At 38.5% G+C, this 144,179-nt stretch overlaps 1 protein-coding gene across 2 annotated transcripts; it reads left to right on the forward strand.

Moving 5' to 3' along the window:
* Window positions 1–654: 654 nt before the first annotated feature.
* BARD1 (BRCA1 associated RING domain 1) lies at window positions 655–81,963 on the forward strand. 2 transcript variants are annotated; one of them, XM_087424853.1, is made up of 12 exons: window positions 742–855; window positions 6,966–7,029; window positions 11,956–12,012; window positions 19,110–19,258; window positions 31,881–32,842; window positions 41,299–41,379; window positions 43,283–43,455; window positions 56,461–56,569; window positions 62,561–62,693; window positions 63,256–63,348; window positions 79,048–79,145; window positions 80,200–81,963. In XM_087424853.1, exons 2-12 carry the CDS (start codon window positions 6,998–7,000, stop codon window positions 80,530–80,532), a joined length of 2,220 nt encoding a protein of 739 aa, XP_087280979.1. In that variant the 5' UTR covers window positions 742–855; window positions 6,966–6,997; the 3' UTR covers window positions 80,533–81,963. The 2 variants fall into 2 exon arrangements, with proteins under 2 accessions (XP_004427573.3, XP_087280979.1); XM_004427516.3 differs by lacking the exon at window positions 6,966–7,029 and having other exon boundaries at window positions 655–855.
* The last annotated feature ends 62,216 nt before the right edge of the window (window positions 81,964–144,179 follow it).

Consider the following 144,179-nt stretch of genomic DNA (forward strand, 5'->3'; position numbering starts at 1 on the left):
TCCCCTCCAACATTTTAAAAATAAACCAGAACTTTTTAAACATGCCTTTGAGCAGACGTGTAACTAGTTAAAATTAAGAGAAACCTTCCTTATTTTTACTCAACTCCAACTCTCCACAGCTGGGGAGAAGAGAGGACAAAAGAAGGTAACTTTCTTAGGAATAAAGAGCTTGGTATCTGAGTGTCATGACTCAAGCTTTGCCAAGCATAACACTCAACTAGAAGCTTCTGGGTTTGTGATTTTCCATCGTTTAAAGTCAGCTGAGGGCCCCTAGAATTTTTGCACCGGGAAAGCAAGGACTTGTCTTATTTTTCTTGCATTTATCCTTCCCAGCGGCCCCACAGGGCTTCCCGCCAGGAGGAAGGGGGCGTCCCCCGGACCCGCCCCCTTTCCCGCCAACATTGGGCGCGCTACCGCGGCCCCTAGCCCCGCCCACAGCCCATCACGCGTGCCACCTTGGCCCCGCCCCGCCCACAGGCCCCGCCCACAGGCCCTCGGGAGTGCCATCGCGGCCCCGCCCCTCCCGGTCCCGCGCGCCAGGACCAGGCGCGCTTCAGCGGCCGTGCCCCGCCCACCCGCGCGCGCCCCGCCCACTTGCCCCGCCCCCAGGCGCCGCGGGCCCAGACGCGGGAACTGCTGGGCCGGGCCGGTCGTTGCCGGAGTCCGCCCTGCCTGCCGCCCTCCCGGGAGCCTTTCCCGCGGCGGCGAGGCGATGCCGGGCAACCGGCAGCCGAGGGTCCGCTCGGGGAACGAGCCGCGTGCCGCGCCCGCCCCGGAGCCGGCGGGGCCCGGGGCCTGGGCCCACAGCCGCGCCGCGCTCGCCCGGCTGGAGAAGCTGCTGCGCTGCTCGCGCTGGTAAGGAGCGACCCTCGAGGGGCGGGGGCGCCGGCTCTCGCGGCGGGCATCTGTCCAAACCCCCGCTGCCCTCCTCCCGCGCCCGCCCGCAGTCGGGCCGGCCAGCCCGGCTAGGACGATCCGTCCCCCTGCCCGGGGACCCGGGGTCAGTTATCCCCTCCCGGCCCCCTTCACATCCTTCCGGGGCGCCCTCTAGCCTTTGGCGGCCCCAGACCCCTCCAAGATGGTCGTTCTCGCAGCTGAGCGGGCCCGGGCGTCGTCGGGAGGTGCGGTTGAAAATGTCCACCTCTGGGCCCGCCTCCACTTTGAATCTGCAGGGCTGGGGTGGGGCTAAGGCGTCTGCGCTTGTTACTGGCTCCCGGGTCCTTGTGATGAAGCTAATTCCAGAACCTCGCGCCAAGGACTGCCGAGTTTGAAGAGGCCTGCAAAGTTGGAAGCAGCTGTCACTCTTGGCTGAGCCGGCCGCTTTGACTTTTCCCCGTAGTAGCTTTTTTTTTGGGGAGAGGGGAGAGCTTTGGGGACGCCTGTTGGGGGCAGATTCAAGAGATGGCAGTGTGATGGACACCGCCATTCTATTTCTCATTCAGTTTCTCATTTCCTTGTTTTGGTTAAAAGACTGGAATGGCCTGGGGTCCCAGCTCTTAGAGATGCTGTTTATTATCATTTTTTCCTTCTTGTTTTCCTTCATGCTGTTACACACCATAGGAGTCCTCTCGGTTCAGGATTTTCCTTACGTCTGAAGACATCATTTTCATGACTCGTACTCCTTGGCTTCTCTTTTTCCTGTAGCTCTTCCTAGTACAGAAACCAGGAAGGTTTATAAAACCCAAGAAGGGCTTGTCTCATTTTTCATTTCTAGCAAAAGCTTTTATTCAGCACCTGCTGTGTGCACAGATCCCTGTTTCTGGATCAGTATCACTCTGGCAGGTTTTCTTTCTGCTTATCGCTGTCTCGCCGCTATTTCTTTTTTGGACTTTCTTTTGATTTTTTTTTTCCCCATCTGATTTTAAACTTGCAGAACTTAGTTGTACATAAAGTGTAAGTGACATGACAACTTTTTCTTTAAAAATGAAAAGGACTTAACTGTCACAGAGTTTTGCGCTTATACTTTGTTTTCCAAAAAGCTTAAAACCTGTGACAAAATAACATCATCTCACTCCTTAGAAAAGTGGCACTTTTGCTAGAATGAGTTCATGAAGATATTCTGATTTGTGTGTGCTTTCCCATGGCACGTGGGTCATCCCTTTGAGAATAAGGAATTTGAAACTGGCTCTGTTAGTTGCTATAATAGAAGCGATTGTACTCACACCTTAATAGTCAGTTCAGCAAAAGTTAGACGTTCAGATGGGACATTTCTGTATGGAAGGCACTAGGGCAGCAGCATGGCGCTTCACTTAGGCTGTAGGGTCAGACTGCCTGAGTTCAGCTTCCAGCTTTGACACTATCAAGTGGCCCAAGTCATTAAACCTCGCTGTGCCTCAGTTTCCCCACCTGAGTGATGATAGTGCTGAGCTCATCCTGTGAGGATTCGTTAATAATAACCAGAAATTACTGAGCACCTACAAAGTGCCACACGTGTTCTAGGCATTGGGTATTGATTAGTGAACAAAGCAGACAACCCCAATCCTAAGGAAGCTAACATTCTGTGGGAGGGAAGAAATTAAATGAAATTATACATATAAAGTGTTGAGTATGGTGGTTGTTTTAGAATAAGTGATAAATAATAGATGTCTTATAAAAATTAAAAAAAGCATCATCTGCTTGCTGAATGGTTTGGGGGGGACAAAAACAGGTGATCTGTATGAACAATCTATAGGTTGGACTGAAATCTAATAAAGCCAGGTTCATGTTTTATCCCCTCCCAAATATTTTTTCAGTTTCTGATGGAAGTGAGCAGATGATAAGAGCCAAAGAACTGAAAGTCAACATCAGTAACTAGGTCCAAACTTTTAATATAACTCATCCAGTTGCCTGGAGGATGGTATTGAATTCCAGTGATTTTTTTTTTTTTAAGAAAAATATTTGAACCAGTGCTGGATGAACTAAATCTCCACTGTTTTGTTGGATGTATATTTTAACATAGGGCTCTGCAGGCTTTCTGTAAAGGGTTATATAGTAAATATTTTAGGCTTTGCTGGCCACAGTCTCTCTTCTTATTATTTTTGTTTTTTACAACCCTTAAAAATGTGAAAAGCCGTTCTTAGCTCAGGGCTGTGCAGAAGCAGGCCGCTGGCTTGATTTGGCACATAGGCAGTAGTTTGCCAAATTTCATTTTAACAGGTAAAATGTCTTAAGTTTAAAAATTCTTTTCGGTGTATAATCTTCTATCACATGGGGTATAATATTTAGAAATGATTTTGTGTTCCTCTTGGTGTCTCTCTGCACGTTTGGCACTGTCTATAGTGAGTAGAGCATGGCCATTGCTCCTTACCCATGGGGGAAAAAAACAACATTCTTTCCACCTCTGCCTTTACCTTAGCTGCCTGACATCATTGCTTGAAAGGAGCAACTCAGGGTGGTCTGCTTCTTGCTTTTGCTACCCACCGTTCAAAGCAGTGTCATATTCTTTGAAATTGTCAGTATGTCCTTTTACAGAGTTTCAGAGTTCTACCCAGGGGGCCAGTGATTGCCCCGATTACCCTCACGTTCAGCTAGCAGCTGTCACCTGTCTTGTGTGGCACACTGGGTCTGTTTCACAGCAAGCATTGCTTGTGGGTGAGGGTGATTGGAGACGTTACAGGGCATCCTTTCTTGACCTTTAACGTAAGTCTGGCTCCAAGGTGAAGGTGATGAAATTGTTCAAGAGGCCGCGTGTGACATTTGTGTTTAGGTCCCAGCCTCACAACCGGAGAGAAGCTATTTAAAGATTTGGAAAAAGGAGACAGGAAGACGGTATCGTTTGAGAGGCCGGCAGAAAGCATAGTAATAATGTGTTCCTAAAGGAAGCCGGGAGTGATAATAGGAGCTGTAGGTAAAAGCCCAGCTGTCATATGACACTATGTTGTGAGTTACAATAATTAGGTACGTCTTCGCATATTTTTTGGGAGGGAGGGTTGGCATCTATGACAGTTGTAACTTGGAGTTCTGGCACCTTTTAAATCAACTTTTAGTAAAAAGTCAAAAAGTAATCTTGTGATTTTTAGGATAGGTGATTTTATTTTTCTGAACTTTCTCTTGCCATTTAAAAGGCCATCAGGATTAATATTTTCTCTTCTATTTGGAGGCAGCATAGCTTCGTGGTTAAGAGCATAGATTTTGGACCCTGCCTTCAAATCCTGACTCTGATTTTGGGCAAATTATCTCATCTTTGTATGTTTCCTTTTCTTCATCTGCAAAATGAGTTAGTAGTAGCTTCTACCATATAAAGTTGTTAGGGGAATTAAATGAGTTAATATTTATAAGGTACGTAGAATAGTGCCTGTTATATTCTAAGTGCTATAGGAATGTTTGTAAAATAAAGGATAGATTTCCTGACCCCAGCCAGCGTTCAGCTTTTGCCCTCAGGAGTTTCCAGTGTTCTGAGGCATTCGTCTAGGCCAGTGATCCGTAAATGGGTTGATTACTCTCTTCGGTTTGCTCTGGTGCTGGTTATTCATTAGGACAACAAGCCATCACTGAGGCACTTTGTTAATCGTGAGATGGTGAGACATTTTCTACCCTTAAGCAGCCTACGCTTAATTATAAGGGATGAAATGTACACACGATTCAGGGTAAATTATCATGAAGGCCAAGGGGCTGCAGAGGAGGGTACTTGGGTGGAGCCAGTGGAGGAAAGCTTCGTGGGCTTTTGAATTGGGCCTTGGATAGATTTTTATAGATGGAGCCAGGTGAGGGATTATTAACAAATAACAATATGCTAAAAAGTAGGGCCGGCCCCGTGGCTTAGCGGTTAAGTGCGCGTGCTCCGCTACTGGCGGCCCAGGTTCAGATCCCGGGCGCGCACTGACGCACCGCTTCTCCAGCCATGCGGAGGCCGCGTCCCACATACAGCAACTAGAAGGATGTGCAACTATAACATACAACTATCTGCTGGGGCTCTGGGGAAAAAACAAGGAGGAGGATTGGCAATAGATGTTAGCTCAGGGCCAGTCTTCCTCAGCAAAAAGAGGAGGATTAGCATGGATGTTAGCTCAGGGCTGATCTTCCTCACAAAAAAAAAAAAGGAAAAAAAAAACAATATGCTAAAAAGTATTGCATAATAAAAGGGGAGCGGGTCAGGTGGGCAGGGAGTTAAGACAGGGTCAAATCATAGTGATTAGTAGCCTAACAACGGACCTTTCAGTTGGTTCATATAGTTACTTCCTAAGGAGAGCAATTCGTGTAAATTTCCTGAGACTTCAATTTCCTCATCTATAAAATGAAGGAAATGGAGTGATTGATTTTTAAGGCTCCCTTTAGTTCTCAGATTCCATAATTATTAATCCATTGGATGCAAAATGGTGTTTAAAACTTTTGATTAAAGTTTAACATATATATGCCAGCCCTGGTGGTCTAGTGGTTAAGAGTCACTGCTCTCACTGCCCCGCCCTGGATTTGTTTCCAGTCAGGGAACCACGCCACCCCTCTGTCAGTTGTCATACTGTGGTGGCTGCGTGTTGCTATGACACTGAAAGCTATGCCACCGGGATTTCAAACACCAGCAGCGTCACCCATCGTGGACAGGTTTCAGCGGAGCTTCCAGACTAAGACAGACTAGGAAGAAGGACCTGGCACCCACTTCCAAAAAAATTGGCCATGAAAACCCTGTGAATAGCAGCAGAGCATTGTCTGATATAGCGCCAGAAGGTGAGAGGACGGCGCAGAGACTGGGCAGGGTTCTGCTCTGCTGTCCACAGGGTCACTAGGAGTCCGAATCCACTTGAGGGCACTGACAGCAACATACATACAGAAAAGGGCACAAATCGTTGGTGTTCAGCATGTATCATATATCCCTCCAAATGGTGGGATTTATTTACTTGTGTGGTATTTTGATTCTTTGACTGATGTCTGTCTCTTTCAGTTATACCATATGTTTCATAAAGACAGTTTCACAGTTGTAGCCACAGTGCTGGACACATGGTTTCTTAGTGTTTGTTAAATTAACACATCAAAGAATTTAGGTTAAATTAGGATCTCACATTTAAGGGGCCTTTGCAAGTGGACATACCAGAAGGACCTGGTTAATTCACTGAAATCACCAAGAATCCTCCATGGGTTCCTGGGGTTAATTACCCAGAGTAAACAGTGGTCAAGTCTCAGGGCAGATGTAGAAGGTACAGGTCTTTCTCTCTGGGATTTAGGGCTTGAGCCATGACATGCACAGTCCCATTACAGGCCTACACACAGCTGGTGTTATCTAGGGCTTTTGACTCTCAGAGAGACTTGCCAGACACTTTGAGCACCTTTGAATACTGTCCCCTGTAGCATAGGGGATGGTATTGAAGTTATTGGGAATAGAAGACACAATAACCAGAACTATTTGATTTGGGTATACATGATAGCTGCTGTGGCTTAATCTGTCTCGTGTAGTAGATTCTATTGTAATTAGTCATTAATAATTAGATATTAATAGAATTCTATTGCCCATTTGACTTTTGGGATATTTGACTCATTGATTTATTCAATATTTATTGACACTAAATAATTAGACATGGTTTCTTTTGTTTCCCATGTGATTTACTTGAATCTGGTCTATAAAATAAGTGTACAAAATAAGACGCTTCCATGTCATTATCCATATCCCTTACTTGTTAACAATTTTGTTTATTCTCCTAAAGATAAATGCAAGAAATTGTTTAATTGGCTTGGAGAGCCTGTGCATTTTGGTGTTAAATATGTTGCTCCACACTTAAAAATACCTTGGGGATTTTCTCAAATGTAAGAGCACTGTGGTAGCTATCTTGCCTGGTATTAAACAGCAGTTGATATCTCATGGAAGCTTAGGGAGCCATTCAGTTAAGAAACAGGTCTGCCTCAGTATTGTAATCCCAACTGAATTTGCTTTCCTTTTTTTCTTTGCAAAGAAAGTTTTATTTGAATAGGACCTTCTTTTAAAAAAAAATTGTTTGTTCTCACTACTTAGTTCTTCCCTAAGTTATAATCCTCTGACTGCACTGATCTTTCCAAATCAGCTGCGTGTACAGTAACAGAAATATGACTGCAGATGGGAAAAAGAAGAGTAGCTGGATTTTCAAGGTACAGAAATCCTGTTATCATGCAAATGTCTTCTTATTCTTCTGGATTTTTTCTTTCTAAGATATGTGTATATCACGCAAAAAACAGGGTAAGGATAAGATAGAAATGCATGTATATTAACAATTCTATATGTAGTCTTCCATTTGGTTCTTCACTGAGGACTTATTGAAATCTTGCTGTTCGGATAGCACCATGCTAGGATGGTGTGTTGGGGAGCTCAGAAATGAAAGTCAGAATCTCTTGTCTGTATGGCTTCAATCTATTTTGAGACAAAAAAATAAAAAAAATAAGGAATCAAGCAGATAAAATATAAAATATTTAGTTTTCAACATTGATTTCCAGAGCCCCCAACTAGATACCATCTCTCTGGAACTTGAGAGCATTTTGTACCTCTCCTAGGTCGTATGTTAACTTGGTTTATAAAACTACCTGGCGATACTGTAAGCCCCTTAGGAAAGAGTGAAACACAGTAACTTTGTGTTCTCTGCATGTCTGGGGCGGAGTGCAGATTTTGCATAAGTGATGGTATGGAAACTAAAATCCAAGAATTCTTGTGCTTTTTTGTTTAGTATCATTTTTTGTTATACCATCTTGTACAGTATTTGGATCATGTGTTGGGCTTGAATAGTTTTTGGGGAGGAGAAAGTGTATCCTAGGCCGGGAAGAACAGTCTGAGCAGTCGTGGGCTTGGAATTAGACCTGGGGTATTTGAGAAATGTGACAGACACTGGCCTGGTAAGCGCACGTAGTTTTTTTTTTTTTTCTGTGAGGAAGATCAGCCCTGAGCTAACATCTGATGTCAATTCTCCTCTTTTTGCGGAGGAAGATAGGCCCTGGGCTAACATCCGTGCCCATCTTCCTGTACTTTATATGGGATGCCGCCACAGCATGGCTTGACAAGCGGTGCGTTGGTGTGCGCCCAGGATCCGAACCTGCGAACCCCGGGCCTCTGAAACAGAGCATGTGCACTTAACTGCTGCGGCACCAGGCTGGCCCCGTGCACGTAGTTTTTGTTGAGCTGTGAGAGGAAAGGTTGCCTGGCTTGGTAGTTACCAGATTGTAGTACCTTTTAATATTAAATTTTAATATTAACTTTTTAAATATTAATATCAATTAATATTAATGATTAATTAATAAATATTAATATTAAGTTTTTAAAAATTGAAAGTAATATATACATATGTGAAAGAATTAAAACACGGTATATGGTCATTAAATATTTGTTAAATAAGTAAGTCTGAATCGTCTTCTTCACGCACCCACTATTTTCTTGTGTATCCTTTGAGAGTTTCTCTCTATAAGCATGATATACCTCAGATAAGAAAATACTATTCATCGGGTAGATGTATCGTGATTTATTTAACCGAAGAAGATACTATTCATCGGGTAGATGTATCGTGATTTATTTAACCGTTTCCTTGTTGGTAAAAGTTCAGATTGTTTCCAGTCTTTTGCCGTAATAAGCAGTGCTGGAGTGAATATCCTTGTACGTGTTCTTTTACGTTTTTAAAATTTTTTATTAAAATTACACATGAACATAGTTGGCAAAGTCAATAGGACAAAACTGTCATGAAGACATTCTTTTGCCTCATCCTTTCTCACCCTTGAGTTCTATACTCCAGACACAGCCTATTTCATCTTTTTTATTTCTTCAAGCATTTACTTCTACATTTCCAAATAATATGTTTTTATTGCGATTTCTTGATTTTTTTCATTTAGACATTATTAACTTCCTAACTTCCTACTCTGAAAGATGAATTTTTTTATTACTTATTATCTATTAACTTTTTACCGTGGAAGATGACTGGATACAGAATTGGAAGTACAAAATAATTTTCAATCATTATTTTGAAGGCCTAGCATCCTTTGTTACCCTTGAGATGTCTTATGCTATTCTGATTCCTTTAAAATAAATAAATATATGAAATTTTAATTTTATTATTTCTTAATCTTTGGAAGCTTTTGGTATCTTGTCTACATATTTTTGTGGTTTTGAAGTTTCAGTTTTGCAAGCATCCGAGTGTATCTCAAGGATAAATTCCTGGCAGTGGAATAGTTGAGTTAAAGTTGAGTGCATTTACAATTTTGGTAGATATTGCCTGGTTGTAATAAAAAATCTTTTATTCCAGTATGTCTTCTCAGCTACGCTCTCGACATTGTCAGAAAGTCTGGCTTTGACACAGATCAGTGCCACCCTCTGTGTGGTGTATCTACCCTTTGAGTGCTCCCAGTAAAATTCTTTTGAAGTTGGCGCTACCTTCTCCCAGCTTCAGCTATAAGATTCCTCTCTCCTCCTTCCCCCACTACACACACTGCACGTGCTTTTCATTCACTCTTCTGATGTCTTTCTTCATCTATTAACATCAACGAAAAATACATTCTAACTCACTAATTAGAATAATTAGTGCAAGTGATCAGTTATTCATAGATATTAGATTCATTGCCAGTTACACTATACTACCTTATTGCTAAGGTGAAGGGTACAGACTGAAGATAAAGGGTTCAGACTCATCTTCGGAAGGAAATTTAAGTTTAGAAACAGGAGAATTAAGGCATTGAGTCAGGTATTGCCAGAGAAAGCAGAAAGCTGTGGACTGTATCCTGGGAGTAGGCCTACATTGAGAGACAGGAAAAGCAGCAGCTAAGGAAAGGCTGAAATAAGGAGATAAATATGCCATAAGAAAGTTAAAACTCAGTGGAAGGAAAAGTTTCAGGAGAGAACGTGAGGTCAGTGTTATTTCACAGAGACGTCAGGAGAATGAGGACCAAAAACGCTCTGGAGAGCAGTCTCAGCAGAGTGGTGGGAGTTAAGGCTCGCAGGTGAGGAGATGGATTTAGCTGGTGTCGAGCACTTATTTCAGAACTTATATGTATCTGCAAGAAGGGGAAGAGCTGGGGCAGAAGGTAGAGAGGGAGGCATGGTCTAGGAAAGTGTTTTCTTAGGTCAAAGGAGAGATTATCTGTGCATTTTTAGGTGCAGATGGAAGAAGAAAGGTGACCATAATGATGAGAGTAGACTACGTTAGGAGACAGAAGATGTGAGATCTAGGGACAAACAAAGCAGCACATCTTCAGAAGAAAGAATGACTGAAGGAGGTCTTTTCCTCTAAACCTGGAGAGAGGGTAGATTATGGGTGAAGAGGTAGGAATGAGTCAAGATGGTGAAAAGCTCACACCATTGGCTGCAGTAAGGTTAATGGGACTTAGGAGCTTGGAGATGGTTTTGAGTAAGCATCTATTCATTTGTTTGTTTCCTCATAGAACATCTAATACATCACTTTGGTGGAGGTACAAAGGTGAGAAGCTACCAAATAAATGTTTAGACACATGTTTGTTTACCTTTCTGTCTTTTTATAATGGTTATTCATAACCTGAGAGCAGGCAAGGAAGGGGCGGACTCTGGGGCTTATCCAGCATTATAGATTGGCATCCATGCGTATCTAAGAGGTCAGAGGAAGTAGGATGGTGGTGAAGATGGTCCTGAACTAGTTAACTCTATGACGTCCGCTGGATAGGGAATCCAAAAAGCTGATGGACTGAATGGAGTTCTCTCAGGGTGGAGAGCAACCAGAAGGTGGAGGTTTTGTCAGGGTGATGGAATAAAAGAGACAGAGGGAGGATATTTTGATAGGAGGAGGTGAGATAACACCTCTTTTGAGATCTTAGAGACAGAGCTTGTAATGAAGTAGAATTCAACACACTTGATTGAGAGAGAAGAGATTAGGTTTGGTAGGTCAAATAATGAACTGAAATTATAGAAGCAGCATGAACACTAACAGAAATCATCTTAATTGCCAGAAACACAAAAGCTGCTGGCACATCACAAGTCATCTTTTTATCGCTCTGTTCTACTTAGGGTGATAGAAAAATCAGATATTGTGAGTTTTTAAAAAGTAATGGGTTTTATAATGTCAGTGAGCACCATTTTCGGTATCTTGAGAATAACATTGTGGGTGTATACTCTGTTTTCAGCACTTTTTCTGAAAGCTCAATTTCACTTTAATGTTCATATCTATTAAAATGTGCGGTGTGATACTTTTGATCTTTCAAGAAATGTGGAAAACTGTTTTTATTGATATGTAGTATGTGTACAGAGGTAATTGGATAATAATGGTGTAAACACCTAAGGGCCTAGGGTTAGTGTAATAAACCAAGCACAAAAAAATGTTCATCCTTTAAAAGCTTTGGTTCCCCTGTGCTCTTGCTGTTACACCCTCTGAGTATAATGACTTGGTATGTGTTTATGGGTAAGTACCATTTACCATTACCTTTTTAGGATTATCAAATGTAGCAGGTATTTTGATGAAAGAATGACTGTATTTTTGACAAGGCATCTATGAAAAATAGATGGCTACTTAACAATAGCCGGAAACCAATGTTTTCTTGTGGGAAACCATAAATTCTTATGGTCCAGGTGACCAGATGTCCTGACTTTCCTGGGGCCGTCCTGGTTTACACCTGTTGTCCCAGCATCCTCTCCAGTTATCTCTTCCCTTCACTCTCAGAAATGTTCTTATTTGGATGATACATTATATGGTCATTCTAGTTGTGGGTCTCGTTTTGGGATTTATGGTCTGCCCTTTGAATCATTAGGTGAAGATGTATCTTAGTAGTTGAAACAAGCAGCCAGTGGGTGGTTTGCCTGTAAGAGGTTTAGAGATGCTTGAACAAAATTGCTGCTTTCTGTGACTTCCCAGTATATACATTATAACAAGTGTTACAATTTGTACTGAGTTTGGTAGTTGCTATTTGAATTCAGCAGGTGTATGATGATACAATATTTAACTAGGACGAATACATCCTTAATTTCTGCTTTGAGGAAGAGAGAAATATGGCAGTGTTGGGCCTTGGATTTATGAAATGTTGGGTATAAAATGTTTATCTAACAACGACCTAAATCTTGATTGTTTTCTTTTCTTGAAACAGCACTAGTATTCTGAGGGAGCCTGTGTGTTTAGGAGGATGTGAGCACATCTTCTGTAGGTAAGTAATTATATATATATGGTATGACTATGTTTTTACTAGGTCACAGCCATGTAATCATATTGGTAATAATATTACATTATGTTTGTGTAACTCTCATAAACTACAAAGTAACTTACTGTACATGATCTCAGTTTGCTCCGCGTAGCTGTCTTAATTGACAAATAAGAAAATAGGAGCTCAAAGAGGATGACTTGTCCAAAGTTACAAAGCTTAGTAAATAGTTTTGCTAAGCTTGGGGGAAAAAATTTAATATCTACATGTATAATTCAAATATGTCTTTTTTATTCTTCCACTTAGTTTTGAATGTAGACTTTCCAAATTATGAAAGTCTAGTTCTTATAGTTATTGTATTAGTTTCCTAGGGCTGCAATAACGAAGTCCCAAAAACTGGGTGGCTTAGGGCGATAGAAACTTATTATCTCACAGTTCTGGAGGCTGGAAGTCCGAGAGCAGGGTGTCAGCAGGGTTGGTTCCCTCTGAGGGCTGTGAGGGAGAATCCGTTCAATGCATCTCTCCTACCTTCTGGTGGAGAATCTTAGCTTTCTGGCAATCTTTGGTGTTCCTTGGCTTGTAGATACATCACTCGGGTCTTAGCCTTCGTGTTCACATGGCATTCTCCCTTGTGTGCATGTTTGTCTCTGTGTCCAAATTTCCTTTTTTTGTAAGAGTACCACTTATATTGGATCAGGACTCACCATGATGATCTTATCTTAACTTGATCATCTGCAGAGACCCTATTTCCAAATAAGGTCACATTCACAGGTACCGGAGGTTAAGACTTCAGCATCTTTTCAGGGGACACAATTCAAGCCATAACAGTTATTGCATGTTCTAATATGAAAGCCCTGGCTTACAGGTTAGAATATTAGATTTTCATCTCATCCTATTTCTTACTTCAGGAGAAATCAATTAAAGGACTGAATGTCTTAGTTTAATTGTCTGTGAGACAAGGTTAATATAGCCTCCTTTGAATCAGTCTTTTAATTATTTCAAGTTACGACTGTGACTGCCTGGCCTGAGCAAACTGCAGCATGAAGTTGAGGCACACAGGAACATAATTCACCGTGTGACTTCAGTGGGCTGGGGATGTGTGGGAGGCAGCTGTGCTTGGGGCCCCAATTTTGTTTCTAGAAATATAGTCTGTTATATGGGGCATACCAGCAGAAGATGGGGTAGGAAATAGTACCCCTGCCATCTCCATTTGGGTGATGAAAAGGCATCTGAGACTTGATATGCTCAGAGCAGATCTGTGGACCATCCTCCCCTTCAGCCTGTGCCTGCCTCGCTCATCTTCATAGCAATAAATGGTGCCACCGACTGCAGCGGGCTCAAGGCTAAACCACAAGGCATACCTGACTGCTGTTTTTCTTATCTCACCTCATTAAGTTCTGTCGGTTCCACCTCAAAATGTGCCCTGAATCTTGAATTTTCCCCATTTTTCTGTGTTTTAACTGCTGTTTACACTTTGGTCCAGGCCAACATCATATTCTCTCTCCTCAGACTGTTGTAGTTAGTTATACCTGGTCCCCTCCCCCTTTTCACATTCTCGTCAGTGTTCTTTTAAGAATGTAAATCACATCCGTATCATTACCCTCCTGAAAATCCTTCACTGGCTTCCTGTTACATCAGAATAAAATCCACACTCTGCACTGAGGTCCACAAGACCCCGTACAGGCACACCTTGGAGATACTGTGGGTTCGGTTCCAGACCACCGCGATAAAGCGATTATCGAAGTAAAGTGAGTCACGTGAAGTTTTTGGTTTCTCAGTGCATATAAAAGTTATGTTTATATTGCACTGTAGTCTGTTAACTGTGCAATAGCGTTATGTCTAAAAAAAGAATGTGCATACCTTAATTAAAGTACTTTATTGCTAAAAAATGCTACCCATCATCTGAGCCTTCAGTGAGTCGTAATCTTTTTGCTGGTGGAGGGTCTTGCCTCGATGTGGACGGCTGCTGACTGATCAGGGAGGTGGTTGCTGAAGGCTGGGGGGCTGTGGCAATTTCTTAAAATAAGACAGCCATGAGGTTTGCTGCATCAATTGACTCTTCTTTCCTGAACGATTTCTCTGCAGCATGCGATGCTGTGTGATAGGGTGTTACCCACAATAGAACTTCTTTCAAAATTGGAGTCAATCCTCTTAAACTCTGCCACTGCTTGTCAACTAAGTTTATGTCATATTCTAAATCCTTTTTTGTCATTTCAACAATCTTCACAGCATCTTCACCAGGAGTAGATTCCATCTCTGGAAACCACTTTCTTGGCTCATCCGTAAGATGCAACTCTTCATCCATTAAAGTTTGATCATGAGATTGCAGCAGTTCAGTCACATCTTCAGGCTCCGCTTCTAATTCTAGTTCTCTTGCTGTTTCCACCACATCTGCAGTTACTTCCTCCACTGAAGTCTTGAACCCCTCAAAGTCATCCGTGAGGGTTGGAGTCAACTTCTTCCAAACTCCTGTTAATGTTTATATTTTGACCTCTTTCCAGGAATCATGAATGTTCTTAATGACATCTAGAATAGTGAATCCATTCCAGAAGGTTTTTTTTTTTTTCTTAACAGCCTTAGAACTTTCTTTTTTTTTTTTTTTTAATTTATTTATTTTTTTCCCCAAAGCCCCAGTAGACAGTTGTATGTCATAGTTGCACATCCTTCTAGTTCCTGTATGTAGGAGGCGGCCTCAGCATGGCCGGAGAAGCAGTGCGTCGGTGCGCGCCCTGGATCCGAACCTGGGCCGCCAGCAGCAGAGCGCGTGCACTTAACCCCTAAGCCACGGGACCGGCCCCAGAAGGTTTTTAATTTACTTTGCTCAGATCCATCAGAGGAATCACTATCTGTGGCAGCTATAGCCTTACAAAATATATTTCTTAAGTAATAGGACTTGAAAGTCGAAATTCTCCTTGATCTGTGGGCTACAGAATGGATGTTGTTAGCAGGTATTAAAACAACATTAATCTCATTGCACATCTCCATCAGAGCTCTTGCGTGACCAGGTGCGTTGTCAATGAGCAGTCATATTTTGAAAGGAATCTTTTTCTGAGCAGTAGGTCTCAACAGTGGACATAAAATATTCAGTAAACCGTGTTGTACACAGATGTGCTGTCATCCAGGCTTTGTTGTTCCTAATTCTTAAGGGCCCTAGGACTTTGAGAATGGTAAACGAGTGTTGGCTTCAACTTAAAGTCACCAGCTGCGTTAGGCCCTAACGAGAGAGTCAGCCTGTCCTTTGCAGCTTTGCAGCCAGGCATTGTCTTCTCCTCTCTAGCTGTGAAAGTCCTAGATGCCATCTTCTTTCAATATCAGGCTGTTTTGTCTGCATTGCAAATCTGTCGTTTAGCGTAGCCACCGTCATTAGTGATCTCAGCTAGATCTCCTGGATGTCTTGCTGCAGCTTCTGCAGCAGCACTTGCTGCTTCCCCTCGCACTCTTATGTCGTGGAGAAGGCTTGTTTCCTTAAACCTCGTGAGCCAACCTCTGGTAGCTTCAGACTTTTCTTCTGCAGCTTCCTCACCTCTCTCAGCCTTCAGAGAATTGAAGCGAGTTAGGTCTTGCTCTGGGTTAGGCTTTGCCTTAAGGGAATGTTGAGGCTGGTTTGCTCTTCAGTCCAGACCACTGCAACTTTCCCCATATCAGCAGTAAGCCTGTTTCACTTTATTATCATTCGTGTGCTCACTGGAGTAGCACTTTTAATTTCCTTCAGGAACTTTTCCTTTGCATTCACAGCTTGGCTAACTGTTTGGCACAAGAGGCCTAGCTTTCAGCCTGTCTTGGCTTTCGACATGCCTTCCTCACTAAGCTTAATCATTTCTAGCTCTCAATTTAAAGTGAGAGACATGGGACTCTTCCTTTCACCTGAACACTGAGAGGCTGTTGTAGGGTTGTTAGTTGGCCTAATTTCAATATGGTTGTGTCTCAGGGAATGGGGAGGCCCAAGGAGAGAGAGAGAGATGGGGGAATGACCAGTTGATGGAGCAATCAGAATGCACACGTTTATTGATTAAGTTCACTGTCTTATACAGGTGTGATTCGTGGTGCCCCGAAACAATTACAATAGTACAGGCCCTAATTCTTGCCTGCCTCTCAGATCACACTTCCCTCTGGTTCACACCGTTCCAGCCACCTTCTCCTTTTAGTTCATTACATACATCAAACTCACTCCTGCCCCAGGACCTTTGTACTTGCTACTTCTTCCATCTGGAATGTACTTCTGCCAAGTTTTTCTGAAACTAACTTTTCATCAGTTACATCTCAGCTCACATGTCACCTCCTCCAAAAGGCCTCCCATGATCCCATTGTGAAATGATGCCCACTCCCTGTTCCCACTCTGTAGCAGGCACATTTATTTTGTTTCAGCTGATGCACTTGCTATATGTAATAGATCAGTGACAGAGCTGCTGGACCTAACAAACTCCATGAAAGTATATGTAAAGTGTGTGTGTGTGTGTGTGTGTGTGTGAGAGAGAGGGAGAGAGAGAGAGCGCGATGTATACCTTTAATTGGCTAGAGGGGTCTGTGACTTACAATGGCCAAAGAGAGATGAAGAAAGGCATGAGGATGTCTTAAAAGAGAAAACGATCATCTCTGTATGACATGAACACAGGAAATCGATCCAGTGCAGTTTCGGTTCATTTTGACTATATGATGCCAAAGGTTAGGGCAGCTGTTTGTATTCTTGGCAGATTTGGAGGAAATCCGTAAATACCAGGCGGTTTTAAAAAATGGTTTCGCTATATCCCAATCTAACTGAAGCATAGAAGTGCGGGGAGGTTGGAGGGGCACAGACCTTTATGTCACCGACGGTGTGGTGGTGGTTTCAGGTACTTTCATGCCAATCCCTGATAAAAGTGGTGCATGTACTCTCTCTAAGATAGAAGTCATTTAAGACATATGGCAGGGGAACTACAAACTTTTTGGTCTCAGACAACTTTACACTTCTAAAAACTGAGGACCCCAAAAAGCTTGTGTGTGTGTGTGTGTGTGTGTGTGTGTGTGTGTATGTATTTACCATATAAAACAGACATTTAAAAAAATACTAATTCATTTAAAAATAACAATAATAAGCCCTTTACATACTAACATAAATAATACTTTTAGGAAAAATAAATATTTTACAAACCAAACAAAAAATACAAAAGTAGCACTGTTTTACAGTTTTACAATTCTCTCTATAGACTTGCTAAATTAAGGATAGCTAGATTCTCATATCTGCTTATGTGTTCAATATGTTGTGATGTTTTGATCGAAGTATGTGAAGAAAATCTGGTCTTAGACATATCTATATTTGGAAAAGGAATTTTTTTTTTTTTTGTGAGGAAGACTGGCCCTGAGCTAACATCTGCCAATCCTCCTCTTTTTGCTGAAGAAGACTGGCCCTGGGCTAACATCTGTGCCCATCTTCCTCCACTTTATATGGGACGCCGCCATAGCATGGCTTGCCAAGCGGTGCGTCACTGTGCACCCGGGATCCGGGCCGACCCTGCAAAAGGAATGTTTTAATAGCGCTTTTAGAGAATTATGGCTATTCATCTTTGATACTGTACCACCACTTGTCAAGTGCCAGTTTCTTTAGATTTGTTAAAGTATGAAATCTAAAATCGTATCAATGAACCTTTTGTACTCTGTTCCATTAAATTCTGTTTATTTATCCTGTACTGTGAATGGATCTTTTACCTGGCATGATTTTATGACATTGTGCATTGGTCATTTGGAAAATATTGGTTCACTGAGTTATGCAGATCTATTGACAAATGACATGTTTCCCCAGAATTCTGGATTAACGTATATAAAATCATTTGAGAACAGTTATAAACAAGCATTATAGAATATATAAAATAGACTGATCTGAGAACTAGTGTGGTGCTGGGTATCCTAATTAACTAGATCTCATTTTCTTCATCTGAAAATGAGGTAGTTGTTCTCAATGAGGGGATCTTGACTCTGTTTCACTAGTGTTCCTCAAATAATTAAGTGGTCGCATGACAATTGATGATTTAAATCCATGGTGAATCAGTTTACCTATTTTATATGTTGGGGTTCCATGTTAAAAATTCTTGACTATGAGCAGGCAAACTCAAAGATTCCTTTGCTGAAGAAAGTTGACGTTTATTGAACCCAGTGATCTGGAAGGTCTCTCCTAGCCCCAGTGTGGTAAACAGATTCATTTTACAACCTTTATTCAGTTCCTTTGTGTCGGGAATTACGCCAGGATCTAAGGATACAAAGATTACAAATGCCACAGGCATTTTCTGAAGGAAGCTCATATTGTAAGAATCCTCCGTGCCTACAGATGAGTGGGTCACGTGGGAAGGAGTGTAGTGTTTGAGAGGGATGTGGCTTCTACGATGGTCACATTACTCAGTCCTGCTGGAGCCCACCTCATGAGGCTGAAGAAGGGGTGGGTTTGTAGGTTTCTTATTTCAGAATTCACAAATAGGATTTGGGGGGGTTGTGAACCCCTTTTGTTACGACAGCCTGTGTATATCTTCATCACATTTGCAAAGGGCTTGTAACCCCAAAGTTAGGAAAACCCTTCTAACTATGAGACTGTAACTCCTGGACAAATAACCCGAGGTAATTTAATTGAGTCTACAGGTTATAAAAGCGTCTGAAAGAATCAAAGATCTTTTCTCAAAAACTATTTGAAGGCCTTTAGACACTTGTCCAAAAACAAAACAAAAGACTTTCCCAGTCTCTCTGCAGTAATTTTAGGTGTTTCCATGAGGCACAGTGTGAAGGTCTAGGATGGGATAGGTCGAGCTGCATGGCTGCTACGAATTAGGTACTGTGTTTGTTTATATCTTCCTCTGTACTCTCACCCTTCAGAAGCTATAGATTTACTTGCAGGGAAAGATTACGTAGACTAATGTTTGGCTAAGTTTCTTCATAGCAAATTACATAAACTATTTTAGATTTAGATTTGTGTGTGTGTATCATACTCTTTCAAAAACGTTATTTTAACAAATACTTTATTATTGACCATTGTTTGTTAGAACAGACTCTTCATTGACCTCTGTTCAAACTCTGTTTATTTTTTGGAATTCAGATTCTGCTGCGTGTGTTGGTAAATATGTATATTTTTACTCCTTTTTAAGTAACTGTGTGAGTGACTGCATTGGAACTGGATGTCCAGTGTGTTATACCCCGGCCTGGATACAGGATGTGAAGATAAATAGACAATTGGACAGCATGATCCAGCTCTGTAGTAAGCTTCGGAATTTGCTGCACGACCACGAGCTTTCAGGTGAGCAATATCAGTCTCTCTTGTTAAATAACTGATGAATTCATATTGATCACAGAAAGTGTGTAAAATATGAATGACATATTTCAGATTTTAAGATTTATAGTATTTGGAATGATTTTGAGCAGTGACAGATACCCTAGAGATAATTAAGTCTGACTCTCTTATTTTATAGATGAGGAACCAGGGTCCAGAGGGGTTAAATGATCTTGGCTCAAGTCACACAGGTAGTTAGTACCAGAGGTGGGAGAAATGGAGCCCATTTCTTCTGATTGTCAGCCCAGAGACTTTCCCCACCTACACTGTCTGCTTTTTACAGTTGTGATAGTTTCTGTGTAACATATGTGGAATAGTGATTTTGTCCTTAATAATAGTGATTTTGTCCTTAAACTCACTTAAGTATACTTTACAAGATAGAATACAACCTTTCGTGGATCACTTTTCTAGACTGAATTAATTAACACATTTTGAAAGAGCAAAATTCTAATATTCATTTTCTTTTCTATTTAAATGGGGGTTAATGTTTTTCAAATTGTTCTTAGACTGTATATTAACTATATATCTTCCTGTTGTGCTTTCTGCTGAGAATTAATTAGCTGTGGAAAGAAACTAAGGTGTTTTGAATCTTCATAATTACATATTAGAATTGCCTTTTTCTTGACCAGATCACGTCATTTTAGCTTGTGTTTATAGAAGAACCTTTCCTTGACTGGCAGGATGCCATGAATGGTTGGTAATGCTCATATAGAATGGTTGGATTTATGTTTTTAAATCTTTTGATCTTAGGTTTCTGACATGATGTATTATTGTCAGTTACTAAAGGTGGAGTTGATGGGACAAGAGAAAGAAACAAGGCAAATACTGTGCGTCTTATTGACCAGGTCCTTGTTTTTAAGAAGAATTTCAATCATCGTCCATCTATGAAAAGTTTTCTTCGTCTAGTTATCTGATTATTGTATTAGACTCCATTCTTTTATGATAAAATGTGCTATAGTGATAAAGTTTTACTTATTTTCCGATGTAATTATACACACACATATTTTAACAAGTACCCTTGTAAACCTCTTTAAGAGTACAATGAGGAAAAGTTTTATTATTAGTTCATCTGTATTCTTTTCCTTCTTTCTCAAGGACAGTGCTGATAGTGTTTATTTTCTAGTTAAAAAGATTGGTTTGTGATCTGGCTTCTCCCCCTCTCCCCAAACACACACTCAGATGCCATTGATGAAAGCAGGAATTCTCAATCAGGAGTCCACGCGTCTTGGGCATTGTTGGTTGGGGGTGGGGGGGAGGATTAGTAAGCCTCCAGAGTTAAGTGTACAATATGAAAGAGATCATGTCTGTGTGAAAGTGGCTTTCATCAGGTTCTTAAAGATGTGTGGTCTGTTGGGAGTGTTGGAACATGCATTGAAATTTGGGGTGCTGCTTTGTGGCTGTCGTGATGTTCTGATTTGATTCTTCCTCAGTTTCTGTATAGTAATATGTTAGCTTGTTAGGGCTGCCATAACAAAGGACCACAGATGGGTGGCTTAAGCAACAGAAATTTATTGTCTCACAGTTCTGGAGGCTGGAAGTCCTAAATTGAAGTGTGGGTAAGATTGGTTACTTGGAGGTCTGTGAGAGAAGGATGTGTTCCCTGCGTCTCTCTTTGGCTTATAGATGGCGGTCTTCATGTTCACACACGTTCTCCCTGTATGCATGTTTGTGTCAAATTTCCACTTTTTGTGAGAACACCGTTCACATTGGATTAGAGTCCCACCTTACTCATCTTTACTAATTACATCTGTAATGACCCTATTTCCAAATAAGGTCATATTATGAGGTACTGAGGGTTAGGACTTCAGTATATGAATTTTGGGAGGGACACAATTTAACCCATAACAAGTAATGTGACTTTTTTTTAATTCAAGTATAGTTGCCATGCAATATTGTATTAGTTTCAGGGGTACAACATAGTGATTCCACATTTATTTATACCTTATAAAATGATCACCCTGATAAGACTTGTAACCATGTGTCATCATAATGTGACTTTTTTTTTTTTTTAGTGAGGAAGATTCACTCTGAACTAACATCTGTTGCCAATTTTGCTCTTTTTTTGGGGGGAGGGGTGTTAAGGAAGACTAGCCCTGAGCTAACCTCTGTGCCAATCCTCCTCAATTTTTTATGTGGGTGGCCACCACAGCATGGCTTGATGTGCAGTGTGTAGGTCCACACACGGGATCCAAACCCGCAAACCCAGGCCGCTGAAGTGGAGCATGCTGGGGTTTAACCACTATGCCACAGGGCCAGCCCCGTGATGGGGCATTTTTTTTTTTTTTGTGAGGAAGATTGGCCCTGAGCTAACATCTGTTGCCAAGTTTCCTCTTTTTGCTGAGGAAGATTAGCCTTGAGCTAACATCTGTGCCAGTCTTTCTCTATTTTGAATATGGGATGCTGCCACACGTGGCTTGATAAGCAGTGCCTAAGTCCGCACCTGGGATTGGAACCTGTGAACCCTGGGGCACTCAAGTGGAGTGCGGGAACTTAACCCCTACGCCACCAGGCCGGCCCCCATGATGTGACATTTTTAATGATGGAGCAGAGGAACTTTTGATGGGTTGACTGTAGTCGATTATGGGATACTGGGGTGTGGAGTACCATGGGGTGTAAAGAAGAATTAGACGACGGCTCAGGAAATTTTACTGTAGTTGGTGATGTTTGAATCATCAGTATGGTTTTCATATTTTGTGGAGCATGAAATATGAAATACCTTAATATGTCATCATTAAAAAAGATATTTAGGAAAACTGAGTTTAGAACAAGTGTTTGTGTAGGACCTGAGGCCTTTTGGAATGCTGTCTTTCTCATCTAGAGTAGAGGTGGAGTCTGGGGAGAGAATTATGGTGCTTCATTTTCCAAAGGCCATTTTGTGTTCATTTTCCTTATTATGATGAGTAATAATTACATTAGTTACCATACTTTAGCAGTGCTGGCTTCACCATTTTGGTTATTTAAAGATGAATTGAAATTTCACGGTTTGGATAACATATAATAAGAATTTGAGGAGCTGGAAAGTCATCTTTAATCCCTCTATTCTATAGATGAGGAAATTGAGGACCTGGGTTATGCAGGGCAGTCATATTGTTAGTTCTTGCTTATTGTTTTATCATTTAGCACAATGCTTTTGTTAGAAGTATAGGCATTCATTGTATTTGTTGAATTGAGTTGGAGAAAAATTGCCAGTGCTAAGACTAATTTATATCCCAGAGACCAAACTTAATTAAAACTATTTTAAAACAAATTCTTAGGTTTTGGTTTCAACAATTCATTTTATAATGGTAGCATCCTCCTTTGCTATTTTTATAGAAGATGATAATAAATCTAGAGTATAAACATATTGAAATATAAATTTCTATCCACGTCTGTAATTTCCATGGTGCAAAGCTTTTTTTATTTAAGTTTCACTGTCATCAACTTTTCCTCCTGAGGCCCCCCAAGACAAACTAGCCTTGAAAGGCATTTGAGGGTTTTTGGGGTATTTCCCTTTGTTTCTTTATAGTTTAACTATTCAGTGTATTTTATGCAGTCCTTTATCTTAGTTTATTATGTAGCAAGTACTTGTAAAACTAAAATGGTATAAGGTGAACTAGGTGAATGCGAGAGGAAGCTAATAGTTGGGGACAAATAATGACTGATCCTCTTTATAATGAGGAAACTGGAAAAGGATCTCATTATAAAATAAGGGTATTAGATTAAGTGATCCCTGAGGTCCAGCTCCAAAATCTTATGGTTCTGTTAAATGGCCAAGTGTTGAAGATGAGGAATGAAGTGGAATGGTTGGACATCTTTCCCGTTTTCTCTATTTTTTTTAAAAAAACTCTGTAGTTCACAATTTATCTTCCAAATGAACCTTGTTACTTGCATTTACTATAAAATATATAATTACTGTAATTTAGTTGGGTAATTAGGAAGAACTTGTCAAATCGTGGACATAGTGTATGGTACCCTGGCAATAAGAAGCCTGATTTATAGTAATACTTTCTAAAACGAGCTTCTAAATACTTGAACAGATTTTTCTTGATTCAGTGTGCTTTAAAGAGAAGAGATTGTCTGTCATGATTTTTCTGACAACCATTTATGGATAATTTTACCTTATCCTTTGTAAGATAATCTGCTTTCTACTAGTGGAGTTAAGTTTGAAAGTTTTTATTTTCTCCTGCCCCCATCATATTAAATCAGACCTTACAGGTGCTGGTCAGATTCTGTGAAGCATATGTTGGTGTTGGTGACATTTAAAAAAATGCGTTGATTATGCTTTCATAGCATCACAATTTCCTTTTCTGGTTTCAGGAGAGATGCTGGTCTTTCTGTAGCGAATTACATAGTGTTTCATATATGCTGTGACTTTTATAATAGACGAAGATGAGCGTTTGAATAGCTGTGTTGCTGTTGTTTTTTTTAAATAGAACTGAATACTTCTTAACTTACAAAATAATCATTCTTCAGTGAAGGCGTTAATGTTGCACAGATGGTAGCAAAGTACTTTCCTTTGATTTTTAATAAGGGACTAGTTTGTCAAAGAGATTTCTCAACTTCTGTTGTGAAACCTATAATAGAGAATAATTTGAAAGGCACACAATGTGCATGATTATAATCCTTTGATGTGGATTAATGATAGCTAAATCACATTTTCTAATTGCTTCCCTTTTCTATAGTTTATTATTAAATTTTAAGGAAAAAACTTGGCAAAGTTGCTCCTTAGCAACATGTGTATCTCTGTTCCTTGGTATTTTGTGGTGTACTCAGAAATATTTAAATTCAGAGAATAGAATTCTTTTAAGTGTCATCATTAAGAAATTTACTATGGGGCCGGCCCCGTGGGTTAGCGGTTAAGTGCGCGCACTCTGCTACTGGCGGGGCGGGTTGGGGTCCTGGGCCCGCACCGACGCACTGCTTGTCTGGCCATGCTGTGGCGGCATCCCATATAAAGTAGAGGAAGATGGGCACAGATGTTAGCCTAGGGCCACTCATCCTCAGCAAAAAAAAAAAAAAAGAGAGGAGGATTGGCAGATGTTAGCACGGGGCTGATCTTCCTCACCAGAAAAAAAAAAAAGTTTCATAGCTTCCTTTTCTCTTGCTAATATTTTAAAACATGAGAATGTTGAAAAGAAATTTATTCCCGGAAACAATAAGAACATTGAAATTAAAATTATGTTTTCTCAAGTATTAAAACCTCTGAGGAATAAACACTCTTGACACTTTTATGTAACATCTTAGTCACATCAGACACGTTCATTTCCTACATGGTGGATGTTTCTAGTTCTTAGGAGTAAGACACACAAGTGGCTGTTGGTTTTCTTCTTAGAGTAACTTAGTTTTAGAACTTGGTTCATTAAAATTTTTCTTTAGGTTCTGTAATATAAGAAAAGTTTTACAGAGTTCTCTTCAGCTCGAGTGAGAAGTGACTTCTCTGGAAAAAAACCCTAATTCAAGTAGTTTCCTTTTTCTTTCTCTCCTTTATTTTTTTTTTTAATAGAACAAATAAAACATATTCAAAGTGTCCAGTTGGTCGGAGGAGGTTAGTAAGTCTGTGTTAATTTGGAGAGTGACTCCTGGGCGCTGTGAAATAATTTGTTAATCCTATCAGGTATGGTGGTTTTTTCCATCTCCTTGCCTTTCCTGAGTTCTTTTTTTTTCTGCCTGAAGTGGGCTTTTGATAGCCCACTGTGTGTGGAGAGAAGATGCTGGCTTGGGAGTTCCCAGACTCCCTCTCCTTTCTTTTTTTGTTTTTTGTTTTTTGTTTTTGTTTTTCGTTGTGAGGAAGATCAGCCCTGAGCTAACATCCATGCCAATCCTCCTCTTTTTTTTTTTCCCCCAAAGCCCCAGTAGACAGTTGTATGTCATAGTTGCACATCCTTCTACTTGCTGTATGTGGGACGCGGCCTCAGCATGGCCTGACAAGCGGTGCGTGGGTGCAGGCCAGATCTGAACCCTGGCGGCCAGTAGCGGAGCGCGCGCTCTTAACCGCTAAGCCACGGGGCCGGCCCCCCCTCCTTTCTTTTTAACTTTAACTCCTTGTCTTAAATGAGAGAATTGGACAAGTGATCCTCATGTTTTCTTCTAACCCTTGAAATGAATTCTAACCTCCTTGTATAAATGCTTGTCAGGATTTAAGAGAGGGTATCAAATCTTCTGTTCTTCAGTATTTTCTGAGCACCGTTTACGTGCTCACCAGTGTGCTGGGCCGGCCGGGGTTGGTTTTGTGTCTGCATGAGGTGGGAGGAGGGAGTTGTACGGGCATATTTTTTAATGAAAAATGAATGAACTTAAAGGCAAAAACAAAGTAGGACAACTTGAAAGAGGGGGGTCACTGCCAGAATCAGAAAGTGGATGGCTGTACAGCTCATTCACTGACGGTTTCCTGAGCATCCCTTAACGGGCAAGCGTGGGAGGTCTAAGAAAATACAGTAGGTATAGAGGTTATAATATATACAGCGCAGAGAAAAGCTCACAATGCTCTGCTATAGCATTGCTTCACCTCCGACAGCCATTCTGTGACACCCACGGGGCGTCCTGCAGTGTAACTCAATTCTGACAGTCGACCTGGAAGTGGCGTCAGATCTCACAGGTTAAGGGCTCAGTCCCACAAGACTGCCCCCACCCCCTCAGATGCCAGTCTCAAGTCCAGATTGTGCTTCTGACTGACCAGCTACACATTGGAGGTTCCCACCACCTCCTCGAGTTTGATTAATTTTCTAGAGTGGCTCACAGAACTCAGGTTAAAACATTTACTTTCTAGATTACTGGCTCATTATAAAAGGATATACCTCAGGAACAGCCAGGTGGAGAGAGGCACACGGGAAGGTATGTGGGAAGGGGCATAGAGCTCCCATACCCTCCCTGGGCCCACCACTCCTGACACCTCCATATGTTCACCACTGGGAACCCTCCAACTCTGTCCTTTTGGGTTGTTATGGAGGCTTCATTACATAGGTGTGGTTGATTAAATCACTGGCCATGGGTGATTGATTCAGCCTCTAGTAGCTCTCTCCTCCTGGAGGTCAGGCATTGGGACTAAAAGTTCCAACCCTCTAATCATGCTTGGTTCCCTATCGTTCAGGGCTTTCCAAAAGTCCCCTTCATTAACATAAACTCTGGTGTGGTTGAAGGGAGCTTCTTATGAATAACTGAAGACACCCATTTTACATTTATCACTCTGGAGCTATTTCAGGAACTGGGAACACAGCTGAATATAACAAAAGATGCCCCTATGGTTCTTATATAGGAAATGATAAGGGTTTTAGGAGCTATGTGCCAGAAACAGTAGAGACCAAATATATATTTCTTATTATAAAACACAATGTCACATATAGTGTGTACTTAGTGAAAACAGACCTGAGTTCAAATGCCAGCTCTATCACCAACTAAGTGTATGACCTTACACAAGTTTTGTTTTCTATTTGTTTAATTTCCCTAAGAAATATAAGAGAACATTCTCTTTGCAACTGATTAACAGTATAAAAATGTGTAGAGTAAAATGTGAAAGTCCTCCTCTACCCTCTTCCCCCAACCAAAAAACAGAAAATCCCTTTCTTTTTCAGAGGTAGTTTTCTTTGTTTAACCTTCTAGTCTTTCTTTCATGAATTTATGAAAATATTTGGACATAAATGCAATAGAAATTTTTAAAACATAAATGAGAGTGTGCTACACTTACAAGTGTCTTGAAGATCTCTGCATGTTAGTTGATATTTATAACGTCTACATAAGATTTCGTAGTATAAATGCTCCATAATTAACTGATCCCCAGTTTTTGAACACTGACCTATTTCCTAATTTATGTTATTACAAATATCGCTGCGATTAACATTCTTATACATCTGTGTTTGGAGGCACGTGCATGACTATTTTCTAAGGTAGATTACTAGAGGTGAAATGGCTTTATGAAAGGGTATATACATCTGAAATTCCTTGATTTGTTTGCTAATGTTTTATTTAGCAGTTTTGCATCTTCAATCATTATTGGCCAAAGGCCCATCATGGATTCCTGCACACGTAGCAGGTTGTGATATAGGAAAGGAACTCTTGAGCTTGAAATGGCCTGTTTTTTTTTTGTTTTTATTTTTATTTTTATTTTTTTTGTGAGGAAGATCAGCCCTGAGCTAACATCCGTGCTAATCCTCCTCTTTTTGCTGAGGAAGACCGGCTCTGAGCTAACATCTATTGCCAATCCACCTCCTTTTTGTCCCCCAAAGCCCCAGTAGATAGTTGTATGTCATAGTTGCACATCCCTCTAGTTGCTGTATGTGGGACGCGGCATCAGTGTGGCCGGAGAAGCGGTGCGTCGGTGCGCGCCCAGGATCTGAACCTGGGCCGCCAGTAGCGGAGCATGCGCACTTAACCGCTAAGCCACGGGGCCAGCCCGGAATGGCCTGTTTTTGAGGGAAGCAGAAATAGACCTGCTTTTTCTCCATGGGGAGACACTGCCACATCCCTCAGAGTTGCTTGCTGCAAACACAGTCCTAAGAGATGGCCCAGGTAAAGAGCAGCCAGGGCCTTGCCTTCTTGGTGCACCCTGCAGGAATGTGCGGGGGTGCTCAGGACCCCTGGCAGATTGCCTCTCCAGGCATCAGTGTTTCTCCTCTAGGTGTGCTCAGTGATGTAAGCCAGAAACTTGCGAATCGTCCTCGTCACCTCTTTCTTCTTGTATTCATTTCATCACCAAATCCTGTAAATTTTATCTCCTAAATATTTTTCAAATCTATTCTTTCTTTTTCTATTCCCACCTCCCTAGTCTGTTATCTCCTACCTATACTCCTAGTTTGGCCTCTTAACGATTATTCTTGCATCCGCTCCTGCCTTTCTCCAGTCTGTTTTCCCACACTCCAGCCAAGAGTGGTCTTTTAAAGATGCGGGTGTAGCCATGCCACCTGACTTATATAAAACATTTGATTGGTTTTCCATGCTCTTAGCGTAGGTCTTGAAGTCTTTAACATTGCAGCAAGAATTTGCGTGGTCTGGCTATTGCCTATTTTTATAGTCTCATCTTTATACCACTTTCTTCCTTGGTCTCTGCAAGGCAAGTATACTGGCCGTCTTTTAGTTCCTTAAATTATTATATGCCCTCCTGCTACTGGACCTTTAAACATTTTATCGTCTCTCCCTTGCCTCTTGGTTTAGCTAATTAGGGTCTTTTAGATTTTGTATTTGATGCTTTTTACTATTTCTACTGCTAGAATGCTTATCAAAGCCACTATTATCTTTCTCTTGGATGATGGCCATGTAATTGGTCACTGTGACCACTCTTTTCTTTCTAAAGTTCCTCCTCCACACAGCAGCCAGACTTATTCTAAAGTGTGAAATATTCTGTCCTTTCCCTGACTTGAGTCTGAGTGAGATCAGCTTGCTTTACCTGGATTATAAGATCCCATTCATTCATCCAGTAAATATTACTTGAGCATCCGCTGTGTGCTAGATGCCACGTAGGCAATGGAGATAGGGCAGGGTAGAAACACCAAGTTGCCTTCACAGAGCTGATATTCTGATGGGAAGAGACAGATAAGACACAGAAATATAAGTAAAATAAGTAGGAGGTGAGGGTATGTAAGTTTAAGTAGAGTATCAGGTCTGGTCTCCCACAAATGTGACATTTGAGCAACGACTTGAGGTTGGGGAGAGAGTGAGCTGTGCACATATTTGGGGAAGAGGCCTCCAGGCAGAGGATCAGCAAGTGGGAAGGCTCTGAGGAGGAGCATGCTTGATGTGTTAGAGGAACAGCAGGAGGCCCAGTGCCTGGAATGGTAAGAAAGGAGGAGGGAACAGGCAATGAGATCAGGAAGGAGAGGGGAGGATCAGGTTGTCTCTGGCCTTTAGACGACTACTAAGATGTTGACTTTTATTCAGAGTCAGATTGGAAGTCTCTGGAGGGTTTAGTGACATGATCTGACCAATTATAAAAGGACCACTGACTGCTGTGTTCAGAATAGACTTATGGGGCAGGAGGCAAGCACATAATCAGGGAGACGACTTTGGAAAGTGTCATGATCGTCTAGTGAGAGATGAGGTTGTCTTACACCATGGTGGCAGGTGTGGAGGTGGTAGGAAGCAGTCAGATTTTGGATGTATTTTGCAGGTGGCACTGATGGAAGTTGCATTTGGCATATAGGATGTGAGAGAGAGAGCAGAGGCAGGTTTGTCTCTAAGGTTTTTGTGCAGAGCAGCTGGATTTATGGATATGCCATTTACTGAGATGGGGGAAAACCGTAGGAGGAGCAGGTTTGGGAGGGTGTGGATCAGAGCTCAGTTTGAGTCATGTTCAGTGTGAGACCCTTGTTAGGAGTAGACCTGCAGGTAGAGTTGGTAAGTAGGCAGTTGAAGATTGGAGTCTGGAGCTCAGGGGGCAGGTCGGGGCTGTACAGATACATTGGGAGTTGGAAGTGTGTAGATAGATAAGGTTACCAAGGCAGTGGCTGCAGATAGAGAGGTCCCAGGCCCTCCCACTTCAGAGGTTGGTGGGATGAGGAGTCCCAGCAGAGAAAGCTGGGACTGAGCTCTTTTTGGAATGCTTCTGCTCCCTGCACTTTACGCGCCTGCTCCACGCTCCAGCCATGCTGGCTTTCCATCCAGCTAAATATGCTAAACTTGTTCCCATCTTAAGACCTTGGCGCTTGTTCTTCCTTCTGCTTGGGAAACGCTTTCCCAGATCCTTCTGTGGCTGCTTCCCTCTTGTCATTGAGGTCTCAACTCAAAGTGAGCTCTCCAGAGAGGCCTTCCTTGATGACCTTAGCTAAAGCAGCAAGGTGTTTGTTCAAAAGAGTGCTCGCCCACAACGTGTGACACCTGTCTCCTTAGGCACGACGAGCGGTGACTGTTTTTCTAACTCTCATTTTAATTCCTGACTATAAATATGTATTTTTTTAAAAACTTCTTTTTAAAGTATAACATGCTGTCGTGAGTGTATAGCTTAATGAATTCTCACAAACTGAGCTCACCCAGAGGAATTAACGGTGCTCTAGAGGCTGCCCTTGTTGCCCCCGTCCAGTTACTGCCTCCTTTCCCCGCAGGGATAACCTCCATTCTGCCCTAACACATTGCATTAGTTTTAGCAATTTTTATTTACTCTTTTGTATCTTGCTTCTTTTGCTCAAGAGTGTGTTTGACTATGTAGTTATACTTCATTTATTCTCATTAGTTTTTGGTTTGCATAGTTTAAAGTTATATTAGATGGTACCCGCGTGACTATTATCTTTTATCCCCTAGATTCACTTTGAAATAAGCTGAAATCAGGTAGTGCGAGTCCTCCAACTTTGTTATTCTTGGTATTGTATTGGCTGTTCTAGGTCTTTTGCCGTCCCATATTATAGTTTCTTTGCTTTTCCATGTAAATTTTAGAATTAGCTTGAATCTTTTTACAAAAAAAAGCCTGCTGGAATTTTCACTGGGATTGTGTTATTGTCTGTAGATCTGTTTGGGAGAATTGACTTAACAATATTGAGTCTTCTAATTCGTGAACATGGTGTGTCTGTCCATTTGTGTAGCGTTTCTTTCAATAAATATTCTGTAATTTTCAGAAAAAAGAACTTACGTTGATATTTTGTTAGATTTATATTTAAGTATTTTATGTTTTTTTGGTACTATTATAAATGGTACTGTTTTTTAAAATTTCAGTTTACATTTGTTTATTGTTAGTACATAGAAATACAGTTGAAGTTGAACTTGGTATATTGAGCTTGTATTCTATGACCTTGTTAAAGTCACTCGTTAGTTTATTAATTTTTTTTTTAAAGATTTCTTTTAAAGCTTGAGATGTTCTACATAGTGACTCAAGTCAGCTGTGAATAGATACAGCTTTATATCTTCCTTTACAATCTGTGTGCCTTTTATATCTTTTCCTTACTTTGCTGTGCTGTCTAGGACTTTAGTATAATGTTGAGTAGGAGTGGTGAGAGTAGACATCTTTGCCTTGTTCTTGATAATAGGAACAAAATAGTAGTTCCAGTCTTTCACTGTTAAGCTTGATAATAGCTGTGTGTGTTTTTGTAGTTGACCTTCATCAGGTTGAAGAAGTTCCCTTCTATCCATAATTTGCTGAGTCTCTCTTAAAATCATGAATGGATGTTGGATTTTGTCAGATGTTTTTTTTTCTGTGTCTGCTGAGAAAAACACATGGTTTTCCTTTAGTTTGTTGATATAGTGTATTATTTTAATTGTCAAAAGTCTTTTTTTAAAATTAAGCGCCAATTAACAAGTCTTAGTTTTTTTGACTACTGTTTATTAAATTCCATATCTGTCTGTCTGTTTATTTAGTATATCTTTTCTCCATGGCTTGTATCACCACTGGCATACTGTATATTCTACTTATTTATTTGTACATTCTGTCTATCCCCAATGAAATATATGTTTTGTGTTTTGTTCTCTGCTGTATCTCCAGTCCCTAGAACATTGTCTGGTATAAAGTCAGATTCAGTAAATATTTGTTGAATGAGTGAATATCTGCTCTCAAGGAGTTTATAGTCTAGAAGGGGAGAAGGAGGTACATAGAGGAAAGGTGATACACCTTAGGAGAACTATAAACAGAATTCTCTGGGAGCTCAAGATGGAAGAGAATAATCATGTAACAAATTCCTTTCCTTTTTTTTTAAATCAGATTTAAAAGAAGATACATCTAGGAAAAGTTTATTTGATGATGCAGAAAGTAAGAAGAATTCAATAAAAATGTGGTTTAGTCCTCGAAGTAAGAAGGTCAGATATGTTGTGACTAAAGTTTCAGTGCAAACCCAGCCTCAAATGATAAATGATGAAAATGCTCAGCAGAGCTCAATGTATGAATATGTTTCTCCAAGTCCTACAGGAGATGTTTCGGAGACGGCTAAAAAGGCTCCTACAAGATCTAGAAAAAAGCAAAAAAAGAAAACTTTAGCTGAAATCAACCAAAAATGGAGTTTAGAGGTAGAAAAAGAAGATGGTGAACTTGATTCCAAAGAGGAATGTAAGGAAAAGCTGGTATCCTTCTGTAGCCAACCATCTATTATTGCTAGTCCGCAGATAAATGGTGAGATAGACTTACTAGCAAGCGGCTCTGTAACAGAATCCGAAGGTTTTGGAAGCTTAACTGAAGTCTCTTTACCATTGGCTGAGCAAATAGAGTCTCCAGAAAATAAGAGCAGGGATGAAGTAGTGACTCCTGAGAAGAATCTCTGTGAAAAGTATCTTTCGTCTAAGAAATCCTTGCCATTAGGTCATAATGGAAAACGTGGGCGTCACAACAGACTTTCCAGTCCCGTGTCTAAGAGATGTAGAAACAACGTTCTGAGCACCGGTGGAAATTCTGTCAAGCAAACAGTGCTCTCAGAAAACACACCATTGCCTGGCTGTTCTTCACCACCTTCAAGCAAACTTAAAGTTGATGACACGTTAGGGAGGAAAAGCAGTATTCTAGCGGATGAATCTATTAGTCTTTCACCAGGTACACCACCTTCTACACTGAATAGTTCAAGTTACAGACGAATGATATCCAGCCCCTCAGCAATGAAGCTGTCGCCTAGAAGGCTTATGGCTGTGAAAAGAAATCATAGAGGAGAGACTCTCCTCCATATTGCTTCTATTAAGGTAGGATACTTATTCTGAAATACAGTTTTGGAATGAGACCAACAATAAAACAATTTCCTTGGGGTTTGTGAAAAATGACATAAGACTACTAGGATAATTAACCTGTCATAGATGTGATACTTGTGACCCAGAGGAACAAAATTCACATGGACTGTGTCCCCACCTCAGTTAGAGTTGTGGCCCCTGAGCCCAAGGAGCATGATCTTGCAGGAGAAAACCAATATTTCAATATTTCAGCCCCTACTTTGCCAAGTGCTTTTGTTTTTGTCTGTCCCATAATGGTTTGGTTCAGTTTTCACTATTTTGTTTACCCATTCTTCTCATGCTTTTTGAATATAGACAATTGCCAAGTTACGGCTGGGGGCAACACGTCTTTACCTAGCAAAGGAGCTGGGGGCAGTGTGGGAGGCCACAAGCTTCCATTTACATTTGACACTCCTAGCGGGCACTGCCAGGATTCGGAAGGTTGAAAGATGTGGTCCGTACATTTCACCAATGACCTAGAAATGTGGTTGTCAGAAATGGCTCCTGTGGTTCAACACCAAGGGGCTTCCCCATGCCTCATGGCCAATTATTACTTTTACTAGCCTGTTCATTGAAGTTAATTCTCCATATTTATTGCCTCAAAACCTGGGGTGTGGCAGGGTCCGTTGTTTGGAACCTGGCCGGTTGGCCGAGCATGAGGGGTTCTTGCAGTGGTTAATCTCTGAAACTGACATGAGTACTATGTGTGAAGGGCAGCAGTTAGCACCATAGCTTTACAGGCTTTGATCTGTCATTCCATGCAAGTGTTAATGAAAATATAATATGAGAGGGCTTAGTACTAAATTAGGGTAGCTTTTATGATCTGTCAGTAAATTCACTGGAAAATCCTTGGGTCTTTTGCATGGATAGAGAACTTTGGGAGGTCTGGAAGGAGCCCTTGGAGGCCCCCAAATTTGAGGCTGGTGAGCAACATAAAATGTCTGGGAAGAACATGGAGTAGACATTCAATCCAGGGATTCCTGTATTTTTGTGTGGAGAAAGGGAAAAGCACAAAAATGAATTTATCCCAACTGTTAGTGTTTTATTTTTTTCCTTGCTTATCTTCTAATAAATGATGAATGTAGAATACTCTATATCGGATACCAGTGACGGGAGAACATGCATGACTGTATGCAAGGGATTACATATCCTTTGAGCAGCTTGAATTTTCGGAGTTGGTTCTGGTTACATTTTAGTTTGATTTTTGCAAAGCATGATTTTAAAAACCAGACTATATATATATTGTTTTTTTTTGAGGAAGATTAGCCCTGAGCTAACATCTATTGCCAATCTACCTCTTTTTGCTGAGGAAGACTGGCCCTGAGCTAGCGTCTGTGTCCATCTTCCTCTACTTTATGTGGGACGCCTGCCACAGCATGGCTTGATGAGTGGTGCGTAGGTCCGCACCTGGGATATGAACTTGCGAACCCCAGGCCCCCGAAGCAGAGCGTGTGAACTTTACACCACCGGGCTGGCCCCCAGACTATATTTTTTTTCTTCTTTGTTTTATATGTTAAATGCATAATAATGCATAATAATATTAATGCCTAATACATATATACGTTAGCTATTATAATCTTAACACTAAAATGCTATTAATGCTTCATAGACGTTAAGTAGCTAGCATAATAATTATTATTTTTTGTTCATTTTTCTGACTATTACATAAGAATGTAGGCTGCTTTAGTTTCTGCATTTTGCTCTCTGGGAATTACTTTCAGACCACCAGGCAGGCATCCACTTACATTGGTAGAGAATTTTTTTTCAACCATAAGAATAATTTATCTTTCTTAGTGAGGATCTCTAGGACCTAAGAGTCTAGGCTGTGGTTTGGCAAACTCTTTCTTAAAGGGCAATTAGAGTAGATATTTTTAGCTTTGCAGGGCACGTTGTCATAATAGCTATTCAGGTGCCTCGAACTGTGCAGAAGCAGCCATGGACAATCTGTGAGCCAAGAAAACCTCACATGCAAAATCAGATGTCTGACCCACAGGCATCTGTAGGTCGTAGTTTGCCTATCCTTGGCCCAGGCCATGGAGAAAAGCCCAGCAGAATCTTAAGACAGGAAAAAATGGTGGCGTGATGCTGTCCTGGTGAATTTTCCCCATTGATATGTTCAAGATTGCTTCATACAAGTTCTGTCAGTTTATCAATGTGCTTAGAAATTGTCTTGCCAAAGTTAGGATTACCCCTTTTGATTCTCTTGAACTTATCAAATACTATTATTGTCATTAGTTGGCAGATTCTGATATAATACGTTTAGAAAAGTTAACTGATTTCTATTGTTTTTGAAATCACTGTTTAACAGTAGTGTTCTCTTTTAAAAATTTATTATGAGTTGAATGTATGCCCCCATCTCAGCTTGATTTTAACAGTCAGAACAAATTCTTGAAAAAAAAACCAATGGAATTATCAGTGTATTTGTCTTTTTATAAATCGTATTGATTTCATTTTCTGTCCTAATTTTTTCATTTGCAGCCAAGAATGAATAGTCTGTGTGTACTAGAAAACCGAACGTTGTAATTCTGCTGTCTTATTTATGCTTTATACCCGACGGCTGCAGAAAAGGATTTGAGGTGGCTCTAGAGTTAAAACTACTATGCAGTGGACCAAGGAGCAGGGAGAGAAGACAGAGTTACTGCGCTGAGTAATGAGCATAGACCTGATGACCTTTCAGGCATCCAGAGTAAATAAGGGGAAGTACCAGGGTTTTGCTGTAAAGATAGATTTTGTTGTTGTTGTTGTTGTTGTAGTGTTATTTTCCCTCAAGCATCCTGGCGGACTTCCAGTTTCCGTTGTTTCTCTCGGATTTTAAGCATGCATGGTTGCACTGTGCATGCTCAGTGTGTGCAGTGGGGCCAGAGAACCCCGTGGTAGTTTTCACTGTTCTCTTGGGCTAGTTAGCTTCCTCTCCTGCAGTTATGGCTTTGCAGAATCATTTCTGAAACTGGTAATATTATTAATAGAATTCTTTAGTATCTTGTCCCACACTTACCTCTGGGCATCTTTGTTGGCCATAACCTTTCCATGGCTACCACTCGAGTGGACGCTACTTGTCTTTTCTTGCCCTGACCACTCTCAATAGCTTCCCATTGCTGTCACAACAAATTACCACAAATTTAATGACTTAAAACAAGGCAAATTTATTTTCTTACATTCTGTAGGTCAGAAGTCTGGAATTTAGTCACCAGACTCAAATCAGTCTGTCAGCTGTGCTCCTTTCTGGAGGCTCTAGGAGGGACCCCGTTTCCTCGGTTGTTTGGGTTGTTGACAGGTACTGCGTAGTTCCTGGTGGCTGTAGGACTGAGATCCTGTTTTCTCACTGGCTTTCAGCTGAGGGCCGTTCTCAGCTTCTGGAGACTGTCGTATTCCTTAGTGGGTGGCCCTCTTCCTCGGTCTTCAAAGCCAGCAGAGTGGGTAGAGTCCTTCTCACATCCATCTTTCTGATCTAGCCAGAAAAGGTTCACTGCTTTTGTGGACTCACATGGGACCACCCAGACAGTGCAGGATGATCTCCCCATCTCAAGCTCCATACCCTGAATCGCATTACAAAAACCCTCTTGCCACGTAAGGTAATATATTCACAAATTCTGGGGATTAGGACGTGGACATTTTTGGGGGAGTCATTATTCTTCTGACCACACCACTGACCTCGTCCTGTTTTTCTATATGCTTCCTGCAGTCAGTTCTCTCTGTGACAGCCAGAGTAGTGTGACCTGGTTGGAACTTGTCATTTCTCTGCTCCTCTACCAGTAACTTCCTCGCCCGCTTAACGTAAAACCCACAGTCCTTCCCATGGCCTCCACAGCCCTGTGTGATCCCTCGTTCTTCAGGCTTCTGGTCAAATGCCGCCTCTTCAGAGAGACTTTTCCTAACTTAACTAAAATAGCAGTCCCTGCCGTACGCTTAGCTTGTTTCGCTTTTCTTCCTATTATTATTTCCTGACGTTATTATTGCAGATCTCTTTGTTTCTTGCCTCTCTCTTTAGAATGAGAGCAAGAATCCCATTTGTTCACTGTTATATCTTCAGTATCTAAACGTTGCCTGGCACATAGTAGATTGATATTTTGTTGAACAGATGAGTGAATTTTCCATTCAGCTATATTCTGAGCCCCATTCTCCTGTCACACTGAACTTTAACCTTATGAGTTATTCGGGTACATTCATTAATGCTAACAATACTTTGCATGTGTTCTTTCCTCTGCCTCTTATATCCTTTCCTCTATATCTTTCTCTTTTCCCTCCTGGTCCTTTTGTATCTAACCTTCAAAATCCAGCTCACATCCTACCTTCTTAATAAGTCTTGTTCAGAATTCCCAGAGTTAGTTTCTTCTCTCTGTTGACATTATTTGTTTGCATTCATATTCATTTAGCTTTCTATTTATTATCTGAATCTTCAGTTAGATTTGTGGTTATCTGGAATATATTCCTCATTTAAAATTTAATTTGAAAATATGGGTAATAACTCCACGTTTCAAAAATAAGAATAAAAGTATTTACAGTGGAAAGCCTCACTCCCATTTCTGTCCCCAGCCACCCTGTTGCTGACAAGCCCCCTCTGCTAACCACCCTTCTTACTTTGTGTAACTTTTGTGAATTTCTTTATGCAAATATAAGCAAATGCTTTCCATAGTAGCACACAGCTTTCTGTGCATTTTTATAGTAGCATAGCTTTCCATGAATTTTCATTATTTAATTAGTCCCTTACTGAGGGATGCCCGTTTGTTTCCATTCTTTTGCTTTTATGAACATTGCTGCAGTAAGGAATCTTTGTTTCATGTGTAAGTAGGTATATCTTTAGGATAAATCCTTAGAAGTGGGACTTCTGGGTTAATGTAAAGCATCAGTTATCGTATTTATCTTCATAACCTCCATACTTGGTAATAGAAGGCTCTTACTAAGTATCCAGGCTGCTTACTATATCATCAGCAGATACAGCTTATATTATCAATTCTCAAATTCTCTTTTCCCTCAGGATCAGGGGCTTATAGGCCAGCCACCTAGGTTTTGGACGGTCAGCACCATTTGAATGCAAACCCTACACAGGATTATTCTTGAATTCCTTATGTATACTTTTATTTTCTTACACTATGGAATTTCACGCAGACTACATATCAATACGATGCCAGGGATGTTGTGAACGTTCTCATTTAAGCAGAACGAAAGTTGACATCTCTAGGCTCTCTTTATTTTCCATGTTTATATTTGAACATGTTTGTCACCTGTGGTTAAAAAGCTACTGAGAACATTGTTATATATGAGACATTTTGTGAGAAAGCATCATGCCTACGTAGAAACTGAGATAAACACTCATATGATTTATTCTTCTGATTTAATACAAAGAAATACCATTTCTCTAGACATATAGAAAATTTTATTTGTTATTCTGTTATGTCACCTGCTTGAGAATTTGTAGGTCCTGGAATAAAGCTCCCCAAAGTTCTCTAGCACAGATTCTTAAAATGGTAGTGAATACTCAGAATTCATGGCCCAGCAATGAACGTATTATAAAGTAGAAGAATGACATGAAGTTGGCATGTCATGATGTATTTGTGGTGCAGACATGATAGATAAGGTTTTGAAGGCAACTTACAAGGCATGATATGCTTATAACACAGCAAAGGTGATGAGACCTCCTGGGTAGAGAGAAAATCCCTTGTGAGGAGTCTCCTTCAGGGTCTGACTCTAATTCATTAAACTCTAAGGCAGTCATGTTATATGGTGTGTAAAGTTGTGTTTTTACGTATTCTTCATACTAGCTTCCTGAGAAAGGAGCAAAGGACTCAGAAGCAAACTGGCATCTGTGATATTTTCAGGATTTGAATTTCTAGAACACCTCATGGAGTCAGAATACATTTTTCCCTCTGTCACCCACCACCTTTGTAATACCAACAGCTTTGTAATACCAGTAACTTACCACCATGATCACTAGGTTGTCAGAATCATGTGTGAAATTTTACTTAGTAAACTCTGGCTAAGAAGCCCGGGAAGTGTTTAATATATTTTAGGTCTCCATCCCAGATGACTGAATTTTTTTTAATGACATCTAGTTGCTAAAAGGAGAAGTTTTAGGTACCTGGTCAGTTAATTTATGTAGAAAAGCTTAATCATTTTGGGTAAGTCATTATTATTGTACTTAACTATAATGTCCTGTACTATTTTTATAAAGGTGTTTATTCTTAATAGTATTTTAGAAGAACTAGCCTTTATAATAAAGAAAAAGAATTTTGTTTTTGTGTTTTTGGAAAGTAAATTTGTATTGCTGGTAATATACACAAATGTGTGAAGAATCTTTCCTTTGAATGAAAGGTTAGCAATGAGAAAGTTCAGTATGACACACATGCTCCCTTATTTTCAGCCTTTAAGGTTTTACTTGAAAGTACCAAATCCATATAGAATTTCTTATAAGCCTTGGTAAATACTTTCCTGAGATGATTTTTTTTTTTCTTGCTGTGGTTGAAGGAAATCGCAATTATTCTTTTAAGTTGTGAGGATCCTAAATGTGAGTGCTTATTACTCAGAAAATATTGTTAGGGAAGAAAGTAATTTAAGGAAATCAGAAGCAGAAGTTAATTTATTTCCTGGAAACGTCATCTTGGTTCAGGCTTACCCAGTTACTGTGGACCCTATGTAATTATCATCATTTTATTTATGTGCATGACACTAAATTTACATAAAGTAGAACGATAAAAATATGACAAACTTTTAAGTATTAGGGAGGAGAAAGCAGATTGGGTGTAAAAAGCAAGCGGTTTGCATATCAGCTAACATTTCGGGGAAGTCTCGAGGTGGAATGTTAGCAGAAGACACCTTTGATGATATGAAGAGGTGACAGGAAAGAAAAACACCACTGTCTAGCAGGCTCACAAGAGATTCTGCTTTTACTCTCTGAATTGTCACTGTATTCCTGTGTGACTGTTCCCATGTGACTCTTTCATTCCACGGATGTTTATATTATTTTATGGACTTCTTTAGGTTAATATATTTTTGTGATTACCACGTAGAATTAGAATGGGGAAATTTTTGAGAAGTGTTTTGTGGATACTTTCATGTTGAGGGTTGGGAATATGTGGTTCTGGCAGTTCATCTGCCCCAATATTCATGAGATTGTTTAAAAAGTTCAAATTTGTATCTTGAGAGATGTTCCTGACTTTGTTTGGAACTGACTTGCATATAGAGCAAATGTTCCTAAATAGGTGTTAACTTGTACTTGAGGTATAGAATTTGCACCCCTAAGGAACTATGAGGAAATGTTTTTAATTGGAACTGGGGCAATTGATTTGAAACATATATAATGCTTATTTTTTTGGTCTCATTAAGTATTTAAGGTCATTTTGTTAATTTAGGAACATAAAAACGTATGTTGCATGTGGATTTGTTTTTTTAGAAAACCAAGTAAACTACCATCTTAAGATTTGCTGTATTTGAGAGGTAGCCCAAACAATCAAATAAAAGCAAATGTTATGGTTTTTAGGGGACTTAGTTCGACATTTTCAAACCAATAGAGGAAAAAATTCGTGTCAGCAGATTGTTGGGGCTGAGTGGGAGGGGACAGAGTTCCTTCTCCCTAAAGAAGCGCTTCACAAAACCAACAGAACACAACGTTGTCATTTGTAGCTTTTACTTATTTAGTCTTAATCAGAGTAAGCTCTGTCAGTTATTTTTGGAGAAAATGAGCCTTGCTTCTGCCTAGAAGAATATATTTGAGCAAATAAGGTGAATATAAACTAAATTAATGTATACAGGGCCAGCCCCGTGGCTTAGCGGTTAAGTGCGCGCGCTCTGCTGCTGGCGGCCCGGGTTCGGATGCCGGGCACGCCCCGACACACCGCTTCTCCGGCCATGCTGAGGCCGCGTCCCACATACAGCAGCTAGAAGGATGTGTAACTATGACATACAACTATCTACTGGGGCCTTGGGGGAAAAAATAAATAAATAAAATTATTTAAATTAATGTATACAATATAAGTAGAGTAATTGCCAACAAGACAACACTTTTTGGCAGTTTTAACATTGGTTTCACTGAGTAGCCTTCTTGGCTTTATTTTGTTTTAGACAATACTCAGAAACCAGCTTCATGTATGCTCGAAAGTTTTTCACAAATGAAACGATGACTTTAAAAACTTATTATGATCAGATGATCTTTGGCTAGTCTCCTTTATTTGGTATTTTGAAATGAATTTTGATATGAGTGGCTAAGAGCGGAGGTCGTGTGTTCAAGGAGACCATATAACTTCCGTGACTTGGTACCTCAGAACAATTCATACATACATAGCTTATTATTTGTTGACTCCTGAGCAATAGGTATAAGAGAAAAGATTTGTTTTATTCTATCTTGAAGAAGATGGAATCTTAAAAAAAAAAAACAGAATCTCAATATCTTCTTTTCCTGATGATTTTTAATTTCTTTTTCTTTTTTCATTGCTCTGTAGGGTGACATACCTTCTGTTGAATACCTCTTGCAAAACGGAAGCGACCCAAATGTTAAAGACCATGCTGGATGGACACCATTGGTAGTTTTCTATTTTTTTTTTTAATTCTCATTCTGTTTATGTTTTATATCGTTGTTATAGTTTATAGTTATGTAGTTGTCTATATATCATCTTCTGCCAGATACACTCTCCTTTTTAATCTGAAGAACTTCTATTTTCACCAAGAGAAAATGATTATTTTTCATCTAGCTTTTCAGTTGTGACAGGCAAGAAGTTGGTTACCTTTTGCCTGACTACCTTTAGATTTAGGAATCCAGTTACACACTATTGCTGAATCCAGCTAATGTTTGGAGGTAACTGCTACAACCATCAGGCTCCATTTGGCAGTACTGCACGTCACTGGAACCAGATTTCTTGGAATAAAGAGAGGTCAGAGGAATTGGGTATAAGAATGTATCGCAAGAAAGTGATTCTTATTGATGTTCTATCCTAGTCTCACTTATATCCTATCCAACTGAAAATATACAGAGGCAGTAGAAATCTTTGCTTACATTAAACATTTTAAAAAGTCTATGCTTATTATTACAGTCATGCGCCACATTTAACAGTGTTTCAGTCAACAACAGACCACATACATGATGGTGGTCCCATAAGATGAGTACCATATAGCCCAGGTGTACAGTAGGCTGTACCATCTAGATTTGTATAAATACACTATGATGTTCGCACAACAACAAAATCGCCTAACGATGTGTTTCTCAGAATGTATCCCCGTCATTAAGCGACGCATGACTGTACTAAAAATGCAGTGTGAAGTATAGTCTAGAAAAAAGAATGGCACAAATACATGGGAACAAGTTAGGACCATAAGCATGCGGTTTGAATGCAGCTGTAGAAGTGTCAACAGATGAGGTGGATGCCCTTATCCTGTGAACTGTAGATTCAGCCCCAAAATTGGGAGATTCTCATTAGGCTGGGTGCAAAAAAGGTTTAAAGTTGTATATAATGACTTCTGCTTGCCAGATTTTTAAGCTAGGAGGGTTTAGTCTGGATCAGAGTCTCTTTGTTGTTTTGACTCCACAGGCTAACTAACCTTTTCAAAGAAAGATTAACTTCTTTTTCTTAAGCCACTTAGGCAAATTGTAGTAAAAGTTGGTGAGTGATTTAGTTGATCTGATGCCTAATTTGGATTCCTTTCTCCTAGAAATAGACCTACAGATGTTTAGTGTGGTATTGCTTATTATGAATTGAATAGATGTACTTAAAAAGCCCAGTAAGCCAGAGATTTATTAGAATACAACGTAGTGGCGTTGTTAACAGTTCACTAGACATAAGGAAAGACTTGCATGTGTGGAATCTGACTATTCCACTGTTACCAGTTATGTCATTCATTCAGTAAGCTCTTTTTGCCTGCCTACTCCGTGTTATTTCTGTTGTCATTCACACCAGCCATACAGTAGTCTGTAGCTTCAGCAAATAGAGAGGCTTGTCTTGTAAATACTCTCTAGGATATTCACTTTGAATGGTTGTGTATAGGCAACACATCACTTAGCATGTGGCTAAGCAACTGACTAGTGAATTCTGTTCAGCCTTGGAGAATTTTCGATTTTATGCAGGATCTGGTTGTTCAATACTTTCTAAGTTTTTTCTTCTTGTTGTTTTTAATTTCTTGTTGTAGATAAATTTAGGAACCAATATTGGTTTAAAGCTACATTTTCTTCTTAAAAAAAAGAGCACTTGATCCAAGGCTGAAATGAATAACATCTTTTTCCATGAATTGCATAGATCTTGATCACCGTGCATCTTGTCACAAAGATTGTTGATAGTGGCTTTTACTCTGTCAGCAACTTAGGTCTGTGTGAGTCTTTAGGGAAGAACCAATTTACTGACTGAGGTCACATTTATTTTTTAGAGTGCACTTTTGTTATGACATCCATCACTCTTTCTCATCAGTCTCCCACTCTTTTTCCTTTTATTTAATTAGCATGAAGCCTGCAATCATGGGCATCTGAGGGTGGTAGAGTTGTTGCTTCAGCACAAGGCATTGGTGAACACCACTGGGTATCAGAACGACTCACCGCTTCACGACGCAGCCAAGAATGGACACGTGGATATAGTCAAGCTATTGCTGTCCTCCGGAGCCTCCAGGAATGCCGTGTAAGTGGTTCAACTTAAAAACGGTTTTTTAGTTGACTTGTATTCCTGAGTCAAGGTCTGTGATGAAGCAAAGACTTTAATACCCGGGTTGATGGCTCTCTTTCTTCTCTCTCCCAACTGAAGTTAGATGTGACCATTGTGTTCCGGATTTAAAATCAGCATTCATGCCCTTTTCCTTTATGACACATGCATATTTGCTCTTAATTCAGAAACAATTGTCAGATTCATTTTGGAAGCTTTGATTTTTCTTAACAAATTCACTTAGTTTTTATATTCCGTAGATTGATTTGTGCTTATTAATAAGAAAAGAATTAGAAACATAGAAATAGCTATTTTGTATGCTTCCCAATACTTTAGAATTGTTTTAAATATTCTATTCCTTTTATGCTTTTTTCTGTATATTTAGTATAACAACAGTTAAAATATGTAAGAATTCAGATGTTGGGCAAGTGCAGTTGAATTATTTCTTAGATTTTTCACATCATTCAAATAAAGCTCTGGGTAAATTGTTTTGCAGTGTCAGGGCACAGAGACGCATTAGTAAATGCTGGTGGCTGCATTTTAAAATTGCTATTGTCAAGAGTGTCACAAGCAAATGCCAAATGTGGATTTTATATCTTTAATCTATAAGTTGGTTCATGTCTCCCTGTATATTATTTTACCCTTTTCTTTAATGAAGTAGTTGAAATGAAAATGCAGGAGTTACCTCTCTGTGCCCCCATTGCTTCTCTAGGTTTACAAGGAGCACACGCAAGTCAGGCTTACTCCAGTTACAGAGGCAAATAAGAATTACAAAGTGCTTCTAGGTTGTAATTTTTTATAGGTAACTGTGTAACGTAATTGAAAAACAAATTAATATGCAGGACTTTACCATACTGTATGGTGCTGTTAGTTTCAGTAAGTGTGTCTAATATCCTTTATTTCCCATCACATGTGATGAGATAGTTGGGGCAAGCTCAAGGGATACATATTCTTCTGTTTTTTGTTTTTTTACATATGTACGCACACACACACAAACACATATATTATATTAGGTCCGTGTGTGTGTGTGTGTGTGTGTGTGTGTGTGTGTGTGTACGGACCTAACAGATATGACCCTCCTGTGAGTGTCGCAAGCCATTTGATAAGGCAAATGGTTGTTTGGGTCAGGTGAAACTGAATAGTTTCCCTCCTTAGGTTCTTAAGTCAGTCATGACTATTGTAATGAATGTAGCACTGGTCGGGGGGGGCATTAGGGAATCCAGCTTTTATTTCTAACTCCATTATTGACTTTATAGCCTCAGGCAGGTTAATTTCTGTGCCTTGGTGTCCTCACCTATAAAACATGGGTGATGCCTGCTGCTTGTCTATTGCTTTAAAGCCTAGTGTAGGGATTAATGAGCCAAAACACAGGGCCCGCCTTGTGATTGTACACCATGATTTTTCACCACACTGTGAAGCTTATTAATATACAAGGTGTGGGCCCGAGACAGTGAGCGAGTCTGCCCTCACAGTGCCTTCTCAGATGGATGCGTTGTTTTAAATCGGCTGACCTACTGAAGTGGCAGGTTTAGGTATATCTATAGCCTAGCACTGTTCAATAGATCTTTCTGCAGTGATGGAAATGCTCTGGATCTGTGCTGAGTGCTAAGTAGCCACTAGCCATCTGTTGCTATTGAACACTTGAAATGTGGCTATTGCTACTGATGAACTAAACTTGAAAATGTATTTTATTTTAATTAATGTAAATAGGCACATGTGCCAAGTGGCTACCATATTGGACAGCTGGTCGATAGAGTTAGGATCGTGGGAAAGGAGGGTTCATTTGGTGAAAGGGCTTGGGAATGAATGATGTTGGATAGAAGATAGTAAGGCAGTGATGGGGCAAATGCAGGAAGCGATTTAATCTAGGGTGTAACAGTGTGGGAGCTGTTCCTAATTTGTTATTGCTCCTTTTGCAGACTGTTGGTCATCATACTTAGGTATTTGCTGTGTTTTTTGCTTTCTGTTTTATTTTATAGTAGTTGTTGCTCACCTGATAGCCTTCACCAGTTTTCTAACTGGTCTCCTTTGCAGATCACTTTTCTTTGATTCATCCCCCATACTGCAGCCTAAGAGCTTTCAGAAAATACAGGTTTGGCTAGTTACTTATTTGTTTAAAACCCTTCACTGGCAACTCTTAATGTTTTTAAAATAAGAGTCAAACTTCAAAACATGGTTTGTAAGGCAGTGGACGGTCTGGTGCTGCTTACCCACCAGCACCGTCTTTGCAGAGTTCCTCCTGTCCCCCTTTCCCTCAAGCATTCTTTGCACTAGCCTTTCTAAATTTTTATTTCCTTAAAACGTGCTAGGCTATTTTGCCTTCTAGCCTTTAAACAGGCTTTCCCTTTGTCTGGAATATTCATGTTTGGTGGCCAGTTCTTTGAGTTTCATCTTAGGTGTCATTTCCTTTTGGCTGGCTTTCCTGATTCCTTTGTCTGTCTATTGTGCTTCTTCCCAGTCATAGAACTTAGGTGGTAGTATGTTTGCTTCTTAGTATTTTCTGCTTAGGTTGTACGCTCCGTGTAACAAGGGTCATGCCTGCCCTCCCAGGGCCTCCCGAGTGGTTAGCACAGTCTGTACCCACATTTATGTGTAGAGTGAATTAGTGTTTGAATGCATGAAAAGAGGGTATATTTTTCCTTTCTTTTGATAAAAGGTCAGATGAGATGAAAACAGGAATTGCCCCTTTCTGCTCCCAACTTCACTTAAGTGTGAAGAGAGTATCCAAAACCAAGTTTCTGTCAGCTGCTCCTTTTCTAGGGTGGTAGAGCTGGTTCCTGGTAGAGTTTGAGTGAATGATTCTAGCGTGAATGATGTCTGCTCCCTGGGCGGAGTTCTTAGTCTCTTACCTGTCAGGCATCCATAGTATGTTACCTTTTGTAGGATCATGGCTACCCAGAGTAATTCCTACAGCCTTGACATATTTAAGGTCTATTTGTCTTTCTGCCAGTGTTCTTTATATTGTCTTTCTAGAGTTAAGTACTGACAGGCGAGAATAGATGAAATTCATTCCTGTGCCTTCCTCCATTTCTTAAGGGGAGGATAGGGACTCTATAGGGTTCTATATGGGGTTCTACTCTTCTTTTTGTGCCTGAAGCTCTTGTTCCATTTAAACCGTTAATATCTCAGACTCTGGAATCTGAGTTGGCAAACATGTTTTCTTTTATCCCTCTGCTTATTATATCACTTTTACTCTTAATGGAACTCTTCTCTCAATAACCAGGACTAGACTCTTCTCATCCCCGGAAGAAGGAAGAAGGGTAGGAACCAAAAAGGGCAAAAGCTGTTCTTCTGTCCTTCCTCCTTTAGGGCTTGGTACTTGCATAATTGAAGTTGTAGCTAAGAGGTTCTTTTGCTTATTCTGAATTTCTAAATGGCATCCCTTAGCTCTAGAACTGACATTTTGGCAGTCTTCATCACCTCAAGGTTGAAGTCGTGTCTTTACTTAGATGCCTTCCTTTTCTGAGTCTCCAGTGAAATTCTGTTTGGTTTCCTCCTACTCTCTCCATTGCTCGCTTCACTTCATCATCTCCCCATTTGTTTTATCTGCTGCCTGTATTCTAGTAGGCGTGAACAGACAGCTTCAGCACTGATTACAGACAGTGTGATACATGCCTTCGTAGCTCAGTGCCCGAGATTCTGTGGAAATCTGGAGTAGGGGCTGTAAATATGACTACAGGGAGTCCTGAATGGCTTTCTAGAGGAAGAAGCACTTCAACTGAATTTTGAAGGAAAAGAAGAGGAGGCTGGGCTTTTGAGAAAGAGGAGATGATGGCTTGTCTAAGGCCAGACTGCCTGTCCGTTCGTTCTAGGAGCTTCCATTAGTGATATAAGACTGGAATGAAAGGGAGGAGGAGGAGCAGGTAAGAGGCCAGAGAAGGTGGGCAGGGCAGTGAAAGGCCTTGTGTGCTGAAGAGTTCAGGTTTTAAATTGAAAACTTCCTCCTCCACACTGGACGGGGAGCTCGAGGAGCTCAGTGAAGAGGTGTGTCCAGGAACCCTGGGGAGGTGGGGGGAGGTGGGGGCGGGGGTTAGTGAGACAGTCTGAATGAAGTAGTGACAGGGGGTGGGGCCGGTGGAGTGGGGAATTAGCTGTTTTTATCAATTTATTCCTTCACATGAAGTTTGATTTACTGTGTTAATTTTCAAAAATATCCTGTTAGGATTTTGATTGAAATTGGGTAAGTGTATAGATTATAGTGGATTGAATAAAGTGGATTTCTCTCTCAGGACCATGGTATGTTTCTTCGTTTATTTAAGCTTTCTGTTATACATCTTAGCCAAGTTCTTAATCTATTTTATATGTGTGTTTGTATATACACCTGCACTTAACTATTTATTGAGATTATTCTAGGTATTTGATTCTTTTATTCCTCAGGTGAACTGCATGTTCTGTTAATAAACATAACTTGTTATTCTTGATGTGTAGGAAAGCTGTTTATTTTAATACATTTCTCTTATATCTAGTCAACACCTAATTCTGAGGATCTAATTATCATTTATTAATTTTCATTTCTTACTGCATTTGTCAAAGTTTCCAGAACGATATTATCAAATAATGGTGATAGTTGGCATGCTTATTTTATTCTCATTTTTTAAAAATATTGACTGTAAGTTTACAGTCAATATTAAAATAAATATTAAAAATAAAAGATCTTCCTTTCAGTTATTTTGCTTTTTTTTTTTTTTTTTTTTTTGTGAGGAAGACCAGCCCTGAGCTAACATCCAATACCAACCCTCCTCTTTTTGCTGAGGAAGATCGGCTCTGGGCTAACATCCGTGCCCATCTTCCTCCACTTTGTATGGGATACTGCCAGAGCATGGCCTGACAAGCGGTGCGTCGGTGCAAGCCCGGGATCTGAACCCGGGCTGCCAGCAGCGGAGCGCTCACGCTTAACCACTACGCCACAGGGCCGGCCCCGATTTTTACTATTTTACTATTTTATTAAATGATTTTCAGCTTATACTGAGATGATCTTAGACTTTTTGCCTGTTGATGTCATTAATAAATTTTTAAATATTAAACCCTGTTGCATTTCTGGATAAACTTAGTGTAGTGTGCTGTTCTTTAAACAAACACTTTACGTCAGTTTGTTGGTGTTTTATTTAGGATTTTTGCATTTATAGGTATAAGTTAGAATGATTTGTGGTTTTATTTTTCATTTTTGCCCTGAGATTTTGATATTAAAATTATACTCATGGCTTCTTAAGGGCTGGCAGGATGCTTCCACCTGGTCTCTGGAACATGAGTGGAGTATCTTATAGAAATAAACTCCTCCCCGCCACCTGGCACAACATTATCTACTTTGATTATTTGCATATTGTATAATATTTGGAGAGTTCTCCAATTTTGTTACTAGTAGTATAATATTTGGAGAGTTCTCCAATTTTGTTACTAGTAGTTATCACTCTGCAAAACTAATGTGTTAATAGTCGAATACAGATAGTAAGGAGAAAATGGACTTTTTGTTATCTTACTAAGTTTATTTTTAAATCGTCCCTGTGGACTATAAAAACGAAGTTTACCTATTTCACACTTTTATCCGAGGCTGTGATTGTTAGCCTCGATCAGTAAGACGATGCCCATGAACATCGTCTTACTGATGCTTAGCATGGGGCATGCCAGGGAGCCAGGGTCCATGAGGAAGTGCTGTCCGTCCTGTGTTTCTCATATGTGTCTCAGAGAATCTCAAACCCATAAAGCTTCAGGTCTTCCTTTATATATGTTTTAGTTAAATGTTGTGATAGTCTTTGTGTACTGAATGCTAAAAACTGCTGTCTTTGTTTCCACATACTTCAGGGCCCTATAAGCTACAGTAGGCCTATAAGCCAGCATTGTACATATCCATTGATTTTCATTGTACTGAAGACATAACAAAGCGATGGTTAATGGAGTTCATATTGAAAGCGTGTTTGATGAAAGACCTATGTCCTCATGCCAAACGTAGATTCTTCTTACTCAACATCTGGTATATTTTGATTGACTTAAACCTTTTCTGCTACTGTAAGAATTTTAGTTTGAATTATTGCACTTAGGGGTAAAGCAAACTCTTTTCAGTAGTATTTATAAAATGTAAAGATAGTCGCCAGCGTGGTGGCGTAGTGATTAAGTTCGCGCGCTCAGCTTCAGTGGCCTGAGGTTCGCAGGTTCGGATCCCAGGCTTGGACCTAGGGACCTCTCATTAAGCCATGCTGTGGCGGTGTCCCATATAAAGTAGAGGAATATGGACACGGATGTTAGCCCAGGGCCAATCTTCCTCAGCAAAAAAGAGGAGGATTGGCAACAGGTGTTAGCTCAGGGCCGATCTTCCTCACCAAAAAAAAAAAAAAAAAAAAGTAAAGATAACCAAGAACCTTTTTATAGCCCAGGAGGTAGGGAGAGTCAACAACTCAGAAATATAATTAGGTATTGACTGTCTGTGTAAGACCAGGCATAGGAAAAGAAAGAATGGAATATTATTTACGGCAAAGCCAGGTGAATTTAAAAGCATCTTATTGAATACTGGTGAAGGAAAATCTTAAAACCTTATAAGGCAAGGCATGATAACTAAAAATCACATACATACTAATTAAGGATATTATGGATGCTCTTTATTTTCTATCATCATTATTTACTTTAAGAAATACAGGGACTTTCATAGGTTCCCCAGTGAAGTCTCTTAATCCTGTTTTTTCCCATGGAGACTATGATCTTCAACTATGAATTTTCCTACCACAGGGAGTTTGGGTCCTAAATCTTTATGATGATGGAGGGAATGTATACAGTAGAAGGCTATATATCTACTTCAGACTTTATCTTTTGTTTGGATTAAATTTTAATGTTCTAACATCTTACTGTTTTTTTAAAGTCACATTTTACTTAGAATACTTTCTAATATGCTTTGAGCTTTTGCTGTGCAAGCTGGCATTTTTAAAATGCATCGTGCATTTGAATACCATATTAATTCATTTAACTCTGAATTTACTTGTGTTTTTCATGAGAAACTTACCTCTTACGAGCTAAAATAAGAGTCCATTACCCAAGAGGGAAAATTAGTTCTATTTTAAACTCAGATAATGAGAAAAAGGTTCATGTCTTCTATACTTCTTTGTTGCCTGAGACTATTTATATTGATAACTGTTCAACACCTCCTTGGCTATCATTCTTCCCCAATGCCTCCTGTGCATCCCAGTGTGAACCTAAAACGAAAGTTCCTGCAGTCACATCAGAACCATTTTGAGTGTATGGACAATATCATTTGCCTTTTTTTTTTTTTAACAGATACCTAGAGTTTAGGATTTACTACTTGGTCTACCATTAACAGAGTTTTCCTTGCAAGGGTATAGAATTCTTAATTAGAAAATATTATATGGACCATTGGACCTATTAATTGGCCCACTGCCCTAGTTAATTTCTTAAAAATTAATCTCCTATAACAGAGATAATTTACGTTTTATAGCTTTTAAAAAAACAAGTTGCTCTTTTGAATTTCTGTGTTTTTTCCTGTTTCACAGCAAGCCAAGTGACTTAAAAAATTAGAATCTATGTGTTTGCAATTTCATAGTCATTCATAAGGGATTTCATTCACGGACTGAGTTGATACCCTGTCATGCATGATGGGGTTAGCATTAGTAAAAATTCCTTTTTGCATGTGTTTTTGGGATTGAATGATCTGTATGAGCAAGTGCAAGTTTAAATTTGCCCATCTCTCCTCGTCCCCTTTTACTAGTGGTAAACTCATCTTGGGCATCGTTGTAGGCAAGTGTCTACCATATCATTCTCAAGGGGAAAAGGACATTAAAGGCTTATACTAAATTCTGAACTCTGCCCTTGGGGTGAAGCTCAGACGTCAAACACCACAGTTTAATCCTTTAGTAAGTGCTTCCTTTTCATCAGTCTGAGTGATTGAAAAGAAACCTGGTGGGGAAAAGGACTTGCAAAGTCATTTGGTTCATACTCTTTATCATTACATTGTACCATACAGGAAAATGAAAATCCACTCCTATTTTAATGTTGCCAAGAAACCAGGCTTCTGTACTTTCCCTTCGTCCACATCTGAATTATCATTATTACACATCATGCATGAAGTGCATCATCAAATTGGGGAAAATGAAGAGAAGAGAAGAGGTCAACACTCCAGATGTAACTTCTTTTCCCTTATCTTCATTCTGTATCTGTCTTCCAAAAACGCAAACATCGTAATAGCAAGCATTTACTGAGTTTTTACTACCTGGCAGGCACTGTTTTAAGTGGTTTTGCTATATTAATTTATTTGGTCCTCACAACAATCCTATGAAGTGGGTGGTATTATTATCCCCATTTTGTAGACGAGGAAACAGTCACAAGAGGTTAAGTAACTTGTCTAAAGTCACACAACTATTGAGCAGCAGAGCTGGAATCTGAATTCAGGGCGTCTGCTTCTGGAGCCAGAGCTCCTAACTACCAGGCTATAGTGATGCCATCCCTCCTACTTACAGCCATTTGGGGAGCTGTTCAGGGTTTCCTGTTGCCCTTAGGAGAAAGTCCAACTCCTTAACACTATCCTTTTATTCTTAATCTAGCCACAGCTTACATTTCCGGAATACCGCATTCCCCCGTGCATTCTCTCTCTCTCTCTCTCTCTTCCTCCCTCCTCTTCTTTTTCTATCCTTCTTGCTCTTCTCTCTTACTTTTTTTCCTTTTTTGGTGTTTCTGACTTGTCACACCAGCTCACTCAAGGCCTCTGCACAAACTTCTCTCTGCTGGGACGCTCTTACTCCCCCTGTCTGCCGCTTCTTTTCTTTCTCTTTCACGTCCGAGATGCTTTACCAGACTTTGCAGTCCTTCCCATTCGCTTCCTCTGCTTTGCCCCACTGAGCCCTGCGAGGACTGAAACTACCTGTTGTCGCATTGGTTCTTTAGTGACTAAACTGATTCAGGTGGTTCTTAGAAGTACTTGTTGACTGAATGACTATTTGCCAAACTGAGTACTAAGTGATGTTTATAATTTTCCCCCTGCGTGTATATACACATATACTCATTCTATGTGTGTTAAGTAAACAAATGATTTTGCTAATTGTGATATATGTATATTATGTATATGTATATTAACACATATATACATTTTTCTGTAGGATTTATTAACCTGTATCAGTAACAATGATCCTCCAGTATTTCTTAGTAGCTTTCAGATAGTAAAAAGCAATAACTTATGGCACTTAGATCTTCTGTCAGGATTTTAAAGTAAATTTAACATCTTCAGTCATACCTTCAAGAATTTCATATGACACATTTTCAAAATTATGATTTGAAATCACAGCTAAAGGAATAGAGCAGAAATACATTAGAGGAAAAAAACTTGTAAAATTTGCCAATATACTGTGTTGTGAAGGAACAGAAAAAAATTCAGAATCAAAAAGATATCTTCTTAGTGATCATGTAAAATGTTTCAATAACCAGAAAAAAACAATTTTTAGGATTTAGTATAGGTAAAAGCATATTATCTGTATGTAATTATTTGGAATTCACTGAACTATAAGGGGCTTTCTTCAGTAGGGCATTAAGGGAACTGACTGTCAAAAGTGGTGCGTATGAGAGGTACTAATATACTGTCACGCACTACATGTACATTCAGCAGTGAAGATGCTGATGTTTTCCAACATTCTGAAAATAGTTTTAATTATATTGGTGTTTCATTGACCCATATAGTTTAACTAGACCCCTGGGCCTTTCCGTTTTCACAGCTACAGACTGTCTTTGTCTCTAATGACCATTGCCGTATGCCTGATTATTTCATCAATTTTCCATATTATATTTGGCTCCGACACATGAGCATGCACTGATTAGACTCTTCAGCCTTGATAGAAGGCCTTCTTCCGTTAATTCCATCCATTTCAGCAATCATGCTGCCTATTCCCGCCACAGGCCCTTCACATTCATCCACCAAATTCAGGTTTCTAATCTCCAGTTCAAGGCCATTTTGTTTGCTAATGCGTATTCTTTACCTCCTTGGAAATCCGTCTCACAAAGCACCTCATTACTTGTGCTTTGGTTTATACTTTGTCAGTTTTATACTTATCTGTTGAATGAGTATTTGTTCTCAGTAGGATTACAGGCAAGGACAGGGTTTTCTAAGTCTGTTTCCTTCCAAAATACCTAGTTTAAATGTTAAGGCTCTAGGTTAAATTATGTCAGAAAATAGAAAATATACTATATTTAAGAACAAGTAGAAAAAATCATTCTATAAGCTCCCTTGGTAACACATTCGAATAAATAGCAAATTAAATTAGTGATTTTATCCTGAATCCATGGTGTTGCAGTAAATCTAAAAAAAAATCTTCTTCCCTGTGTAGTGATGGAGAATAACTGACTCATCACTGTCTTCAGTTAATAATCAGTTGCATTGATTGTCCCTTGTGCATGTGACAGCATGTGACTTTTCCTCTATGTAGTACCCATTTTTAAAAAAAGAGAATAAGTTTAATTATGTACATTTTAGACTGATTTTTCACACAAAGTCTGTAAGCATAGTATTAGTGCATTCAAATATGTCATTATGGGGAAAGAAGTTTTATGACTTTTTGTGCCTACATAATAGAGGAGAAATCTTACATATGTCCTATCTTCTCTTGCTCTGGTTTTTTGAAGGTGCCACATAAAAACTTGTATCTGATTCCAAATTTCAGTGGTTCACAACAAAGCAGAAATATGACAAGATTTAATAGGCTCCGTCTCCCATGATGCAGGACTGGGGTTTAACCGATTATCTTTCAATCTGTAGCTTTTGTGACGTGCAGTTCTCCAGTCCATTAGCAATACAGGAGGGCTAAGGGTTTAGTGAGTTGTGTGTATAAGCAGGAGCCGCCCATAATCCAAGTAGAGAAACCACATGTTTAAAGACCGTATGAGATAGTATGCTATGTGTAATAAGGATGCTAAATGTAAATTAGAATCCTGCTAGTCATTTTATAAAGCTGTTCTTTAGACAGTAAAAGCATCTTACTTGTTCAGACCGTTGTTTTATTTATTATTTTTTGGTTTAAAGTCCTCACTAGCTGATGTTGGTACTTTTGCCTAACAATTTTTCACGTTGTCATAGTGGATTTTTATGTGTATTTGTGTAAAATAACTATGCTGCAGTTACTGTGCATTACAGTGCATTTGATTGGGCTCTTAAATTTTATTTCTTTGAAGTGTATAATCTATGTTTATCTTTGTTAAAAAGTCCTCATGTGTGCAGTGATTTTTTTTGATGGCGTATGGTGTGACATTTTTTATTGTTTATTCATCTTGGTACTTGGTGGTTTAAGATCTAGAACATTGGTTCTTTAACTTAGATTTCTAATTTTTGATTGTCACACTTACAGCATACATGTGTGAGATTGTTTATGGGCACGTGGGCATAATCATTTAGAGCATGAAATTGAGAAGTAGCGAGTGTAGTGAGTGAGCTCAGCTACCTTTTGAAATAAGCTAAGATTGTCTGCTCTGAATGTGTGGTAATTTGGGAAGGCCCCAATTCCAGCACAATGACTTGTCTCGCTTTGCTGTAAATCAGAAAGCTCAAATACAATTGATTGTATTATACCTTAGCTGGAGAAAGACTGTTGCCAGAGGAGGGTTACACGTTATGGGACCCGGCTGAAAGGGGAATCTGAGAATATGAATTTTTCAGTGTTTACCCAGCACTGTCCCCAGAAGAAAGAGTGGCTGAACCCAGTAGTTATGAATAGCAGTCATTAGAGAAACATCTGCCTGGGGTTCATTTCTTTTCTTAATCCACTAGTTTTTTTTTCCCTACTATGCCATCAAAACAGCTTTCTCCAAGGTTGTTAATGACCTTGTGTTTAAACCCAGTAGATGCTTATATCCCGTCATCTATATATGCTCCATGCAGCATCAAACAGACACCTTTCTCCTTCCTCTTCCCCTAATGTTTCGCTCTCTTTCCTTCCAGATCTTTTTCTATACATTCAACACAAATTTAAAAACTGGTATTGTACAGTGTTTATCATTTTATATCCTGTTTAACGCATTGCATTTTCACATGAACTGTAATGGCCATTATATGGATATACCATAATCTTAAAACCGTAAAAGATTATAAATGAAATGCTCATTTTAGAAAACTTTCTGGCATAGTATAATATATTAAAATCATTTTCAAACCATACATAAGGAAGTGGAATAGTAGACCAAAGTCGTATGATTTCAACAGTTTACTTATAATTGAAAGACTCATGATGGGCAATATTGAATATTATTGGAATAAACAAGGAAAACGTGACCTTTGTCAAGTCATTGGACCGTCTGTCTCTCTGTTTTCTCATCTATGAAATAACAGGGCTGTGCTGTGTCTCGAAAGGCTCTTCCAGTGTAGTATTCTGTGGCTTTTGGATTAGTCCATGTTGAGAGGTCTGCATCAGCTTGTTCTCTGAACCGTACCACTTTGTTCTGTGACGGCTGTGATTATTATAGATTGTAGGGTATGTCCATATTAAAATTAATTGTAAAAGTGCTCTCTTCACTACTTTATTGTTTGTCATGTGGCATAGTTTTCCTTCTAGTGGATCTAAATGCCTATCGTATGAATTATCTAATTTCTGTATTTGTTTATATAGACTACAGAGCCTATAATAGGTACAGTAAATGGTTTTTATTTGCATTTGAAAGCATCTCACCCATAGTGATTAATGATTATGAAGCTGTATTTTAAAATGTGAATATGGAGACAGAAGAATACAAAGTTGTGATAAAATTCATGTGTAAGTAACAATATATTCAATTAAAAATACTGCCTATAATGGTCTGATGTCAAATTGAAATTTCACATCTTTTTTCCATTGAATTCAGCAGCTTGTGATACTTGATCCTTATTATGCCTTATGTGAATTCAGAGTCATTTATTTTAGGGAAAATTGTATGTTATTAAGGAAGTTGAAAAAATTGTTCCACTAGTGCATCCATTAGTTAAGAATCAAGTCACACATTTTATTTGCTTAAACCCATCTGTACTTGTTTTACCAGTAACATATTTGGTCTGCGGCCTGTGGATTATGCAGACAGTGAAAATATGAAGTCGCTGTTGCTGCTACCAGAGAAGAATGAATCATCATCAACTAGCCGTTACTCGGTAGTAAGTATGGGTTTAGCTTTGGGAAATTTATGTCTTTTATTGAAATTGGTTATGAAAGGAACATAATGGAAAAATTTCCAGTTAGCAAATTGCTTTCATTCACCAAACAATTATTGAGCACTTCCTGTGTATTAGCTATTGTGAATTCAAAGACATAATCAGAATAAATCTATCAACAAATATTTATTGACCCTGCTCCATATCTTAGGCAGCGTTTATACTGCAATAAATATGACTGATAGAACTCTTATTCTCAAGGAGCTTACATTCTAGTGAGAGAAAGGAGAGAGACAGACTGTCAATATGTAAACTAACAGAAATAAAAAATTTCAGGAACTTATAAATAAGTGCTCTGAAGAGGGTTTGGTAGAGTGTAATTGAGCGCAGGTTGTGGGCTCCAGTAAAAGCACTGCTGTAGTGAGGGTCCTTGAGGAGAGACCTAAAGAACTGATATTTGATTTGAAACCTGAATGATGAGGAGGAGGCGTCCAGGGGAATATCTGGAGGACAAGTGTTTCAGGCAGAGGGAGCAGCAAGGGTGTTGGCCCCTCAGTGGATGAGCTCAGTGTGTTTGAAGGTTAGAGAGAAGGTCATCATTGCTGGTGACTAGTGAGTGTTGAAGAGTAATGGGAAAGCATCAAAAGGATTTAAAGCAAGGGAATGAAAGGATATGATTTATGCTTTAGGAAGTTCATTCTGGCTACTTGTAGTAAAGAGACTGTGCGGTCGGGGCAAGAGTGGAAGCAAAGAGATCGCTTGGGACTGTCTCATTGTCACAGGACAGAGATACCGTGATGACCTGGATTAAGGTAATAGTGGAGATTATGAGAAGTAATGTGGTTTAGTATATGTTTTTGAGCTAGTGCCAACAGAACTTTCTGATGGATTATATATGAAGTGTGGAGACAGAATAGAGTTAGTATGACTTTAGCAGTGGAGGAGATGGTGGTGCCATTTGCTGCCATGGGGAAGGAAACCAGTAGTTCTCTTTGCCGGTGTTATGTCTATAAGGCACCGAATGGAGATGTTGAACAGGCAGTGGGATAGGTGAGTCTGTAGCTGAGGAGAGAGGTACACGCTAGAGATAAAGTGCAAAGAATGCCTATTCCTTAGAAACCTAGAGTTTGTAAAAATTTATTACACACTGTCATAAATTTATAATAGAAGCCCTAAAAATGTACAGTAGAATGATAGAGAAGGAAGAAGCTGACTTCCAGAGGGACCAGAAGAGCCTCACAGAGAAGGTGACAAAGAAGGTGTCTAAACCTTTAAAGGTAAAAGTTTATCAGAGTATCTAGGAGAATGCTATTGGCTGCAAATGACAGAAATTTTTTACGCAAACGCTTAAAGACAGTGTACTATGTTATATAAAGATAATCCCAATGTAGGATAACTCTCCATTTGCTTAGTTCAAAGTCTGAGTTTCTACGTGGCCGTCTGCAGCTTGTGGCTCTGTCCTCAGTAATCTCCCCTCTACTGGTTATACGATGATTGCCACAGTTACAGATGTGACAGTGTCCAGCATCACAAGAAGGACGAACACCTTTCCCAGAAGCCTTCCAGTGGACTTCCTCTTGTGTCGTATTGGTCAGAACTGGTCGCACAATTGGTTTGGACATAACCTTTGGTTGAAGACAGGGTCAGTCCTTAAAGAGTGGATATCTGGACAAAAGTGGATTCTGTTCGCGTGGGGGAAGTGAGGAATGGATTTTCAGTGGACAACCAACATTGCCCACTGCAGTCAGGTTTACCAAGTGGCCATGGCAGTCCAAATCCCAGCAACAGCTGCTCAGAGACAAGCGTACAGGACCTTAGTAATTTGAGAAACTAAAGTTCGGTGTGAGAAGAGCGTAAGGCGTGTTAGAGAGGAACTGAAGGTAAGAGCTAGGTTGGGATCAGGTTGCGAAAGGCCTTGAATGTCCTGGGGAGAAGGTTAGACTTTATTTCCCTAGTTAACGGGGCACCCCGTATGTTTTTAAATGGAATGGGACTGTGTAGAGGATAGCTGGGACTGGGACAAGACTGAAGACGGGCCAGGAGGCTGTTGTAGTCGAGTCCAGGTGTGAAATGGTGAAGACTGAAGCTACAGGTGGTGGTAGTGAGAGGGATGGTGGATTCACTGTATCTTAGAAATTGCTCAGAGGGGGAAAATAAGAGCAAGGGGTGAGTTGAGGTCTAGGACCATTCAGAGAAGATTTCTTGTCTTGTAAGAGCAGTGGAGTAGTGACTGATGCCATGGTTTAAGATACGGAGGCCACCTAAGGTGTTGACAGCTTGATGTGGGCATAGATGTTGTCACAGGTAGTCACCTTTATGCTTTGAAAACTCTACGTCCTGCTCTAGACTTCAGCCCGGTACGTGTGCCCCAGGCTCCAGTTTTGGTAGTGGACTGGAAAAGAACCTAGAAATCAGCAGTTTAGTTTCCTCATTTTACAAATGAGAAAGCTTAGACCTAGTGTGATTTGCCCAGGGTTAACCAGCCTAAAAAAATTTTTTTTTTTCAATGGATCAGTTAGAACTCATTTTTCTTTAATCTTCCGTCCCACCATACTTAACAACTGTAACTTGCCACTTATTTTATTCATTTAGACTTGAACTCTCCCGGCAGAACATAGCCTAAGTAAGTTGTCATTTGCCAGTGTTCCTTTTATGTAAAAACTGGAGAGGATTATTTTAAATGTGTCAAAAATAAAGATATCTTTATGGTGTTCTTGGAGTGTGGGGATGGCAAAGCCTTCAGAGAAGAAAGTGATTATTCTTCTCTCAATTCAACTATCCAATTACTATTGCTTTTTATTAAATGTAAGAAACCTATACTTGCTGCATGTCACGTGGACATGGCCTGTGAGTATCATTATTTACTATTTTTTTGCATGAGGAAGATTTGCCCGGAGCTAACATCTGTGCCCATCTTCCTCTATTTTGTATGTGGGTTGCCACCAAAGCATGGCTGACAAGTGGTGTAAGTCTGCGCCCGGGATCCGAACCCGCAAACCTGGGCTGCTGAAGTGGAGTATGCGAACTTAACCGCTACACCATGGTGCCAGCCCCTGTTTACTATCTTAATAGTAGATAATTGGCTAAGGGAAAGATAATGAATGATAATTGCTAAGTGGAAAGGGTCCTTTCTTTATGCGTAGATCTTAAGATCTAAGCTCTGGGATCTGCCTTTCCTGAGCCACTAGCAGACTCCGTTTCACTCATTCTTGTTCAGCCTGGTGGGCTGCCTTGCTGTGTCTTGAAGCCCCCAAACATGCTCCCCTTTCAAGTCCTAAGCACTAGCTGTTTTCTCTGCCAGGAGCAAATGGGGGAGCCAGATGTACATGTGGCGAGCTTCCTCACTCCCTGCAGATGCGACTCCAGTGTAGCCTATCAGAGAGGTCTCTGCACTACTGCACTGCTCTGCACTCTGTACTCCCCTGCTTTAGTGTAGCATACCACTTTTCATCTGACCTAATACTTGGTTGTTTTGATTGGTTTTCTTCCTCTCAACTAGAATGTAAGCCCTGTGAGGGCAGGGACCCCCCTCTCTTGTTTACTGTGGTAGACCCAGCAGTGAGAACAGTGTCTGGCAAACAGTAGGTGCTCAGTAAGTGTGTGTTGAATCCGTGAGTGAGGCTGGGGGTCCCTTCCTGGTACCTGCTTGCCCCTGAAACGAGCACAGGTGCTTGGTGGCTGAGTCTGAACTCCTTCCGCTCAGTGGTTTCCAGGCTCTCCTGGGAGCTGCTGCGGGGAGAGCATCATGCAGAGGGGAAGGGGTGCTGAGTGGGCGGGGTTTGAATTCCTCTACTTCCCGGTTGGAATTTTGTTTTTCTCAAGTAAAGATTTATGGTTGTTGGAAGGCGCTGCTGTAAATTTGAGAAGCAGTCTCTGAGCTGAAAGACGGAAAGAGCTGCTTGCCATGCTCATTGTGTGACTTTGAGTCCATGGGCCCTTTGAGCAGCATGTTTATCCTTTCCGTAATTTTTTAAATACTAATTTTGATAAACTCAGAGTAACTAATTTATCTATGAAAAAGTTCCAGATCGAATTATTCCTTAAGTAAGAGTTTGTTTAATGCCAGTGTACATAGTAGCTGATCTCTATAAAATCAGGGTGTTGAACCCTTGGGGTGTTTTCTGAACGTCTTTGGAAACTTATGGTTCTGAGGCCACTGCTTATTCACATTAAATGCCCCCCCTTCCCGCCCCAAATCAGACGTGGCGCGTCGGCAGCTGTTTGCTTTATGTTTTTTTTATAGCGTTCCTCAACTATGAGAAATTAGTGCCAGTTTCTATTTTTTATTCAAATTTAAAAAGTGATAGGAAAATGCTTGACCCACTTTGGTGTTTTTCTTGGGTTAGTGCAAATAGTATCACATGCTATATTTAGAAATGATATCTTTTCATCATTTTGTGCAGAGAATTAATTTAGCTGAAGTGGAGTTACATAAATTGAAAAGTTATGTGTTCCATCTAGAGCTGTTTTTATGGCACTTATTTGTATAACTGATAACAATGTCTAAAATGCTATCTTTTAATATTATCCTGCTGTAGTAATTGAGCGATCCATAAAGTACACTGAACTGTTTTCGTGTTATGGAGTGTTCACAGTGTTTGGGTTGGACATGGTTACATCAGTTATAATTTAGTGACTAGGAAAGACACACAGACAGAAGTGCGATGTGATGTAAATATGTGTGTGGCGTACATAGCGTGACCAGTAAAACCTTTGCAGCCTGAACCTTAGAGGAATAAGTAATTCAGGAAGCTGAACTTGTAAGTAATGAATATTGCCATGTAAAAACCTTTTTATAAAAATATTTTTTAAAAATGTATGCATACTAGCTTATTAATACATAGTAGAATCTCATTTAGTATACTTTGAGTGAATGACTACTGAGCTCAGTCTGTTTATAGATGTAGCCAACAGTTTACATGTAATATTGCAAGGCACCAGACCGGCTAAATTAAATTATCTCTACTCTGATAATGTGAAGTGAATATTTAAATACCAATCTTCCCGAATCTAGTTGCTAAACTATATTGGTGATTATACCTTCAGTGTTTCACTCATGTGCTTCAGCACTTTTGAGAGCCCATGTGTCCATACACATACACACACGCGTAGGAGGGCCCTGTGTCTTGTATTTGAAAATTAAAGTATTGTGTCTGGCTTTTTATCTTTCAGTACAGTCGTGCTGATTTACCTCCTCTTTCTTCTCTGCTGGGTCGCTGCTTCTCTTTTATCAGGCGGCTTTTGGCTAACCCTTATTCCCATTCCATTTATTGAATTTCTGTTGACTGCTGTTGAAAACACTGCCCCATTGTTCCTTTGAATCTTTCCCTTCCGGTCTCTGATACTTTCCATTGCTACCTTCTCTTTGTTTTTGTCTTTTTTGTCTCCTCTACGTTCCAAGTCTTTCTATTAAAGTGAAAATATGTTAGTCTTGGTTAGTCAGAGCACTGCTCTCCTTTTCATGGGCTGCATTGTTGGTGGGTCTGATTTTACTCTGATATTCTCTTGTCTGTTTTCATTTTCTTGGTTCTGAGAGGGAACTGTTTCGATGTTAAAAATGTGTTTTCTATCTTTGAGATCAGTGCTGTTCTAGAAGCCTTAGTGTTCTTTGATGTTTTCATAGAATCTCAGTTTAAACCAAACAGACCAAGTCGAGTTTAACTGTATTGGAATAGTTTACTGGTGACAGAATTAAGTTGTAAAACCCTAGAGAGACTCAGTTTAGAATCAAGGAAGCCAGATGCCCTGGGTATAGAGAGCTATCCCAAGTAGCATTTTATTGGGGGGAAAAGAAAGAAATAGAAAAATAATTATTCAAATGCATTAAGCAATAAGGTTCTGAGTGACGATTCGATGGAGATTATTGAGAATTACTAGATAGAATAAGCTAAGTAAAGAAATTCAAGCTTCTATCAAGTGAAGGCCAGTTTAATTATCTTTTTTTCTAGTCTTGAAATGTTTCTAACACTGTGGCATCTCCTTTTTCATTAACAGATGAACACTGGTCAGCGCAGAGATGGACCTCGTGTACTTATAGGCAGTGGGCTTTCTTCAGAACAACAGAAAATGCTTAGTGAGCTTGCAGTAATTCTTAAGGCTAAAAAATGTGCTGAGTTTGACAGTACAGGTGAGGATTTTTATTTATTTATTTTTGATAGAAAAATTTTAGAGTACGTAATCCCTTTGTAGAACTCCCTTTGATAATTTATACGTTTTAACCATTAGCATATAATTATATATTGTAATAAGTCTAAAATGTTTTTACAGTTATAAACTACTTTGAGGCTTAATTTAGTTAGGAAATGTAAAGTTTAAAGCTTTGCACGTATTTTAGGACAGAACAATATGTCAGAAGAGCAATTTTATGAGTTTGCTAATGACAAATAAATTGTAGTGCAATGTAATGCTTTAATTCCCTAGTTATAATTTGAAAATAAAAGGAAAATATGTATTTGCTACTGTGGCTTTAAGATATATAGTTTATGATCTGACTTTTTATGTTGGTGGTCAGGTTGAGAATGATACTAAATAAAAGAATTCTTATACCTAAGTATAAAAATTGTTGCTTTTGAAGAAAATTCGTATATAAGTTTATAAAATGTAGACTAACTGTTTATAAAAAGCAGACTAGTTAAAAAATTATTTTGGTTTATATCTCTATTTCTCTTACTTCTTTGTTTGTATTCTAGTAACTCATGTCGTTGTTCCTGGTGATACAATTCAAAGTACCCTGAAATATATGCTTGGGATTCTCAATGGATGCTGGATCCTAAAATTTGAGTGTAAGTGTTGGATTTGAGAGAATTACAAAATGAATTAAGTGGACTAATTTCATTTTTCGTAGTGCACTACTGCCAATAATTATTAAGGAAGTTATGCTAATTTTCTTACCTCTGGTTAGTCACTGCATTTTGAAAAAGCTTCTCATGTTAATGGTATCATTTAGATGTTCTTAGTAAATGTCCACAGTATGTTCTGGTTTTAAAATATTTTTTCTACAATACCATGTATTTTAATAAAAAGTAAATGGATTATATAGTAGGCTTTTAAGCTTAAGCAATCCATATTACTTTTATGATATATTTAACTTAATAAATGCATGTTTTAAATATACCACTGTGAAATGAAAGTAGTTAATTGCTTTCTCTTTATGATGTCTAAAAACTTACCTGTATGACACCCGTTTGGTTTCTTTGCTAATCCAGTATATTTTAGGAAGCTGTTGGGAAATTGAGACTGCCTCGTATTACCTGATTTGGGGTAATTACTCCAGCTATTATTGAAACCTCCGCTGAAGATGTGTCCCCATCACCCTCTTCCTCTCAATAGTCAGCCACCACCACCTTCAGAGCTGCCTCTCCCCCTCCCAACTCCCACCCGTTTGCTTTTCTTAACCTTAGATTCACCTAGGACTTAAAGCAAAATAAAAAGAAATCATACAGGGTTATTTTCTACTCCTCAATAACTAAAGTATCTACTTTTGATATGATGCTAAAATAGGACAGTAAACTAACCTTGTTTGGTAACTAATAGTTTTTAGAAAGGAAGAGTGCCTGTAAACACAGGGAGTCTTGTGAGGATACAAGTGAATAACTTGATCGTAGTGGTGGTTACATTACACAGTGCTACATACGTGATTAAATTTTATAGACCTACACACACACACACACACACACACACACACACACACACACACACACACACAAATGAGTGCGTGTATAACTAGTGAAATCTAAATAAGCTCTGTGATTGTATCACTGTCACGTTCTTGGTTTTGATATTGTGCTCTGGTTGTGTGAGATGTTAACCCTGGGCACTGGAGGAAGGGCGCATGGGACTTCCGTGTACATTTCTATGCAAGCTCCTGTGAATCAATAATTATTTCATATTAAAAAGTTAAAGAAAAAAATAGTATTTTTAATCAAACTTTCCTTTTTAAGAAGCAAATGATGGGTCTGAGTTAGTTTTAAAACACTATTTCATGGCTTTCTGCTTTGAAAGTTTTATGGTAGAAATGCTTGATTTATCAAGACCTTAGTTATGTTATTAGTTTGATCTGTAGTTTGATGTTAATTTGGTTTGTAAAACAGCTTCCTTTTAGCAGTTGATATTCACGTCCTGTGGAAATGCAGCTGCCCCTTTCCTTGTGATGCTTGTCTTCCCTGATGCGGCCTCATCCAGCTAAGTGGCTGTGACTGGCGAGGCCGCTCCATCTGTCCTCATCAGTCTCTGTCATTGGTCTCTGCCAGTCATGACTGGTTTAAGAAGTATGATGAGTAATTGGACTGATTGGCCATTTACATAGGAAAAAAACATTTCTCTTTGTGTCTCACTCATTTTTGAACCTTCTTTTTCCTTTCAAATCTGTGGCAAGTTTAATTGGGCCTCAGTGTTCAAAAAATTGATTTGAAAATGGTTACATGAGCAGAGATGCTTTTGTACTGAACTTGTGCCAAAAACCAAAAACTTGTGGTTATAGGAAGGAATAGATTTTCTTTTTTTTTTTTTAAAGTTATATAGTATTTTACGTTTATTTATTTATTTTAATTTTTTGTTTATTGCAGTAACATTGGTTTATAACATTGTATAAATTTCAGGTGTACATCATTATACTTCTATTTCTGCATAGATTACATCATGTTCACCACCCAAATACTAATTACAACCCATCACCACACACATGTGCCGAATTATCCCTTTCGCCCTCCTTTCTCCCCCCTTCCCCTCTGGTAACCACCAATCCAATCTCTGTCTCTATGTGTTTGTTTGTTGTTGTTATTATCTACTACTTAATGAGGGAAATCATACGGTATTTGACCTTCTCCCTCTGACTTATTTCACTTTGCATTATACCCTCAATGTCCATCCATGATGTCACAAATGGCTGGATTTCATCGTTTCTTATGGCTGAGTAGTATTCCATTGTGTATATATACCACAGCTTCTTTATCCATTCGTCCCATGATGGGCACTTAGGTTGCTTCCAAGTCTTGGCTATCGTGAATAACGCTGCAATGAACACAGGGGTGCATGTACCTTTACAAATTGGTGTTTTCAAGTTCTTTGGATAAATACCCAGCAGTGAAATAGCTTTTCATAATAATAAGTTCACAGTAATAAAGAAGCCATGTGAAATTTTGAATGTTAAGGCATTTACCACTTAGGTCTAGTTCTTGTGAATATGCTGAACTTGCATCTGGTTACATATAGAGACTACATGATTTATTTCCATAAAATCTGCCTTCTTTCAGAAATGGAAGTTTTGTCACTTTAATGCCTTGGCCATGTCATTTTTATAGAATCACTGATGGATTTAAGCTGACTTAATAGTGTGCTGTTTGGTGATTCTCACAGTAGTGAACAACATACTCTAATATCAGTGGTTCTTCTAGGATAAAAGATGGATGGGATCTCTTATTGAAGTTCATATCCTCATATTTTCTAATACAAGGTCCAAAGAGAAATAGGTTCAGGGTTTGAGACAATTTAAAGTCACTGGGTTTATAAAAAGAACGCAAGAACTCTCAAATACCTTCTTTCCTAATATATATTTCTCACAGTTTCTATATTATTCTTAGTGTCAGGCAACTCAGTTTTATTTTAACAAGTGTTCAGAGCTATTCAAAAGTAGTTGAAAACCATCTATATTAAGGAAAGATGGGGTGGACCAAAGCTTTCAAAATTAATTGTAAAGATTTATGACTTAGTAAAACTAGATCTTGTATTTGAGGGTATCTTTTAGCTTGCTGGTAGACAAAACCTTTACTGGCTTAACTATATAGAAACTTTAATATTAACTTTTTATAGTGTTTTCTATAAATCAAGTATATTTAAGAGAAAATTTTATCTAAACTTTCTCTGTAGATAATTGACTCATTTAACAAATTAAACAAATTTAAACAAATTAAAAAAAGAATTATACAAAACAATTTAGATCCATTGGGTCCAAATTTAACCATTGGACGTTTTGTGTTTAAAATGTTTTGTCTCAATTGGTTGATATGTCATATTTGCCTACGTTATATATGTAGAGTATCTTACCATGTTACTCTTAATGAACTTAGTGTGAACATTCTGAGACTAGGCCATAATTATACTATTGTACCAGCCATTCTGGCTCATCGTATTTATTTTACAGAATGGTATTTATCTGTATTTTATAGAAATGGGCGCTATAGATAGAAAAAGCTTCTTCTTCAGGATTAAATTTGTGGCTGAGATTCTGCTTTAGTCCTAGTTTTGGTGCTGATTCCTCACAGACAGCTGGTAATCATCCCCATACAGGGTGAATTTTGGTAATTAAAGAGGCGATTGGAATGAAAGAAGAGGCGGTTCTCTGGTGTGATGGTGAGCACTCTGCACTCTGAATCCAGAATGAAAGATAGAAGATGTACAAATAAGTCATTTCCTTCATCTCTTAGAGTATGAATAAGGTGAACTGCGTCCTACAGGTGTAGACTCGCCTTCAGAAAGATAAAATATCTTTTATTGACCTGTTCTTTTAGTACACTGCTTTCAAAATTTCCTCTAGCCTGACCTTTTTCAAAAATTTTAATTCTGCCTCTTCGCTTCTCATCTCATTGTGAAAGGGAGAGCAGATGGCTGTCATCTTGTCTGTGATCATCTCTCCCTCTTCCCCTCGCTCTCCTAAGTTTAATTAAAGTTGCTGGCCTGGACGTTCTGAAAGTCCTCGGCACCTGAGGGAATTGCTGTGGGCTTGTGCCTATGAGGCGAGGAAGGGCCAGATAGGGTGTTTTTTCGTTTTTGTTTTAGATGAGGAGGATGGAACCTGAAAGACAGTTATTACATCAACATGTTATATGTAACTTCATAACCAGATTAACAAACTTATTCTTTTCTGTTAAAATTTGTTTCTTCAAATGGGTATTGAGAGTGCTGTGAAATTTTACAAATAAATATAATTTTTATTCTATTTAAACTTTGCTAATTATCAAAAAAGATACATTAAACTATTTCTATCAACTAAGATTTATTAAGCAACTTCATGCTTATACAAACCCTTTACCAAAAATTCACGAAGAATAAAAAAAATGAACATCCTTTGATCTAATAGTCCCACTTCTGAGAATTTATCCTAAGCAAGTAATATAGATGAAAGAAAAACTATTTGCATTGTTATTTCTAATAGCAAGAAGTAGGAGGAATAACCTAAATATGAGAGAATTAAGAAAATTCTGGAATGCTTAAAGATATTCTCTAAAAGATTCATATTTTTATATGATAATTATTGACTAAAGTATTATGAAAAAACAAGATTGTTTAAATTTTTAAAAAGCATAAAACAATTATATCTTTACTTTCAACAATATATAAATGTGTGATGCATACAGACAAAGAAACAACCAAAAGAAATTAGTGGTAAGAGGATCAATTGTATGATGATGGATGGTAACTAGACTTACACTGGTGATGTGTATACAAATATCAAATTATAATGATATACACCTGAAATATATATAATATTGTATACCAGTTTTACCACAATTAAAAAAAATAGTGGTGGATTGGTAGGTCCTGTTCATTCAGAACAGTCTTAAAAGCAGTGTGTGTCTGTTAAATGAAATTCACGTTCTCTAGGAAGAAATTCAACTTCTCAAAAGTTCTAATAAGAGTTAGAATGTATATCTTCCTTTTAGTCTTTTTCAAAGATTAATTGGATAGGTAAGGGCTTCGGTCTTAAACAGGGAAATTAGAACTTGTGTGCATATATTTCTCTGATCTGATACACCAGATCTCTTATATCTGTTATTCAGACCTCACAAATACATTTTAATATGGTGATTGTCCTAATCAAAATGGAAATTTTTACAGAAATATTTGAACTTTAAGTATATGACTAAAGAAGAACACCAAATATGGGTATTTAAATTATTAGAAAAATTTTTGGACATTAGACTTGAGTTTGGTCTTTGACTACATCTATAAAGAGAAAGATTATTTTGATATTATTATTCATCATACAAGGTTTTAGAATTGATAATCAAATTTTCCCTGAGAAAATTTTATGATACAGTAACATATTTTTGTAATAGAATTTGATCTGCTTCTCAATGTGCGTTAAGTAAAATAAGTTCAGCATGCTATCCTATGAGGAAGCATGTTTTTATATATAAATATGCTTGTAATTAGAATATTGGCCTAAAACTTACCCCAAAATAACCAGTTGTTAAATGGTATTTATATGGAATCATAAAATCTAATGATCTGTGACAGTATTTTCTGTGATATCCCAAATCTAGATGTTTATGATGGCAGGAGTGGGGCATTCAGCTGTTATTTTACATTTCCAGCCTTCATTTCATTGTCCTTTCACTCTTTTTTTTTTTATAAACGGATTTATTTATTTTTATAATTTTATGTATTTATTTTCCCCCCCAAAGCCCCAGTAGATAGTTGTATGTCATAGCTGCACATCCTTTTAGTTGCTGTATGTTGGACAGCAACAGCAACTCTCAGCGTGGCCCGAGAAGCGGTGCGTCGGTGGGCGCCCGGGATCTGAACCCAGGCCGCCAGCAGCGGAGCGCGCGCACTTAACCGCCAAGCCACAGGGCCGGCCCAGTCCTTTCACTCTTTACTCTGGAATTTCATAATACTGGGCTTATTTCTTTTTTTACTTGCCACCCAATTTTTCAAAACTTGCAACAAGAGTATGAGTTGTTTTTCCATTTTTGTCATTGTTGTAGGTTTCCTCCTGTGATTTCCTTTTTTCTAAAGATTGTTGATATCATAGCCTATTTAACTAAAAAGCTTAATATCAAAGCACTTAGAAAATAATTTCTTTTGGGGCCAGCCCAGTGGCGTAGTGGCTAAGTACGTGCACTCTGCTTTGGCGGCCCGGGGTTCACCTCTTCAGATCCCGGGCGCAGACCTACACACAGCTCATCAAGCCATGCTGTGGCACGTGTCCCATATACAAAGTAGAGGAAGATGGGCACAGATGTTAGCTCAAGGACAATCTCCCTCAAGCAAAAAGAGGAAGATTGGCAACAGGTGTTAGCTCAGGGCCAATCTTCCTAACCAAAAAAATAATAATAATTTCTTTTGTTTTTACATCCTGGTTGTTCATTTTTAATAGACTCAGAAGGAAAATTCTTCAAAGTTTATTTTAGTAATATGCTGTTGTTATCTTGAGTTACGTAAGTGCCTAGTTTGGATCTAACAACATATTTATTAGGACTTTTGGTTTGGACGTAGAATTATGTTTGATTCTGTATTTTATTTTATTTTTTTTAGGTCATTTGATGTTGGCAGAGTGATATTTAATTCTGATTTTCAGTGCTATTTCAGTTACAAATAGCCAGTAGCCCCAGAAGAATAACAGTTCTTTAAAATATGGATTTATTTACTGCTCTATCTTTTTGAAGAGAATGAGCAAGTTCTGTGACCTTCCAAGGAGGGGTAATATCCCCTTCTGGACATTTAACCGGTCTCCATTTTAAAGCTTTATTCTGTCTTCACTGGATTCTATAATCGTTTGTGTGTGGCTGTGGATTCAGGAGCCCCTTTTTTTCTACTCCCTTCCATTAGTGTGATCCTTTTTTTCTTTCTAAAACTAGCAAAAGTGACTAAGCTTAATATAGATCCATGAACGTCATCAGTGGTTTACGCAGCTAAAATGAAAATGCACATCCATTGATGTATGTGCTTTTATGAGGTAGAAGGTAAGAGTGGTTACTAGTGATTTAGAATAAAGGAATTCCTTTCTGTATAGTACAAGCTCCTTTTTAAAAAATTGTTATAGCCTAGAATTCATAAGCTGCATTAGTATGCAAAGATTCTAGGCTTTGCTTAGGTAGCCAGAGCTACCTTAATGACTGAGTTAATGACTTTGAGCTAAGCAGTACTTTGGCAGTTGTACTGCTTACCTATATATAAAATAATAAGATCAGGGCAAAAGAAAAGCTTACCTGAAATGGTAGGCATGATCAGGAATACATCTGGGCTAAAAGAATCTCTTAGTTTTAATAAAATAGGTAATTCATTCCTATATTTTTGCAAAATGATAGCTGCAGTCAAAATCTTAAAATATAGTGGAACGTGTGAAAAGTACAAAAGATGAAACAAAGTATGCATTTTATAAGGATAGTGGCTTGACACTTTTAAAGTATATTTCATTCTGGCATATGCAGAAATCGCCTGTGTTTACATAAATAACATGACTTATTCATGTAAAGTCATTTCAGTTTGGAAATTATTAGCTGAGAAAGCTAAGAAGTGGTCTTGCATACGCTAATTATTTCTTTGAAAGAGAGAGTAAGAGTCCATCTTTCTGCTAAGCTGTTTTAGTGGCAGATGATGCAATAATATGGGCTCTATTAAGTACATATTAGAAACATAAAATATACTTGGCTAAATTTTACAAAGTATCTTTAAATTGGTGGAAAATGGTCTATTTTAAAATCTTGATGTATATATAGAGATTAAGGATTACAGTAGAAATTATATTTTAGATGAGTTTATGACTAGGAATGTTGTGAAAGTTCTGATACTTCGTTTAACATGGAAAGTAGGTTTAAGAACTCTGGCTGCAGTTTGCTTAACTTTTGTTGAGTAAATAAACCTTAAAATGTCATCTGTTATTTAGACTTGTTAATTAGGTAATGTTTTGGCCATAGTGTTCCATTTCATTGATGATAATTAATGTATCACCATTTAAATTGCTGGAAGTTTGCTTTAAAGTATTTCATTCATGTTTCTTGTTTAGTAAATCAGTTCAGTGGTTTAGCTCAAAAGAGGTTCACTAGGATGTTGATATGCATTTGTAATTACCGTAACTGTCTGCTGAGAGGTACCTCTTCCTTCTGAAACTCATAGGTTACAAATTAGAGAGTGGTAACTTTGGCATCAGTCAGATGAAGTAAACTCATTGACTCACTGAATACAAAGCCGAATGCATTGTTCTCCCCACACACACTCCCCCAAGGTAGCTGGCAGTTTTTGCCGTTTGCTATACTTTTTGGCTAATCTCTTAAAAGGAAGGATCCTCCTATTTAGTCGTCTATTAAGTGGTTGTGTGATTTATTGTAAGGTATAATATATTAAATCTGAGTAGTAGAGAGTGCCTGCCATTTCCTGCTTTGTTTTTTACAACTAAGAATAAAGACTTAAAAAAAACCTGATCTAGGATGGAGGATATCCGAGTTCTCATCTCAGTTGTGTCACTGAGAAAGCTGCTTGAATCTCTGAGGACTTAGGTTTCCTTGTCTATGAAATGAGGAATTGATTAGACAAAGCGTCAGTGTACAACTGGCACTGTAAGGGCCAAAGCAGATACAGTTCATGTGGTTTAGTCCAGCATAACCATTTAATTTTTGTGTCTTCAGGTATCATGTGCATTTTCCTATTTGTTACAGTCTCCACAACTTCCTAGCTCGTAACCACAGGTTTCTCACATGTTTGTAACCTAATTGGCTCTGTAGGCATTTGAGTTACAACCCTTGGACTAGATATCACTCCCAGCTTTCAAAAAATCCTCCATGTTTTCTGTGCTATGACAGCAACTCTAACACAACACTTTGTCACCATTCGAACGTGTTGTTATAGACCTGGAAACTGTTCTTCAGTTTTTAGGGGGAAAAAAAGCTATATTTTCATTCTTTTTTTAGTCGGTATTAGGTGGCATAGGGAGTTGACAGATTGTTACTTGGAACAAGAGAATATCAGGAATGTATTCTTCATTCAGCTCAGTAATTGTAATTAGAGCACTGCATTTTTCTACCTTACTTCACAGAAATTTACTGAACAACTGCTATAGAGATAGAAGTTTTATGACTTGAGGCATATTTACACTGTAAAAGCACTGGCATCTTCCCATGCAAGTGCCGTGCTGCCCTCCTGGTGTCTGCCACCTCATTTCTCCTGGGGCCATGCTTATCTCATTCTGGTTAAGGCGGCGTTCTGTTGAAAAGGCCAGCACATTGTCAGGATTAACAGATACCACTTTTTTGTTTTGTTTTTGTTTTTGTTGAGGAAGATTCGCTCTGAGCTAACATCTGTGCCAGTCTTCCTCTACTTTATATGTAGGATGCCGCCACAGCATGGCTGATGAGTGATGTAGGTCTGCGCCCAGGCTCTGAACCCGGAAACCCCCGGCCGCCAAAGTAGAGCATGCCGAACTTTAACCACTACATCATAGGGCCAGCCCCAACAGACACCATTTTAATGTGCTTTTTTTGACATTTTAAATAATCAGCCAAATAAACCGAGCATAGGCACAGCTTGTTTATTTATTTCCATAGTTAGATATTAGCTATTCACTTGTTACAGTAGACCTCATAGGAGTATTTAGTTTCCAGTCCTTGGCTTTATATGCTGCCACATTCACTCATCTAAAGATACTGTTATGAATGCTCTGTAAATATCATTAGGAAATTTAGGAAGGGGACTACATACTTAAGTGATTAAAAAAAGTATAAATAGTGATTTACATGTAAAATAATCAGTTTGAGCTAAGTCAGTGATTTAGCTAGTTTGCTAACGTTTTTTGGGTTGGTGTTTAATATGGAAACAGTATATGATGTGATGTGACCACACGGGCAGTGTTTCTGGTATGATGGTTTGACTGAGTCAGAAACTTTATTTTGACACTCATTTTCAGTAGACAGTAAAGCTCATCCTTTGATATTAGCTTCATTAGAAATATTGTTTTTTATTCAGTAGCAATTATTAAAAATTATATTTTAAAAATATAATTTGCAAAAAGCCAACAATTTTTGTAGCACCATTATATTTATGATAAGTTAGTGAGAGGAATAAGATTCAGAAATTCAGCATAGTGAACTTGGCTAAATATGATTCTTGTATTAAAAACATGGGGGTTGGTCTGGCCAGGTGGTGCAATGGTTAAGTGTGCACGCTCTGCTTTGGTGGCCCGGGGTTTGCAGGTTCAGATCCCAGGTGTGCACTGACGCACCACTTGTCAAGCCATCTTGTGGCAGTGTCCCATATAAAGTAGAGGAAGATGGGCATGGATGTTAGCCCAGGGCCACTCTTTCTCAGCAAAAAAGAGGAGGATGGGCATCAGATGTTAGCTCAGGGTTCATCTTCCTCACAAAAAAACAAAAAAACACAACACTGGAGGGGGCCTAGTGGTTAAGTTCGGTGTGCCCCACTTCAGCGTGCCCCACTTCAGCGTCACAGGTTCAGTTCCTGGGTGCAGACCTACATCACTCGTCTGTGGCCATGCTGTGGCGGCAACCCACATGCAAAATAGAGGAAGACTGGCACATATGTTAGCTCAGGGCCAATCTTCCTCAGCAAAACACACACACACACACACACACACACACACACAAAAACACTGGGGAAAAGGACACCAAGGCTCAGGCAAAACTCACAAATTCAGAATCCCATGCCGGGGAATGATAGATATTCCAAGGTTGAATGTGAATACGCATTATAACAGTCCCAAGTTAAGAAAAAATCCAGTCTCTTGACAAAGCTCTGCTTTTGGAGAGATGGAATAGTCAGTTGTTAACATCTTCTGACTTGCATGTATTTGGCAGCATCTTGGAACATCTCAATTGAAGCAGCTCTAAAGCATTTGTAATATTCACATCATGCCTTTTTGAGCCCAAGGTTTATCTGTGTACCAGAAAGTTATATTTTAGTGTAAAATGCACAGGCTTTAGAAAACTAAGCAGATTTGGGTTCACATTCCCGTTTTGCCACTTAATAGCTGAACGGCTGTTAAGTAACTTAATTTCTTTGCATTTCAGTTCCCTTGCCTGAAATGGAAATAATATACAGCCAGTCCTCATTGTTCCTGGACTCTGTGTTTGCAGATCAGCCTACTCGCTACAGTGTTTTGTAATCCCTAAATCAGTACTCATTGTGGCTTTGTAGACATGTACACAGCAGCAAAAAATTTGAGTCACCCAACGAGCATGTTCCCGGCTGTCCATCTCAATGCTTGTACTGTAAACAAGTGCCCTTCTCTCCATCTGTTAGTGCCCTGTTCACATTTTTGTACATTCACTGTTTAAAATGACCCCTAATTATAGTACTGAAGTTCTGTCTAGTGCTCCTAAGCACAAGAAGGCTGTGATGTGCCTTTCAGAGAAGATGCTTGTGTTAGCTTTACTTAGAACAAATGATTGTATTCTTGGTCATTTAAAGGTAAACAGGCAGAAAGAAAATAGAATGGAACAAATTGGGCTTTGAAGATTTTGTTTTTCTTTCTCTTCTTTAACCCGACAGTATCGGTGTGTGATTTCCACATTGGTTGTCTGCTCTTTTAAAAATATATTCCTTCCAAATTGCTTTGATTAAGCCTTGTGATTATGAGTATTTTATTTTAAATTATGGAAAATTAAGGTTTCTAGCACTGGCCAATGTTTACGCATTCAGATTATAATGATGCATTCTGCTCATAAGATGAGTATTTGGTAACAAAGCATTCATTGTTTTTATAAAGCTAGAGTGGTTCTCCACTAATGAAAATTTATGAGAAGAGAGTTTGTTCTTAGAGGAATTACAGGTATAAGAAGAATAAACTTATACACAGTCAACATAATATACTTAACAGTTTTTTGTAGATGAATTCTATTCACATTCTATTCATTTGTGCCCAGGGAAGTAACAGTGAAACAGCATCTTAATGTTTCATATTTTTTTAATGATGTTCTACTTTTTTTAATGTTTAATAATTCTATTTTATATTTGATCAATATCAGAAATGTAAGGAACTAAAACTGGTTGTATACTGTTTCTCACATCGCACATGTTTTTGAATCCCATTTCACTAACAGATCTGAATCACTAATACTTCCAGAATATTTGATTGCCAGTTTTTTATGTTTATATTGGGCTTACATAGTTTTCAGAATCAACTTTGCATTTAGATACTTTTACTCAGGAAAACAGTTGTTTTTGCTCTTAACATATTTGAAATAAATATGAAGCGTAAAAGAATATTTTTCTTTGTTATGTATCTTTCTAACAGTCAGATCTGCTTCCACATTGGTTATTTCTTCAGAAGGTTAGCCATTTTAGATTGGAAGGAAGAGGAAGCTGATTCTGAAAAACATGAATCTGCCCGTATTTGTCGGGACCTCTTAACCTTGGTTCCTTCATTGACTTAGTAGCACAAATTCACCTCACACCAAGTTCTTTCAGTTTCTGGACCAGAGTAGGGATTTTTCCTTGCTGTCACATGACATGGCTTGGGATCGTCTCAGTGGTACCCTGAGTATCCTTAAAACATGGGTATAATTATAAAATGTACTTAAAAATTGAATTTCATAGTGGATGAATTATTTATTGATAGAGGAAAATAAAGCAATAAAATTTAATTTAAAATTAAGCACCCAGAAGTAACATAAAGCCTTTTAATTTTAGTAAAGTTTAGGATTAGATTATTGCGATCAGGAGTGGCAAGAAATAGAAGGAATACAAAAAAGTAAGACTTCCCTCCTTAGGGCAGAGGCCGTGACTCCTTTTGTGCATAGTAGGTGCTTAATAGATACGATAGGGGAAGAGACTGAAGAGGAAGGCTGTTGTGTTAGGAGCTGGTTGGCTTTGGCTTTGTTACCCATGATCTTAGCAAGTCACTTTATGTTTCTGCACTTGATTTTCCAAATCTATAAAACCGGAAAGTTGGATTAGATCTTCAAGGTCTTTTCTATCTCTTGAATTCTGATTCTAAACATATTCAAAATCCAAGTGTTATTTGGATTACTTTGGAATAAGCAGAATATGCCTAATAAATAGGACTCTCACACTTTTTGTTTCCCAGAAGGTATCATTTGTTTCAATTCTGTCTCCTCTCTCTCTCCCACTTCTGCAGATTAACTCGTGTAGACAGAGATGAAATATTATTGGTATGTCCGTTTAGGGTCTAAAATGTTGTTGCACAAAGATGGGGGTCTCTGCCCGATGCACATAAAAAGCCAATTATTACAGCATCAGCTTTTGAGAAAAGAAAAAGCTTTATTGCGAGATCGATTTGCAAGGAGACAGGAGGCATAAGCTCTCAGATCTGTCTCCCCAGTTCAAGATTTAGGGCAAAATTTAAGAGGTTAGGGAGAACAGGCTGGTACACTGAAATGCTGGTGGGGTAGGTTTTGATTAGAGGACTTTAAGCATTTGTGGTAAGGTTTTAAACATTTATGGTGAGGTGAGGAAAAGGTTTTAACACCAGATCTTCCTAGACAACAGACCCCTCACCTCTGATGAGAGTCCGACTTTCAAGTTCTAGTCATGTCCTGGTCCTTTGGTTCTGTGCAGGGGGAGTCTTTGGTTTTATTGTCATTTCAGGTCACGATTTCCTCCTCTGCGCATGCTCTGGCTATGTGACTGCAAATTTTCTGAAAAACAACTCTTAATCACTCTTGATTGATTGATAAGATTGAACAGTTGATAAGAGATAGGGTCAGTTCAAACTGGTCCTGGCAGGCACATGGTTACAAAAGTTTAAAAATGGTATGTCATAAATTCTGGATCAGTCAAAAGTGAACCATTATATAGAAAATCTTGGGAAGTCTTGATTTTGTTTGTCTTTTCCAGTGATGGTTTTTGCTCTCAAGATAATTTTTATAAGTCAAGAGGCCTTTTCTTACTCACACATAAATGAATCTAATTTTATGTCAGAAATCCTGGGACTGTTCTGGTACTTGTATCAGATTAGCTGTTGGTTCTGGGCCACCTTTCAGTTCAAAGGGGTGAACTTCACAGGCACAGTTTACAGGCCCAGTACTGGATCTTCTCCTGTGTTGGAGTCATTCCACTGTTAAATTAAGTAAGGATCAGCTAGACAGGATTTTATCACTGCTCTTTTCAAAATATTGTTAAAGCAGTATATTTCCAGCATATATGTCTAATTCTCAACCGAAAGTATATGTTTATGCAACCATAAATTCTTTTTGGTTAAGTTTCAAGCCGTTAGATATCAAGTGATAACATACTTTATCAAAACTACTTTAAAACGGTTAAGAATTTGGACTGTAGCTCTGAAGTCTCCTTAGTGCTATGTAATAGTTTTTTAATTAGTAGAAATAGATAGAAATCTTTAACATTTACATCTTTAGTGAATTTTCTAAAAACTTTTTTCCTTCCTATTAACGACTCTAGACAGCCAGTGAGAAGACCTGAGTTACTGCCCCATCTTTGGCAGTAACCTCAGCTATTAAGCTCCGGTTCCCTGGGAGAGTGTATTAAATGCTGGAGAATGCATACGTGAATAATGCGTGGTTCCCACCCCCATGGAGTTTCCTCAGTGGTCAAACTGAGGATGAGCACAATAATCTTAAAGACAAATAGCGAATTGTGTAAAGGGTTTGTTATAATGAAGAGAATTTATTATAGTATCCAGTTTCCAGAACACTTCTTGCATTTTATCCACAGGAACCCTGTGAAATAGGTGGTACTGTTATTTTCCTTTTTTTCCCCGTAGGCAAGGCAGCTGAGACTCAAAGAGTTTAAATAATTATCCCAAAGCAAGTAATTGGGATAGTTAAGTCATTTGACTCCAAATCCCAAATTTAGTTTAGTTGTATATCATCAAAACAAGGGCGCGATTTATATGTACAGATGAATATATACGTGCCGTGAATTCACTGCCTTGCTGGTGACAGGCAGTATCCCAAGGCCTCTGGATTAAGCGGCCTGCGTCCTCCCATCTGTGAGTGGTCTTGGGCCTTCCTGAGGCCACGTCATTTCTAGAGCTTCGCCGGTAAGTTGGTGCTGGCTGTCAGCCAGTGGCCCTGCTTAGGGCTTCCCCACCCCGGAGCCAGTGCGTGGAGTGACACCAGGCTGGGCTGTCTGTGGTGCTCTTGCTTTTTAACCCGGAACTGTGAACACGCTTACCCAAGCTAGCAGAAGAATGTTCTGTTTGCTGCGAAGCCCAACCAAGTCATCCCTAGACTGGTGCCTTCAGTGTACCTGTCAAATCCCTGCAAGTCCCAGGCTCCACTTACTGTTTATTTTAACAAGCACTGTAGAGCCCTGTAGTGTGGCCGCTGAGCCAGGTGCCAAGGACTAAAGCACTTTCCTTAATGTCAGATCACTTCCAGTCTGACAGGAGGTTACCGTGTGACCGCCAAAATGAGCGGTACAGACGGTAAGCGCTCAAGCTCTGATCACTGTGGGCTGAACTAAACAAGGGGCTGTGTATTCACCTTAATTTTGGTAATTGCTATAAATAAAAATTTAGATTTTTATTCTTGTATGTGAAATAGTGTATTGACTTAGGTTTTTCAGAAAGGAAACTAAAATTAATTTGTGTATGGTACTACTCCCCCACTCAGTCCTCTGAAGGAAAGATTTCTTGTATTTTCTTTATATGGAAAACCAGTTTTATTACATTTTGTTTTGGTGTAAGTAAGGTTTCTTTTTCTATTTCATATCAATACTTAAAACAACCATGAAGAAGAAAAACCACTTAGGTAAATTGCTTAATTTCAGTGAGAAAGAAATAATGCTCACTTGATGTTTATTTTGCTTTTATCCTTGTTTTTTGCCAGGGGTGAAAGCATGTCTACAAAGAAAAGAATGTGAACAGGAAGAAAAGTATGAAATTCCTGAAGGACCACGGAGAAGCAGGCTCAACCGAGAACAGCTGGTATTTTTCTTTTGATGTTCCTTTCCTTGTTCTTAGTATAACTTAATATTGTCACCATCAGGAGAAGCTTCTCCTGCCCTTCCAACAAGTACAGGTGACTGATTAAAATTTTAATTGTGCTTATTTCAAGCACTTGATTCTGAGAGATGAACACGATGAGCAGTAAAATCCAGAAGGTAATAATTTCATACTGTTAATGGATTTTTGGCATCTTGAGCATTCCCATAAACCTTTCAGAAGCTGAGGTAAGTCTGAGATACAGGAAGTAGCTTGAAAGAAGACTTACAGCTGCTGCTCGGATTCAGTTACCATATGTCTTTATGGCCACATATTGTGGTTTTAATGGATCATATTCCATTATCCTGTTGATATATAAGTATATCAGAAATGACAAAGAAAAATTTTCATAGAAGGAAATTGTGAAGCTTTTTTTTAAATAAAGCACACAGAAGTGCATTTCATAGCTAATTGGATACCTAGCCCTGGCTTCGTAATGCATTGTGTCTCAAAGAATATATCTCTAGAACCCTAGAAGCCACTGCCACGTGGCTGCCCTGGAGACCTTAGGTTGATAATATAAAGGGACCTGAATATGGATGGGCAGAACTGGGTAAGATCTATGGAAAAGTCATTACTCTTATGATTTCATTAAGTCTAGCTTCATATCCCTGAAGCAGATGTCAGATACACTAGGAAATCTTAGGGCTTTAAGTGCCACCAAATGTAAATAAACATTCTGATAAAAGAAGCTTGATGAGCAGTTTTTGTTTGCTTTATGTATATATAGATGCATAAAGCACACCTAAAATCTGAGGAGAGTGAAAAGGACTGGAGACAGTGACTGAGTTTTAGGAAAAACATTATAAATGGGAAACTTTAATTTGCATAAGTATTTTTCTTGACCCAAATAGTTCACTTGAAATATGGCTTGTCCCAGCACCTCATTAAGTAGCTTCTTAACTGCTCGTGACTATTATTTTTATTTCCCTCATTCATATGCAGTGTTTTTAAATATTTTGGTCTGCTCTTAACAAGCTTTTTCTTGTTGTTTCAGTTGCCAAAGCTCTTTGATGGATGCTACTTCTATTTTGGGGGAACCTTCAAACACCATCCGAAGGACAACCTTATTAAGCTTGTCACTGCAGCCGGGGGCCAGATCCTCAGCAGGAAGCCCAAGCCAGACAGTGACGTGACTCAGACCATCAATACCGTGGCGTACCACGCCAAGCCCGACTCTGACCAGCGCTTCTGCACACAGTACATCATCTACGAGGACTTGTCTAATCATCGCCCAGAGAGGGTTCGGCAGGGCAAAGTGTGGATGGCGCCTTCCAGCTGGTTCATAGATTGTGTGATGTCATTTGAGTTGCTCCCTCTCGACAGCTGAATACTGCACCAGATGAGCATTTCAAGTTGAACTTATACGGTGTGAGAACCCAGCCATTGCACTGTTCTCATCATTCATATTTTTACAGATAGGTAGACTCATTCATATATTTTTTTTTCTCGAATGAAAAAGAAATTTTATGCCAGATTGGGAAATCATTCTGTGTTTACCCTTTAGATGCTGGGATTGGTTTGAAGAATTTTTCATTTTAAAACTGGCATATGTTTTGATTCATCATGTCTTTCTATTCAAATGATCAGCTATCAAAGATTAGTGAGAGAGTATCAGAACTGTTGGTTAAATATACAAGTGGTATCGTTACTGCCTCAGCCTTTTAATGTTCTTTGATGAAAAAAATCCACACCTGCCACCAGCAAAAATGCTTCCCATTCTTTGGTAAACGAAGAATATTTTCAAATAATTTGTTCTGGCTTCATTGTAATGAAAATAGTGTACCTGGTCTAAATGTGCCACCATAGATGTCAGATTCTCCTCCTGTGTACGATTGTTGTCATCTTACATTGTGTTTAGTTTCTTATAATTTGCTTCAATGTCTGTTCCTACGTTTTTATTCCTTATTTGTATCTTGTCTATTCATCAAGAAATCATGATTTAAACCTTAACATTATCATTCTTTGGTGGTGAAACTCAACATTGGGCTCATGGTACATATTTTTATTATATACACTTGCTTATTGTTAACTATCAATTTATAACTGTGTTTATCTACAATATATGTATATATACTTAAAGCATTTTCGCTAACACATTTTAGTGTCTATTCTGTGGAAGGTCTCACCAGACTAGCAAATTGTCAATCAAATCTTAATAAATTAAATTAGGAAGCAGTCTTTTTCTGATAGACCTTGCTACATGTTGCTAAAAGAATTTTTTTGAAGTTCTTAATTTCTTCCTTTGTAAAGTTTTTTTAATTTTTAGATTGCTTTGGAGGCAAAAGTTGGGGATTACTAAAACAGGTTTTGTCCAGATGATACAAAAGGCCCTAACAATAAATCTAAAGGTAGGAGTGGGAAGGGCTTGCTCATAATACCAAGACAGTCAGGGCTGAAGAGTAGTGGATGGGACACCACTCGAGAAGGGGGAGGCTGGGGAGATTACTCTGGTCTGAGTGTTCTCGCCTGTGAATCGACAAGCTAGATTATAGATTAGATCATTTTAAGACATTTTTTTAGAAGCAGAATTCTTTAGTAAGTCTTCCTAGAAATTGACTGTACTTATAAAATTAAAAACATGGGAAGGGAGATATTGTGAGACCTGCTGGTTTGGTCCCTCCTGGGCTAAAAACAGTTTGATGACCACTGCATTAGAATACTGAGAGTGTGAAGTTAATGAACATTATTATAAGATCCATTTATTTGGAAAATTGAGATCTGCTGATTATTTCAAAATAAATTTTACTTTAATTCCTTCTTTGACATGTTACTTTTTCATATTGAGAAGTATATTATGTGAACACGATAGTATACCGCTGACCCGACCTTCAAGGGTGCATCAGCTCTGACACACTCTCTCCAACCAGTACTGTTTGTGTCCCACGTGTCATTCTAATGGAGAGTGGTGAACACCACAGCCCCAAACAAATCTAAGGGGTTAGATAATGTCTGGATCAAATAATTTAAGACTCCCGGGGTTGTGGGTTGTCATTTTTATTTATAACTGACTTCCAGTCACTTTCTGTTGCCTCATTGGTCACATTCCTAGACGGGTTTGTGTCTCTTCCTCTGATCTGCATCCCTGTTTGTAAAGACACCTTTTGGGGCTGCTACTCGCTTTTCTTCATTCATTTTCTTGGTATATCCCCGTCCCTCTCTGTCCTAGTTTGTCCCCCACTATTAAGCAGTTTTATTTTTGGTTTCTCTAAATATTTGTTTTGACAGCAGTTGATTGATGTTAAGCTCTTGAAACTTGTACTTTCTGTATAGGTAAACTGGTAATTATTTTCATTTTTCAATCATAGATCCAAGCTGCCTTTTTATTTACCATAAATCATTCAGATTATTTGTGCTTCCATATCTCTGTATCTTCTATCGCAGTGGCTTATTCTGCACTGTTGAAGAATGAGACTCAGTAAGACTTGTGAGGAAGTCGTTCAGCCGACAGAAGCTTATCTTTTTGAACACTAATGCTTTTTAATTAATTTTGGATAGAAATATTTCTAAAGTATATTAGATACTTTATTACCTTAAATAAATTTTTCTGAATACAATGTAACCTTGATGGTTTGGAATCATCATTCAGAGCGTCCGTTATCACACAGTGATTCCTTCATGGTTGTATTCAAGTCACAGGGGCGGTAGCTTTTCTGGACTATTACATGTTTTCTGGGTCTAGTTCCACCCGCATTTTGCAGTTTTTTTCCTTTTTCCCTTGACAGCTGCTACTTAGTAGCTACTTATTTCTATTAATACTCTCCCCTATTTAATTTAATTTTTTCATTTAACTTGCTGAGGAATGGAAACCATAGGAAGTATATTAGAATTATGACTGAAATAAGGATAAATAGTGTCTGAAGCTTTTAGTGATTCACCTATGAGTTAGATACTTAAATTTTCGTTGATAAGATTCGCCATTTAGTTCATCTGTCTTGATTTCTTTTGAGCCTGCTTTGTGAATTTAGCAATTAAGTGACCTCTGCATAGCTGAAGACTACGGTTTGGGAGGTTTGATGTTTCCTGTGGGACTAAGAAGATGCCAGGGGGTGGGGGTGGGGGTCACATTACACGTTAGCTGTTATCGCCCCCACGGGTTGGGGCAGAAAGAGTCAAGTGTGTTCTGAAGGTCCGTGGACCTCATCATAGTCACAAACGTCTGCTCTATTCTCTAACCAGAACACGTTCAAATGACAGGAAATAATGCTTATTTTATTGAATTACTATAAGCCACTGTTTTGTTTGAAGAAGGACTGACCTACAAATCATGAACTTCATGTATGTCTTTGTAAGTCAACCCTTTTCAAAGATATGCACATCAAAGCACCTCATAAATGAAAACTGAGCAGTTCTGATTTTTTTTCAGTCAACCAGTAGGTATTATGTTTGGCTCTTTAGCTGCACACTCGCTTATTTATTTATTTATTTTTCTGTGAGGAAGACCAGCCCTGAGCTAACACCCGTGCTAATCCTCTTCTTTTTGCTGAGGAAGACCGGCTCTGAGCTAACATCTATTGCCAATCCTCCTCTTTTTTTTCCTCCCCCCAAAGCCCCAGTAGATAGTTGTATGTCATAGTTGCACATCCTTCTAGTTGCTGTAGTTGCACATCCTTCTAGTTGCTGTACGTGGGACGCCGCCTCAGCATGGCCGGAGAAGCAGTGCGTTGGTGTGTGCCCAGGTCGAACCTGGGCCGCCAGTAGCGGAGTGCGCACACTTAACATCTAAGCCACGGGGCCGGCCCTGCACATTCTCTTATGAATTAGAGATTGTTGATTATTTGTGTAGCTTTCTAAGGCACGGAGTGCACCGTTTGAGACCTGGACGTTTCTATCGGAATGGCTATGTGGGAGAAGTGGGGAAGCACCAGACTGTTCTGACTCTGACCTGGCTTAGAGGGTTAATGACTAACACGCAGCCCTGAGGAGGATTCCTTTGGCCCCCATGCTCCAGCGTCCCTCCAAGAAGGTCAGTAAGCCTCCAGTCAGGCTTGCAGATTGGATTAAAGACACAGGAAGGGTGTGACTCCACACAGGCTTTGAAGTCAATCGCACCTGGGTTTGTTTACCATCTCTTCACTAGGTGAGCTGACCTGTGTCTACAGTTATAAAGTGGGAAGAACACTGTCCATCTCACATGGACGTAAGGATGTGTGACAGCATTGAGCACCCCGTAGGCACTCAGTCACCTTCCAGTACCTCTGAGCAGGGTGGCGCAGAGATCTGTCTAAAAGCAGCTCATCGAAGGGTGCCTTTTGGTAGGTAGCACAGCTCGTCTCAATCCTGAATAGTCCTGGCTGTTGTCCCCAACCCCAGCTCAACTGCTGGCCATCCTGTCTTCACTTGACTGGTATTAACCTTAACAACAGCCAGGACCCAGCCTGTCTGGCTAATTTCCGACCTCTGACTTCTCTCCCCATCTGTGAGTGAACTGTCCCCATCTATGTAGCCTTTCCTCCCCATTCAGCCAAGATTTTGCTTAGCTCTCATCCCCTGAATGCATTTCCTTTGGATACCAAGACAGTGTGGGCCTCCACACTTAAGATACACACCTTAGAAAGCACTGGCCAAACTTCTGTCAGCATGTGTCACAAGCCCCTCGGCCACCTCAGCCCTTCTGCTGAATGACCTTGGGATAACCTTACTTTACACATCTCTAAAAAAGGAGTTGATCTTTTCTAACTTTAGTTCATAATTTGTGAGACTCTTATATTTTCATTATTAATACTATGTGTTTATCAAAATCATTCCCCATTTCCCTGCTGGTTAAAATAATATTACCAAAATATTCTGCCATCAGAGAAATATATATATCTTTTTTCTGAATTTTACCACTGTGGCTACCTTCGAGTTTTTAAATAACTCTGCTTACAAAAGTATTCAAGGGGCTGGCCCAGTGGCACAGGCAGTTAAGTGCGCGCATTCCACTGCAGCGGCCTGAGGTTCGCCAGTTCGGATCCCGGGCATGCACTGACGCACTGCTTGGCAAGCCATGCTGTGGCGGCGTCCCATGTAAAGTGGAGGAAGATGGGCATGGATGTTAGGTCAGGGCCAGTCTTCCTCAGCAAAAAAAAAAAAAAGAGGATTGGCAGATGTTAGCACAGGTTAGCAGAGGCTGATCTCCTCACACACAAAAAAAGAAAAGTATTCAAAAGTATTACATAGTTACTGTAGAAAATAGCAAAATACAAAAACACAAGGAAGACAATAGTCCCCAAATCCAGGGACCATGAACTGAAAAGTAGTTTTTTTGGCCTTCATAGTGTTAAAAAAACATTGAATGTTATTGAAGGGGCATGTATGCTTCACTTCTTCAGTCCCCACTGCTCCTTACTGTCTTACTCCCTTCGGTTTTATTCATTTACTTGGGCCTGGGAAATATTGAGTTAATCCGTAATCCAGAATAATAACTATTATCATTCTTGTCTTTTTTTCTATTCAAGCACCCACACATAACTTTTATAACTAAGGAATTAAACTCTGAATGTACTTTTACTTCCCATATTTTTCCATGTAATTAAATATTCTTATACATAATCTCCAATAGTTGTATCGTCGCCTATCAACAAGATGCATTGTAATTTATTTAGCCAAATCCCTGCTATTGAATATTTGGATTATTCCCATTATAGATAAAGCCGTATAAACATTTTTGTAATAGATTTTGTTCCTAGGGGAAGGGGGAGATATTCTTTAAGATGTCAAGCGAAGTCACCATCATCTGTCATTACCATCTCTACAAAATGCAGTGCACACCCTACACATTTAAATTAAGACCTATAGTTACGCTTAAAATATAAAAATTAGAAAATGAGCTTTAATTGATTGCTATAATTTTCATGAGTTGATGAGACACCCATTGCAATGCAAAACGTGTGTATGTAATGCATCTGATTCCCCAAGCCACACACGTCTAAAGGGAAGGTTCGTGGGATCTGCTCTGGAATATGGCGATGCACGCGCCTTAAGTCATCACCATTCTCCTCACAATAATCATTTCCTTTTTCCGTGAGTGCTGAGGTTCTGACACCTGGTGGTAAATTCGCATTATTTTTCTGGGCTATGGAAGTAATGATTAACAAGTACGACATTTAATTTATTTTAAAAGGGAATTAATACATTCTGAAAACTAAACGAAATCTGCAGATTTTTTCCATTGACCTTTCTTTGGCTGCAGATACGTGACAGAAGCAGAGAGAGCAGGCAATTGACTTTTTCCATAAGTATCCTCTTATTTAAAGTGCTCTGCAAAGAGTCACTAGCAATTATACCTATGGATTTTATCCTTTTCCTTTTTAAAAATATGTCTCTGGGGGGCCAGCCTGGTGGTGTAGCAGTTAAGTTCGTGCACTCCACTTCAGTGGTCCAGGGTTCGTGGGTTCGGATCCCAAGCATGGACCAATGCACTGCTCATCAAGCTGTGCTGTGGCAGGCATCTCACATATAAAGTAGAGGAGGATGGGCATAGATGTTGCGCCAGGGCCAATCTTCCTCAGCAAAAAGAGGAGGATCGGCAACAGATGTTAACTCAGGGCTAATCTACCTCACACACACAAAAAAATATATATATATATATATATATATATGTCTCTGGTTTTACATTTTAAAAGGAGGTTAACAAGAGTCTGACACTGATTCACTGACTAATTTGTACATTGATTCATTGACTATTTCCTGGGAAACTACTGGATGTCACTCTTTGTCATTCACTTGGAGCAACTAAGGTGAATAAGACACGGCCACAGCCCTCGAGGGGCTTACACTCTGGCTGGAAAGCCTAACAAGTAAACAGAGGATTGCATGGGTATTGTTTTCAGCAAGACAGGCCCCTGTTACCTGTACAGGAAGAATGCCCTTGTGAAGACCTGCACACTAGTGGGCGTTTCTATGTCAGGACATACTTCCAGAAGTCTACCTTGCCACATGGGACTCACTTGGCAGAACAACCAACCAGTGCTTGCTCTGGACATAGGTATTTTTTGAAAAGGTATCTAGGACTCATTCTTAGGACCAGATAAATTAATATTCCCCATGATATTCACTAAACAGTTTTTGATTCCTCTTGAGTGATACTTCTACTCTTTTGCAAAAGAAAATGATGTTTTATGAATATTTTATTAGAGGGTTTTTTTTCTTTAATTAGGAAGTCAAGGCAGAAATAGGAAATCCAGCTTGCTGAAGCCGTAAATAGGAAATGAATTTTTTGCTATCAGTGTTTCATTTGCTATGTTAGCAAATTTAATCTCAAGATCATTTAAACAGTAGTTAAAGCTTTCCAGATTTATTGTGTCTACCTTTTTAAAAAATGCATCTTTTTAATATTCATGCTGGTTTTCTATGGATTCAGATGTAGTCATTAGAAGGGAGGGTTTTTTTTTTTTTAATGTAAGAAAGGCTTTTTAAATAGATTGTTGGGATTTTAAAAATTTCCATTTCATGGCAAAGAAATTTGTGTACATAGTTTAAAAAGTCAAATACTGCTAAAAGATTTAGGCTAAAAAGCATCAGTCTCCTGTACTTCTATCTCAATCTGTACTCAAAACACTCACTCTGTACTCTTTTAATGGTTGACTTCGGTATTTGCCTTCTGCAGAAGTAAGTATATGTGTACTGCATTCTCTTGATTCATCCATCTTGGACATGTATCGATTTCCTATTGTGGTAGATGATCATTTGGGCACTCTGAGCATACTTCTTTCCTCTCTCCATCTTCCCAGGATGTAATTTAAATCTCTTTTCGGGGTTTTCACAGTGATGACTATGGAAATATTTCCTGCTCTTCCAAGTTATTTGCAATCATTGCATTTCCTTTTTTGTAAACCTTTTTGTTTTCCTTGAATTTTTATTAGTTTAAAAAATCTATGTCTAAACTTTTGAACCTATGTCTACATCTTTCACTACATTCTGACATCTCTGGAAAAGGTCTCACAATATAATTTTTCTTTGAGACACACCTGTTTGGGTAATAGACTAGTTTCAGCTTTTCCTGGAAACATCCCTCCTGACTTCCCACTCCAATGCAGACTGTTTGACAGTGAGATCTGCTGTACAGCTCTGGTCTTGTGACTTCCCTTTTCTCCCAGATCCTGGGAGACCCCCTTGCATCTCTTGTCTATTGGAGTCCCTCTTTTCTGCTTTACACCTATATTTCAATGGAGTATATCCTCCAGTAGCTTCAAGAGAAAGAATACAATCTGTAAATATTTATATGAAAATATTTTCATTCTGCCGTCACCCCCAACTTGGGCTTGATAAATAATTCTTAAGTGGCAATTGTTTTCCCTCAGAGTGAGGTTTTGAGGGGTGAATCAGCTCCTTCCTTCTTGTCTGTGTCCTCTCTGCAGGCACTTGGTTTTGATCTTCCTCCCATCTGAGAAGTCATTTTCACCCACCATATATTGTGTTGAGGGTTACATCGGGTTATGTAGTGTGGTTTTCAGGGAGAGAAAGGGGCAGGCAATGGATCAATGCCTTAAATATCTTTACTCACTCATTCTTCTGAAAATCAGGAATTCTCACCTTTTATATACAGGTAATAAAACCTTTGGGGCTTTGGATTACTTCTGCCATTTGGAAATAATTGGTATACTCTTGTTGAAAATGGTGTAGTCTGGCCTTTTGAGAGTAACGTTTGACAAGATGAGACAGGTTAGTCACGTTGGGCTTAGGGAAACTTGCTAACAGAACTTAGTAAACAATTTCTTTTCTGAATGATATTTGGGCCCTTGAATGATGATTTTAAGTGACTGAATCATTCCCTGCCCAGAAAAGCCCACTGATTCTATCTAATAGTATTCTATGTACAAAATATCAGTACATTCATGGTTCATGTTTTCAGCAGTGAGCCTTCCTATCTAATGTTTCCTGGCCAGGCACTTTCTCTGTAGGTGGTACTACTGAGATTTATAAATCTTGTAAGCTAGAAGTAAAGACAATGTTCACAGGAGATCTGCTCAAATGCAAATAGAAGTCATCTAGGTGTAGGGGAGATGATGGGGACTTTAAAAAAGCATGAGAAGAAAAAGAGCTATTGGTTAAGGATGATGTGAAAAGATAAGGCCAATTAATGATGTTCAGTTGGACAATTTTGGGGCTGGACTATCAAGTGGAAAGTTGAGGAAAGAGGAAGAAAGAATAAACAAAGTAAAATATATATAATAATTGCTTCATGTCTTTTTTATGTTATACTATAATTTCTTAAGAATTGGCAGGTAAGCCAGGCCTCTTCACTGAAAGATAAGCTTGTGGTTTTGTGGCTTTTCATCCGTAAGAAAATATAGTCATTCAATTTTCAATATATCTGTTCTTGGGGGAGTTAGGGGCAGTAAATCACAGAGGCAGCTTTGGGTAGTAAATAATTCATATAAACATCATATCCAGTTGGTTACTTCTGGGGACTATCTTAAATACTGTATAATAATTTTTGAAGGAAAGGAATCCATGGAACAAAGCAGAGGAATTTAAAAGTCGAACACATCCTTGATGGGATCATCCTATTATAAAATTCTCAGCGTGTGCTGAGTGTCAGGGAATTGTGAATTAGAATCTTGATCTGAGCCATTTCCTTCTTTTGTCTTGAACTTTTTCCAAAGTTTTGTTCCTTTGTAAATCATTTCCATTTGTAGGTGATCATCAGGATCACTAAAAATAGCACCCTGCTTCAGTTGTCTTCTTGTTTAAAATGTTACATCACACGTAAGCTCAAAGGCTACAGAGTTGGAGTGCAGAGCTTTTGCCCTCTTGATTATTAGCTTTTCCTCTTTTCCCCATTTTACTCTTGGGTGTTTTCTTCTTGCCAATTCTGTCAGCAGATATTTTTAATAGATTCTTTCGTAATAGAAAGCTCTCTGCCTCCATCCCTGTCCTATGTCTTGAACAGAAGACTGATGGCGTTGTCTTTGGCTTATCTTTTTATTTCTTCTGCTAGACTTCCTTTCCCACTATACCACCATTCTCTTGCTTTCTCTGTATTTTTACCCCTCATTGACTGTTCAGTGGCATTCAGTCTCAAAAACTCTGAGCTTTGATGCTCTCCACTTATTTTCTGGCTTTCTTCATCCAAGAGGAAAAAATGTTCCACAGGATTCTAGGAATTGTTTACGTTTATAAAGTCATCAGAAAATCATCCACTTTGGTGAATGGAACACTACTTTTTTCTTTCTTTTTTTGCTGAGGAAGATTTGCCCTGAGCTAACATATGTGCCAATATTCCTCTATTTTGTATGTGGGTCACCACCACAGCATGGCTGCTGACCAGTGATATAGGTCCGTGCCTGGGAATTGAACTCAGACCAGTGAAGCAGAGAGCACTTCGCTCTTAACCAGTAGGCCACAGGGCCAGCCTCCCCCTTTTCTTTTCATTTACCCTATAAATTATTGGTTCTCTTTCTTTCTTTCTCCCTTTCATCCCCAATTTGGCTTTTACTTCAACATTTACTCAGTGTAGCTACCAAAACGTTACCAAAATTTTTATTTCCAGGTACTGGTGAAAGTCAATGGTCCTTTGGCTCTCATTAAAGAAACTGTGGCCTAATTTGTATAAGCTCCTTAAAGCCAGGAGTACATAGTAATCATAGCAATGAATGCTTTCTTGTTGTATGCCTACCATGATCAGACACCGTTTTCATTGCTTTATGTGTGTTGAATAATTCTCAAAACAGCTTTTATTTCCTCAGTACTATTTTTGTCCCATTTTAAAGAAGAGAAAACAGGCTTGAGAGTTTAAGTGACTCGACCAAAGTCATACAGTTAGTTTTAGTCTGGCTGAGAGTTGAGCCCAAAGAGTCTGACTCAAGAGCCGGAATGATTGACCACTACTTCAGTCTTCCACAACATCTCTGTACCCAGATGTGGCTCCAGGAGAGTCTCTGGTGCAAAGAATCAGCACCTGAGCTCACTGAAGCAACAACTCTGAAGAGAACTCTGCAAAGCAGTGTGAAAGAGGCAACATACCATAGTGGTTAATAATGGGCTAACTTTAAATTATAAAAGTTAACTTGAATGATTGTGGCAGGTAACTTTGTGCCTGACCCTCAGTTTCCTCGTCTGTGAAATGGGGACGATAATGTCTTGAAGGGTCGTGAAGATTAAATGAGAACGTATGAAGTGCTTGTGTAAATAGAATAATAAATACAGGGGACCTGTCTCAGTTAGGAATAGATCAGTCACATGGCTCTGAAAGGCAGCAGCCTAAACCAGGTAGGGAATTATTTTTCTCTTATGTAACATGAAATCTGGAACCAAGTGGTCCAAGGCTGGTACAGTGGGGCCCACACTCCACCTTGCAGCATTGTTACAAGGTGTTCACTGTAGCTCTGACCAGCACGTCTGCATTTTAGACTGAAAGAAGGAGAGAGCAAAAGAGCCCACCAGCTCTGTTAGCCACACCCAAGAGCTGCTTCCTTTGTGTCATTGGCCAGAAAGTCAGATGATCTGCGCATCTGCAAAGTATCGACTCTAACAGCAACAAAAAATGGAAGTGTTAGCAGGGAAGAAGAAGCTAGCTGGTATACGTATGTGTGTGTGCATGTGTGTTTATACATGGTGATTACACGTGTGTCTTATGTACCAGAGGCAGTAGCGGAAAGAACAAACTATCACAAAACTAGGGAAGAAGTGGAGTAGCAGTAGATATAGCTGGTAGCAAACCTAAGGAGCAGCAGCTAGTAGAAGCCAAAGAGGTTAAGTTGGAGGGGGAATAAGAAGATGTTCCTGCTACATGCATTAAAATATTAAGACAGAAAAAATGAGCTTCACCCTTGCAAAAGAATGGCATGCAAATATATATCTAAAAAAGGTCACATTCAGATCTTAAGAAGTTACCCTAATTGGTTAGGCAGAGTGATGACAAAGCCTCTGTATTGGGCTTGAACTCCACAGGGATTAATTAGCTGCCCCCTTTTCCTCCGTCCTTGGCCAAGCTTCTCATAAATGAGTGTAGTCCAGACAATAGTGAATGTGGATTTTTTCAACCTGTGCCCACTCCCAGAGGAAAAGCAAACCCAAACCACAAAACATTCACTTTGTAGATAATGGGCTGATAGCATCGTCTTTGCTCTAAAAGGCAAGAGAGAGTCTATGATGATGGATTGCACATGTCTGGCTTAGAGCGTTGTGGCCATCACAAGGAGCCCATTTGTCATCAGCACACCGCACACTGGATTCTTTGCTGGTGTGACTCTTTCACGTCGGAAGTCTTACCAAGATGATCCAGCGGATTATTTGGCATTTGCCCTGCAAATGGTTGATTTCATTCTGCATATTGATCTGTCACGGAAAATAAAGACTTTCAATGCCCAGGTTCCTTTGTCAAACAATTATATAATCAAAGGTTAATTTAACCTTGAATACATGATCAGATTATATTTAGGTAGAATTTTGGTGTCATTTCTTTTTTTTTTTTTTGTGAGGAAGATCAGCCCTGAGCTAACATCCATGCCAATCCTCCTCTTTTTGCTGAGGAAGACTGGCCCTGAGCTAACGTCTATTGCCAATCCTCCTCCTTTTTTTACCCCCCAAAGCCCCAGTAGATAGTTGTATGTTGTAGTTCTTGGTGTCATTTCTTTTGACAAAGCTTGAGTTCCTCTGAGGATATGCAGATGCAGTTATGCCATACATGTTTCTAAGGCTGAGATAAAACAAGGGAATGGTAACTTTATAGGACAGAGTAGTTTGTGTTAGTATCACTCAAAAAATTTAACTGGTAATATTTAATCACTAAAATGATAGACGACAGGTAAATACATATTTTAGCCATATAATTTATGGATTAAATAAAAGAATCTTCAAGAGTTCCAATGCAAGATGAATGAAACAGACAGAAATATAATCCAAGAAGAATAATGTCCAGGTTCACTGTTAATGGTAAATTTCTTATAATGTTGCGAAATGGCTTAGCTGAAAAAGATAACTATAATTTTTCCCCATCTGCTTTAAAATATGAAGGTAATGTGATTTTAATATGCCCACATTTGAGAGAGGACAGAGGCCTATATACATTTCTTTTGCCTTTGAACTGATAAAATTCATTTTTACTCTTTCATAAGACAGGCCATTTCAGGGAATATTCTTGCATATTAGGTAAAATATACTTGTAACAAAAGAACGCAGAAAAGAGGCAAAATTTGTCCCGTCTAGTGAAAAAGGAACATTAAAAAATTTGGAGAAATATTTAAGTGCTGGCTGTCATTGGATTTTACCAATTTTAAAATCTAGAAGTGAGCCTGTAATGTTGCAGGTTTGAGTCATCATCGCCCTTGGAGGAAGATAGGCACATTGGTGTCCTGCAGTTATGAGTAGAGCCAATTTCATGGTGGCATTGATGGAGTTTGCTGGCTTCAGCTGCTGGGGTTTTGCCATTATAAAGATAAGAGCTGATGCAATCATACAGAAGCTCCTGTCATTTATGTAGACGTAGTCTCTTTGGCTTGAAGTATTCTGCTTTACCTAATTTCAAATCACCGCCAGGTATGATTGGGCCAGTACAATGTTTCTCAATTTCTTGGAGCTTTACTACACATTCCTAACACATAAAAGTCAAAAATTTATTAAATCACTATCTCCTGATAGTAAGATCTGTGACTGCCACTCTTATATCAGAGCATACTCTCACACCCATGACTTGAGATATTGAACATTTCTGTCTCTATCAGAACAAATTCAAGTATTTCTGAACCAGGGTTCAAATATAACATTTTGCCAAATATTTGTTTCTATTTTATGTGTTAAGAACAGCATTGAAACCGTTATTGTTATTATTATTATTTTTTAACAAAGAAAGTTTCCTTTGGCTTTGTATCATTGCCAACAATGGTGACTCTGAAATCAGGATTTAGTCAGCAATATTTTTGATTCATGAGGCAGAACAGCATGCATTCTGCTCTTCTGTAGCAATATTGGTTCTGCAGAAGAAGTGGTAGTAAAATATTCTTTTTTCTGAGTAAACTAAGCAGATGTGAATCAGAAGACACGCGAGAAGGAAATATGTGTGCTTCCGAGGTGCTATTTTTGCAACGGCTCTTTTTGACAATAACCACACTTCAAGTCCCTGTAGTTTACAATATTCCGCAAATTCTCATACAACACTAAATAAATTTACACTTTTCTGTTTATGTCAGCAGTCGTAGGTTCTGCTATCAGTTCTCAAGTTAAAGCGTATTGTGTGATCTGCGTCAGCACGATACATCAGCAAGTGCACTAGACCAAGAGTTGGTTCTGGATTGAGTTCCCACTGGGCCATTTACTACCTGTTGACCAGGAGAAGGCCTTTCAGACTTTCATTTTCTTGAGCTATATCAAAAAATAATAATCTTTGGCTATCCCATGGGGTTGCCTTGTTAGGTGCTCCATAGATATAAGGAATTGTAATTCAGGAGGCTTTTGACAACATACTAGCCTTTCTATACTCAGGGCTTATTCTGTCAAGGGAAAAAAAACAACTGGTAGATGTTATTGACCAAAGTAGACAAAGTTATTGGCTGTCAGGAGAAACAGATAGAGTTTTTGACATCAAATAGGTCTGATATTTTAGAGATGGGTAGCATCTCCAGAAGCTCTCCAGTTCCAAGATATAGATTTGCAAAAATCGTAATATTCTTGGAATATTAATAACCTATCTATCTAAATTTGAAATATTTTATAGATGCCATGTAGTCTGAGGTAAATAAAACCAATGATATCTTTAACAAATGCCTTACGATCCATTAAAATCATGGAATACTTTTGTTGTGCACCAAGATACAACTATTATGTAGTTCTGATAATAATTCAGATTATTTATTATCCTTCCTTCATATGATTTTAAGGTAGTGAGTTATTTCTTGAAAGAGATTATTTACATTCTTAAATAAAGGAGATATTCTTGGATGAAAACGTTTTATTCCTAAGCCTCATAATTTTTTTAACCTCACAGAATATAAAGAATATTTTCTTGAGCTATTCATAATTACATACTCTCAGTGGTATAGGAGAATCATAAATTGCAATCAAGATTAATCTTTACATTGAATTCTCAGTCATGCATAGATTCAGTATCACCTTCAAGAATTAGAAAGGGGGACTTTAATGGCATAGACTATTAAATTCACAGCGTAATCACATGAGAGGGATCTAAAAAATGTCTGTAATCTGAAGTTTTGTTCTTTACAGTGTAATAAAGATGTGTAAAATCAAAATTTGGTTCCAAATTTATAAACTTGCAGAACTCTGCATAATAGTACAGGAAATATGTTCTGAAAAATAGTCAGAAATCCAAGGTCAATTCAATATGACTAAGAGATTACCAAAAATGATTTTCTCTTTTTCCTTTTTTTGGGGGAAGGGGGGTTATTTTTGATTGAATAAAAGCACTCAATCTGTAAATGTCATTCTCCTTAAAATACTCAAAATGATTTCCAAAAGAGTAAGTCTTCTCTTCAGATTTTTACATTGCTTCTCAGAAAGTCTTCATTCTTTACACATCATTTACTTTTGACATTATAAATGTATACCTCCTGGAAAGCATCGTTTTTTGAATATTTACATGATGACCAGATGTACTACTAGTCAAGATAGTATGGATTTAAAGAAGAGAAGACATAGTTTTTGATTCATGAGGAGAAATTGGGTTTTCCTGATGATTTAACAAGTTTAAAAATCATAATTTTAAAAATATATCAAATATATGATATGATATAATGAATATTTTAAGTCTAAGTCAGATGAAAACAAATTGTATTTTATCATCTCACATGGGAGGGTGTGTGTGTGTTGGTTACATAATACTGTATAACAAAACGTAGTAGCTTAAAAAATGTATCATATTTCATGAACTGTGGCTTGATTGGACTCACCTGATGGTTCAGCTGAGGCTGCAGGCATTTGTAGATTTGACTGGATTGGGTCATTCAATATGTGTCACTCACATGACTGGTAGTTGGTATTGGCTACATAAGCCCTTGTGACTTGGTTCTTCTCCACATGGCCTCTCCACTTAGACTTGGCTTAGACTTCTAAGAACATGCCAGCTGGGTTCCAAAAGAAAGTAGTATTTCAAGCAGCAAAGGAAGGAACTGCCAGTCTCTTGAGCTTAGCCTCAGAAGTTACACAGCATCACTTTGTACTGCGCTCTCTTGATTGAAGCATATCATAGGGCCAGCCCAGGTGCAGGGCAGCGGAAATAGAGCCCACATCTCAATGGAAGGAGAGACTGAAGAATCCACTGGCGTCTTCAATTCACAGCAGGGGTAAAATTCTCTGTGTTTGGTGAGAAATTGTCATGGCATCATAAAAATTGTTTCAGATTCTGCCATTACTTAGATGATTACTTGCTTTTTCTAAACATCCTTCCTCATTGCTTAATGATTCAAAACAGAATTCATTGTGTACGTAGAGCATTATGACTTTTTGATCTGGCATACAGCGTTGGAAAAACGTATGTTTATAAAATGGCTGCAGAATAATTACCATCAGCACATAAAAGAAAACTAAAACTGTTTATGCTCATTGTTTAGTTAGACTTGTGTGCTGACAGAAATTTTGATCATTGTTATACATACTCTTCATAGCAGTGATTCCTATTTCTAGAAGAGTTGTTGCCTCCTGTTATTCATTCTCCACTCTTTTGTTAGTATAGATTTATAATCGTTTAGTCTAACTGAAAGACTTCATTGCAGTTAGTTGTGTCATTAGGTGCCAATGATCAGTCACAAGAAGTGTTGTGACTTCCTTCCTGTGTCCTTTCGTTTTACTGTTGAAAGTGGATGGATTTGCTGGACAAGGATCACACCCAGATATCATGGAGTGGGAAGCCGAAAAGAGTCTGGTTCCCTGATGACACTGTGGAGAGCCTATACCAATCCAGGACTGCCGACCTCAGGATTTCTTGTAAGTGAAAAAGATAAACTTGTGTCTTGTACAAGCTACATCTATTTTGGATTTTTTTGTTGTTGTTTTAAGGAGCCAAGCCTAATTCTATTTGATTCACCTGCTAAGCAAGTCTTCCGTCCTGGACTTCAACTTGAAAATACAGTCAATGTTGATAGATATCTTCTCTATGGGTGATGTATTAAACTTGATTCTTGTTTTTTTGTTTGTTTGTTTTCTTTTTGGACTGGTACTTATTTGATGGTTTCAATGAAAGAAACATTGTGTGTGTGCGCATGCTCCTTTACATGCAGGCCCAATTAAGGAAAGCTTAAAGCTGGCCTCAAGATAATATTCTGCTTTTTGTCAAAGAAAGTTGATTCTTTTATGTTTGTTTCTTTGATTATCAGTGCACTACTGAGAGTCTCAAGCAGAAAATGAGTAAATCCAATTCAAATTAAGTAGAAAGTTAAATATTTTGACATCAGTATGACTAATATAATCAATGGTTGATACAAAGAAAATTATGCAACATTTTAATGTAAATATAAATATTTACATATAGCTCTGAAAATTAATTCTCTTCATTTGAATTGTGTTTTTATGCTCATGGTGCTTACTATTTTTTAAAATAACAGATTTTTTGACATATAACTCACCATAAAATTGATCCTTTTATAGTGTACGATTCACTGGGTTTTAGTATATCCACGGAATTATGCAACCATCATCACCACCATCTAATTTCAAAACATTTTCATCACCCTAGAAAGAAACTTCATATACATTAGCAATCGTTCTTCATTTAGCCCTACCCTCTGCACCTGGCAAACACTAATCTACTTTCTGTTTCTATGGATTTACCTATTCTGATCATTTCATGTAAATGGAATCATACGATATATGGCCGTTTGTGATTGGCTTCTTTCACTTAGCATAATGCTTTCAAGGTTCATCCATTCTGTAGCATTTATCAGCACTTCATTCCTTTTTATGGTTGAATAATTTCCATTGTATGGGTATACCACATTTTGTTTATCCATTCATCAATGAATGGATAGTTGAGTTGTTTCTACCTTTTGGCTATTATGAATCATGTTGTAAACATTTGTGCACAAGTTCTTGTGTGGACACACGTTTTCATTTCTCTTGGGTATACACCTAGGAGTAGAATTGCTGGGTCATATGGTACCTCTATGTTCAATCATTTTAGGAACTGACAGACTGTTTCCCAAAGCAGTGGCACCATTTTACATTGCCAATAGCAGTATATGAGAGCTCTGATTTCTTCACATCCTCCACAACACTTGTTATCTGACCTTTTGATTCTAAACATCGTGGTGAAGTAGCATCTCATTTTGGTTTTGATTTGTACTTTTGTAATGACTAATGATATCGAACATCTTTTCATGTGCTTATTGGCTATTTGTATATCCTCCTTGGAGAAATGTCTGTTCATCTCCTTTGCCCATTTTAAAATTGGGTTATTTGTCTTTTTATTATTGAGTTTGTAAGAGTTCTTTATGTGTTCCAGATACAAGTCCCTTATCAAATATATGATTTACAAATATTTTCTCCCATTCTGTGAGTTGTCTTTTCACTTTTAGATGGTGTCTTTTGAATGAAAACTTTATTAATTTTGATGATGTCTGCTTTATCTATTTTTTTTTCTTTTGTTATTTGCGCTTTTAGTGTCATATCCAAGAAACCATTGCCTAATCCAAGGTCATGAAAATTTATTCTTATGTTACCTTTTAAGAGTTTTATACTTTTTCTCTTACATTTAGGTCTGTGATCCATTTTGAGTTAATTTTTGTCTGTGGTGTTAGGTACGTATACTGCTTCATTCTTTTTTGTGTGGCTATCCAGTTGTATCAGCACTATTTGTTGGAAAGATTATTCTTTCTGCATTGAATTGTTGGTGCCCTTGTCAAAAATCAATCTATTACAAGCATAAAGATTTATTCCTGGACTCTTAATTCTATTTCTTAATCTATAAAACTAGTCTTATGCCTGTATCATGCTGTCTTGATTACTGTAGGATTGTAGTAAGTTTTGAAATTAGGAAGTGTGAGGTCCCCAACATTGTTTGTTTTCAAGATTGCTTTAGCTATTCTGTGCCTCTTGCATTTTCATACAAATTTGAGGATCAGCTTGTCTATTTGTGCAAAAAAGGCAGCTGGACTTTTGGTAGAGATTGTATCGAATCTGTAGATAAATTTGGGGAGTATTGCCGTATTGATGATATTAAGTCTTCCAACTTAGGAACATGGGAAGTGTCTTTCACTTCTTTAGTTCTTCTTTAATTTATTTCAGTGATGTTTTGTAGTTTTTTCAATGTACAAGACTTACACATTTTTTACTAAATTTATTTTTAAGTATTTTATTCTTTTTGATGCTCTTGTGAATGGAATTGTTTTCTTGACCTCATTTTATGATTTTTTATTGTTAGCATATAGAAATAAGACTGACTTCTGTGTACTGATCTTGTATCCTGCAACATTGCTGAACTTGTTTATTAGCTTTAAGAGTTTTGCTGTGGATTTCTTATGATTTTCTATATATAAGAAAATGTCAAGTGAATAGAGATAGTTGCACTTATTTCTTTCCATCTGGATGCTTTTTATTTATTTATTTTTTATTTTTTTGGCCTAATTGCCCTGGCTATTACCTCCAGTACAGTGTCGAATTGAAGTATCAAGAGTTGACATTCTCATCTTGATCTTAGAAGGAACACATTCGGTCTTTCACCATTAAGTATGATGCTAGCTGTGGGTTTTTTTTTTTTTGTAGATATGTTTTTATCAAGTTGAAGAAATTCTCATTTATTTCTAGGTTGCTGAGTGTTTTGGTAATGAAAAGATTTTGAATTTTGTCAAATGTTTATTCTCCATCTATTGAGATGATCGTGTGTTTTTTTTATCCTGTATTCTATTAATATTGTTTATTACATTGATAGATTTTAATATATTCCAAGAACCTTTCATCCCTGGAATAAATCCCACTGAGTCATGGTAAATAATCCTTTTTATATATTGCTGAATTTCATTTGTTAGTATTGTGTTGATGAATTTTGTGACAATATTTATAGGAGATATTGACCTATAATTTTCTTTTCTTGTGATGTCTTTGGTTTTGTTATCAGAGTAATTCTGGCCTCATAGAATGAATTGGAAAGTTTTTCCTCCTATTCCATTTTTTGGAAGGGTTGGCGAAAGACGGCTATTAAACCTTCTTTAAATGTGTGGTAGAATTTACCAGTGAAGACCTCTGGACATGGGCTTTTTCTTTGTGAGAAGTTCTTTGATTACTAATTTAATCTCTTTTCTCATTATGGGTCTGTTCAGATTTTTAACAAATTTCTTCTTGAGTTAATTTCAGTAGTTTGTGTTTTTCTAGGAATTTGTCCATTTCATTTAGGTTATCCAATTTTTCGTCATGTGATTGTTCTTAGTATTCTCTTAAAATCCTTTTTATTTTGTAAACTGAGTAGTAATGTCCCCTGTTTCATTCTCAATCTTAATAATTTTAGTCTTCTCTCTTTTTTTCTTGGTCAGTCTAAGCAGAGGTTTGCCAATTTAGTTAATTTTTTTCAAAGAACCAATTTTTGGTTTCATTGATTTTCTCTCATTTTTATATTCTCTCTTTCACTTATACTCACTCTAATCTCTATTTTTTCCTTCTGTTTGCTTTTCATTTAGTTTGCTGTTCTTTTCCTATTTTCTTAAGATGTAGGGTTAGGTTATTGATTCAAAATATTTCTTCTTTTAATGTAGAAATTTACAGCTATAAGTTTCCCTCTAACTACTGATTTAGTTGTATCCCATAAATTTTGGTACATCGTGTTTTCATTTTTATTAATATCAAAGTATTTTCTAATTTCCTTTGTGATTTTTTTCATTGACCCATTGGTTATTGAGAGATATATTTACTATTGCTATCAAATTATGGAATAAAGAGGGAAAAATAAATATTGAAAGAAAATTTTAATATAGTATGAAGCAGATCCTACTCTAAAAACACGTTACTTGCATTTAATAGAACATGCCATTGCTCACTTTCATCTTACACCTGTATTGCTTTATTATTATTCCATATCTTGGAATCTTCATATTCCAAGGTTGTGTGGATAGATCTTCCCAAGGTTCTGTCATGTTTTCACCACTACAATACTCTACCTTTCTCCTAATTTGATCCCAGTTTTCTGGATTGTTCAGCAGTCAGTGAAACATAGCAGTTTTTCTCCTTCTCCATCTTGAGAGAGCAGCAAGGACAACAAAAGTTTATTACTGCCTCTACTTTCAGCATAACAAGAGTTCTAGCAGAAAGGAACTGAAATTTAATGGGCTTATATTTTTTATGTGTTATTTTGATTAATTATTGCAATATTATGTACTAAGGAGAATTATTCCTATTTTTCATATGAGATCAGGAAAATTAAGTAATTTTGCATAGAGTCACAATGATAAATGAAGCATCTTGGATTTGAACCCAGTTCTGCACCATCTCAGAACCCATATCCTTTCCACTGAATCTTCTTCCCAAAAGGCAAAGGGAATGGCCTATCCTTACTACATTTTGGGAGTTTTGTAATATGTATTATGAATATACTATCCATAGCCAGTCTGTACAATCTTTCCTCTACTTTCTCAAAACTCTCACTTATTTTTCATTTAATTCTCACCTAAATGTTCTCCACCAAATGTCCCACTCTCAAATGTGATGATTTTTAAAGTGTTTGCTACTTTCTTTACATATAGGTCTTTTCTCTTTTTATTTGATCTGATTGTTGCATTATCCACATTCTAGCCACAAATTCCATACCACCAAATCTTGGAGGAACCTAAGATAATATCTATAATTTTGCTGTACAATTGTCTCCATTTTCCCATATTGTGGCCGAGTACATTTGAAAGTAAAATGATTGTTCTTATCATTTACCCTCTTATTTTTCTATTTTTATTTTTTTGTCACAGTTGTTAATGTCCCCATCACCTCACTGTCATATTGGCATGGTATTTTCTCCATTTCTATTGTCAGCTTAAAGCTTATAACTTTAGCGGTTAAGAGGATGGATTCTGAAGCCAGACTGATGGATTCAAATTCTTGCTCTGCCACTGACCCCAACTTGAACCTGGGGGAGTTACTTCACCTCTTAAAACCTCCCTCACAGAACTATTGTGAGATTAAATAAGTAGACACACATGTAAGGGCCTTGGACAGAGCCCAGCACAAAGTGGTTAATAGCATTAACTATTATTTTTGTTGTTAGTATTGTTTATTGTCAGCTACCATTGATCCAAATATATATAACTATTTTTTAATAAAAGCATAAGCTGGGACCTGGCATTCTAATACTTTTAAAAGAATTTCTCCATGGTTAGCCATTAACTTCCCACAATCCATTCACTTATTCATGATTGCATTCATAGCTTTTCTTGAAGAAACTTAAAAAAAAAATCTGGGTTTCTTCCAGGTGGCAGCATGCCATAATGGAAGAAGCTAGAAATTTGGTCTTGAAAAGAGTTTTGTAAACTTGATAGGGCCTGATTCCTCCTTGTCTGTCAAGCCCAGGGCAATCAGTGGTCCTTCAGAAGATTTGGGTTACTTGTAATGGAAAGGATGCATCCTTGTATAGTTCTAGGAAGGCCCACTTCCTCCTGTCTTTCCACTAGCCAACCTCTTCACAATATTTTGATCTTCTCATTATTATCTGGAAATCCTTTTCTTGTAACTTTTCATCTTCTCTAATATGTATTTCTCAAGTCTTGTCATTTTGCAAGGAGATCTTTGTCAGACAAACAAAGCATGAAGTCTGCAGGATATTGGACCACCTCTGTTCAGCCTTGAGGTGAAATATAAGCTTTTATGTTTCCCCACAGATGCAACTTCATAGCCTTTAAGAATGGAGGATGGGAGAAATGTTTTTGGGAAGTGTACTCATTAGCTTTCTGGTTTATCAATTTCCTTCTCTTCTCTACATTTACTTCTACCTAACCTTCCAATTGAAGATAATTCCAAATAGTAAAAGCTTTCTGCAGCAATTGCACTAAAATCAAAATCATCTGAGGCACTCGTGAAATTATAGCTGCCAGGGTCTGATCCTTGACCTCTTGAATCAGAATCTCTGAGTATGAGGTTGTGCAGATAAGTATTTTTAAAAATAGCAGACATGGCCTGCCCAGTGGCACAACGGTAAAGTGCCAGCACTCCACTATGGCGGCTCGGGATTCGCAGGTTCGGATCCCGGGCACGCACCTATGCACCGCTTGTGAAACCATGCTGTGGCGGTGTCCCATATAAAGTAGAGGAAGATGTGCACCAATGTTAGCCCAGGGCCAGTCTTCCCCAGCAAAAAGAGAAGGATTGGCATCAGATGTTAGCTCAGGGCTGATCTTCCTCACACACACACACAAAAATAAAATAAATAAATAAAAATAGCAGACAGAATATATACATTTTCTTTTTTTTTTTAAAGTTTCCTTTTTTTTTTTTAAAGATTTTATTTATTTATTTTTTCCCCCCAAAGCCCCAGTAGATAGTTGTATGTCATAGCTGCACATCCTTCTAGTTGCTGTATGTGGGACGCGGCCTCAGCATGGCCGGAGAAGCAGTGCCTCGGTGTGCGCCTGGGATCCGAACCGGGGCAGCCAGCAGTGGAGCGCGCGCACTTAACCGCTAAGCCACGGGGCCGGCCCGAGACAGAATATATACATTTTCTTTATTCTTTTCTTTTCTTCTTCTTGATATGCCTATCAGTCCAAATTTGAACTCCTGGGTTTATTCTTTCTTTCTTTCTTTCTTTTTTCTGAAAATTTCCATACCTTTGTCTTTACTCTGCCTTCTGGGAGATTTCTTTGCCTTATTTCCAACTTATCTATTGAAAAATTTATTTCAAAAACATATTAATTTTTAGGTGCTTTTTTTCCTAAATATTAAAAATGTGTGTTTTTTTTCTTGATCTCTTCTCAAGTAGTATCATAGATTTATTTGGAATTAACATAGTGATAGGTTTATCTAGATATGGGAATATTTCCTAGAAGTTGTAGGATGTTTAAAACAATAATGAGGAAAAAATACATAAATTTGGAACCCCAGAGAATGTTCCTGACTTTAAAATTGTAGTGAAAAGTTTCCTTGCAGTTTTATTATTAAAAATAAGAGTCTTAAAAATCACCATCCTATGTTCATTCTTGTTTTCTCCACACAGTGTCCAATATCTTCGAAGAGACAAAATAGCTTCCATTTTATCGGGAGTCATTTATCTTGGTTTTCATCTTTAATGTTATAGGTTTTTCTCAGCTCCTGGATATTCTCTTTGAATATTGAGTTGAATTCTAGAAAGAATGACTGATGGGTGGGAGCTCAATATATATGAGTAAGATTAGTTAACGCCAGGCTTTTTTTTCAAATTGAAAAAAAATAATATAGTGAATGTACTAGATTGAGGGAGCAATCTATTATTGCCAAGTGTCAGAATCAAGAGGGTATACTCAAGGGCACTAACACACTCACGAGCTATCCTAGTTATTCCAAGATCTACAGAATTTGTCTAGAAATGATCTCTCTGCTTTTTCTTTTTCTCGTTGCAGGTAACTATCAGCTATCTATACTCTACAGGCAAGTGTGGGGACGTGGGGTAGAGTGGGAAGTGAATCAACTTTTTTGTAGTGTACACAGACTTACTTGCAATTACCCTATTGTCTTCCTCCCCTCTCCCTCCTATCCTTTCTCTCACCTGCTCTTTGTGTTAAGTCTGGAGACTTGATTAGCTCTCTGCTGCACTGAATCCTACTTTGTTTAAACTCTAGATTATAGCCTCCACAATTTTGTCTAATTTGTCAACACTCTTCCAACTGCATTTTCTCTTCTAGAACTATGTTGAAATAGTTCATCTGCTGAAGGCCTGCGTCTAATCTTAGGGGTCTTTCGTCCTTTACCATCTTTTGAATGGGGTTCAATAAAGAGAGGAGAAAAAGCATATGCTTAGTCAAACCACAATCTTGGACGGCTGATCTCTTGTCGCTCTGCAGTGTCAAAGTGGTCCCAAGTGATGCTTTCCATCTCTCCCCAGGCTTAGCCATGAATCCAGGTCTAACTCTTCTAAGTTATATTCATTATTAGCTTGATGATGTGATGCTCCAAGATCCTTTCTACTCTTGAGATACTCTCTCACTGGTAAGAGTTGCTGGTAGCATCTTGGTGTCTTCCTTTGCTTTGACCCATGTGTACTATGTCTGCCAAAAATTTCCTAGTTTCTGACATGGCTAAACAATTTCTTTCCCTTTTGATTATTTGAATAGAAATCTGTGTGGAGTGGAGTTAAAGGCCCACCTCAGTTGCCATTTAACTTGGAAGTCCTTTCCAAACCCTTGATTTAAAGACAAGGACATTAAACTATATTAAAGTATGTTAAGATAGTAATATAGCTAATAAGTGACACAGGTGGGCTTACACTTAGATTTTCTGACTCCTTCCCCAATGCTCTTGCATACTACATCACTGCTACCAACTGGTTCCTTGCTACTAACTGGTTCTTGGGGCATGAATTATTGCCCAGAGTACCTAATACCATGGACCACAAGTATCAATCATTTATTCTATCTTTCTGCCTTACATTCTCACTGTTGAATTATTCTTATTTATGTTAAGCTAAGATTTCTAGCCCAGTAGCTAATACTACTTGGTGCTGGCATTTTCTTAAGGTCACCTGAATAAGTTGATTTATTTTCCACGTAGTGACTCTTCCTTAAGAGTCCTCTTCCCTCTATCTTCTGCCCCACAAGTCTTTCTCTTTTCTGATTAAACAGTCTTGGTTCTTTCAGCAGATTTCTTTTTAAGTTTTTAATTATAGTAAAATACACAACATAAAATTTAGCATCTTAATCATTTTGAAGTGAACAGTTCAATAGTGTTAAGTACATTCACATTTCGTGCAACCCATCTCCTGAATTCTTTTCATCTTGCAAAACTGAAACTCTGTACCCATTAAATGGCAACTCCCCTTTTCTCCCTCCCCTGAGCCCCAGTCTTAATGAATTGGACCACTCTAAGGACCGAATATGAGTGAAATCACACAATCTTCGTCTTTTTGTGGCTGGCTTGTCTCACTTAGCATAATGTTCTCAAGCAGTTCTTTTATAACAGGATTTCAAGCCCCTCTCAGTCGCTTTTCTCTGAATTCTCTCCTGATTGTCCATATCCCATTCTAGAAGGCAAGGTTTAAACAGCACATATTAATCCAGTCATAGGCTGAGGGGCAGGGAAGAGAACTCATTCTGAATATCACATTTCTAATAAAGAATATGTGAGATTTTTTGATTGCCTCCTGCCACTGTTGATTCACATTGAGCTTTACTATCAACTCAAACTCCTAAATCCTTTAAGCCACTTCTTCCCTGCTGCACCTCCCCTACCATTGTGTATCACCAGGCACAAGGAACGCTAGAAATTGCATATTAAGGTCAGAATGAGAGTCTTTAAATTTCCATAGGATCTGCATGATGAATGAATTTTCTTATGCAGTTTCTCCTATAATAACATTTCATGTTTTCATTAAACTCTGGCCCATAGGTAGAATGAATGCAATGACTTTGGGAGGTAGAAAATAAGAAAAATTATTAATATACACTGACCCTGCTCTCCAAATGCATGTTCTATAATGATTCAGAATTACTATGCTGAGCACATTTTTTTTCACTGAAGGCACAAACATACTAAATTGAATTTTTTTCTTTGCAAACCCATATTAGTTTGCATTTAATAGGCTAGCGGTTCTCAAAAATGATGTCAAGCCACACTTATATATCTGTGATAAAAAGGGTTGTGAACCAGATATGGGTCATTTGTTACTAACAAGAATATCAAAATTTATAAATGAGTTCCCTTTTGTTAAAAATTAAGGTGGACTCGAGGCTATCTCTCGCACCTGTTTTCTGGTATGGGAGAAAAAGAGTTGAGTTGTAATTCATCAGCTAGGTGGAAACTGTGCATAACTCACTGCCTTGTCCTTGGAATGCAACTATTGTTAACGTATTGATAATATGTGAGGGATTATAAATCATTTAAATCCTAGTAAGTTGCAACTTTAATTATTTTTAAAAAATTTTACCAAACGGGTAAGTTTGTAGTAAGGAAGAAAGTAAGGATAAAGAAAGTGTAAATAAGAATGTGAATCTTAATTCTATACAACATCCATGGGACTTTTTAAAAATGCTTATGTCCCAGCTGTTTCTTTATTCTTTATTTCTTTATTTCAGCAAAATCTGTATAACCATGGTAATGTGAACATGTGAACACCATCCATTATATCTGTTAAAGCTGAAAAAATATTGAGAATCACTGATGTAGGTAATAGGATAATACATATTTAGGAATACAAATATATTTTTTTACATGGTCAAAAAATTTATACATGTATATGACTGTATTTTATGAAACACCTGAAGCATTGGTATTTAGGCAAGCAATTACGTTGAACTGGTCAAATTCTCTAAGAATGTAATTCACTGGCCCCTGCTAGGGTGGAATTTTTGTAAAGTAGTCCTTAAAATAGATTGCATTTCACCCTGTGAAATAGTATTAAGTATTAATAGTATTCAATTTATCTTTGAATTTGGAAACTTGTCGAGCAGTTGTAATTTGCTGAGTTTCCCCCTAAATACAAATAGCTTCTTAAAGCTACATTGGACTTTCAAACAATATCAGCACCTTCATAAAATACATGTTACTGAGACATAATACATTTGCTAATAAAAATAATTTATATTCATTTATCAATAAACAGGGACAGAGAATTCATCTATACTTTTTTACTGAGGGTCATGTATAAAAAATGTAGTCGGCGTGCTCAAATTGTGTTTCTAGCAGAGTATTCCCTATCAGCTTTACTTGACCATAATTTTCATAGTTTAGCTTTTTATTTTCTGATCTTTAGGTCATACTTCAATGAAGTCATATTTTATTGATAAAAGGTTTTTTCCACTCAAATTATTCTATATAAATTGCATAACAATCTCATTATTCTCTTAAGATGAAAGTAACTTTTTGGCTTCATTCTTTTGCTCCGTGCATCCACTTGTACTCCCAATTGTTCTACCCCACTGTCTGATCATTTAGCTCATCATTGCCCATGCCCGCTTTGGCCCCTATAATCTCAGTTATTTCAAAGTTTGAGTTGATAGAACTAAACTTGCTACTAAATGAGTGGAAATTAACCTGCCCATTCACTAAGTGTCCCCAGATGTTGTTACCAAGTAGCAGAGTTTCAGTGTGACACCATTTATGGTTCTCTAGACAGTTATTGAAATTTTTCTTTAAAATATCATTCCTTTTTTCACTAAACACTCTCCAGATTGCTGGGCTAGCTGCACTGGTGAGCTCTTGGCAATGCCCTTGGGGCCCAAAGGAGGTGTAGATTGCCTGTTTCGTGTGCTGCTGTGTTTGGTGTCTTCCTGCTGTCTCTGGATTATTACTGCCTGGAATCTCTGCAGTCAGTTTGAAGCCTGGTACCTGAGGGTCACTGTAGATGTTCAGTAAGAACATGATTACCCTTTGACCTTGTTTCCAACACAGACACAGATGAAAAGAAGTTAATCTTGTTAATTTGCTGTTTTCTTGTTTAACATGAGAGGTGACTCAAGGGTCACAAGGATTTATGAGCTTGTTCTGAAGAAGAAAAAGAATGCCTTTCAGGAAGTTATGATCATCAGATAACCAGCCCCCAGCTGCTGTTGATGCCTGGAAGTCTGATTGCCCAAGGGCTTATCTGGAGTGAAAGAAACACGGATTTCCCCTTTGTTTCTCTGAAACTCCTCCTCCCAAGCCCCTTAGCTCTATAAAGACCCCCTGCTGTCTTCTTCTTTTAAGGAAGATTTGAGAGAACCTATCTTCTCACCTTCTTATTTTGGCCAATTGGAATAAAATTTTCTCCATCTCCAAGCACTTGAAGATTGGCTTATTGTGCATCAGGCACACGAGCTTGAGATTGAGGTTCACCATCAAGTTCTGCTCTTAATTACTCCCTTCACACTTCACTGTGTACAACTGTTCTCTTCTTTCTCACTTTTCTTGTTGCTCTTCCCACCAAGCTGGCTTTGCTAAAAGGCCTGATTTTGAACATTTCTATGAAAGTCTTGGATTTCCTTCCTTATGGTTCTTGAACCAGCCACACATCACCTTTTGTAATATTCCCATGTTTAACTTTTAGCAACTAATATCACCACTGACGCTGGTTCATACTACTTTTTGGCCATGCCATTTTCAGCATGTTGGTTCTTGTCCTCATGCTTGCCCTGGCATGGACATAAAATGGGTGCAGCAGCTCCAGACATTGCACAGAAACCTCCTACATCTGGAAGAGTGTCTGTGCCTTTATAAGAGCAAAGAAAACTCCCTTACAAGTTATGCCAGCAGAATTGCCTTCCCATCTTGATGGTCAGAACTGCATTGTTGGACAAATTCTAAAACTGGTCACCGGGAAGAGAAATGGAGTTGCCATGATTGGATTATACTAAACAAGATTTTCCTCCAGAATTGAGGAGGGGCCCAGCTTCCCCTAAACACACGGATATAGATTCTTGCACAGAATCAAGGTTCTGTTAGTAAGAAGTCAGGGATGGGATTGGCTATGAAGTAGGCCACAGTCATGTCTGCTACAGGAATGAAGATATTTGATTGTACACATAAGAATTGGGGCCAAATCACTGAGATAAGACTTCAGGAAATATGCTCTCTACAAGGCTTTCTGTCAGGCCAAACTAGCCAAGTGTCCTTTTGATTCTTGTAGCAGCTATTGATATAACACTCATTGACATTTAGCATGGCTGACCTTTTGGAGTTAGTTATCCTCTCATGTCTATATTCTGTTTCCTCAACTACATGATAGTGGTGGATAATATTTTGGTGTGTGGCAATCAGCAAAAGGACTATTTAGGGATTAAGTCCATAACCATGTTCCTAACCTCCGTCACACTTCACGTATAGAATAGAGACTGGCCCTGAACACTGGATGAAGTCTGCTGACTCGTCTTGCCTTTTTCTAATCCAGAGGCTGCAAACTGCCAGCTGTGTGTATGTTGAGTGTAATATTTGTTTCAATTTCACAATGTTTCAGAAAATTCTTTTGAATAGTTATTAATATTTAAAAATTGAGAGATGTTATATAAAATCCTGGTTTCTTACTTCTTTTGAAAAATCTGATGCTATGATACCACTGGGTCTACATCCTTCAGCGCAGAAAATGGCTTGGGTTGCCCACTGCTGGCCCTTTCAGAATGGAGCCTGCATTCTCCTATCCTCTATGGTTCTTCCAGGTCTATGTTCTCTTTACTCTAAGAGCACTTTACCTATTTAAGGTGCCTGGTTGGCTCCTGTAGCATTTACATTTGAGACTCCTATTCCAAATCATTCTGTACATTACTGCCATGTTAATTTTTAAGAAGTCTTCTACTCTGTAGTTTTGATTGGTTCTAGTTGTCTTTAAATAGAGTTTTCAACCCCCAAAAGTAGCATTTTGTCTCATCAGACACATGGAGATTCCCCATTTCCATTGCATAAACCCTTACCTTGCCATTCCTCAAATGGTGATCTCCCCTCCTGCTTCCATGCCTTTCATCAGGAAACTTCCATGGCCTGGAACGCCTCTGTGGTAGCTAAATAGTGTTCCCCTTGCCCCAGAGATGTCCATGTTCATGTCGTAATCCCTGGAACCTGTGAAAATGTTACCTTAAATGACAAAAGGGGAATTTGCAGATGTTATTTAGTTAAGGATCTTGGGATGGGGAGACTATTTTGTATTACCCAGGTGGGCCTGATGTAATCATAGGTCCTTATGAGAGGGACACAGGAGATCAGATTGAGAGAAAGTGATATGAAGATGGAAGCAGAGAGTGGAGTGATGTGATGCAATGTGGCCTTTAGAAGCTGGAAGAGGCAAGGACTGGATTCTCTACTGGAGCCTCCAGAAGGAACCAGCCCTGCTGATGCTTGATTTTAGTTCTGTAATGTGTATGTTAGACTTCTGATATCTAGAACTACAAGAGAGTAAATTTGTGTTGTTTTACGCCACTCAGTTTGTGGTAATTTGTTACAACTGCAACAAGAAAATTACTATAACCTACTTCTCTATCTTAGCTTATAAATGGTAACTTCTCCTTGAAACACTTCTGGTCATTAAAACAATGCACAATCTCTAACTGATTTTATGAGTCTACGTCTCTTAGTTCCCCCGTTAGTTTACGAGCTTATTGAGAACAGGTCCTTAGTGATTCAATCTTGTGTTTTTCCCAGGATTTAAGCACTTGAACATGGCTAATAGTTAAGAAATATTTGTTGAGTAAAAGGGATGACTAGAGATATTGGTGGCTAAAATGGTCATGAGAAGCAATTGTAGGTGAGCATGTCTAATAGGATGCTCCAATAACTATAGTTTATATGCCTCGATATCTTGGAATGTTAATGTATCTAGATTACTTGCATTGGCCTGATGAGCCTGGAGAGCAGGATAGAGAAGAGAGGAGAGGAGAACTTGATTAAAATGGGAAGAGTGGATTTCCTCTGCTTCCTCTTCAGTTTGGGTGTGGTGCGGATCATGAAAAGCCTACCTTGCCGATTGGAGCACCGGGAAAGGCAGTTTTGCTCAAGGAGTTTTAAATTCTACTGCTATTGAGGACTTCTAGATAACATGGATTATGGAATTCTACAGACATTTTTCCTTGTGAGACCTTTGGTCTAGAATACTGCTCCACTCTAGAAATTATACATTCCCTTAGCAAATGAGGTCAAGATAATTTTTCTTTGTTTTTCTGACACACATTAGAGTAGGTTATGGCTGTCTAAGTGGATAGTGTGTTATTTCAGTGCAATGTAGACATTGGCATCCAGACAGAAAGTCTCCGGGGAAGGTTACATATTTGCATAATGTCACCGAAGGTTTGTGTCTCTCTATTAACTGACAGAGATGGGCAATGACGGGATGCCAGACAGCTGCATTGATGACAGAGCCTCTGAAAATAGAGACTGCGTGTTCTTTCAAGATGACATCAGCCTTCAATTATAGGAACGTGGGAGGACACCCAAAGGAAAGAGACAGGAAAATGTGGGAGAAGAGCTGCCAAGGAGTTGGGAGGGTGCAGGGTAATGTTTGGTCCCTGAAGGAAAGAGAGAAGAAAGTGTCTTAATTATGTTAGACTTTTGATAACAGAATGTGAAACTTGGCACAAATGGGTGAAGCATTTTATATAACTAAAGGGTTAATGGAAGAGGAGAACAAATAGATTAGGATTAGGTTAATATTATTGCTTTTATTTTTTCTGTTCCATCTTGTGGATCACAACTCAAAATCTTGTCTTTTATATGTGTAACCAGAGTGAAAAGTGCCCTAATTCTCTGGCCCTGTGTAGGTTCACAAGAGCAATATCTGCATTTGCTTCTTGCCCATCCCAATGAAGAATTCAGCAAGTGGTCCAATTCTTCAAAAGAATCTGCCTGTATGTGAACACCTTAGAGTGTGACATAGGCATTACTTGATATTTTATAGAGGAGATGATTTGTGTATGTGTGTGCAGTGGGGGAGTGGTTATATTGCGTAAATCACCAGTTCTATCTCAGCAACTACTGCTAAATTCCTGTTCTCAAACTCACTGAAACAAAGGCTCTCCAATTAATAGGACTCACCAATTTTAGAAGGCAGATAGCAATTACCTTGTGTTACTCATGCATCCTATTGGGGTTGCAGCCAACACTGAAGTGGCTCATTGTCTCAAGCAAACCCCGAGATGAGAATTTGAGTGCAAGTGATTTATTTAAGATGCTTCCAGGAGAAACTGGAAAGAGAGTGAGGGAAGCAGAACATAGAAGAGGAAGAAGCCAAGCAAAGGTGTAACCAGAGAAGTCTTAGACTTGACCAGATCCTGTGGGGTATAAATTACACCTCACAGTTTCTGACTTGAGGCAAGAAGAATGGGCTTCCATGCTCTGGCACCATCAACCATTGGCCAAGGACCAACCTGAAGGGTAATGAACTCTCATGTACTGAGGCTATCTGTATGTGCAGGTGAAGGACTCAGAAGCCTGAGCACAGTCTCTCAAAGAAGAGGTACTGCTGTGGGCCCTGAGAGGCAAGTTCACATTGAAGCTGGGGTGACAGGACACAAAGACACAGGAAGAGGAATCCAAGAAGATGTAGGCTGAACGCTAACAGTATCTGCTACTCTTATCAAAGTGTTCTTTCTGAATAGCGAGTGCCTTCTCCAAGAGAAATTCTTGATGACAACATCTCTCCCTCTTATTTTGTTTTTATTGCTCTTCACCAAAAGATTTCTCTATTTTTGAATATTATAATGGGAATTAATCAAGTCAAATTTCCCTTTAAAATTGGCATAGAGAGTGAGATGGGCTCTACAGGTCAAAAACTTGCTGTCTACAGGAGCTCTTCATTCTCTTGGCTCCATTTGAGTTCTTTGCCTAGACTTCCTGGATTCTGGCCCTGTGCCCTCAAGTGACTTAGTTGTGGTACTTCTGGTGTTTTTCTAGATAATCTATTTCTTTTTTTTTTTAATAATTTTACTTATTTATTTTTTCTCCCAAAGCCCCAGTAGATAGTTGTATGTCATAGCTGCACATCCTTCTAGTTGCTCTCTGTGGGACACGGCCTCAGCATGGCCGGAGAAGCAGTGCATTGGTGCACGCCCGGGATCCGAACCTGGGCTGCCAGCAGGAGAGCGTGCGCACTTAACCGCTAAGCCACGGGGCTGGCCCCAAGATAATCTATTTCTTCACTGGTTTTAGAGTGACATCTTGACTAAATGCTTTCTTTGCACAATCTTTCTAGTTTTAACCCTGATCTGAATTACTGAGATTCATTTCTCCCTTATTAATGATAATGATGATGATGATAATAAAAGTGACAGCTCTCATTTGTTGAGTGCTTCTCAGGTAATTTAGATATCAAGTCTCACTAAATTCTCACATTGGCCCTGAGAATGGGTATTATTATCTTCCTTTTGTAGATGAGGAGACTGAGGCTAAGTAGGGGAAAAAAAAAACAACTTCCCCAAGGACCTTTCTATTCTTTCCACACAGTACATTGGGCTTAGCATATCTAATAACCTCACACCCCTTCTTACCTCACATCACTACTCCTGCTCTCTTCTGGGCAACTGGCTTTTGAATTTTACATGACTGAGGCAAACTAAAGGCAAATACACATTTGTTTTCGTCAAGGTCAGCAGTATATTGTGTTGTTTAGTGAGGCCTGCTGATGAATAACAATCCATTGTTTGATCCCTGTAGCATGTAGACTGTCAACTAACAGCAAAAAAGATAGTTAGCTGTTCTTTTTGCAGCCTAATGTTTTTTTGAATTAATGGCTTCTGTCCTCATTAGAGGCTCTAAGCATATCAAAAAGGTGTTTTAAAAATCACTCTGAGAATCCAAAGAGCCAACACAAGCACATTTTGATGTATTCATGATGAAGCTAGCTACTTCAGTTAATAAACAGGCCACAGCACTATGAACAGAAGTGTCCCCCAAATGGTCCAGACAGATGAGTCTAGTGATGTGGAAGGCTCCTAGGAGATCAGCATTGCTACTATGCCATGACTCCTATGACACTATTGAGAGGTAGGAGGGAAATATCTTCTGCGTTGGGACCAGTCTGGGCTGCTCTTTTCCTTTTAAAGTCTAGATTAAAGCAGTTTTAGGTTATTTTTATTTGTTTTTCAATCTCTAGACTGGGATTTGATTTGTCTGTCTCTCAAAGTAACTTCATTTACCACCATCTCATGATGATCTGGTTATCAATTGTGTAACAAACTGTGCCAAACTTGGTGGCATTTTTAAGAAAAAAATTTATTATATCTCACCATTGTGTGTGTCAGGGATTCGTGCAGAGCTCACCTAAGTGATTCTTTCACATGGTGCGGCGTCAGGTAGGGTGACTCAGTTAACATCTGGGCTGTTGAAATCACTCAGCTGAAGTGAAGAATGACTACAACTGAACTAAGAGTAAGTGAGTTGGAAGATCAGACTGAGAGACTCTTTGTGAAGGCATCAGCAAAGGGTAAAAAAATGGAAAGAATGAAAGAAAAATTAAGAGATATGAAGGCTAGAGGTAGAAATGTCAATGATTCATTAATATTAATCCCAAGAGAGAAAAAAGAGTTAATGGAAGGAGAAAATATCTAAATAAATAATGATGGATACAAGTTCCAAATACAGAAGTTAATCACATTCTTCCTCAAAAGAAGATAAAAACTAAGTAGAAAACACAAGAAAATAAGATACCATTCATGATAGCAGCAGAATCTATAAAATGTTCAGGAATAAATGTAACAGAATGAACAAGATCTTTAAGTAGAAAAACTTTTTAAAGTTGTTAAAGGTAGTAAAGCAGACTTAAATTAAGTCAAGAGATAGAGTATATTTAAGGATGAGATCATGGAACATAGTAAAGACCTAATTTCTTCCCTAAATTAATCTCAAATTCAATGCAATTCCAGTTAGAATTCCTGGAGAGTGCTTTTATGAATTTGAAAAACTGGCTTTCTAAAATTTATGTGGAAAAATAAAAGTCCATGAGTAAACGCAACCTTTTTTTAAGAATAAGATTGGAGGATATGTCTTATCAACCGTTGGTATCTATTACAAAGAAATAAAAACAAGATGGTACTTGTGCAGGAAAAGAGAATTGATTAATGGAACAGTACAGAGCTCCCAGAAATAGATCTACATATCTATGGGAATTTGGTATTTGATAGTCATTGCATTACAAATCAGTAGATATAGGATGGATTATTAATAGATGACGTTGGAAAAATGGTCCCTCTACAGAGAGAAAAAATAAAATTAGATTACTACTTAATACCATATGGACCTTAGATGAGTTAAAGATTTAAACTGGTAAAGATAAAATTATAAAGCTAAATAAAATTAAACATGAGAATATCTTTATGACCTTGGATTGTGGAAGGATTTTTTAAAAAATCAGGTTCCCCAAAGCATAAACATCAGGGAAAAATTCATGTGTTTGATTTTTACTACAAACTAACTTTTTTTGTTGACCATGTTTACTGTGACCATGTTAAAATGTAGTGATAGATTGAGAGAAGATATTTGTAATTTCTAAAATGTAAGAAAGGATTAATACCTAGAACATAGAAGAAATATCCGCAAATTTACAAGGAAAAGGAAGAAAACCCAATAGAAAATGGAGCAAGGACGATCACTAGGTAATTCAGAGAAGGGGAAACCAGATGGCTAGGAAATATGTGAAGAGATGTTTGTTTATTTTAGTAATTAGAGAGTTGCAAATTAAATTTATGACTAACTTAATTTTGCTAAACATCAAAGTAAGAAAATCATGGTGAGAATGGGTAGGCCATGGTGGAAGGAATCCTCATATTCTGTCATTTGGGGTATATCCTGGCAGTGCTTAGTGACATTAAATATGGATGTACCCTTAGATCCCACAAGCCCATTCCAGTGTGTATATCTCAGAGAAACTCTGGCATAGACTCATAAAGAGATGTGTTTGGGGAAGCTCACAGCAGCATTTTTATTGGGCAAAATTTGGTCCTTGATGGATGATGGTCTCCAGGGCAATCAGACTTAAACTGTGGTATGACCTCATGGTGCAATACTACACTGCTATCCAAATTAACCAACTAGATGAACAAATAACAATGCAGTTAGAACTCAAGAGCAGTGTGAGTAAAAGACAGTCAATAAATAATGAGATTTAAATCTAGTATCATTTATGAAATTTTATACAACACAAATATTTTAGGGATGCATATTTAAATACACGTAAGGATGGTATATTAGAGGGCATATTTTATTTATTTATTTTTTGCTGAGGAAGATTCGCCCTGAGCCAACATCTGTTGCCAATCTTCCTCTATTTTGTATGTAGGCCACCACCACAGCATGGCCACTGATGAGTGGTATAGGTCCATGCCTGGGAACTGAACCTGGGCTGCTGAAGCGGAGCACACCAAACTTAACCACTAGGCCATCAGGGGTGGCCCTAGAGGGCATATTTTAAATACAGTAATGTAGGTGGCTAGAGACGGGGAAAGGGAAGGGGATGAGGACAGACAGACAAAGCAGATCAATAATGACATAAAACACAACACAGTGAATAACTGTGATGATGGTGTGCCATGAGCAGATCATCAACTGAATTCCCAGTACGTAAGATAAAGGAAATAAAGGCAGACCAAAAAAAGACAAGGAGCAGAAGGGTGAGCGAAGCAGCAGGAAAGGACCTTCTGGAGTGGGGCTTCTGTGTCAAAATCCAGGCACTGCACTGACCAGCAGAGCAAATCATCAGTTTATAATTCTCAGTCCTTCTATAGTCCTTTCATTCATTCATTCCCTCAATTCATAGGAAATGTCCCTTCAGAGTTGGCATTGTTGGTGATGATAATGGGGACCATGACAACAACTACACTTGGTACAAACAGTATTAGAAATATTGACAAAACAAGAAGTAGACCCAATACCCTTTTTACTAAAGCTTCCAAAAAAAAATCATACAATTCTGTCGACTGCATTCCAACTTCTCTTAAAAGCAAACTGGTTTTAGGGAGCTGGCCTGGTGGTGCAAGCAGTTAAGAGCGTGCGCTCCGCTGCGGCAGCCCGCGGGTTCAGATCCCGGGCGCGCACCGACACACTGCTTGTCAAGCCATGCTGTGGCGGCATCCCATATAAAGTGCAGGAAGATGGGCATGGATATTAGCCCAGGGCCAGTCTTCCTCAGCAAAAAAAGGAGGATTGGCAGATGTTAGCTCAGGGCCGATCTTCCTCCCAAAAAAAAAAAAAGCAAACTCGTTTTATTTTTTTTTCATTACAGTCATAGGCAGAAGAGTCTATTTTCTAAAACAGTTCTTAATCTAAGTGTTGATTTAATCACAGGCACTAAGAATTGAGTACTTTTGTCTTCTCCAGGTTTCACATCTTCACTTTTCACTGCCCTTAACATACCGTCAAATGAGAAACCGAAAAGCCACTCGAGTGTGAAGTCGCACCGAGTCTATGTTCTCCTAATGAGTCTGCCATTACCTTGCATCTGGGAGTGTGGATGTTGTGACTTGTGTGCTCAGAACCCCTTCCGATGAAAGCCCATTGGCAGCTGTTTTGGGAAATGTGAGATAATAGATTTCTTTCCAAAGAAGAAATAGACTCAGAGAATCAGTTGGTAATATTCGAGATTTTCAGAAACTTAAAAACTACGTGCCATAATTCTGATGATTTTTATGGCGATTGTTTGGCTTCAAATTCTACAGTCTATGGAAATCATACCAAAGTAGAAGATTGTCAGAATTCTAGTCATATTCACTTATTTTGTGGGATTATAATGAAGGAGACTTCATATTGCTTTTGAAGCATATTCCTTTTGGGGTTAGTTACATATAAAGAGGGAGGTTTGGGTACCAGATACCTAGAGAGCAGATAGCCAGAAACAATGTAGCTCCTGCCTTCAAAGCCCTTTAAATATCTCCCTTCTCATCCAATCTCACCTCTGCATTGATGCGGTTCTGAGAAAGCATTGACGTCTGTAGTTTTCTTACTGTACCTGATAATGGAGAACTGGATTCCATAAGGAAGACAACACAAGTAATAGAATTATTCTGCCTAAAAAAAATTCCCTCATTTTGTTCTCAGGTATCTGTCTTTTGAGTACAAAGTGATCCTAAAAACACATCTTAAATTGTTCCCAAGGAGACTACATATCCGAAATAATGATCAAGTTATTAAAAAAAAACAAAAACTTTAGCAGCAAATTTTTTTTATTTTCAAAAAATTAAAATACATATATTTGTATATATATATGCATGTACATGTATATAGACATAGAAGCATGTATATATGAATTTATACACTCACATATAGGTATATTTGTACACATATAAAACAGTTTAACAGATTCGTATATGTATATATACATATATGTACACACATGTAGGCACACAATGCATATACGCATGTGCACAAACATACACACATATATACTCGTGTATATACATGTACATATACCTATAGGTACATATGTATGTGTGTATATGTACATATGTGTATGTATGTATGCATACACATACATAGATGAATGCAAACTGTTACAAACTGACCTAAGCCCAATTTAGTGTGTGAAAAGCTCTTTTTTGGAAGCTACATGTAGCATCCAGTGGTCAGAGGGAGGTGAGGGGCTATTGGTTCAGTTTGCTTGGACCAGACTTGTTTGTACTTGTTATTTTGGTGTCCCATTCAGTTTAATATTTTAGTACTTTTAAAAGTGTCCTGGTTTAGATGATAAATTATATCATTTATTGTATATGCTTTGATCTCCTCCCTGACAACCTCTTACCAGGTAGTATATTATATTGGAAATAAGACTTAAACCCAATTCTGTCACATATAAATATTTTTATTAGCAAGCAGGCACAAAAACAGTCATACACCTGTTTTGAAAATTTGGTGGAGAGCCATCTCTTTGTTCTTACAGGCCCTCTGGCAGTGCCTAAAGGTTTTGTGTGACCTAAAGCTTAAATAATTCTGAGCGCTCTCTTTAAGAAAAAAAATAACACAAAATTCCAAATATAAAACCAGAGATAAAAATGAGTATTTATTTAGAAAGAGAAAAGAAATCACAAAAAAATCACACGTTTTTACAAAGCTGACAGATACCACAAACAATACAAAATTCAGACAAATTGTATAATATCCTGCCTGACTCTGGACGTTTCTTCATATATTATATAAATTCATATGTATATGAATATATAAATTATTTATTATTTCATTTTATCACCAGGTTTTAGCTTTTTAGATTTACCTTTTTGTTGAATTTTTTATTGACTATTGTAGAATTTATAATACATGTTTTTAACTTATCAGAGTCTACTTTCAAATAATATTATACCACTTAATATATAAGAGCCTTAAACGGTGTCCTTCCATTACTCCCTCCTGTCTTTTTGGCTATCAGTGTTATTATATTTCATTATATGTTATAAACCCCACAATATATTGTTATAGTTATTCTTAATAAGTTAAAAAATTAAAAAAATTCAGGTCATATGTTATCCAGTATTAGCCTTGTCCGGCTCTCTTCATTCCTTTGTGTAGATTTGAGTTTCCATGGATATCCTTTTGTTTCAATCTGAGGAACTTCCTTTAATATTTCCTGTGTACAGGTCTGCTACTGACACCTCTCTATCTTTTTTTGTTGTCTGATAAAAGCCTTTGTTTTCTCTTCTTTTCTCAAGTATAATTTCACTGGATATAGAATTTGAGGTTGAGGGCTGGCCTGGTGGCTTAGTGGTTAAGTGCGCATGCTCCGCTGCTGGCGGCCAGGGTTCGGATCCCGGGCGCGCACGGACGCACTGCTTCTCCGGCCATGCTGAGGCCACGTCCCACATACAGCAACTAGAAGGATGTGCAACTATGACATACAACTATCTGCTGGGGCTTTGGGGGAAAATAAATAAATAAATAAATAAAATTAGAATTTGAGGTTGATAGTTTTTTCCTCATTACTTTAAAGATGTCATTCTGTTGTCTTTTGGCTTGAATTATCTCGGATGAGAAATCAGTGTAATTCCTCTTTTGTTTTCCTTTAAGTAATATATCTTTTTTCTCTGATTGCTGTTAAGACTGTCTTTTTATCCCTGGTTTTTAGCAATTTAATTATGATATGCCTGTTTGGGGTTGTTGTGCATATTGGATCTCTGTAGGTTTACAGTTTTCAACAAATTTGAAAAATTTGGGCCATTATTTCTTCAATTTCTCTTCCTTCACCCCCTGCTGATTATTGAATTTTAATATTTTAATTTCACATAATTTCTTGATATTTTCCAAAAGTAACTAAATGTTTGCTAATTTTTTGGCTTATTTTTTCTTTCTGTGATTCAGTTTGGATGGTTTCTTTTGCCATATCTTCAAGTCAGTGTAGTGTTTAATCAGATATTAAGCACACATGGTGAATTTATTATTTTAGATACTGTCTTTTTCGTTTCTAGAAGCACCTATTAGTTCTTTGTTATGCATTTCATTTCTTTCTTCATTTTGTTTATGTTTTTCTTTATATCCTAGAACTGCTGTTTTAAAGTTTTTGTGTGCTAATTCCATTGTTTCTGACACTCTGTGATTTTTTTCTTTTGATTAATTTTTTTCTTAGTTATGGATCACATTTTCCTGCTTCTTTGCATGTCTAGTAATTTTTGATTAGATGCCAGACATTGTAATATGACATTATTGAGAATTAACATTTTCTTGTCTTTTTAAGAAGGAATGTTGAATTTTGTTTTGTCAGGCAGTTGAGATAGTATGCCACTTTTGAGGCTTGCTCTGAAGCTACTTGAGGGCAAGTCTTGAGTAGCTCTTACTGCAGGCCTAGTGTAGCCCCTTAGTGTCACATGGCTTTTCTGGCGTCTCTCTTGAATGTGCCAGTGCTTCAATGAAGTCTCCACTTTGGCTTATTGGAACTTGCCCTCTGTGAGCACTGAGAATTATTCAGCTTACAGTTGCCCTGTAGTTTTTCAGACTCAAAAGGATGCCTATGCAGATTTCTTGAGCTCTTCCTCTCCAGTATTCTGCCCTGCAAATCTCAGCTGCCTCTGAGAGCTTTGATCTTTGTCTCTTCCAGTTAGCAAGAGCATGTGGCTTGCTTGGGGTTCCATTTCTGTGCTACTGTCCGGAAAGTGCCTCTAGGCGGAAAGCAAGGACATCAAGTAGTGTTCACTTTATTTGTTTACCTTCTCTTAGGGTTCGCTGTCTTGGGCTCCCTGTTTTTCAGTGTCTGCAAACACTTATTTTGTATTATGTTTAGTTTTCTAATCATTTGTGTTGGGAGGAAAGGCAGATACTATTTAATCCATCATGGCTGGAAACAGACCTCAAACTCATTAATCTTATCAATAAAAAAAAAATCCTTAAAAACATATTAGATCGCTACAAGAATACGACTCTATATTGTTCACTGATATAGGCCAACTGCTAAAAATGCCTGTTATGTAGTTTCTCAATAAATATTTATCAAATGCATGAATAAATCAATAAAATCTATTTTTTAAACTAACATGACGTTTGCTATTGATCGGAAAGCAAGAATGATGATGAGGTTATATTAGCCTGCTTGTGGAATGTGGGCTTTTGAGTAGCACTTTTAAATGCTTACTATTATTAGTAATTATTTAAATGTGTATGCCTGATTAAGGCACTTCAGATATTAACTAACCCCTCAGGGTACAGGACTAAGTTAAAAATATTGAATGTGTGCATATATACCACACTACCTATGTGGAAGTCTTTTAAAGAAAAGTACAGACAACATATAATACAGAACAAAAAGATAAAAATTCTCCTTCCTGCCCTCAATTATAACTCTCTCAATCCTCTTCTCCATAATTATCATTATTTTTTATTATACATATACAAGTTATATATACATGTGTAATCCCCATTTTGTCCCACAAATGATTGTGTATTATATATATTAAACTGCACCTTTCTATTTTCATATAAATATACCTGTTAAGGAGAATTCCATAAGTCACCTCATTGTTTTAATAGTTGCCTAGTATTTCATTGGCTAGATATATCATAATTTAAAATATTTTCTGTTGATGGTTATTTAGTTTTTCCCCAGTTATTTGCAGTTACAAACAGTGCTATAATCAAAAGCCTTGTATATATGTCATTGTGCTTTCATGTGCCACAGATGCCATCACACAATTGTACAAAGTAGTAATAAAAATGTACTGGAAACCAAGTAATGAACAAGTAAGCCTTCAATGCAATAGTCCTTTATTGCTGCATAGTAATTGCATCTACCTAGTTCAAATTATAATAATAAGGAACTTCAGGCACACAAATGACCCCAAAACATTAACACTGCTTTGTAATATGCTCCTGTTTCTTGGCAATGGGCTCTGTGTAACTTTATGTGGTATTACTATGGTAAAAGTCCTTTTCACCAAGAAAAGAAATTACATCCTTGTACTTCTTTGGTCTCTGGATTAGAAAGAAGAAAACTTGAAACTTTGAGCCTTTTTGTGTGTGTGCGGAAAAGGAAAGACCTCTCGTAAACGAAGAGCCAGAATCTTATTTGCATTTTCCTCGTTTTTTTCTACTGTGTAATTCATTAAATTAGCTGTTTGTGTTCACAAGAGAATTGCATTTCTCTTGCTTTGTTTTCTCATTAAGTTGTCTTGGGATGCTACCTCTGGCAGAGGAAACGTTTGTTTGCAATTCTAAAACACAGGATAGCCTTGTGTCGATAGAATTACGGCAACAAGTTTTCCCTGAGAAGATGAGGCACAAATATTCTTTCACAGGTTAAAAAAAAAAAAAATCCAACTCCACTAAAGAATAATTGTAGGTCGTGAAGTCCTTCAAATACTTTTCTTGTTCGCCAATTAACATCTTTGTGTGTTGAAGAAATTCCCAGTGGAAGCCTAAAGACATTATTAAAACAAAGCAGAGGCTTGGATTTTGTAATGTAAAGATTCTAGATAGACACATGAGAGCATGGACGTGGAAAAATTCTTAACTACTCACAATTAAAGGTCATTTTGTATGACACTGGAAATGTAATTTTCTTAAGGCTTTGATCCTTTGTTTTTTCCTTATCAACACCTGGAGGGTTCCTGAGACCTTGCATACTTCATAGTGTTCCTTTTATACCAACTGCCCAAAAAGTTCAGAGCAGGTGATCTTAAGATCTTGTTAAGAAGGAGAAGAGCCAGAGGGCCAGTTGTCTGGGAGACAGTCTGCTGGATTTTGGGTTCAGCCCATTGCATATCTTAGCAATGGGGAGGGATATAGGATGGCTACAAGATGAGGGAGGAGAGATAGAGACCTAGATTTTCTGGAAAGCCAGTGGAGCCACCTAGCTGTGGGAAAAGCAAGGTGACAATCTAGGAACTGCTTCTGTTGACACTCCGCTTGTGCCTTCACTGCCCTAGGGTCTGTGTTAGACTCAGATTTGACCAGCACTGGGATGTCCAAATAACTGGAACTTGCTGAGCAAAACCTCTCCCCTGATACCCAGCTCTCCAGTAATGACATCTATAAAGAAAACACTGACAGCAAATCCGTGTTAGTACTTAACATTTATAGAATGTCAGGAGCATGCCTGGTGTTGTGAAAATGAGGAAGACGATGCCGAGACAGCTTGTGTGTTTCTGTTGTCAAGTAAACAGCAGCACTAGAGCGTTTAGTTTATCCTCACGAAAGGACTGGACAAATTCGCTGAATTCAGTGGTTTGTTTTTCTTTCCCTCCTCCTTTTTCAGCGTTCTACTTGGATGTTTCATATACCAAAGCTCATCGGTTCTCAAACCACTGTTTTATTGGTCACACAGATCAACCCTGGTACAATGTGGAAGAAGATTCTACAAGGATGTCGATACAAGAAGGTGGGATCATTGGGACCATCTTAGAGTCTGGCTACCACAAATGGGCTGGACCAGGCACAACAAGAGTGAGATTCATCTCCTACTCCCATTAAGCATTCTACCCAGTTGTCTAACTGTACCAGTGCTGTTCAACCAAAGGGGGAGGTGAAAGTCAGTAATCTTAGAAGGGGGCATTTCTTGAAGGTGGCTCTCTAGGATCCACAAAACCCATCCACTCTGATGGGTACTTACAAAGTGCTTGCTTTGAGCAGCAGACTTTTCCCCCAATGATAGATGAACAGTGTTTAACGTTCATTATCTCTGTTCTGCTTTGGCTTGTTTGAAATATAAATAAACACCTTAGGCCTTGTATCAAACCCTCACCCACATCTTGGCTTCTGAATCTTCCTTATAATTCTACTGTATTATTTTCAACTCTAATCCACCATCTGAAGTAGTAACAGATCATGCCTTGCCAGGAATTATGCTTGGAAAGGAAACTTATTGATTATCCAAGAGATCATGAAGACATCTTGAAGCTAGAGTGTGGTCCCCCTAATGAGCACTCATGCTCATCATTTTTCAATAAGAAAGGATTGTTGAGACCTTTGACTCATACCACAGGGACTATTTTTTTGTTGTTGTTCTATCATTTAATTTTTTAACTTTTAAAAAAAAGTTTTATTGAGGCATAATAGACAAATAATGAACTGTACATATTTAAATGTAAAAATTGGTTAGTTTTGACGTTTGTTTATACCCATGAAATGATCACGAAAATCAAGATAGTGAATTTATTCATCAGCCCTGAAAGTTTCCTGGTGGTCTTTTGTAATCCTTTCCTCCCATCCTTCCTTGGTTCCCCATCCCTAAGCAACCACGGATTTCCTTTCCTTCACTACAGATTAGTTTGCATTTTCTACGGCAGAGTTTCTCAACCTCAGGACTATTGACATTTTGGACCAGCTAATCCTTTGTTGTAGAAGACTGTCACGTGCACTGCAGGAGGTTTATCGGCAACCGTGTCTCTACCCACCAGATGCATGTAGTGCTCCTGCCCACGTCGCAACAACCAAAAATGTCACCAGACATTGCCAAATGACTCCTAGGGGGCAAAATTGCCCTGGTTGAGAACCGCTGCTCTCAGAGTTTTACATAAATGAAATCATAGTGTATATATTCTTTCTTGCCTGACTTCATTCCCTCAGCATAATTATTTTGAGATTCATCCCATAGAGATCCTGTTCGTCAGGCCACCTGATCACAAAAATCTCTGACAGTGAATGTTTTGTTGTCAAAGTGGGTAGTATATAGAGTATTGAACAACGTAGGAGTCAGAAGTCTTGGCTTCTGATTCCAGGATTTCCACTTACTAGCCCTTCTGTATTAATGATATGAAAATATTCATCTTGCTCACTTTGCAAGATTACCATGAGGATCACGTTGGCGCTATATAACACTAAAGTTCTAGTATTTGCATTCATTTTGCAGAGTCTATGAAAATATAAAGTATTTGTTTGTCAAATAATCTAAAACGTGTCACCTAATTTAATTTTTTTTGTAGAGTGCTTGCATTTATAGAGTGTTCTATGTATTGTGACACAAAAATTAGTTTGTTTCCAAAGAACCTAGAAGAAAGAAGCTGTGGTTAAATGAAACAATAGAGATATGGAAAGGTGAATGAGGTGCAGAGGTGGCAGAGAGAGGACAGAGTGATGGTTTCCTTCAGGGAAGCATTAGTACAAAGGTTTCCTGGAGTTGGTAAAATCTGGGCTGGATTTTGAAGGACGAATGGGATCTTTCTGGGTGGACATTGGAGAAGGAACTTCTGTTAGAATGATAAACAGGCATGCAAGGAGGCGTAAAATAGCATGGCATATTTGGAGAACTGTAAGTAGCTTAGTATTGCTGTGAATGAAACGAGATCGCATCTAAGTGGTGGGATATGAACAAGAAGCAAGAGTCAACCAAAAAGGAAATATTCATCTTACAAATGAGTTTGGACTTGACTTTACAAATGATGGGAAGCTAGTGAAGTGTTTTAAGTAAGAAATACAAACTGGTTAGTGTTTTGATAAGATTGCTTTGGTGCCAGTGCGGAGAATTGATTTAAATGCCTGTTCTCATTACTGAAGTCTAGGGATTTTTATTTCATCAATATTTTATTGTTTCATTGTCATAAATTAACATTGATTTGTGCAATTATGTTTCATTACTAAATGGCAAAAAATGACTTCTTAAAAGAGAGAAATAATTCTTAACCTAATTTCAATTTAAAGAGACAGATAAATATATAGAGACTTTTTTCTTTTGTTAATGCAGCTTCGGTTCAGTAATGATGGTTGGAAACTCCTCTCTGCAGACGTTAAAACATTAAAAGTCCACTGTGGCTGAAGGGTGAGTGGGACATGATGAGCAAAATAGCTCCACACGTAGTGAGCAATGGGAAGCCCTCTCTAGGAAGAGGTAAAGGGCAAGACTCGCAGCCTGTTCTATACTGAAGAAAGAAACAAGATTCACAAGGAACTAAACTTGGTGTCATAGTTTCAAAAGACAAAATTCTTCGCTAACAGAGATCCTTAATATTTTATCCTCTTGGACCAATAATGAGACTCCTTTATAAATCTGCCGTGTCCTCTTGTCCTAGATAACTACCGTGACCCTTATATAGATCCTAAAAGTCTTCTTGTACACTCCTGTGACCTTTTTCATGCTATGTTATTGGTACCACTTTCATATAGCCTTTGTGGAGTTTGCTAACTTGTAAGTACACATTCCACCCTTTCCTTTCCTATTGAATGTCATGCCATCTCATTTTGCTTAACTGAATGTCATGTCACACTCCCTCCCCTGCCGACACAAAGCAAATCTTGGAGGGTCTTAGACTGAGCTCATGTACCAACCAAAACCTATCATGTAGACATGTTAGGGACCTGGATACAGTGGTTCCTTCTTTCACAGCCTCTTACTTCCCACAGGGCAGTCCTTATAAATAGAAAAGTCCTGTTTTTATATTCTGAGCCTGAATTGATTTTCCTACAATGGTACTGATTTAGCATATCATGTGTGGGGCACTTCATTCTCCTAAAATGAAAAACTGGATATTGGAAAACTTAACCAAGACCAGAGGGGGAAAATTAGGATGAGAGAAAAAATCTGGGAATGTAGAAATGAAACTTAGCTAGGCCTGAATCCTAGGCTTGCCGAGAGATGTTCCAGAAACTTGACATTTTCAAAGTCAGTCTCACAGTAAACACTTAGGGTCATGTTGCAGTATGTCTTTGCACCTGCTGAGTACATAATACAGACTCTACAATAGGCAGATGGGAGAGGAGGCCATGAAGATATAAAAATTGCCCCATGAAAATGCAAGGGTAAGCTTATGCCTCGCAGAATCCTCACTCTAGGAAGAAAAGTAGGTGGTATTTATATCTGTTACTCCTATGGGGAACTTTGGAGACCTGGAAAGCTCTTTTTAATAATTTTGTCTCTGTGAATTTCCGAATATGTGTTGTTAAAGGACTTCTAAATCCTCTAAGCACAACTGTGGCTACTTTCCATTAATCACATCGCCACTCTGTTGAAACACACATGTACATCGTAGTATGGAATCAATAGGAAGAAATGGTACTCTAGGAAACAGAAAAGATATGGGAGTGCGAACAAGAAAACATGATAAAGGTCCTCAAATATTTGATGGGCCATCATGAGCTAGAAGGATTAGATTGCTCTATGTGGTTTCCAGTGGTAGACGTAGGACCAGAAAACAGATGCTGGGTCAAGATAGCGAAGACTCTTGGGTAATAAACAATTTAAGTTGGTCACAAGCAGCTTTTTACCATTGGATAATTCAGATGGAGGCCTACTGATGTTCTGTTAGGTCACAAGGGGGGCTTTCAAAATTGAGTCAGTCTAGATATCTTCTGAGTCTCTTGGAAATGTAATACTCTAGATTTCAAACAATATGATAAGCTCAATGTCAAGATTGTGAACCACGATCTTTGTATAACTTTTGTTTAGTATCATTGGAGATAATCAAGACACTACTAACTTTTGTTTGCATAATGAGATCCTTGTTTCTCCTCTGTGACTGTTGTCATCTTTTGTGTCCAGCGGCTATTTTAGTTTCTTCTTTTATTGGCTTATTTGTTCCTTCAGTCACTTATCCAATGAATATTGTTGAGTTCCTCATCTGTACTAGATACTCTGCTAGGGACCCAAAGATGAAAAAGACACTGTACCTGCCTTGTCCTCATGAAGATGTGAGCCTGTGCTCAACTGCTACCAAATTTGGAGCTTTACTTTTAAACGTATGTGATGTTTTTGGTTTTTTTATTGGTTGTTTAGTGTTATTCATTCAACCTGATGGTTCTAAGCAAGCATGAACTTAAAACAAATGTACTGAGTTGAGTGAGAAGGCATTTGAAAGACACGATGCAGTGCCACATTTAAATACTTTCTTCTTGACCCTGAGTGGGTGGTTGAACTTGTCTGTGGCCAGTGTTTAAGGGCATGATCTCCACCTTCAAACAGCAAGGTTCAAATCCTGCTTCTTCTGCTTATTAGCTATGAGACACAGCTACCTAGACTTTCTCTGTCTTGATATTTTCCTCTGGAAAAGGGAATTACAATAGAACCTACCTATGAGGGTTCTTATGCACAATAGAAATAATGTTTGTGAACTATTTACCACAGGGCTCCACGTATAGTAATTACTCGACAAAGATAAGATATTATTGTGGTACCTTAAATGAGGCTCTCATCTGTGGTAATTTCTATTTTAGCACTTATTGCATTAAATTTAGTAACGATAGTTACTTGCTTACATGTCTGTCTCCCTCACTCAACTGCGAGGTTTCTAAAAGCCTTGAGCTTACCTTAGTCTTCACTATATCTTATTGCCACAGTGCTTTCCAATGTTGTTCAAGTCAAGGTAAACACTGAAAATCTTAGGTAACCTATCAGCGAAATGAAAAAGGCTGATCCAGCTGAAGATAACCAACCAGTGGGCTCCAATGACTCCAAACTCTGCCCATCTTTCCTAAGGGCTAAGAGCATCAATCTCTTGGGATACCTGGTGCCGTAGCAATGGATTAGAAAGTTCTGGCTTTGTCAGTGCCTGTCACAATGGTAAGCAGGGAATAGTTCAGTAACTGTTCTGTTGATTTTTTTTTTTTGGTATTGAAAAGACTTCTACTCTCCAGCTCCATTCTTGGGCTTAGAATTTAAACACTCTTTTTCTGTGTTCTGCTTTCTGAGAGTAAATTCTGTATCCTGAAATCTTGAGATTCTTTTCCAAAATTTCCTTAACAAGAAATGCGATGCCTGTCCAGATGCTTTGAATTTTCCAAGGTGGTGTAGGTCCTCAATTTGCTACTTAATTACCAATTACTTGCATGCACACACTAATTTTATAATGGAGCATCAGGAGCAAGATATAAGGATATATAATATCTAGGTACAAATTTCTATCTACTGTAGCTTAAAATTTTATGGTAATTTTTAGAGGGAGATGTTTATTTCTCTACTTCTCCGTAGTCCATGAAGCGGGGTTTTTCTTAAATGTTCTAAGCCTTTTGCCTCAACAATTAGTTCTTGTCATGGAGGTGGAATGAGTGAATTGGTTGATAGGTGAAAGGCATTGATTTACAACTTTCTATTGGGTGGAGCCAATATGTTACAAGTTCTCAGGCATGGAAGATCCTGTCTCTTGTTGCTATCCTTTTGCCCCCGAACAGTGCTAGGCACTGATCCTCAGGATGTGTGTATACTTTTAGACTCAAACTTTTTCTTGGGTAGACCCATTCCAAGTTATAAACCAGAGTGAAGGGGACCAGGGTGTTCTAACAGGTCCATTTGGCTCTTACACTAAACCATTCCCTCCAGTATGGCCTCATCAGAAATCAGATTGACATCATGCCTTCCACCTCTCTAATTCCTGTATCTGCATCTCAACTGGTTCCGAATTCAGGCAGAAAAGAGGATTGCCATTTATTAGGCCTTCTAAAATGCCAACAATGGTCAATTGCTATTTATTAGTATTCAATTTAGATTTTTAAAAAATCTTTAAAATAGAAATGATACGTATAGATGGTAAAACATTCCAACCATACATATAAATAAAGTGAAACAAAATTTTCTTTCCTTCCCCTTGTCCTTCCTTACACAGTTACCCACTTGTTTTATTAATATTTTTGTGAGTCTTTAGAGAAAAGAGCTCATATGCTTACATAGGTTTTTATGTGCTGTAGAAAATGTACACAAAAATTTTCAGTTAGGAAACAATTTTTTAGATATGACACCAAAAGTACAAACTGTAAAAGAGAAGATTGATAAATTGTACTTCAAAATTAGAAACTTTTGTGCTTCAAACGACATCATCAAGATAGTGAAAAGACAGCCCACAGCATGGGAGAAAATATTTGCAAATCATATCTCTGATTAGGGACTTGTATTCAAAATACATGAATAACTCTTATAACTCAATAATAAAAGACAAATAACCCAATTAAAAAATGGACTAAGGATCTGAATCGACATTTTTCCAAAGAAGATATATGAATTGGTAATAAGCACATGAAAATATGCTTAACATCTTTAGTCGTTAGGCAAATGCAAATTAAAACCAAAATGAGATGCCACTTCACACCCAGTAGGATGGGTGTAACAGAAAAGATGGACAATAACAAATGTTGATGAGGATGCGGAGAAAATGCAACCCTCATATGAATGCAAAATGTGGCCACCTTGGAAAATTCTGACAATTGTTCAAAATGTTAAACATAGAGTTACCATATGACTCAGCAATTCCATTCCTAGATATAATTTTATTTATTCATTTTTTTCCCCCAAAGCCCCAGTAGATAGTTGTATGTCATAGCTGCACATCCTTCTAGTTGCTGTGTGTGGGACACGGCCTCAGCATGGCCCGAGAAGCGGTGTGTTGGTGGGTGCCCGGGATCCGAACCTGGGCCACCAGCAGCGGAGTGCGTGCTCTTAATTGCTAACCCACAGGGCCGGCCCGTCATTCCTAGATATATACTCAGGAAAAATAAAACATATGTTCAGGAGCTTGCCCCATGGCCTAGTGGTTGAGTTCAGCGTGCTCTGCTTCAGCAGCCGAGGTTCGAGGGTTCGGCTATCTGGCATGGACCTACACCACCTGTCAGCCACGCTCTGGCGGTGACCCACATACAAAACAGAGGAAGACTGGCACTGATGTTAGCTTAGGGCAAATTTTCCTCAAGCCAAAAAAGAGGAAGATTGGCAACAGATTTTAGCTCAGGGCCAATCTTCCTCACACACACAAAAAAAGTCTACACAAAAACTTGTACACAAATGCTCATAGAAGCATTATTCATAATAGCCAAAAAGCAGAAACAACCCAATGTCCATCAACAGACAACTGGATAAATACAATGTGATATATCCATACAATAGAATATTATTGGTCCTTAAAGAGGAATGCAGTGCTGATATATGGCTTTACATGGATGAACCTTGAAAACATTATGCTAAGTGAAATAAGCCAGTCACAAAAGACCACATATTGTATGATTCTGTTAATATCAGATGTTCAGCATCAGCAAATTTATAGAAATAGAAAGTAGTTTAGTGGTTATCTGAGTCTGGGAGGAGGGAGAATGGTGAGTGACTGTTAATGGGCACAGAGTTTCTTTTCGAGGTAATGAAAATAATCTATAGTAAGATTATGGTGATGGGTGCACAACTTTGCATATATATTTAAAATCATGGAATTGTACAATTTAAATAGATAAACTTATGGTATGTAAAATATATCTCAATAAACTTGTTAGAAAGAAACAAAAATATCTGCATATATAACTACGCTATACACACTGCCACCTTGCCTTTTCACTTAACACATCTTAGGATGTTTTGTTTTTTTTTTCCATATAAGAACATATAAAGCTGCCTATCTTTTTAAATGATTATGTAATATTCCAAATTATGGGACACTTGATTATTTCTTGTAATTTGAATTTATATCACAGTTTCCTGAAGTTAAAAAGAGCTTTGTTCTTTGCCTGTCCATATCCTACAAATAACTACAATTAGGGGATGAGAAGCATTTAGAACTGATACAGCAGAAGATTAGGGAAAAGAAAAAAAGAAATGGATAGGTTTTGTTTCTCTTGATGAGGCCAGGAGTGCTGGCGAGGATGCAGGTGAGCTGCAGGCTGCTCATTGCTTCCTGAGCCTTTTCTCCTCTGTCCTCATAGTTCTCCTGATATTAAAATTGGACCAACAGACTTGCCCCCAATATGATGAACTTCTTCAGGGTAAACTCAATGCACCTGTGTGGCTGATAATTTTGCTTTTTGATTAGATTGCTTTGCATTTCTTTGTGCAAGTCTCTAGGTCTTTAATATTTTATATCTTATTTTAATATTTTTGCCTCCTTTCCTATCTCAGGTATGCAAGTTTATTTTTATTCATAATTGAGTCCTTGAAGATGGTAACTACTCTTTCTTTTCTGAATATTTAGAAATATATTTTGCTGTTGGTTTCTAATAAGTCCTTTTATCAGGTTAATAATATTTCCTCTATTTCTTGATGAATAATTTTTCTTAAAAATCAGGAATGGACATGGAGCTTTACCCAATTTGCAGGGACATCCATCATAATGGTTGAATATTATTTATTTTTTTCTCCTTTAATTCATTCATGTGGTGAATTGCATTAATGTATTTCCTAATCTATTTTCAATCATTCATTTGGCATTCATTTCACACATATTTATTTGGTGCCTTCTACATGGCAGCTGCTGTTCTGAGCACCAGTGATAGAGTAATAAGCAAAACAGACATTATTCTTTAAAAACATTGCTAAACGCAATCTGCTAACATTTAAATTTTTTGTATTTAGATTTTAGAATCGATCTCAAGAAATATTCAAATGTAGACACAAAGTTGTATGATAAAGGATGATCATTACAGCATTGTTTGTAATGTTAGCATGTCCATTCATAGGAGAATGTTGAAATATATTTTAATTTCTCCATAGTATAGAATAATATATAGTAGTTCAAAAGAACCAGGTAGCTCAGTACAGACAAATATGGAAAGATTTTTGAAAAATCAAGTTGCAGGATTTATGTATATGTAGTATCAGGCCATTTTCGTAAAAATGAAAGAAAACCCTCTCTGTGTGTTCATACTTTCTATAGGCATAAAAAGAGCAGGAAGAATAGGAAACAGCGAACTATTAACAGTGGATTCCTTTGGGATATAGATGAGTGGTGGGAAGAACGAGGTCAGATTTTCACTTTTCAATGTACAACTTTTGTATTGCTTGATTTTTTATGTTTTACAACAGGCAGGTATAATTGCTGTAACGACAAAAGGAGAGAAATTAACGGTAGAGCTTAAGGAATGGAAGGAGGACGAATAAGAACACCTTGAATGTGACTCCATGAGTTAGTGCTCAATTGCCAGCAAAGGAAGCATCATATCTATTTTTAAGCAGAATGGGTTTTTCACTACATGTAAGATGGCTTACAATGTTATCGGAAAAGCCGAAGAAACAGGTGGTAGGTGGAATTTTCAGGAACCACTTCCGGCCCCAGAAACACACTGCCTCTGTTGTGATCGGGGCAGTGGCCCCCACTGCTGCAAGAAACTACAAAGTCAGGCGGCCGGGGAGTGGGGACTGCAGAATCATGCAGCTTCTGCTGCGATCTGCCTCCAGCTGCACCCCCAGCCTGCCTCCCTCGGCATTCAACCCTCTCTCAAATTCTAGCCTCACATCAAGGCATCTGATTGGCTGAACCTAAGTCTCCTCTGGAGCTCCAGCTGCAGAAGAGTCTAAAGATATAATTTTCAGCTTTCCAAACACTGCAGTGTAGGAAGATGTACTAGAAAGAGACTGGAATGACAGGAAGCGGGCAAGCCACACGGTATCTGCCACAGTGACCAAATAGCGTGTTACTTTTCAAATACAATAAATGCTATTTCCCCACAAAGGCTAGGAAGATCATTGATTCACTGGCAATTTTTTTTTTTTTTTGCATTATATAAGACATATATATTTATTGTAGAAAAATGAGAAAATAAGAAAGCACAGATTAGAAAAAGGTAAATAAAAATCATCTGAGAGCCAGCCCTGCTGGCCTAGTGGTTAACATTCGGCAGGCTCTGCTTTGGTGGCCTGGGTGTGGTTCCAGGCATGGAACCACATTACTTGTCTCTCGGTGGCCATGCTGTGGTGGAGGCTCACATAGAAGAACTAGAGGGACTTACAACTAGAATATACAACTATGTACTGGGGCTTTGGGGAGGGCAAAAAAACGAGGAAGATTGGCTACAGAAGTTAGCTCAGAGTGACTCTTTCCCAACAACAACAAAAAAAAACCATCTGAAATTCCAGCACTGTTAATATTTTCATGTACGACCTTTTAAACACCTGCACACACACTTCCCCCCCAAACACTTAAAAAAAGATAGAATCATATCACACATTGACAGAATGAGTTTTAAATATGCAGCAAAGCTTGATGCAATTTTTAAAAAGTAAATTAAAAATCATAAAACACGTATTGACTTAATGACTTAATTTAAAAACTCATTAAAGTAATAGACACTGAATTTTAAAAAAGTGAAATTCACTTTTAAATCACTTTCATCAAGTCAAAAATAGGCTTTTTTTCATTTTTAATGAACTTTAATTTTTGACTCAATAAGGCTTTATTTTTAATTAAGTTTTTAAAAAATTTTTTGGAAAAACGTCTCCCTCAATATTAGGGAAATTCTGTACACTGTCCAGTTTTAAAACAGCGGAAGGACTACCTAAATCAGTTGTAACAACCCACATGACCCACACAAGCCATGAAACCTCTCAACCCCTTTGTTCCAATGTTTGTAAAGTAAAGAGGTTGAACTGGACCCTCAGGTCCAGATCTGCGGGACTGAACGTCCTATGGAGAGATCTCCATCCTTAGGTAAATGTTTCAGTCTGCAGAATCCTGGCTTTGATTTCCAGGCTCACTTTTCATGGACCAGGTGACCCTGAGCTCATTACGAACTGCTGGAGACCTGCGTTTAGGAATCTGAGCACTGAGATTACAAGAAGTCCCTATTTACTTCCTGGAGTTGGATGAGGGCAGCCAGCTCCCTCGCCGCGAATGTCCTATAGATATATTATAACTAATTAAAGTAAGGACAGTAATGGGGTCCAAGAGATAGCCAGGCAGAATTCTTTAATTTCAGTGTAGATTTTAATCTTGAGACAACTCTGTCAGATGTAAAAGCAACAATGACAAAATTTTAAGATAACAAGAGGGCACAGGAATCGGTTTCAGAAAATGGATTATGTGAACCCTCCAAATGAAAAGTTTACCTAGCAACATATATTACTCTATCCGTAAATCTACCAGTCTCGTGCCTTGTGTTCCATGTATCTGCCCATATCTGGAAAGGCTGATACAAATCAGGTGTGCTTATTTCTCTGGATGGAATTACAAGTGATTTTCTGAATTTTCCAAGTTAATTATATTATTTACCTTTAGTGAGCAGATGATATATTTGTATTTAGGAAAAATACAGTCAAGTGGGTTTTTAAATTTATGTTTTAATGAATGTTGTGCTTTTGTTGCATATATTCTGAGGCTGGGGCGGGTGGGTGGGGTAACAAAGGAAGAACGAGAATGTACCGGTTAAATGATTCTTCCTGTTACGAGAGAGAGACAGAGACAGAGACAGAGAAGGGTAGAGAGTTCCAAAATCCTTTCAGTCATTCACGACCCTAACTTCTCACTGGTCAGAGGACCTTAACCTTTGCTCTTTGTTTTAGATGTATCTGTAGGAATCAATGTCCTTCTCTCAAAACTCATTAGTCTTCCTCAAGTGTTATTTTCCAATCTTTTACTGGGTGAAGACTTCCCTCTCTCCCTCATCTTCTTCATTCAGCAATCATTTAACCCCATCCTGTTTAGCACGTGCAGTGGTGGGTGCTGGAATCCCCCAGGGAGGAGGTGACACAGGCCCGGATGAGGCTTTCTGCAGATGTCACTATCTCAATAGACTCTTTTTTCTCACTGTCTTCAGTCCCGCCCCCTAATCCATTTTACAGTCTCCTTTCCGTTGTTTTCTGAAGCACAGCCCTGAAATTTGCACTCCCTTGCTCAATCATCATGAGTGTATCCTAGTATAGAAAAAAAAAAAAAAGGAACAAAAAAATCCTCCAAACTCTTTTGGAGGAGTTTCAAGGTCTTCCTTGTCTGTGCCCCAACCTACCATTCCAACCTTATTCTTTCTTCATTCTACAGTCTCTTTCTTTCCTGCTTGTTGCCTCTGCTCATGCCAGTTCCTTGGACCGCCCTTCTCCATCACTTCCACACATCCATGCTAACCCCTAGGAAGCCGTCCCCAATTCCCCTCCCTGAAATACTCTATACCTTCCTCTCAGCTCCCGTAACACTCCGTCTTTTCTTCTCTTGGACACTTGCTACCTCCTACCATATATTGTGCTTATTTGTGCTTCCTGGGAGCCGTGCCATAAACACACTCTGTCTCTGATCTGACTTGGTATTTTCCATTGTAGGCTTATAATAAATATGTGCCATTAAAGCATTAGATCCAACATTGTTTCTGGGTTAGATCCCACAGGGTTGCTATACATTGGATGCCTATTGAGCTTTTAAAAAAAAATTAACTTCCCCAGGCCACTGAAGCACCATTTAGTGCACGAGGGCTACCATTTATTAAATGATTTTCTACCCGACTCAGTTATTTTTTTTAAAAGACGAGTTGCCTATAGTTAACACTACACTTTCTTTTGGGGGATTGTGAGCTCTTTCTTGGTACTAGCCCCTAAATCCACATGGATGTCTCTGAAGCTGGAAAATGGTCAAGTAGTTTATCATGACTTTTGAAATTGCAGGTAACGGAATAAATTTTAAACTTCTTATCACATTTTGCCCACTTTTTCTGCTCTGCCTCTTGCACCTCTGATTTATTTGTTTATAATTTTCCTTCTTGTACAGGTTGGCTTTAGGCTATCTTTTAGAGTGATGCCATTGGGGTAGCTGCCAACCTCTACTGATGACAGCACATGAGTGCTTGAGGAGGTGGGTGAGAGTTTGGAGAGAAAGAGGCAAGGAAGGCTTTTCTTCTGGGGAAGGGGGTGTTTCATCAAGGACAGTGGAAGACCAGATTGCCTTTCCCCAGAGTTATGTAAGCCATCTACCCCCATCTTGTGTGGATACCCTGAGTCAATGAAGGAAACCTGAAATCAGTAGATGATCATGAAATGACCAGTATTAAATTTCTCCGCTTAGCAGCGTAAAGTTTCAAAATAAAAGATAAATTCAGATAGAGAACATAAAAAAACTCACGTCTCTTGAAAAATTAAGTTTGCCATCTGAGATCTGGACCCATTACATATGTATCATGTATATCACACTTAGGTGATTTGTTTGGTTGTCCTGAGTCTGATAAATTCTGGCTTCTCTAATCAAGTTGATTTTCTAGACTGAAGAGCTGTGATTAAGTCCCTGGATAATGATGACTCCATCAGAGATGTGCTATTCTTGAAAACCTTTTCTGGGTAGCCTGGTGGCCTTCCCTTAGTATGCCTTTGACGTTGTCAACACGACTCTTTAAATTACCAAAGGAAATGTTAATGAGGAATGGAGAGAAGTGGCATTGATGTAGGTATGGTGACATGTTATAGAGGTGGTTTGTTCTGGTTATACATGTGGCAAAATTCTAAAAATAGCTTGTAAATATTTTTATAACTACAAATTTCAAGGGAATTATCCTAGATTATAGTTAAAATATAATTTTAAAATTATTGTCCAACAAATATATGCAACTGCTGCCAAACTATTTCTACAAAATTAGCATTGGATGCTCTTAGGAAAAAAAACACTCACTTTTTTTCCCTGACAGTCAAACGATTCATGTGAATGTAGGAAAATTAGATAAAAGAGAAAAACATGAAAAGAAAATAATGCAGCAATATGTTAAAGTGGTACTCCTTTTATCATTGAGTTTCAGCAGAAACTCAAAAGGCTAAGAATAATACAATCGGTTTCATGTACCCCACATTCAAAAGTGAGATGTGGACCACCTATGCAGGATGCACTAAGAGATGGAGGATTCGGTCTACAGCATTAACCCAGGGTGATCTCCCATGTGGAGAGCATAGAAGAATTGAGTTTCTTCTTCTTCTCGTTAGCCAAGTGAGCTAAGAGTTTTGGGAAGATCTACTTGAGGCCCTTGACATATGTCCCCTGGAGTTTGGGGCCTGATTCCTTTAAGGAGGAATCCTAGGGTAAGAGACTGACCAGGGGCACGGGGAGTGAGCTGTGCTTCCTTTGAAGGTGGGACAAAGGTGTTTCTTTCTTGGGGACCAGATCCCATTGAAAAGAGGAGCCTGGGATTATATTAAAATAGACTCTGTCCAGAATACTATCTGAAGGGACAATATGACCCCAGCCTTGATGTGCCGTGCTGGAAGTCCAGGGGTTGAGGGGCGTCAGAAACATGATAGAGGAGCAGAATTGAGCGTGTAAGAGGGAACTATAATCAGAGGTGCCCAGAAATAAATCTCTAAGGAATTGCAAAAGATCCCTATGAAAGAAACAGTCAGCTCTGGGCTGCCATTTCCAGAGGGCACCAATGTTAGATGATAGTGAGTTACTCAAGAAAAATCTTTCCTGCAGCTTTACCTCTCCACACCTTCACCGTCAACCAACCCTCAAGAGGCCATACATTTTAGCTAGCAAGTTGTGGAGGATGCAAAGAGAGAAGTGGAGCTGTCATCTGTTTTCCACTGTGCGATTTTCTGTCTAAAGTGGACCTGAGCGTTATTGCTCATTATGGGAAAAGAGATACTTACATTGAATAAGAATTTGGAGCTTTAATATTACACTTGACTGGAGTTGTGTGATTCTTAGACTGGATTGGACTTTTCATTATCCAGAGAAAGAGACTATTCCTTTATTATTTATATTTATAATTTATACTTTATTATTATTATTTAAGAGTCACCAGAAAAAATTTTGGGAACCTTGTGAAATTTCATCCAAAGCACAGGGCACAGAAAATTCATGAAGAGGATTTGTAGAAGCAGTACTGAGAAAACATGGTTGGTTTCCGCTTGCTGTTAAAGTGACAATCGCCTGAGATAACAACCACCCACAGGTAACTAGTACATGTTGGTTTATTTCTTTCCAGTCTTTTTTCTTTCCATGCATTCACTTTGTAAAAACAAAACTGGGATCGTATGTTGATTACAGTGCATGTTTCCCATCTGTTTTCCCTAATCCTTTACTGAAGTCTTAAAAAAAAAGTCAGACAACAATAGCAAAAATCCTTTAAAAAATAAGTTGAGGTAAACCTGGAAGAGGCAAAGCAATTTAATATTATTAATTTTCTGTAAAGGTCAAGGCAACTGTGTAATTGTAGAATGACTACGTTAAGGGCTACGGCAGTGCTTTGTGAGTCAGTTTTGCTTGCTGCATTTTGTTAACAGAAGTGAGGCACCCCAGCATGCGAGAGTTTTACACTCCATTTCAGTCCCGTGTAGAACGTGGAGTATGTGAGTCCTTTTCACCACGAGCCATCAGTCTCTGTTGTATCAGAAACACCTGGTAACTGCAGCGAGACAATAATCTTGGCACTATTTCATTAATTATGTCTCTTTCCCAGCTGGTGTTTTCATTTCCGGAATGTTTTGTCTTCCTTGTGTCGACTTCATGCCTCTTGGGCAGGGACCACATTTTCTATTTTGTCTTATCTTATGCTGTTACCTAACAAACACTGAAATATGAGTTAAAAAATGGATTTGATTCACTTAGTGAGGATTCATCTGCGAAGATTGACGATGCCACAAGTATTTTTCAGCCTCGTGTCTTGCAAAGATAATATGCTTTAAAGTTTTAGTTTTTCCAGCATCTCCTCCTGTCAGGGGCACATGGGCAAAATAATTTATGACCTTTATGTAAATGAGAGTACAGATATTAAAGATATTCTTAATCAGAAGAGACCACCTCTTTCAACTAAGGCGTGACTGAGAAATATTGGCAAAGTTGTGCTTTTTTTTTTCCTAACACGGTTGTAAATTGACAGCTTAGGATAGGCTTGTTTTATTTCTGTTACACATTTTAAAAAGTTGAATTGATAATACATACAAATCAAGAGAATCTCATAAAATCTTAAGATAAAATAAAACAAAAAAGAGCTGGCAACTCAGGGCCCAGTCTCTGGTATGGCAACAATCAGCTGAGTAGCTATTTTGCTTTTGGATCGGGCATGCACACTCCATAATGCCACAGTCTCCACCACTCTCTAATGTGTTACCAACTCTGATGCAATATGTTATTTATCATTTAACATGACTTGCGTTTTTTTTATACTCAGCCTATTTCAATCATTCAAATAGTTTACCTTGCCCTTGTAAGCATTTTAATTTTCCAAGGCCTGCTCTTACCCACGTGGTCTTCTAGATCTCCCTGTTCAGCAGTTATGAGCTGCCAATCCAGATATCTAATCAATCATTGGCATCGCTGAATGCTGCTGCTGAGAAACCTTAAGACAATGAGATCACAAAAGAGTTTATTTTATGAGAAGAATTCAAAAAGGATTTGAAAACAATAAGTATCTTTAAAGCTACTTACTAATAAAATAAAGACTCTGTCTTGAGGCCATCACACTGTTGACAAGCTCTGAAAGCAAGTGGCTTACCATGCTACTGTAATTGAACCAAGAGATGTACCTCCAGATTCTAGTTAGAGCTCATACAGAAAGAGGCACCTGCCTGATTGTCTGGATGACCCTCCGGTTGATAAAATGATGCTAAGCTCTACTTAAGTCATTGCTTATTTCAGTGGTTGGAATTCTGTATTTCTCTTCCAATCCCGGCTATCAGGAGGACCACCTATCTTTATAAGGACTTACGAAAGGTAATCGCTCACTCCCAGGTCCCTGAAAATTACGTTCTAGTTCAGCTGCCTATTATTCCAGTTCAGCTTTCCCTTAGGAAGTGTAGACGTTACTCCAGAATTTTGTTAAACTAGTTTAGATTTTAAAAGTGAAAGTTCTGCTTCATTCTTTGCTAGCCTCTTCCACTTCGAGCACCTTCTATCTCAGTAAATTACATGTCTCTCCAGTTGTTCAAGTCAGACACCTGAGAGTCATCTTTGACAGTTTTCTCACCCCGACCAACCGCATCCAATCAAGTCCTGCTGATTCTACTTCTTAAATACTCTTGACTCATCTGCTTTTCTCCTTAACAGTTGCCACTCTCCTGGTTCAAGTCACTAACCTTTCTAGAAAAACCTCCTAACTTGTCTCCATGCAATGTCTCTTGCCCGTCTCCAGACCAGTCTCCACAGGACAACAGTGGCTCCCCATTACCTTCAGGACAAAGTCCACAGTAATTAACATCTCTCCAAGACCCTCCACCTTCCATACTGGCTGGGATCTCCATTGTCTTCCCAGAATCCTTGTGTTTTTCCTCCACCTCCACATTCCCTCTCCTAAGGACATCATGCATGCTCATTGCTCATCCTGGAATACTCTTAACCTCACACTTTACTTCACATCTACTTTTCACCTTAGACGTCCTTCCTTAGCCAGTCCCTCTTCATACTCATGGGTATTCTCATAGCATCCCGTAATTTCCCTTTTGAAACAACTATTACATTTTAATTTATTTGTTTAATATCTTGTTCTCCACGAGGCTATCAGGTTCATGATTCTATTTGTCTTATTCACAGTTGTAACTTCAGGGCTTAACACAGGGTCTGGTACTGCTTAGTGTTCAAATAATTAAATAATTATTTCTTTAATAATAATTAAAGAAACTGAACATGAAGCTGTGAGGCTCTGTCTGTATAAGAAATATGTACGATAGGTGAAAAACCTGAGCAAATTGGTTGTTTTACACTAGAAAATTGCGCAGTTTTATTATGGAAATCAAGCAGAAAAATCATAAAATGCAAAAAAATGGAGACAATAAAAATCACTCCAAATCCTCCTTTCAAGATAAACAAGAACAACTGTAAATGTTTTTGTCTCAATCATTCCTGTGTTTATTCTATGCATATGTAGATGAAGATAGAGGTTGGTAATCTCATTTTTTCATTTAATATATTATGAAACTATTCCTATGCCATTAAATATTCTTTCAAACATTATTTTAATGCCCATGGTATGTATGTTTCATAATTGATACCCATGTTCTTGCCTATTATGGAATTTTTCGATTGCTTGCATTTTTCTTTCACTTTTATTTATACCTTAAGTATTTGTTTATTCAATGTCATATCATGGCTGTGCTCTCAGCTTTTGGAATGGTTGGCAAGGATAGTATAGTACTGAAAAGTCTTAATGTTGAGAAGTCCTACAACAGAATGGTTAAGAGCCTTAACTCTGGAACTAGATTTCCCAGACTTGGACCCTGACTCTGTCGCCAACCAGTTGTGTGACTTTGAGCATGTTACTTAACTTCTGGGTACTTCAGTTTCCTAGTCTGTAAAAGGTAACATAATGCCAAATCAGGCTTTCTGTAAATCTCACTCGGGCTATTTCGATAGACATTTTTTTCTACTTTCCTTCAATGCTCCTTCCAATCCAATTTACAGTCAGTTCCCTATAGACTCTTGAAGCACAGCACTGATATTTTCACTCTCTTAAGAATCACTACCACCTTTTTTTTTTAGTTTTTTTTTTGCTGAGAAAGATTTGCCCTAAGCTAACATCCATTGCCAATCTTCTTTTTTTTGTATGTGGGCTGCTACCACAACATGGCCACTGATGAGTGGTGTAGGTCTGTGCTCAGGAACTGAACCAGGGCCGCCAAAGTGGAGTATGCTGCGCTTAACCACTAGGCCACTGGGGCTGGCCCACCAGCACCTTTCTATGTGGGAAACATCTGGAGAGTCATTAGCTGACTATTCAAGGCTCTCCAGTCTCTCTCCAATCTTATTCTTTGTTCCTTTCCTGCTCTTTACCTTGGCTCTTGCTAGTACCTTGGTTTAGAATGCTCTTCCTCACCTCCATTCATCATTATAAGCATAATAATTATAAGCATCATTGTAATGCTTATAATTAAGGACTCAGCTCAAACTTCTAGGAATGTACTTTTAACTCCCTTTTCTTAAAGTTCCCTCTTCTTTCCTCTGCATGCTGGTAACACCTTATCTTTACTTCTCTTTGGTCATTTACATTTTTTTCAGTTGCATTTTGTGATTTGGGGGAAGCTCATCATGTAGTGACATGCACACCGTCTGTCTCTGATCTGGCTTGGTATTTGCTACAGGACCATGCCTTTGTCCTGCCATGCAATAATATGTGCTAAATTAATGAATGGATTCCAAGTGTTTGGGGGCTAGATCCCTCTATACTTTAAAAAAATTAACTTTTCCAGCCCATAGTGTTTAGCTCATGTGGTTGTGATGACAATTAATGCAATAATACATGCCAACCACTTTCGTCTAATTTAGTTCTGCTTTATGTGGTGCCTTCTTTTCCTATACCCTCCATCTTTTTCTCAAATTCTCTATTCCAATGGATTAAAAAAAATCAGTGTTTTTCAGAAGGGATTGCTAACAGTTTCTCTCCCTTCTCCACCTCCATGTAGAGCACCGTTCTTGTAAATAGGTGCAGTGGCTATTTCCATGGCTCTCATCACTGCTCTTTCACCATCACATTTGCTGCCTGGTTGCATTCTGGAATATGCTACCTGTCAACGCACAGCAAAAGATGAGAGTGAGG

The sequence above is a fragment of the Ceratotherium simum genome, chromosome 37, assembly GCF_057802395.1.
Source record: "Ceratotherium simum simum isolate JZ-2026a chromosome 37, ASM5780239v1, whole genome shotgun sequence".
Taxonomy (NCBI): domain Eukaryota; kingdom Metazoa; phylum Chordata; class Mammalia; order Perissodactyla; family Rhinocerotidae; genus Ceratotherium; species Ceratotherium simum.

What these genes read in the sequence shown, in the direction of transcription:
- BARD1 (XM_004427516.3), top strand. Translation starts at nt 713, where the DNA reads ATGCCGGGCAACCGGCAGCCGAGGGTCCGCTCGGGGAACGAGCCGCGT. An exon ending in CAACTAGCCGTTACTCGGTA is followed by an intron (nt 56,570 to 62,560) that starts GTAAGTATGGGT and finishes TTTCATTAACAG; the next exon opens with ATGAACACTGGTCAGCGCAG. An exon ending in GGCTCAACCGAGAACAGCTG is followed by an intron (nt 79,146 to 80,199) that starts GTATTTTTCTTT and finishes TTGTTGTTTCAG; the next exon opens with TTGCCAAAGCTCTTTGATGG.